General features: G+C 29.3%; 9 protein-coding genes across 24 annotated transcripts; 4 read left to right on the forward strand and 5 right to left on the reverse strand.

The window, feature by feature from the left end:
* Nucleotides 1-5,151: 5,151 nt before the first annotated feature.
* Nucleotides 5,152-24,669, reverse strand: LOC132942135 (serine protease snake-like). Its single transcript, XM_061010444.1, has 15 exons — nucleotides 24,353-24,669; nucleotides 24,144-24,274; nucleotides 19,882-20,021; nucleotides 15,021-15,239; nucleotides 14,109-14,221; nucleotides 13,918-14,030; nucleotides 13,543-13,811; nucleotides 13,286-13,449; nucleotides 13,052-13,214; nucleotides 9,522-9,752; nucleotides 9,292-9,440; nucleotides 9,089-9,201; nucleotides 8,747-9,006; nucleotides 7,797-7,963; nucleotides 5,152-6,213 (listed from the first exon to the last, which is right to left on the reverse strand). The coding sequence occupies exons 3-15, from the start codon at nucleotides 19,991-19,993 to the stop codon at nucleotides 6,040-6,042; spliced, it is 2,247 nt and encodes a 748-aa protein (XP_060866427.1). The 5' UTR covers nucleotides 19,994-20,021; nucleotides 24,144-24,274; nucleotides 24,353-24,669; the 3' UTR covers nucleotides 5,152-6,039.
* Nucleotides 24,670-25,312: 643 nt separating this feature from the next.
* LOC132941782 (serine protease persephone-like) lies at nucleotides 25,313-32,426 on the reverse strand. Of its 3 annotated transcripts, XM_061009950.1 has the most exons (8): nucleotides 28,832-28,992; nucleotides 28,073-28,288; nucleotides 27,895-28,004; nucleotides 27,644-27,793; nucleotides 27,449-27,561; nucleotides 26,023-26,282; nucleotides 25,760-25,935; nucleotides 25,313-25,687 (listed from the first exon to the last, which is right to left on the reverse strand). In XM_061009950.1, the coding sequence occupies exons 1-8, from the start codon at nucleotides 28,914-28,916 to the stop codon at nucleotides 25,526-25,528; spliced, it is 1,272 nt and encodes a 423-aa protein (XP_060865933.1). In that variant the 5' UTR covers nucleotides 28,917-28,992; the 3' UTR covers nucleotides 25,313-25,525. The 3 variants fall into 3 exon arrangements, with proteins under 3 accessions (XP_060865933.1, XP_060865934.1, XP_060865935.1); XM_061009951.1 differs by lacking the exons at nucleotides 28,073-28,288; nucleotides 28,832-28,992 and adding an exon at nucleotides 32,248-32,426; XM_061009952.1 differs by lacking the exon at nucleotides 28,073-28,288.
* Nucleotides 32,427-33,216: 790 nt separating this feature from the next.
* LOC132941783 (telomerase Cajal body protein 1) lies at nucleotides 33,217-36,284 on the forward strand. The gene is made up of 8 exons (XM_061009953.1): nucleotides 33,217-33,579; nucleotides 33,682-33,880; nucleotides 33,952-34,140; nucleotides 34,642-34,728; nucleotides 34,974-35,200; nucleotides 35,265-35,504; nucleotides 35,681-35,807; nucleotides 36,031-36,284. The coding sequence occupies exons 2-8, from the start codon at nucleotides 33,747-33,749 to the stop codon at nucleotides 36,152-36,154; spliced, it is 1,128 nt and encodes a 375-aa protein (XP_060865936.1). The 5' UTR covers nucleotides 33,217-33,579; nucleotides 33,682-33,746; the 3' UTR covers nucleotides 36,155-36,284.
* On the reverse strand, nucleotides 36,163-51,907 carry LOC132941781 (aminopeptidase N-like). Its single transcript, XM_061009949.1, has 12 exons — nucleotides 51,387-51,907; nucleotides 48,630-48,788; nucleotides 48,230-48,535; nucleotides 44,830-45,010; nucleotides 44,511-44,749; nucleotides 43,897-44,086; nucleotides 37,818-38,010; nucleotides 37,451-37,728; nucleotides 37,187-37,374; nucleotides 36,947-37,114; nucleotides 36,639-36,864; nucleotides 36,163-36,513 (listed from the first exon to the last, which is right to left on the reverse strand). Exons 1-12 carry the CDS (start codon nucleotides 51,848-51,850, stop codon nucleotides 36,253-36,255), a joined length of 2,853 nt encoding a protein of 950 aa, XP_060865932.1. The 5' UTR covers nucleotides 51,851-51,907; the 3' UTR covers nucleotides 36,163-36,252.
* A 7,327-nt stretch (nucleotides 51,908-59,234) lies between these two features.
* Nucleotides 59,235-65,079, forward strand: LOC132940321 (circadian locomoter output cycles protein kaput-like). Its single transcript, XM_061007846.1, has 14 exons — nucleotides 59,235-59,768; nucleotides 60,026-60,070; nucleotides 60,142-60,290; nucleotides 60,353-60,444; nucleotides 60,507-60,596; nucleotides 61,732-61,837; nucleotides 61,934-62,117; nucleotides 62,186-62,317; nucleotides 62,387-62,493; nucleotides 62,551-62,870; nucleotides 63,469-63,621; nucleotides 64,440-64,583; nucleotides 64,651-64,797; nucleotides 64,863-65,079. Exons 1-14 carry the CDS (start codon nucleotides 59,728-59,730, stop codon nucleotides 64,992-64,994), a joined length of 1,842 nt encoding a protein of 613 aa, XP_060863829.1. The 5' UTR covers nucleotides 59,235-59,727; the 3' UTR covers nucleotides 64,995-65,079.
* Nucleotides 65,080-67,120: 2,041 nt separating this feature from the next.
* LOC132940322 (syntaxin-17) lies at nucleotides 67,121-69,888 on the reverse strand. Its single transcript, XM_061007847.1, has 5 exons — nucleotides 69,478-69,888; nucleotides 69,208-69,403; nucleotides 68,904-69,133; nucleotides 67,522-67,738; nucleotides 67,121-67,426 (listed from the first exon to the last, which is right to left on the reverse strand). Exons 1-5 carry the CDS (start codon nucleotides 69,610-69,612, stop codon nucleotides 67,320-67,322), a joined length of 885 nt encoding a protein of 294 aa, XP_060863830.1. The 5' UTR covers nucleotides 69,613-69,888; the 3' UTR covers nucleotides 67,121-67,319.
* Nucleotides 69,889-70,033: 145 nt separating this feature from the next.
* On the forward strand, nucleotides 70,034-72,494 carry LOC132940323 (mitochondrial ubiquitin ligase activator of NFKB 1). Of its 2 annotated transcripts, XM_061007849.1 has the most exons (5): nucleotides 70,034-70,258; nucleotides 70,340-70,414; nucleotides 71,561-71,674; nucleotides 71,839-71,997; nucleotides 72,063-72,494. In XM_061007849.1, exons 3-5 carry the CDS (start codon nucleotides 71,581-71,583, stop codon nucleotides 72,248-72,250), a joined length of 441 nt encoding a protein of 146 aa, XP_060863832.1. In that variant the 5' UTR covers nucleotides 70,034-70,258; nucleotides 70,340-70,414; nucleotides 71,561-71,580; the 3' UTR covers nucleotides 72,251-72,494. The 2 variants fall into 2 exon arrangements, with proteins under 2 accessions (XP_060863832.1, XP_060863831.1); XM_061007848.1 differs by lacking the exon at nucleotides 70,340-70,414 and having other exon boundaries at nucleotides 70,035-70,258.
* A 1,954-nt stretch (nucleotides 72,495-74,448) lies between these two features.
* Nucleotides 74,449-88,507, reverse strand: LOC132941128 (uncharacterized). 6 transcript variants are annotated; one of them, XM_061009045.1, is made up of 17 exons: nucleotides 88,087-88,507; nucleotides 86,635-86,755; nucleotides 86,467-86,550; nucleotides 86,200-86,394; nucleotides 85,659-85,838; nucleotides 85,382-85,597; nucleotides 85,053-85,217; nucleotides 84,755-84,968; nucleotides 84,531-84,685; nucleotides 84,380-84,460; nucleotides 82,681-84,000; nucleotides 82,448-82,615; nucleotides 82,235-82,381; nucleotides 81,806-81,876; nucleotides 80,255-80,498; nucleotides 78,670-78,784; nucleotides 74,449-78,610 (listed from the first exon to the last, which is right to left on the reverse strand). In XM_061009045.1, exons 2-17 carry the CDS (start codon nucleotides 86,734-86,736, stop codon nucleotides 78,414-78,416), a joined length of 3,654 nt encoding a protein of 1,217 aa, XP_060865028.1. In that variant the 5' UTR covers nucleotides 86,737-86,755; nucleotides 88,087-88,507; the 3' UTR covers nucleotides 74,449-78,413. The 6 variants fall into 6 exon arrangements, with proteins under 6 accessions (XP_060865028.1, XP_060865025.1, XP_060865027.1 ...); XM_061009042.1 differs by having other exon boundaries at nucleotides 86,635-86,807; XM_061009044.1 differs by having other exon boundaries at nucleotides 88,007-88,507.
* Nucleotides 88,508-88,841: 334 nt separating this feature from the next.
* On the forward strand, nucleotides 88,842-107,792 carry LOC132941129 (UDP-glucose 4-epimerase-like). 8 transcript variants are annotated; one of them, XM_061009050.1, is made up of 7 exons: nucleotides 89,043-89,366; nucleotides 104,249-104,428; nucleotides 105,402-105,520; nucleotides 106,221-106,334; nucleotides 106,421-106,600; nucleotides 106,669-106,983; nucleotides 107,390-107,792. In XM_061009050.1, the coding sequence occupies exons 2-7, from the start codon at nucleotides 104,296-104,298 to the stop codon at nucleotides 107,597-107,599; spliced, it is 1,071 nt and encodes a 356-aa protein (XP_060865033.1). In that variant the 5' UTR covers nucleotides 89,043-89,366; nucleotides 104,249-104,295; the 3' UTR covers nucleotides 107,600-107,792. The 8 variants fall into 8 exon arrangements, 5 of the variants coding, with proteins under 5 accessions (XP_060865033.1, XP_060865031.1, XP_060865030.1 ...); XM_061009048.1 differs by lacking the exon at nucleotides 89,043-89,366 and adding an exon at nucleotides 101,658-102,037; XM_061009047.1 differs by lacking the exon at nucleotides 89,043-89,366 and adding an exon at nucleotides 103,666-103,736.
* Nucleotides 107,793-113,971: the final 6,179 nt, after the last annotated feature.

Here is a 113,971-nt window from a genome sequence, read left to right on the forward strand (position 1 = left end):
CGGATTTACAATTCCCAATAGTTTTCAAAATCGCATGAAAAAACGAAAAAAAGAGAGTGGGTAAGTGGGTGTCGCTCTGCTGTTACAAGTGGGTCACTGTAATGAATGGTGTTAAAACTTAAATTTGAATTCAATGACATAATATCATTGTATACGAAAAACGATTCTGAGCGAAGACGGTCATTACTCATTAAGCCTATATGATATTACTAAGTATATTTAATTATATTATTGTGAATAAAGTGATTTATATAACCTATTTACGTGGTACCTTGTTTAAAATTTTCAATCCTTAGCTATAAAAGTTGAACATTTTATACATTTTTAACTACAAAATTTAACTACAAAATTTTTAAATTTTGTGAAAATTTGAACTTTAAATGCTTATAAAAAAAATGTATACCTATATATTTTTGATATTTTACAACTGCTATTGTAACAATATATTAGTGGCCTTGGATTAAATGTTTACGCTTTTTGACCCAACAAATAAAATTGTATTGACATTCATGGAAAAAAAACTAAAAAAATTTGAAACTGAAAATTGTAAATCCGTAAACAGTTCAAAACAAATGAAAATATTTTGAACATTTCACCGTGTATAGAAAATGCTAATGAAAACAATCACTGAAAATGTCACGAATCTACGGTCATTTGTTTTAGAGTTACACCAAAAACCAAAATCGCTACATGAGAAATCAAGTGATTATACAATGTTGTAAAAATTTGAACTTCAAATTCTCATAAAATAATTTTGACTTTCCAGTAGACATTTTTTTTTGTTAAAGGTTCACAAACTTATAAAATATTCAACTTTTATAGCTAAGGATTGACAATTTATAACAAGGTTTCACGTAAATATATAGATTATAGGTAAGTAGGTAACTATAACCAAAATATCTAAAAAATTTAGTTGTTTAAATAACAGTTATTTTAGATTCTGAGCGAAGCGACAACTACTGTACAGCAGAGCGGTACCCACTTGTCCACCTTTTTTTAAATTTATTTTTTGTTTCTGTGTATTACACGATATAAGAAGTCGAAACAATGCTTCGATTTTCAACTTCAGTATCTTGTTCGATGGGGAAGTGAATCTATAGTTGGTGCATTAGGGTGGTTAAGATTCCAAGTAATTTAGATACGTGATACATGCAATTTCCATTGGTTGTTTATATTAGCATTTTCTATAAAAAATAAAATGTTCAAAATATTTTGATTTGTTGAATTGTTTACGGACATTATAATAACAGAAATATGATATTGCAAATTATTTTTCGAACTATGTTACGATTAGAGCATTTGAACGAGATAAGAGAGCGGAAGAAAAAAGATAACTTATCTTTTCTTAATACTATGTTAAAGGTACCAGTTTTTCAATTTTAGTCCCGTTATCTAATCACGTTGTTTTAGGAGTTAAAAATACGAAAATATGTTGTACAATATAATAAATATAAATCCAACTTGGCCATACCTTAACTTTTTGAAACGCTGATGAATTACAACTTTTTTTAAGCAGTACAATAAGGTACTTTTTACATATGTACATATTTATTAATTATTAATATTATTATATTGTAACTTCTGTACATATTAATATACGATTTTTGAATTTTGCTATACGTACTTCGTTAGGTATGTAATTTTAGAACGTTCTAGAAAAAGTCAATTTTGAAGGTATAACATTTTTTTTAAAGTCATAGTTCCTTAGAAAAAAGAGGGAAATTTTAATCCAGTCAAAATTAAGAGTCCATATTTAAGAGAACATTTTTTTACAGTACATAAGCCCATATACATAAATAAAAATTGTTAATTATTAACCTTATGAAAATACAATTATCAAAAACTTATCAAAAACATCTATCCAATGGAACATCGCAAAAAAAAAAGGTGGGTAAGTAGATGTTGCTCTGCTGTACAGTAGGTTACAAGTGGGTCGCTGTAATGGATGGTGTTAGATTTGAATTAAATGATATAATATCATTGTATATAAGAAAAACGATTCTGAGCGAAAACGGTCAGTCAGCCTATGATATTACTAAGTATATATGATGATATTATTGTGAATAAAGTAATTTATATATTTACTTATTTACGTGGAACCTTGTTTTAAATTTTCAATCCTTAGCTACAAAAGTTGTACATTTTATAATTTTGTAACTACAAAATAATTATTAAATTTTAAATTTGATAAATTTTGTCAAAATTCGAACTTTAAATGCTTATAAAAAAAAATTGTGCCTGTATTTTTAATATTTTTCAGCTGCTATTGTAACATTATATCAGAAGCCTTGCATTAAATTTTCACGTTTTTTTACCCAACAAATAAAATTTTATTGATATTTATAGAAAAAAAAACTAAAAAGAATGGAAACTGAATATGTCCGCAAACAGCTCAAAAAAAGTCAAAATATTTGGAAAATGTTGTGGTGTATAGAAAATGTTAATATAAACATTCAGTCAAAATTTCATGTACCTACAGTCATTCGTTAGTTGGTTTAGAACCGGCGTCGGTGCGCGTCGCAACCGACATCTAAGTCTGCTCGGTCATTCCGTCGCCCTGTATACATTATTGTACCTTTTTTTTTATGAATTATAAATTATAACTATAACGTATAAGGTATACTGTAACTTGAACTCGAAGTAGACGTGAATATGTTTGAGGATATGGTTAAGAGGACAAGGGGTGAATAGAGAGATCAAAACGAAAGAGTGGTTAATTTTGATTTTGAATATGTACACGTTTTGTCTAGATCCGGCCCTGATAATACATATTATGTTGTTAGCATAAGGTATATACAAATTTTAAAACAAGTAAATACAAAGAATGCGTAAAAATTTTTTTTAACCTAATTTAAGTCAGCAAAAACATGAAAATAGTTGTAAAAAAAAATATAAAATAACCAACCTAATTTAAGTTAGTTTAAGGTATAAAATAATTTTAAAGCAATGAATACGAAAAAATAAATGTTAATGAACTAAGTACATTGTAAGCGAATTAACTATGAAAAATGTCTTATTATAGATAAGCATATCAAAAATATCATTGGTTAAAACTTAAAGAGTTAAAACTATATAAAAGAAAATTATAGTATTTAGAAAAAATATACACATCATTGTAAAATCAATACATTCATCGCTTCGCTCAGAATCTAAAAAATTCAAAAATTTTATTTTTGGTATTTTTATAATAAGATTTTAAGGTGTTGAAGTTTTTTAATCTTATAAATTCTACAGACAATTTGACCGACTTTTCTTATAGTACCATCATTAAGCGTGAAAACACAAATTTTGAAGAAAAAAATTCACAAATTCGATTTGCAGCTAAACTGCCTTAGTGCACTCCTTCCAATGTTTCTTATTTTCATTTATTAGTTATCTCTTAAATATCTAGGAAAACCAATGTTAAATAAACATATTATAGTTTTTATAAAAAAAAGTATAATTAAAATAAAAATGAATACAGTATTTCAAAATTTCTTTATAAGCGTTTAGTTATTTTATCTTATTATAAAAATAAATTATTAATACAAATATTCATTATTTATTGCATTTTTTCTGATCTTAATTTTATTAATAGTCAAGACATAGGTATTATGTAAAAGTAAAATAAACATCATTATTATTATGTAGTGTTTTACTTATTTACAACAACGCTAGCTGCGGGCTTCAATTATGCCGTTATCAGTTATCCAAGAAATTATTATTGTTAGTATAAAAATAGGTTTGATAGAATATCACCCTAAAATTAACTTTGGAGAAATCTCCACCAAATCACAATACATAAGGAAAAAAACATTTTACATAATTTCAAAGTTATAACTATGTTGGCTTAATAATAAAAACGAGTTCATGAAAATTAATCAGGAGTGGCAATGGCCCACCCTCCCCCCTCCCTAAATACGGGCCTGCTTATGAATCCTACCCAGCCTGGCCCACGCTAGGCTTGGACCAGGCTGGGACATAAGACAAATATTTTGGGTTGGTTATGGCTGGACCGTCGTACTTGGCATTGCACCGGGTTGGTCAATAATAAAACGTATATTGTACATTTTACATTTCCGTTTTTAACGAAAATTATATTATGTACCTAGTACAAGTACAATATAAAATGTAATAATATGTTTTTTCCCCGGGAAACAATTATCGTCAATGCCAATCGAGAATTAAAAAAAAAATACGGACCGGGCCTGGTCGGGTTGGACTAATAAGTAAATTATTACACACCGGGTCTGGGTGAGTACACATTTTTAATTTTAGAACAGTTCAGACAAAAAAAAAATGGCTCGTGCAAGACTATAGTATAACTATCATTAACAGGCTAACTGAATAATGCACAAGCAATGAGATTAATAAATAATAAATACAAAAATACAAACATCAGTGGCCATCATGAACCATGATTATCCTATACCGTATATGATAAAATTGTAAAATAACATGAATTATTTCGTCTGAATGACCATGCATTTTAGATTCTGAGTGGAACGATGAATGTATTGATTTTACAATGATGTGTGTTTTTTATTTTTTTGTTGTGTCTGTGTACACGATTAGTAGTCAGAAATAATGCTTCGATTTTCAACTTCAGTATCTTGTTCGATGGGAAAGTGAAGCTCGTTGGTACTTTTGGGAGGTTTAAAATTTAACATTCCCGATAGTTTTCAAAAGTGCCCGGACAAAAAAATGAAAATTAAGGAAAAACGGGAATTTTTACGCAAAACCGGTTTTTAACAAAATCGAATTTTAGTTTTTGGCGTAACTTTAAAACAAATGAACATACATTGTTAAACATTCATGTATATACATGAATTTTTCACTGGTTGTTTATATTTGCACTTTCTATATACGATAAAATTTTCAAAATAATTTTATTTGTTTTGAACTATTTAGAAACATTTTCTGGTTTCCAATTTTATTAGTCTTTTTTTCTATAAATATCAATAAAATTTTATTTGTTGAGTAAAAAAGCTTGAAAATTTAATAAAAGGCTCCTAAGTTATTGTTTCAAAGGCAGATGAAAAAAATTAAAAATCCTTAGTCACAGTTTTTATTTATAAGCATTTAAAGTTCAAATCTTGACAAAATACGGAAAAATCACGAAAATTAGCAAATTATTTTGAGTTGATAATTCATAAAAATTTTTCTTTTTAAATCTAAGATTCTTCATGAGTCCTCCAGAAATGTGTCAAAATCTTAAATGGAATGACCATATAAAATGTTTAACAAATAAATTAAGAAAACTTATGTATGCATTTAAAAATTTAACAGATATCTTAGAACTTAAGACAATTAGAGTAATGTATCAAGCATTAATAGAATCCATAATTAATTATGGTATTTCCATATGGGGAGGTACGTATGATACAACTATAGATCCATTAAAAAAAATACAAAACAAAATACTAAAAACTGAACACGGACATAATACTAGACAAATATCTAATATCAAAGTACCAACTATGCACAAAAAATTAACACAATCCACATACTTATATATTGGTCCAAAAATTTACAATATACTACCATAAGAAATTAAACACAGCAACTCTTTAAAGATTCTTAAAAAAAAAAAAATTACACTTTGGCTATTACAAGGACACAATATAGACCGACTCATAACAAACGTATAGGATAACTGCATTATTTATCATATAAGTTGTACGACTTTAGTAATTATTGTTAATTTTAGTTTTATATTACCATATTATTATATTGCATTATTTAACTACACAGTTTTCTTACATAATGCTATGTTATAATATTATATTATATAAATAAATTAAAATATATATTTACTTATATTATTAATATTATAGTTAGGTATGTGATAAATGTATATTACAAATTGTAATTATTTAATTTATAAGAACTATATTTAATGTATTCATATTTTCAAATTGTGAACTCACGGGCCGGCCCCCACACGAATATGTCCAGTGGGGCCCATTATCTTCTTGAAGAATAAATAAAATAAAAATAATAATGACACTGTCTTTGCAAAAAAAATCGACAATTATTGCTGACTGGTTTTGCGGGCGTTCAACTTTTCGGCCAAACGATCCGTTCGATCCATGGAACGTAATTGGACACTCTGGTGTAGACGCCGGGTGTATCCCTATTGCCGCAATATTTCCCGAACGACGTTATACCGATTTGACTAGACATACACGCGTAGTTTGGGTGTTTTACTTGCAGCGGGCCGCCAGAATCGCCCTGTGGTGAAATGCACGCGTTACATAATATTATACATTCTATATTATAAATATGTATAACTTAAACACGAGTAGAAATACAAGGAAAAGTCCAGGGCTTAGCACCCGAATCTTTTATTCGGGTTTGTGGTGCTGGATGTATTCGGGCGTTCAAACACCGGAATAAAAAGTTTAAACAAACATTTGGGTTTTCAAAACCACTATTATTCGGGTTAATATCGGTTAATAGGGGCGTTGTGTAATCTGGAAAAAACAAAGCTTTTGATGAAAAAAAAAAATCTTATCGGGTATAGAAAATGCTAATATCAACATTCAGTTAAAATTTTCAAGTATCTACAGTCATTCGTTTTTTAATTACAACGAAATAAGAAAATCGTTACATCAGAAATCGAGTGAATATCAAATGTAAAAATATGAATTTCAAACCCTCATAGAAAATGTAATTTGACTATCTTGTAGACATTTTTTTAAAAAGAAAAATTTTTTATGAATTCTCAACTCAAAATAATTTGCTAATTTTCGTGACTTTTCCGTATTTTGTCAAGATTTGAACTTTAAATGCTTGTAAATAAAAACTTTGACTAAAGATTTTTAATTTTTTTCATCTGCCTTTGAAACAACAACCTAGGAGCCTTCTATTAAATTTTCAAGCTTTTTTAACCAACGAATAAAATTGTATTGATATTTATAGAAAGAAAAACAAAAAAAAATTGAAACTGAAAATGTCCGTAATCAGCTCAAAATAAGTCAAAAAATTTAGAAAATGTTATGGAGTATAGAAAATGCTAATATAAACATTCAGTCAAAATGTCATGTACCAACAGTCATTTTTTTTAGAGTTGCACCAAAAACCAAAATCAATTTTCTCAAAAACAGATTTTTCGTAAAAATTCCCGTTTTTCCATAATTTTTCTTTTGTTTATCGATTTTGAAAACTACTGGGAAATTTTTACTTTTGAGCCCCCAAAGTACCAACTATATTCACTTTCCTATCAGAAAAGTTACTGTTGAAGAAAATCCAAGGACTTTTACTGTCCTAAAAGGCGATGACAGACACAAAAAAAACATATAAAAAAACACACATCATTGCGTAAAATCAATACATTCATCGCTTCGCTCAGAATCTAAAATGATTTACGCACTGACTTATTATGTTATGACTTATAATGAAAATAGCTATTGGCTATATTTGGATTTATTTTATATAGGTACTAATTAAGTAATAAATTATATTATATATTAGGTACCTATAATAAGATTTTATTAGATTTTATTTTCAAGAAAATAATTATTGAATTTACCTGTAATTGATTGTAAGATCATTCCTGTTAATTTATTATTATTATTAAACAACTAACTACAGAATCGAACTCACCACAAGAAGTACATACAAAATGATGTATCACATAAATAGTTTGTAAAAAACAAATTTATTCGGGTTTTGGTTAATACGGGTGTTTTGAAAACAGAATCATTCGGGTTATATGGGTTTAGGGGTGTTAGGGGTTCGGTTTAATTCGGGTGCAAGGCCTCGAGGAAAACCTCGAGTCAGTCGTCCACCGATTAGTGTTATCGTTTGCTCACCGTACACGTGTCGCTTCCGTTTCTGATGTCGCCCGCGCATATCATGCTGTCTTCCATTATCCCGAAGTTTATTCTCGGATTGGTACTCTGAGGATAACTATACTTACAATGGTCAATCGATATCGGAGACAGGTCCACTTTTAACAGGTCGGGACTGATCGGACCATCTGCACAGACAACATATAGCGATTGAAAGTATTCCGTGTTTTTATATTATAGACAAACATTTTTGGGGCGGTCCCGGAAAACTCCCCGTCAGATCCGACCCTGAAGCAGTACTTTGGCACTTTGACACTTTGGCCACAGAATACTTGGAAGTGAGCGTCATAAGTCTAGAGGCGGCTTTCTCAAATATTAATTAAACATGTAGTTAAACTGTTACACACAAAGTAGTAATCGACCTATATAGTATGGGTATATCTAGAAATTAATCGTCTATTTTCGGGAATTTGTTCATGAGTAGCACTAGCTGTAGCAGGTTTGAAAAACATATTAACCGTAGACATTATACTAGACCAGTGGTTCTCAAACTTTTTAGGACGGTGACCAAACTTTATCCCCGAAAATCTATCGCGACACACATGAATTATTTACAAGATTAAAAATTAGTTCTAATAACAAAATTTGAGTAGGTACTATTATTATAAATTATTGCTTTATTAATTTATAAATTATAATGAATATAATATTGGTCAAAAAACTTCTCATGACTTACCAAGAATTGGCTCACGACTCACAGTATGAGAAACGCTGTAGGTACTTACCTATTATAACTAAAACCCGTGTGGTATATACTGTAATTATGTCTATATTTATTTGAACGGTGATGAATTACATATATTTTTTTGTGGTTGGCGTTAATACTATCGAACCGCACCCCAAAAAATCTGAAATCTCAGTCCCCCACGCTGGTCGGACGATACGTACGTAGTGTAAAAATTAATACTCACTGGTCGAGGTCCGACCCCAGCCGGTGGCCGTGGCCACCTTGAAGCTTAACTTCTGGACCGTGTTTAGGCACACGGGTCGCATGTGCGCCGAAAACTTGACCTCCTCCTCTAAACGGAACAGCGCTATGTCATTGTACACGTAAGTCGAATTGTATTTGGGGTGCACCACGTGCTCCACGATTTTGTAGTCGACCGGTCTGGCGTCGTCGGGCTCCGAATAGATGTTCAAATCGCCCAGGCGTGCCCAGCTCACCGTACGTCTTCGTGGAGGGACGTTTTGAAAAATTATTATACTTAAAATCCTTTGGTCTCGCGTATAGATTGTGCATGGTAGGTACTCACCCAGAATTTACGGTGCAGTGCGCCGCGCTCAGGATCCACTTGTTGCTTATCAAAGAACCTCCGCAGCCCCACAATTTATGCTCGTCCGCGATGTTCCCGTAACCTAAAAGTGCCTGCGGGAGGCAAAGTTTCAATATTGGTCAATTTTCGTCTGGTTTTTTTTCCGGATTTATAATACCTACGGCACAATATAATTATCATACCATGTGCGGAAATTCCTTCGGCATGGCCTTCGTGCCCCCGACGATCAATGTCAACACGTTGTAGCAGTTAAGAGTTTTCGACGGCTTTCCCCCGCCAGACGAGGGTTGTCGCACGTTTGTGTACACCAGCTCCGAGTACTGGCGACACACTGCACAGCGGTCACGAGAACGGATTATAATTTATATGAAAAGCTGTTTAAATACGAATTTTGTGCGATACCGATACGTACTTTCAGTGGCAGAGTACGCTGACGTAGCATTGGTGGTGCTTAAAGCCGGCTTGAAATTTGATATGTTGGTTGCTACTGTTGGAGAACAGCAGACTATTGGCTTGTTTTTAGAAAACGAACATATCTGCGGAAAATTCTGACTTCGAATTTGCTGTTCTAACGACGAACAATTTTCTGGTTGTTTGCAGACATGATTTTTAGAATTGCCCCTGCCTGCCTGACATACGTCACCTATGTAATATAAAAGCATAAGCAATTTCGTATTAACTAGGTAAGTTATACCTTATATTTGGTACATTTTCAAAATATTGATTTTCTGTAATTTAGATTTATAAATGTTGACGTTAAAACTTAAATGTATACAAAAGTAGTAAGTAGGGTCAAATGTCATGATTACAAAAAATATAATTACGAAGTTGAATATTAAAGATGATTGACAGTGATTACCTAAGCGCGTCGGAGCAGGTGCGTTTTTGGTACAAAAACATGTCTTACAAGGAAAAACTCTAATGCCCCGTAGATTAGTCGTATTTCGTTAATTTTGTAGAGTACATTTTACAGGTCAGATCAGAGCCCGATTTTCAAAATTATAATTATAGATTCTTTGTTGTGCCTATATACTATTTAAAATTAATAACTTATTTAAATATATACATTTTAAACTCACCTTCATACAAATTAAGTATATTTGCTTTATGTCCAGAAATTAATAGACATATTATTAAGGCTAATAAGATTTTAAAGTATAAGCTAAATTTAATTTTAAAATACATATTTTTGTATTGTCGTTGTTATTGTTACGAACTGATGTGGCTATGATAATATGAATAAGCAAAACATTTGACTTGTTTATCCCACCACATTTTAAGTATTGAAAAGAATATTTATATGTATATTATGTTTACATATATAATATATATATGATAGTATCAAGGTTAAAAATTGAAAATAACATTAAGCACTTTGATTCAAACCAAACTGGTTATTCATTATTTGAGATAAAATAAAATACTTCTCGCTTCAGAACAAAATATAATAATTAAACTGTAGTGTGATGTACTAATGTGATATTGTGATACAAGCTCTTATTGAAACTATATAATAAGTACATAAGAAATGGGAATTTTATAAAAACCTATAGGTATATCTGGATGGTTTTAAATTTATCGATTCCCCTTAAAATAACTTTGTCAAACTCGAGATGTGGTTTAGCAGCTATAATTTACTTATTTGAATGCCCTAAAAAAAATCAAAACACATTTATGGCATAAAACTTTCAAAAATATCCTCCCCCCCTCAAGTAAGTACCTTTCGATATTCACATATTGCGTTTAGGTTTGAATTTAAAACGAATAAACAGTTTCTGCTAATATTAGTAATAAATATAACTGACAAAAAGAGTTACTAATAATTTATTATTGTATTTCACGGCATTTAGAACCACGAATTCATGATGAATTTGAATTCCTTGCATCGCGTGTTTGCAATTTAAGATTTATTATTATTATAAGAATTATTGAAATGTTCATAATCCAGGAATAAAACATGATAGTCTATATTCTACTTTCATATACCTGTGCACAATGCAGTTATGCGCATCAACGATTTTTGGTTTGCAAACTGGAGTTCAATGCTTTATGTATTTTTATAATAATATGAAAATAACACGCATTTAAAATTAATTAAATAGGATTACTGCAGAGTGCAGACGTGCGAGTAGAAAACAGGTTTAAAAAAAAAAATTAACATTAAATACCTATTCATTATTTTATTGCTGGGGTTTTTAAAACATAAATTTAATTTATATAATATATTTCCCAGAATGAGAATTTAAATAGGTAGACATATATTTCTGTCAAGGGCTGATCTAGGCTGCAGCTCTCCTCAATAATGAGTAAGTGATCAATAATCACATTAGAGTATTTTTTTAATTTCAATATTTTTTGATTTCTTTAAATGCTTTTAACTTTTAACATATCGGACATTGCTGTATCCACTCTATATCTGTAACTCATATTTAGGACTATAGTTAAGTTTATTATATTGTGTTCAAAATTAATTTTTAGTTTTTACAGTCTTCTTCTGCGGGACCAACTTATAAGTTATAACTATGACACATGACTCATTGTTTAAAACTGCAGGGGAATGACTTCGCCTTCTCCCAAAAGTAATTCAAATCCCATTTAAAATAATTCAATGATTTTAATAATTTTATCAATGAATATTGTTCACAGTACCTAGAGACGTAAAGTATGACAGAATACTTTCTTGGTAAACGTTTTATTGACTGAAAAATGACCAATAAGTTTATTTATTTTAAGTTTGAACAGCTTGACTATATTTTTCACAATATTCTATTTATTATTTAACTATTGTAAAAATAAATTTTGATACATACATTCTTAGAAAAACAAATACCAACATTATATTATACAAATATTAAATATTAAAAATCATTTTTAATCACTCTTGCATTGTGAACCTGTCACCGATCGAAAAGACGAAAACGATCGCTCAACATGTGTCTCCCTAGTCCCCACCATGGCACAATTATTTGATTTTTCCACTTTTATCTGAGTTTTATTGTTTAATATTAATACAGCGACTTTATATGGAATGTTATAGGTCTATAGATTAAGATTATATTTATTAAAACTATATTTAGGGGACGGAGTTGCCGAGCAAACTAAGGCGTCGGTTGTGACGCACACCGGCGTTGGTTCAAACCTCGGTTCACGGACGGCATTTTTCTTCGGGCAAGTCACGGTGTCCGGAGAATAAGTGCCGACATTCCCCACCCGGGCATGGCAGATACCTACGGGTGTCCACTTAAATATCTGCAAAAACTACACAAACGTGTTTACCAACCAATAGTATATCCTCCCCTATTATTATCATTTCTTGGAACATTTTATTTAACTACAGAACTAATTGATCCCTTAAACTTAAATTATTGCACCATATGGTTGTCAGTAATTTTGCATTCAAAAACAAATGCATGTAAATCATAGTTTTCAATATTTTTGGTAAATACCTGGTATATGCGGTGAATGCAAGATTTGGTTGTATTTGAGACTCAACCACTCTGGTATAGTTATTTATACAAGAAATTAAATTATGGTTGCCCATAATATTAAGGTAACCAATAGATACTTTCGAATCAACTATCAATTAGGTACATTAATGTTGATATCGCCTGCTACAATATGCAACGCGCATTATTATTATCTGGCTGTCTAAATATACATTTAAACCACGATTTAAGCTGATAAACAAGTTATCAATGTAACTGTTTGGATGTCTATTTATTACAACAATAATCATATATATTAAAATTATCAATATTGATGCCCAAAAGTTGGACTAACGCCTGAACTTCTTCATACGCCTTCGCAAACCATTTTAAAGAGGTTAGTGGAAGTTAGCAATGTAGGATATGATTGTTATACAATACAAAATATATATATTTTTAAAGACGTTTTTATGTAGTTTAAATTGTATAAATTAATTGTATTATCTTCAGTTATTTGAAAATGCTATTTCTTCGATCCATGAAATGTATTTGGCTACTCTAGTATAAATTCCGGGGGTATCCTTGTCAGCACAAAATTTTCCGAACGAAGTAATCCCGTATTGTATATACATATCAGGGTAGTCGGCGTGTCTTACTTGAAGTGGACCTCCCGAATCACCCTATACAGCAATTTTTATATTATTTAATTAATTAAATTTCTACAAAGTATTACAACTTTCATAGTTCGTACCGTGCAAGTGTCTTTTTCACCATCAAATGAGCCTGCACATATCATCCTGTCTGGTAATATGCCGAATTGTAATTGACGAGTATTTGAAGTATAACTTTCATTGCACTGATTTGTGGGAAAAATATCCAAATCTACTTTCAACAAATTGTCGCTAACTGGCCCAGCTGAACATTGTAATGAAAATAAAAATAATGTTAACTTTTGATCAATTATAGCGGTGATTACTAGCTACTTTTCAGATGATCATTTGAACCAACCCGTAGAAATTCGCCCCCAACCAGTAGCTATTTGTTTTAACGGTGTTGAAGATATATCCGTATCCGTGTTAAGACAAATCGGTCGCACATCTTCGGAAATTACGACGTCCCTTTCCAAACGGAATAGAGCTATGTCGTTGTACAGCGAAGGTGATCTATATTCGGGATGTATTACATGCTGCACTATTCGATAGTCATTGAGCTGAACTACGTTGTCTTCACTAACGACCCTTTCTAAAACTCCAAGGCGAGCCCAACGAGCTTTATTCCTTAAAATTAAAAGAAATGTAAGTCCGTGATAAATAACAGACAACACACGCTATATTTAATATTAGTTACTTGACTAGTATTTAATTTGTATCATATATGATTTACCCAGAACTTTCTTGACAATGCGCTGCAGTCAATATCCACCTTTCGCTTATCAGCGAACCCCCGCATCTCCAATCGTCTCCAACTGTCGTGGAAGTACCATAACCTAACAGCGCCTATATTTATAAATTTATAAAGATATACTATACCCATCTTGACTTTGAGACTTGAGTATGTTGATGATTCAATATTACCATGTGTGGAAACTCTTGTTTTTCTGCATCTGTACCTCCTACTGCTGCAGGATAAAATACACCTTCTTCCTTTAATTTTGAACTTTTATTTATTCTATTATATTGATAACATTCTGCAAAAATTATTCAACTGATAAAATGTATCTATCAATAGCCAATAGATATGATTAGATTATTAGTATAAGGAATATTTATATTTTTAAGGGGAAATGTTTAATTTATAATATATGCAATCAACAATAAACTAAAAGTGACGTCAAACGTATACATTTAATCCTATATGCAATGCGGTATGCACAAAACACAAGGCGATGCACGCATCGACAACTAGGACGAAAATACGGTTTGTGTTGAGCATACTACTTATTTCTTTTAGGTAGGTACTATGATTAAATTTATGTTTCAGTAAATTTCCAGAATCAGGTAGAATTAAAATTATTACCTATTCTTCGTTTAAATATCAAATTTTAACGAAAATTGGACTTCATAAGTCAATTAAAAGAGGTGGACAATTGATTACCGTTCTGCTGTACAGTACCTGTCGATCATATAATTGTAATAGATGTATTATATTTTAATTCAATGATAAATTATCGCATACGAAAAAGAATTCTGAGTGGGGACGTTGTGTCTATATATATTAACACTTATATAAATAATCGAATGTAATAATTAAAAAAAAAAAATAATAAAAATACCGCATGGCTATAAATAGCGTTACTTTCTGGTAATTTTTTTTTTTTGAAAGTATAGTACAATTTGTGGTAAATCTTCTGTTAAAATTTCTTATCTTAGCTATGAATAGCAAAACTTTTATGAATTTGTAACTGATTCCGATATTCACGTATTATAGTTACATAACATATTATTATAAATATAATATAACATAAATTTGATACTTCGTGTTCATACTTTCATCGGCCGATATTGGACTAGCATTTTTAGTTTCTGGTATTTCAATTAACTCTTCATAATTCGTCACTGGACAGCAAACAATCGGTTGCAAACCAATGAACCTACATATATCAAGATAATTACGAGTTTTAAGACTTTGTTTAAAAGCTTTGCAGTATCTTGTATCAGTACACACATATTCTTGATCAGGTCTTAGGGCTTTCCGACATATCTGACCTAAAATAAATATTTTTTTGAGCTAAAAATATAAGATATAAATCAATAATTTTCTATTTTTTTGTTATTTCTAAAATAATTTATTACATTTTTTTTTAGTTTAATCACCTTTTGGGACAGTTAAGATGCTTTGATTTTTACTTAGCATATTTATTGGTAGTAAAGTACTACTTTAGTGAAAGCGCTTAGTGCTAGTTAATACTCTAGAGGCTCAAAAGTAAAAAGGTGGATAAGTGGATGTCGCTCTGCAGTAGGTTACAAGTGGGTCACTGTAATGGATGGTGTTAAATTTGAATTCAATGATATAATATCATTGTATAAGAAAAACGATTCTGAGCGAAAACGGTCAGTCACCCTATGATATTACCAAGTATATTTGATGATATTATTGTGAATAAAGTAATTTATATATAACCTATTAACGTGGAGCCTTGTTTTAAATTTTCAATCCCTAGCCATAAAAGTTAAACATTTTATAAATTTTTAACCACAAAATAATTAATAAATTATAAATTTGATAAATGTTGTCAAAATTTGAACTTTAAATGCTTATAAAAAAAAATTGTGCATATGTATTTTTAATATTTTTCAACTGCTATTAGAATGATATATCAGGAGCCTTCTATTAAATATTCACGCTTTTTACCCAACAAATAAAAATTTATTGATATTTATAGAAAAAAAAACTAAAAAAATTGAAAACTGACAATGTCCGTAAACAGCTCAAAAAGAGTCAAAATATTTTCAACATTTTATGGTGTATAGAAAATGCTAATATAAATATTCAGTGAAATTTTCAAGTATCTACAGTCATTCGTTTTTTAATTACAATAAAATAAGAAAATTGTTACATGAGAAATCGAGTAAATATCAAATGTTGTAAAAATATAAATTTCGACGCTCATAAAAATTTAATTTAAGTTTCTTCTAGACATTTTTTTTTTTGATAAAGGTAGACAAACTTATGAGTAATCTTATATTACATTTTCAAATCTTAGATTTAAAAAGAAAAATTTTTATGAATTCTCATCAAAATAATTTGCTATTTTTCGTGATTTTTCCGTATTTTGTCAAAATTTGAACTTTAAATGCTTATAATTAAAAACTGTGACTAAGGATTTTTAATTTTTTTCATCTGCCTTTGAAACAATAACCTGGGAGCCTTCTATTAAATTTTCAAGCTTTTTTACTCAACAGATAAAATTTTATTGATATTTATAGAAAAAAAAACTAAAAAAATTGAAAACTGACAATGGCCGTAAACAGCTCAAAAAGAGTCAAAATATTTGGTGTAAATTTTATGGTGCATAGAAAATGCTAATATAAACATTCAGTCAAAATTTCATGTCCCTACGGTCATTTGTTTTAGAGTTACACCAAAAACCAAAATCGATTTTCTCGAAAACAGATTTTGCGTAAAAATTCCCGTTTTTCCTTAATTTTTCTTTTGTTTTTCACGTCGCTTGTGAAAACTACTGGGAAATTTTTACTTTTGACCCCCCAAAGTACCAACTAGATTCACTTTCCTATCAGAAAAGTTACTATTGAAGAAAATCCAAGCACTTTTACTGTCCTAAAAGGTGATGACAGACACAAAAATAAAAAAAAAAATAAAAAAAAAAACACACATCATTGTAGAATCAATACATTCATCGCTTCGCTCAGAATCTAAAATGATCAGTAATTCTCCGTCAGAATAACAAACATTTGTAAATTATATTGAGCTAGAAATTCATAAAAAAATTTTATTTTATCTAAAATTTGAAAATGTAATATATACAATTATTCCTCGTAAGTCTTAATACCTTTGTCAAAAAAAAAAAAAGTTGTCCAAGTGTGTACCGCTTGGGCATCCTAAAAGGGGAACGTGACCGTGCTACTGCAGTACTGCCCCCTCCTAGGTTTTTAATTCTGTTCGTCAAAACATTTATTTTATATTGATTTATTAGATTCTGAGCGAAGCGATGAATGTATTGATTCTACAATGATGTGTGTTTTTTTTTATTTTTTTATTTTTGTGTCTGTCATCACCTTTTAGGACAGTAAAAGTGCTTGGATTTTCTTCAATAGTAACTTTTCTGATAGGAAAGTGAATCTAGTTGGTACTTTGGGGGGTCAAAAGTAAAAATTTCCCAGTAGTTTTCACAAGCGACGTGAAAAACAAAAGAAAAATTAAGGAAAAACGGGAATTTTTACGCAAAATCTGTTTTCGAGAAAATCGATTTTGGTTTTTGGTGTAACTCTAAAACAAATGACCGTAGGGACATGAAATTTTGACTGAATGTTTATATTAGCATTTTCTATGCACCATAAAATTTACACCAAATATTTTGACTCTTTTTGAGCTGTTTACGGCCATTGTCAGTTTTCAATTTTTTTAGTTTTTTTTTCTATAAATATCAATAAAATTTTATCTGTTGAGTAAAAAAGCTTGAAAATTTAATAGAAGGCTCCCAGGTTATTGTTTCAAAGGCAGATGAAAAAAATTAAAAATCCTTAGTCACAGTTTTTAATTATAAGCATTTAAAGTTCAAATTTTGACAAAATACGGAAAAATCACGAAAAATAGCAAATTATTTTGATGAGAATTCATAAAAATTTTTCTTTTTAAATCTAAGATTTGAAAATGTAATATAAGATTACTCATAAGTTTGTCTACATTTATCAAAAAAAAAATGTCTAGAAGAAACTTAAATTAAATTTTTATGAGCGTCTGAAATTTATATTTTTACAACATTTGATATTTACTCGATTTCTCATGTAACAATTTTCTTATTTTATTGTAATTAAAAAACGAATGACTGTAGATACTTGAACATTTTACTGAATGTTTATATTAGCATTTTCTATACACCATAAAATGTTGAAAATATTTTGACTCTTTTTGAGCTGTTTACGGACATTGTCAGTTTTCAATTTTTTTAGTTTTTTTTCTATAAATATCAATAAATTTTTATTTGTTGGGTAAAAAAGCGTGAAAATTTAATATAATGCTCCTGATATATCGTTCTAATAGCAGTTGAAAAATATTAAAAATACATAGGCACAATTTTTTTTTATAAGCATTTAAAGTTCAAATTTTGACAACATTTATCAAATTTATAATTTATTAATTATTTTGTAGTTAAAAATTTATAAATTTTAAACTTTTATGGCTAAGGATTGAAAATTTAAAACAAGGCTCCACGTAAATAGGTTATATCTAAATTACTTTATTCACAATAATATCATCAAATATACTTGGTAAAATCATAGGCTGACTGACCGTTTTCGCTCAGAATCGTTTTTCTTATACAATGATATTATATCATTGAATTCAAATTTAACACCATCCATTACAGTGACCCACTTGTAACCTACCGTACAGCAGAGCGACATCCACTTATCCACCTTTTTTTATTTTATTTTTAGAATATTTACTGGCTGAGCCCTTTTAGTACAGTTTTGTTTTATTTACAAGTATGAATTAGAAAAGAGAAGAGAAAATTGAAAAAAAAAAAAACAAATATCAATTACAAAGTTTTAAGATAGAAAAGAGAGTATTAACAAAAAAGCTAACAGTTTACAAACGATAAATATAACAAAAGCTGATTTATGAAATTCGGGTGGTTACAAATTGAATTATTATTAAAATCCCACTTAAGACAACTCATGACGAATCTTGTATTAAATTTTCAAGTTTTTAACCAATGTCTATAAATAGCTCAAAAAAGTCAAAATATATTGAACATTTTATGGTGTATAGGAAATGCTACTCAGTGAAAATTTCATTTACCTAAATACCTACGGTTAATTTATTTAAAATTATACCAAAAAACAAAATCGATTTTGTAGAAAACTGGTTATTTGTAATTATCTCCGTTTTTCTTTAATTTATTTGGAGGGGGTTCGGGTGTTCCCGATGCTTTTGGAAACTAGTACATAGGTGAAGACAGACACACAAAAAAACACACACTTATAATTGTAAAATCAATACATTCATCGATGATCGCCCTACTCTATAAAAATGTTTCATCAGTTTCTTGTTAAATTGTATTACGAGTATAATATGTTATGAATTAATTAAGGTCAGTTGGTTCTATTCAAGTCTAGTTATTATATTAAATATTTTCAGAGTTTCATAATTATTCAACACTATTACTTGTAATCCAGTATACAAAATATATACCTACAAAATAGTGAATTTAACGTTTAAATTAATTTTATTAAAAACGTATTTTACATTTATCAAAATTAACAGCTTGTATAGAGTTCAGTACTCAGTCTAAATGCAATTCTGACAAAAATTATAAATGTTCTATTTTTTATTATCATTTTTATAATTCTCGGCCACTGCCCATCATTGATCTTATGATATAAAAACAAATGCGTTATAATAACAGTATATAAAATATAAGTTATTTAACAATATGAACCTACTTAGGTAATACGACTTAAATTACTTAGAGTTGGTTGAATATTCCTAAATATAATATTAAATAGGTATTATTGTTAATATAATCAATATAATTTAATTCAAAATGTTAACGATTTTTAAATATTTAATAACTAGTAACGTTTTATTCGTCTGATTTGTCGTGTTGACACTAATATACAAATATTTTACATTATTTATCAACGTGTATAAAGTAAATCGACGTACCTTCGTTCAAGCCAAGAATTTTTACCACTTGTTGTGATGATGTGTTGAAAATGCATAAGACGATTAATGTAATGCAAAGTAATAAAATATTAAAAAGTATGTTATTTCCCATTTTCAAACAAAATATTCATTCATAATCTCTGAAAACCGATTCCAGTTATATGAACAACAAGTATGATATGCTAGTATATTATAATATTAAATATATATTTATATTATAGGAACTGTGCCCTGCTGTAGTGTTACACTGTATGGGTACTAATATATAGGAAGTGGTAAAAGTTAGGTATAGTAGGGCTGCGCAGCGCGCAGTACCTAAACTAAATTTACATACGCCTGCGGTCAAGAATTTACAATCAAGCGTTAGTCATAAAAATTATTATGGGATGGTTAAATTCATGATTTGTTGTACATTGGAGGTGTCTCAATCACCCAGCGCACACGATTCCCATTTACTCTTGAAACATGCAATATGCATTTATTAAAATTTAGGTTTTTAAAATAAACCCTATATTTAAAATATTTAGACCTTTAAAGTTTTATACTATTTAAGGAATGGAATACAACCGTTCTTTTTTTCAAATGAAAACACCGCTCTATTTTTACTGTTAATTGATTTTTTTTTGTCATACGAAATAAACATAGGTATATACATCTAAAATAAAATTAATCGAGTTATTAATCTTTTTGTACATATTATGTCCTATATTTATCCAGGGCCGATGATAGAAGGGTGCATGGGGTTTGTGACACCCCCTCCCCCAAACTTTGTAACAAGATTTCATGGTTGGCAATTTTAGGATTTTATTCTCAAGGCAGCAAACATAATAACGTTTTTTTTAAAAATTTTGTTTACTTTCATTATTTTAATTGCCGTATGAGTATGGTATATTGGTATCTATGTGATTATCGTAATATTACTAAATCTATTATCATTGATTGTACATATTATAATATTATAATCAATAGTATTATGCACGAAGAAAAAGATAGGTAATAAAGAATATAAATCGGCATTCGGCGCACAGATTATACAGAGAATTTTATTACACAGTCATTTGGTCACGTTGAGCTATTAATAGGCATATGAAATTTTCGCTTGATAAAAAAACTTGAAAATGAAAAACAAGGTTCCTTGTAAGTTTAAATAAAAAAAAAAAAATTAGCGTAAATCCAAAATAATTCGTAAAAATCCCGAAAATGTGCAAATTATTTTGAGTTAGAAATTCACAAAAAATTTTATTTTTATATCTAAGATTTGAAAATAAATACAAGATTCCTCATAAGTTTGTCTACGGTCTACATTTATAAAAGAAAGTCTACTGGAAAATCAAGTTAAATTTTTATGAGCGTTAAAATAAAGTTAAATTTTTTTCTAAATTGAATTTACCCGATTACTCATGTAGCGATTTTCTTATATTATTTTACGAACAACCATAAATAGGTAAGTACTTAAAATGTACACGATATGTATATTTTATCATTTTCTATACTTGACAAAATTTTCAAAATTGACTCGTTTTCATCTGTTTACGGACATTTTTAATTTTTTAATTTTTTTTCCTTAAATAATACAATTTTATTCGTTGGGTTGAAAAGTTGGAAAATTTAATACAAAACTCTTCGCACATTATTACAAAATCAGATTAAAAATATAAAAAATACATACGCAAAATTTTATTTTATAAGTATTTAAAGTTCAGATTTCTACAAAATTTATCATGTTGAAAATGTACAAATTATTTTTTTATATATTCTTATAGATTCTGGGCGGGTCGTTGAATGTGTTTATTGATTTTACAATGATGTCTTTCATTACCTTTCGGGGCAGTAATAATGTTTCAATTTTGTACTTCAGCATCTTTTCTGGTAGGAAAGTGAATCCAACTGATACTTTGTGGGGTGGAGTAAGTATATAATTCTCAGTAGTTTTTAAAAGCGTTTGAGAAAACCAAAAAAATATATGAAAAAACGAGAATTTTTACACAAATACAGTTTTTGAACAAATTAATTTCGTTTTTTTTGTATAATAACTCAAAAATTAAAAACTATAGATATTTTGAATTTTAACCAAATATTTATATGACCATTTTCTATACAAGATAACAATTAAAAAATATTTTGAGATATTTTTAGGCATAAGAAATTTTTTATTTTTTTTTTAAGTTTTTTTTCAATTATTGTCGATATAGGTAGTATATTGTGTGGCAAGGGCGGGAAGTGAACTACCTATTTCAGCCGCAGGCGAGGGCCGCATTTCGCCAAAGACTGAAATTGCCTTCCCTCACGAGCCACACTTAGTATTTGTTGTCACGCCTCTGAGTTCATCAATCACGCCATCACGGAAAAAGTTAATGTAAACTGCAGGGATCTATGCAACAACCAAACTATTCTACGTAAACAATATTTCATGAAAGAAACGATTTATAGCCTTATTTATTTTAAACGTCATGCATGGAGATTATAACATGAATATAAGATGTGACCAAAAGTTTATTTTGTGTAACGACCGTGGTATAGATTTCGGCATAAATAATAATTATTATATTAAAATAAAATTCGAATAAAAAAATGTAATCACGACAAAAGGTAATGCATTATGCAGGGATCTATGCAACAACCAAATTATTATACGAAAACAATGAAAAATTTTACGCGTTATGCAAGGAGGTTATAATACGAATATGTGATGTAACCAAAAGTTTATGTTTTGTAAGGACCGTGGTATAGATTTTACTATTTTAGTTTCTGATTGTGCAGTGGATACGCGTGATGCGTGCGCTCAATATTTTTGGGGATTTCCATTTTACCGCCCGGTACTATTAAGGATTCACACTTTACCGCCCGCGAAAAAGGACGCTTTCCAATGCTTTAACCGCTATCGAAAACCAAACTTTCGGTGCAGGCGTGTGAAATTTTTTTTGAAATTGTGTCTGGAATAAATTTCTAATTTTAACACCCTCTGGTTTAAAGTTTTATAATAAAACATGATTACGTTTTCGCGTTATTTATTTGTGTGAAGAATACGATAATCTAACGACCATCATTATGTTCTATGAAGCTTCTTTGATACTTCCTTGAAAGGTACACACTCGATGTTTAAGAAGACGTCATACCCGCATATGGTGTATTGTTGTATCGGTCTTACCAACTTACGCAGTAACGCATAATATATCAAAATGTACGTCCAGCAGTTCCATTTTTGCGTTGTTACCCTAAATATTTGACTATTTGAGTGAATTGACCTTTTATCAAACTTAAAATATGTAAGTACATTATTTGTGTTCTCTAGGTGGTTTTTTACGATATTTTAATTTTTAAGGGATTCATAAGTACGTAAATTATTAATATTTAAAAATGCTCACAACTTGCTTATATTATTTGTAATTTAGCACCTTAATACTTAGGTAGTTATATATTCTATGCCCTATGGTCATTAGTCTACGAACATAATTTGAATGCTGCAGATCACTTAATCTGTTAGAGTACAAAAATATTTGAATTTTTAACTACTATCAACCGGGTTTAGAAGTATTAACTTATTTAGCACAATTTAAACACGCAATTATGTTATATAATAATTAATAAATATATGTTTTTATAAAACAATGAAAAATATAGAAAAATAAAAGCTGGCAAGAAGTTTCTTAGAAGTTATTACAAGTAAAGTGTACTTCTAATTAATCAAGGACAGCCACGAGTTCAGGATTCTTACTTCTTTATGTCATAGGCTATTATTTTTAATAGGTAGGTACCTACTTTTAGAATATATTCGACATAGCTACAAAAAACAAGCAAAAATAAAATTTCAAAATAATCTTTTAAATTGTAATACTTATTATTAAAAACAACCCGTGGACGATTCCCCCTCCCTATTTTCGATGATATAGGACATATTTCCCGGATATATTTTTTAATGCCCCCATTTCCAATAACTATTAAAAATATATTTTATTATGAATTTTTTTTTTCTAAAGATTAAGACAGAATAAAGGTTCAAATATTTTCATTGATAGAACAAAATATGATAAATATAATGTTGCTTAATACAACTTAAAACAATCGGTTATTTTCCATTTTCGAAAAATAAATTATTTATAGGTATAAGTAAACACGATATGTGGTATGATACGCAAGAATATAATATTATAAAAATAAAGTTTTTTACTATTATAGGGCCAGTACTAATACGTACAATGTACTAAGTAGTACAAAAGTCGTAGTGGTCAATATTATAGTATAGCAAGCTGCGTCATACTTACATGTGCGGAGTGGGAATCATGATCGTTTAATGGTATATACGGAGTGTTAATTGTACCTTTAGATAAATGATTTGTTGTTAATATCGCCATTCACCGGCGTTTCTTGTTCAACCCTTTTATTTAACGAAAAGCTGAAACGTACGATAGTAGGTACCTATAATTTATTTTGAATGAATACCTATACATATATCATATAGTAAATAATTTACTGATTCATTAGATGCGTATCTCGAAGTTCCTTTTTCAATGGGAGGATTCTTCATTCTGTGGATCATATATTTTTTCTCTCTCTCTTATCATCATCATTATGTAACAGATTGTGCAGTAAAAACATTTTAAATTAAAAATATTTTAATTAACGTATACGTCATTATATACGGATAATATTATTTATGTATAATGTATATCCCACCACTTTTACATCGGTGTTCAGATCAAACAAGTTCTCTATACTTTTCGCAGAATATAAGAATGTTGTATCAAAAAATATAGACAACTTAATTATATATTATAACATTATATCTGTATACTTACATGAAATTTAAAAATAAAATAATAACAATCTATATAATATACTCACTGTTACAATGCTTAAGACAATATAGTGAGTATACCTTATTATAACATGCCACGCGCCTATTTAAAAAACTTTGCAAATATATATAACTTCCCACACTGAGAAAATAAAATTAGTGAGGAGGCAGATACCAGGCAAAATCTCTCAATCCTCATAAACTAATTTAGTTATCAATTTACAATAAAAAAAATATTTATTTATGTATCACCACAAGGTGTTTTTAATTCGTATGTAATATAATATACAATTTAAAAAAACATAATTTGAACAAGTGTATGAATATATTATAAAAAATCGGGTAAATATGGGTGTCGCTCGGCTGTACCTACCGTCGGTTACAAGTGGGTCACTGTAATGGATGCCATTAAATTTGAATTAAATGATGAATTTTAAATTTTGACCTCCTTAATGCACCAACTAGATTCACTTTCCCATCGAACAAGATACAGTGAAAAAAAATCAATGCGTTTTTACTGCCCTAAAAGGTGATGATAGACACAAAACTAAAAAAAAAAACACATACATCATTGTAAAATCAATACATTCATCACTTTGCTCAGAATCTAAAAATGGGAGTAAGCATGCACAGTCGATCATTGAAGTATAACTTTATTTTAGACTCATACTTTATAAATTTTATAATAAATATGGTTTAACATGTTAATTAATATACCCAATATAAAAAACATTGTCAGAAACACGTCTACCTAAAATAGTTATGATTTATTTGAAACATAATAATTATTTACGTTTTAATTACCCGATTACGCGAATCATTATTTATTTTATTTTGTTCAACTTCGATCTAAGGCCAGACGACATTTTCGATCCATGAAATATATTTTGATACTCTACAGTACACTACCGGAGTATCTTCACTACATAATGTCCCGAATGATATTATTCCGTATTGAGTATGTAAGCTTGAACCGTCGTGTTTATATTGAAGCGGACCGCCAGAATCTCCCTACAAAATTCGATAAATTAATTGAAATACATTGTCGTGGAAATATATGATATTAATAAATAAATATCATACCCCACAAACGTCGGTAGTGCCTTCCAATGGGCTAGCACAAATCATTCTGTCGTTTAATATGCCGTATTTTAGCGTCATACTGGCAGATAAAAATGAGGCATAAGAATCGTTGCAAACACTCCCGGGGATGATATTCAGTTCTACTTTTAACAAATTTTCGCTAACTGTATTAGCATCTGAAAATTCGTATCGAATTTTAGACGGTTGACATGCATAACTACTATTTGTTAATGTAATGAATTACATGGTACGTAAAAACTAACCTAAGGAAGGTTTTCCCCAACTAGTAGCTACTTGCATTTGTGGTTCTAAAAATGAATCTGAATTAAGACAGATTGGCATTACGTACTCGGAGAACTCGACATTTTTTTCTAACTGGAACAGAGCTATGTCATCGTACATCGAAGGTGGTTTATAACACGGATGTATGACCTGCCGCACTATTCGATAGTCTTTCGGTCGAGCATCGTCTGTTGTTGAGATTATGTTTAAATCGCCTAATCGTGCCCAACGTGCCGTATTTCTTTAAACAGACATGTGTGTATATAAATATACAGTTGCATAACCACATTTTTTTCAAAGGTCATAGAGAAACATAGAAAATATTCAACTAAAGGAAAAAATCTGGCATATGTATATGTGTACTATAGTAATACATATACATAATACGATCCTAAGAGGGGGTCTAGACCCGAGAAAACTCCCCTGACTGCGCTACTGTATATATAGTTAATACTGAGTGGATATTTTATAATGAATCAGCTCATATTTTAGAAAATACAAGGAATTTTTTGATTAATTTTATTAATACTTTTGTATGATGATTATAGAAAAATTTAAAACATAATAGGTATACTATGTAGATATACATATTTTGTTTTAAAATAAAAAATAATTTATTTTTGTATTATTGTTGATTTGTTTCTCTACTCTCTATGACAATAAACAAAGCGTTACGAAAATCGGTTAGGAAAAAAAGTTGTACCTAGCCAAAAAACATATAGCTGTAGTGTTAAAACATTTAGGTAAGTACCTAATTTATTAATGATTACCAGAGTGCCAATAATAAATTATAAATTATAAATAATAATAAAGTGCTTATTAAATAATTTAAAAGGTGTATATTATGTAGTACATTACTACTATAGCACAGGATATGTTTTTATATATTTTGACATTTGCATGCAATTTTGAATTATTTTGTACAAGAAATATTGTTTTAAATATTTACAATTATACAAACATGGTACGAGTTCAAAAATAATACGATTTCATAGTCATAATATTATGCTTAATGCATAAATTATTACACCTTGAGTATCTGCTTCCAAATTGTCTTAAATATAATAGTGAAGATTCAATATTTTTACAATTTGAATATTAGTTGTAACTTAAAAAAACTTTATATTTAATTATGATTTTTGAATTTTCTTAGCTGTTTGTAATTGTATGGAATTATATTCAATGGAATATTGTAAGTCTAGTTTCTGTTATAAAATATTCTATGTATAAACTTGTTGCTAAAAAAGTATATTATACTCAATCGTGTTGTGCTCTATAAAGTTTTACCGATTTTAACCTAGATTTCGTCATATCAACAATATGCTTGCTTCTCGCCTCTCGTTTAAAATAATCACCCTTTATAGATATTTATATTTAAAATAATATAAGTAGGTACTAGATATTTACAGAGCGCTCATTCTTTGGCAATGCGCAGATGTTAATATCCATCTTTCGCTTATCAGCGAACCTCCACAACCCCACTTGCCATCTTCTGGCTTCTCCCCGAAACCAATTATCGCCTAAAAATGGTAAATCTTTCATTCGTATTAAAGTTTAATACCTAATTATTAAATTTAGAATTTCCAAAATTTAAATACATACCATGTGTGGGTATTCCTTTGGTTTAGCCAATGGAATATCATATGAAATAACTTCCGTGTATTGTAATTTGTTGGTAAAATTTTTGTTTTTTTCTACGACAATATTCATTACTGAAGATTTTAAATCTGCTTCACAGTTGACCGAGAACGACTAACAATAAAATCAATGATAAATAATAATTAAGTACAGTTTTTCAACTATTCTAAATTCACTGATATATTTATCATACCACGACACAGAAAAATACTTACGTTAGTGTCTCTCTTTCTAACTCTAGACTCAGTTGTAAACCCTGTTAACTCTGTCAAACTAGTTTTTTCTTTTTTGAACTTTTTCATCAACTTGGAATACTCAAGGCACTCTATACATCAATAATTTATTGTTAGAATATTTACATATGATAAAAAAAATCAATACAACTGCCAATACTTTCGTTAACAATGATTGGTCTTTTATTCGTAAAGTTATTTACAATTTGTATTTTTCGAATAGTTGGTGGACAGCAAATTAATGGATGTAGTTCATCCAACGAACATAAATTAGGATATATTTTATCTGCAGTCATTATTTTTAGGGACTCGCAGTTTTCAACACGCTTACATGAGTGATCTGAATCTAATACATCCCCTTTTTTACATGTAACACCTAAAAAAAAAATTCCGCTATGATTTTATAAATATCCAATCTTTCCTATTTATATTATAGATTCTGAGCGATATTGATTTTACAATGATGTGTGTTTTTTTTATTTATTTATTTATTTTTTTTGATTCTGTGAAAGTTCCTAACCTAGTGAATATAGTAGTCGAAATAATGCTTCGATTTTCAGCTTCAGTATCTTGTTCGATAGGGAAAGTGAATCTAGTTAGTGCATTGGGATGTAAAAATTTTAAATACTTAATAGTTTTTAAAAGCGCCGAGAAAAACAAAATAAAAATTAAGGTAAACCGGGAATTTTTACGCAAAATCGGTTTTCGACAAAATCGATTTTGGTTTTTGGTGTAACTCTAAAACAAATGACCGTAGATTCATGACATTTTCACTGGTTGTTTATATTAGCATTTTCTATACACGATAAAATTTTAAAAATATTTTGACTCGTTTTGAGCTATTATAAATATTTCATATTTTATTATGTTATGTTATATTAAATTATCTACCTATTTAAGACAAATATCTTTTACGTACCTTCATCTAAGCCAAGTATTTTTACTTTTTTTTCTGATGATGTTTTGGAGAAGCATATAATAAATAATATAACATTTAAATACATAATGTTTTTTATTTAAAAAAATTATAATAAACCCTAAAACTAGTAAAACTGCATATTTATAAGAGAGCGGCTGAAGTAGTTGTGTGTTACTGCGATGAATTATTATAATTGCAACTTATGATAATTATGACTGACTGATAACAATCGATTGTGTGACAATAATCGATTGTCAACATTGGTTCTGAATTAACAACTTTCTCAACCGTTTAAAAAGAACTTATCCTAATTTGTGATCACGACTTATAACTTTATATAAACTACAAATTTAAGATATTTACATATTTTTATGTTCAAATGTTCTGACTTTTATTAGTTCGGTGCCACTGATTGGCACTAAATAATAATTGGTCGTAATCCACTATCTACCTATGAATTATAACTAATGTTGCATTTTTCTTTTAAGACATCTTAGTTTTTAGCACACTTACGAATATAGTTATTTGAAAATCGTTGTTAATGTGCCGTAATACATACATTCAATAATCAGGTTGATAAAAAAAAGTTTAAGTAGTTACAAATTACAAAACTATAGTCAACATAGGTGTAATCAAATTTCAAACCCGGTGTTATTGCTATTCCTTATGAAAATGTAATTTAAGTATTGAACATTTGAACGCTGAAAATTTGAAAAGCACAAGGCCACAAGGTATTTTATCAGTTTATCTATAATATTGTATAATTTTTAAATACCTAGGTACCTCCCTATTATTTTCCATTTTCAAGAAATGAAAAGAACTAGGTGTTAAAGTGCATAATTCCAGTTTGATAGAAGTATAGAATCGATGAAAGTCAATTATAAGTGGCTAAAATTTCATAAAGTATTAAGAATTACTAAGAAAATACTATTGATTTTATTATACCTAGACTAATTAATATTCCATCAAAATCACCATTGATAGATTTGAAATTGCAAACTTTTCCGTTTTATATTTACTAATGACTTCAGTTTAGAAATATATCTATTACAGTATACACTACATACAGACTATATATTATAGGTACTAAATACTTATGTTATAAAGTCACTACTAAGTGTCTAAGTAATAACTAATGTAGTAGGTACCTGTTGTAACACGAGACCACTGATTAAGTAAACAGTGTTTACTTAATAAATGACGAGGCACTCTGAAGACAGTCGGCAGTAATCACATCAGTTGTAACTATAAGTAAGGAGGTATATACAATATACATTATACTATTCTAATTTCTAATATTACTATAGACTATATAGTAGTAGTAGTCTATAACTTATAAATGGACGGCTGGACACTGGACAGGCGTACTATATAGACTAAACTACTATCGACTACCTATCGAGTAATTTCATAGTTAATCGTATTCGATAGTACCCAAAGTAATCGATAGTATAGATCAGGGGTCTCCAAACTGTTTTATTGAAGGGCCACAAAAAATATCAAATGCTCTTAGCGGGCCAATAGTTTATTAACACATATAATTTTTAATTTTATGAAAATATAGGTATATACAAATATAAGTTAACTTTAAATCTTTTTATAAAATATTGTCTACAATATACTTAAATATAATTGGTATAAATTTAAATGATAATAATATATACATTGTAATTTTAATAATTTTTTTTTTAATGAGAAGTATGAAATTGATGTTTTTCTGCTAATATTCGATCGAATTGAGGTTGTATGTTGCTAGTTCCAATTTTCAAAATTGACTCCAAGTGTTTGTCAGTCATGGCCGATCTATATTTCGATTTGATGTATTTCATTTTAGAAAAAGTTTGTTCGCACAAATAAGTCGTAGCAAATACAGATATATCAATTGCAAATTTTTTTAAATTTGGATACTGAATATCTGGGAGAAATTTATAAAAATCAACTAAAGTCTCTTCACGATGTTTGATTTTCAGTGCATAATTACTTTGTAAATCAATCATTTCCATTTGAAGGGTAGGAGGTAACTTCTCAATATCACAACTAAACGGGTTTTGAAAAATATTTATTTCTTCCGATTTTACGTCAAGGTCAGAAAAACGTTGTTTAAATTGGATTTTAAGTTCGGAAATTATTTTTTGAGCGAAGTCGACTGGAAATTGTGTTTTTGATTCTTTGTTATATTTATCACAAGTATAGAAAAATGAATAAAACAATTTTTTGAAATTTGCGTTTCAAATAAAATAAGTTTTTGCCTAAATGATTTTACTAATGTGTAAACATCGAAAATTAGAACATCTCTACCTTGTAATTTTAGGTTGAAGTCGTTCATATATTTCGTGATATTCACTAAAAAAGCTAATTTCCAAACCCATTCACTATCTGTAAGTAAAGGCAATGGTCGATTCTTATCAATTAGAAATATTTCAATTTCATTTCTTAGTTCAAAAAATCGCTATAAGACTTTTCCGCGACTAAGCCATCGAACTGCTGTAAAATACGGTATATCTGGGTACTCTGTTTCTATTTCTTTCGAAAAATCTTGAAACTGACGATGCCTAAGTGCGCTCGAGCGAATAAAATTTACTGTTGATATTATTGGATCCATAACACAAGACAAGTCTAAAGTTTTTCCGCATAATGCCTGCTAATGTATAATACAATGCAAAGTCATTGCCCATTGGTTTAAAACCTTCTTTTTCACAATTCGTAAATATCTGTCCAATTAAACCTTTTTTTGTGCCACACATATTTCTTCCGCCATCAGTAGTGATACATTTCAAATTTTCCCACTTCAAATTATATTCTAAAAATGATTTTTCGATAACTTTAAATATGTCGATACCTGTCGTAGTTCCATGCATGCTATGTACCTACATAAAGTAGTTCATTTGAAATTTCTAAATCTTTATTAACACCTCGAATAAATAAAAGTAACTGTGACGTATCAGATACATCTGTTGATTCGTCAAGTGCTATACTAAACGAAATGAATTCTTGAGTCTTATTACTAACCTGAGAATTTAAATTATTACTAATATCGTCAATTCAACGGGTAACTGTGTTAGCAGAAAGGCTAATGTTTTTAAAAGTATCAATTCTTTCTGGACAAATTTCTTCAACTCCTTGAATTATACACTCTTTTATTAAACTACCATCAGAAAACGCTTTTCCTCTTTTTGCCAATAGATGTAAAATACGAAAACTAGCCTTTGTAGCAGCTTCATTAATATTTTTTTGTTTTTTAAATAATAATTGTTGTGATGAAAAATTATTTTGAAGTGACTGCAATTTATCTAACCGTAATTTCTCAGTAAATTTTTAAAAAGTTGTCTTATGTTTCGTTTCATAATGCCTTCGAATATTGTACTCCTTAACTACAGAAATACTTTCTTTGCATATTAAACAAACTATTTTGTCACCTGAATAAATGACGAAATAATCCAACGACCACTTTTCATTGAAAACACGACATTCTGAATTTATTTTCCTTTTCAATCCTCTTCCTGACATGTCAAATTGGTGAATTAATAGGTAAAGAATAATATTTATAATAAAGACACTGCAAACTTAGACATGTAACTGTACAAACGTTATGAAATGATTTCGTCGTACCGCTCGTCTATGTGACTAATCTCTCCGTTATCGACGTTAAAACTAAAAATATAAAAGGAAATTGCAATGTCTGTCGTCATAAATTATGGTACGTGCCCGCGATAACGACTTTTTAAATTACACATATATTTAGATATCTATATTTTATTTATAGTCTTATGGGTGCTGCGGGCCGTTTAAAACTTGTTCACGGGCCGTAGTTTGGAGACCCCTGCGCTGGGGGATAGTATCATTGAATTGTCGATTTTCAGTGGCCATGTTTCTAGACAGTGAAACTCGACTTTCAAACTTTCCCGCCTTCGAAACAAGACCGCTGAAGAGCCAGGCTTTATCACAAATTCTTATCACAAAATCACCTTCTATCACCTTTTTTATATATAAGTGCGATATTTATAATTCGATTGTGTCTCCAAAATCGGTACTCACTCACAACTATACGGGGGGGTCCAGGGGTCTAACTATATTTTCCATTCTTCAGTTACCTACGCTACCAACGTGATCGGCAATCCACCGCAGGTTAATTTAATTAGGTACTCTTCTCATTATGACCGCGATTAGACACAGTCCAATTGCCTACCTATGTGATTTGATGACTGATAGCTAGACAATCGAATACCCTATCGATTCTACACTTTTTAAAAACAGGAGATCGTATCCAGCCTATCCATTTACAACGTTTGTGACGGATTGCTAGACACTCTAAGTTTTAAATATTCCCGCCAAAACGTCAAGCCTTATCTCCAATCCATATCACTAATTCTTATCACAAATCCTAAATTTTCGTCTTACAACTGTCGCGACTTTAATTATTCAAACGACTCTTACTCCAAAATCTGTACCCACTCTCAGCGAGTCCAAATGCCCCCGAGTTTCACTTAGAGCTAGTATTTAATATTTCTGTTCGCGTCTTTACTATTCAACATTCCAAATTCTAACGACATATTCTGTACTCAGTGATCTTATATTTTATAACAATGTTGTCGTGTTTCGGTTGAAACATAAATTACAATTCAATACTCATTATAAAAGTCGAAGAAAAAAAATTACTTATCAATGCGTTTTATTTATATTAAAACATTATATTGTAGTATACAATTTTTCATAGCAATAGTAATATAGTAAAAATTGAGGTTTAATAGGTACCTGAAATTTACATGATATTTTATTGTTTATTGTTGAATTCATAACCAAATTGCAGATTAAATTTAAAATTGTATAATATTACTTGTAACTACTTGTAGGTACCTTATTTTATGTTCAATATTTGAGCTGGTGAGTATACGGACTACATACCCATTGAGGATTGATGGATACTCAAGAAAAAATTATGGAAATCGATCAACCTATCCATTTTAAGGACTTAGAACTCATTTGTTCATGCTCTGATGATTTCCTTGTGAATGACAAAGAATTTCAGCAATGTTTAAAAGGATGCAAATGGTGAAACAATTTAACTGTCAATAGTTTTGTTAATAATACACATTTTCTAATATAATTTATTATTACAAAAGGTCAGCTGATGGTCTTAGTATTTTGACAAATAGTGAAGACAGAAGACTTCGAATTTTCAATGTTGAAACAAACGAAATAGATCAATGTAAAAAACAACTTCGTAAAGTCAATGAGATAAAAGAAGGTGGAACTATATACGATTATGTATGGTACCCGAATACTGTGCAAAAAAGCGATAACGTAAAGTTGTTAGTAAATGTATATAAACCAAAATATTAAATTAGTTAATATAAAATGTAATATCAATGATTAAGATAATGTAACACTGTCATTTTTTTCTCCGCCTTACAAGTGCTTAACATATCAAATGTATGATCAGCAGATCACGTTTAGTTTCGTTAGTTTAAAAATTAGAGTGAATCGACCTATTAAGAAACTTAATGGTAAGAACATTATCTGTGTTTGTATACAGGTTATTCACAATAATTCAATTTTTAAGTGAGTTATGAGCATTTTTAATTTATGCTATATAAGTAAAAATTGAACTATCGTAAAAAAACCCACGTACAAAAACGGATAATGTTCTTACCATCAAATTTCATAGTAGGTTGATTCACTCAAATTTTTAAACTAACAAAGCTAATTGTGATCTGCTGAGACGCTGAGTGTAAATTTGTTATGTTACACACTTGTAAGACCTCCACAACAAATGCCAGTGTTACGTTCTCTTAATGTCATGATATTTTCAGAATTTTGAGTACTAGCAGTCGATCACCTATTCATCTCTGGAATGCTGTAGATGGACAATTAGAAGCCACATATAGAGTATATGATCAGTATGTTTATTTGTTTCTATACATTAATACATTTTAATTACGTGCATTTAATATTTAATAAGATTTACATGTTACATGTAAATAATATTCTCCTTAATTTAAATATTGTTTCCTACAAAATCTGGTAACACTTATTATATGGTTAATTTCAAACTTATAAATCACCCTGTTGCCATTGTAATGTTCCCTGTTATATAAAACTATTAATTTGGATAAATTTTATCTTAATATTTATTTTCTAACAGTGTTGATGAAGTTGCACATGTCAACTCATTATGCTTTAACTGGTCTGGAGAAGAAATTTACTGCGGTAGTTATGGCAAATTAAATATCTTTCGTACAGACCGTCCGGGACGTGAATTTATTGAAATATCTACCAAAACAGATTTGCATAGATCAATCATATCGACCATAGCTATGAATCCAGTAGACAGAAGTATTTTTGCTGTTGGTACATATAGTAAAGATATTGGTGAGTTCTTCTTTGAAATTATTATTAGTGTAGTATTGTGTATTTAACAAAAGATTTTGCCTAGGTATTTACGGTGGTAATCAACTGATGTACATATTAAGGGGACATACATCAGGAATTACCCAATTACAATTTTCACCTGATGGGTTGAAATTATATTCAGGGAGCAGAAAAGGTGATAATGATATTGTATGTTGGGATTTAAGGAATGTTGGACAAACTCTATATTCTGCTAAAAGAACAGTGACTACTAATCAAAGAATTTGTTTTGACATTTCATCGGATGGACAATATTTACTTTCAGGTAGAACCATCTAATTTTAAAATAATTATTCATAAATAAGGTGATTTGCCTCTATATAATAAACTTTCAACATTTCAATAACTGATATATATGAATGTTGATTTATTTATATAAAATACTTATAAGTCTTAACAGTTGTAAAATATCATTAATATCACTAATGTGAATATCTTTAGGAAATTGTACAGGTGAAATTAGTACTTGGAAACTAGACCAGAATATTGAAAAGTCTGATGGCGTAGAAAGTGTTCTTACTTTAAATTCTAAAATTTCTGTTCATAACGATTGTGTCAATGGTGTCAGGTTAGTAATAACACAAACTATATATTATGTAGTCTCTGGTAATAATCATAATAACTAATAAATAATAATTATAATATTAGAAAAACTATTAAAAAAATTATTTAATGTAAGACCACTCATTTTCATTTATTTTTCAAAAGAATTGTGTTGATAAAATACGTCATAGAAAAAAAACCTTATTATATTTTGTTATTAATTAGTAACATTTTAAAACTATTTTCAGTTTGCATCCAACTCTTCCTTTATTAGCAACAGCATCTGGACAGAGGCACAACGAAGAAAATGATGACGATGAACAAATATTGAAAGACACTGATATTAGTTTAAAACTTTGGAAGATAATTTAAATTACAAATTAAAAATTTATAACTTATATTGTTAATTATTTTTAACAATACAAATGATACATCGATATACAATTAATAACTAATAAATACTCTGTTAGTTATTGTATTACATTGAAATAATTAATATTTACTAGTGTTACAAAAATCAAAGATAAAACAATAACATTAAAGTACTGGTATGAGTTTGAAATGGCGCTGGATGGTGCTATGGTTGTTGGACTGGGTGGATCGAACCATTCGTGCATAAGTGGGTGACACCTCTCAAAATAAGCAGAATTGAGTTCCACTTCTTTGTATGAATCATCAAATGATTCTTTCAATGCTGGCGATAAATAAGTAAATCTTCTGATTGCATTTATCTAGAAAAATAATTATAAAAATAGAGTCAATTATAACATGCGGCATATCACATGAGACATAAAATTGTATTTAATTATTATTTTTTCATTATTGCTTTATTTTAATAATAACATGTATTATATACCTCATTAATTTCCTTCACTGTTGCAACACTTGAAGCCAAATATGAGTACATAAGCATAATCATTTCTTCGCCTTCCCACATATTACTCAGAGATTCGTTGATTTTGTTTTGTAAAAATTCGGTTGTTACATTAATACCAACTGGGGTTGATGTCAGTGATTTAAACACAGTTTTATAATCTTGTGGACGTATTGGACAATTACCATCGAGTAAAAGGTTTAAATAGCTAAAATACAATGGATATTATGTTTGATATTAGAATTTAGTTATTTAATGTTTTTTTTTTTTAATCAATATGTTATATTTACTTGGACAATATTGTGCTATTTGTGCTGCAAGCCAATGCTAATAGTGATGCTTGTCTTTCTGAGGTTGATGATGTTTTTTTAAATAATTCAAAAACATTATTCCATGTTTCGGTAGTTCCATTTTTGACACCATTACAGAGGGCTGCTTCTTTTACATCCGGCGGTATTCTATTGAGAGAAAACATAGAAATTAATTTTGAACAAATTATGACTGTACCTATTAATCAATTTATAAATTACTCTGTTCCGTTTTTTTCCCACGCGTTAAAATAGTTTAAAGTTGATTTAACACATGATTCAACATCTAATTTACATGCCCAATTTGAGAATGCTTGCATACTAGTCTTTGTCAAATGTTTGCCGTCATTTTTCTCGTATTGGTCACTGACTTTTTTATATGCTATTTCCGCATACGTTTTTGCAAAATCCTAAGGTTTTAACATTTTTTATTAGATTGAATATGTTTAAAAAATATGATTTTAAAAAACTAAAAAGTTGTATTACTTTTACTTGAGCTCCTGTATGTGGACAACGTCTCAATCGTTCTACAATGAATGACATACTATTTAACACTGAGTACCATGGAATATAATCATCTTCTTTCTGTAAATAAGACACTAAAGTAAATGGTACAAAATGTGATAATTCGCCTGCTCGTGCTAAGTTGAATGAATCATCAATCAGTTGTGCTCTATTAAGAACATGTATTGTTTTTGGGTTGTACTTCAGTTCAGCAATTAGTCGATTCCAGTTTTTAAGATCATAATTAACTCTATAAAAACCTTAAAGGAAATATATACATTTATTTTAATAGAAATGATCTATAAAACAGATACAGTTAGTAGGTATAGGTATTAATAGGAAGTCTCACCTGTTGATTGAAGATTAAATATTACCCATCCTTCATCAGACAAAAGTGGTATAGTGATTCCGGTTTCTTTATTAGTCAGCCAAACGGTTGGTTGAAGATTATTAAATTGTTTGTGTAATTGCGTAGTATATGAAAGACCTATATGCCACAAAGTTGTAGTATTTGATTTAGGTACATCCACTTGATATTTTTTCTATGGAAATAATTATTTTAATGCCATTAAAAGTTTAATCGATTGAATATTGGTACCTAGCCACCTAGGTACTTATATCAAACATTATCATAGGTCAGACACCGTGGCAGGGGAAGCCTATTTATTCAAGCCCTTATTCGTGCATTTGCATATTATTCCTGGTAGTTCTTGTACCAACCTACATATACGATGTAAGTACAACTGTACAAATTACTATTTACAACTTGATGAAAAAACCAAAATTGTTGGGCTTACATTTACATATTTTGGAGCTTTAAGGGCATTTATTTATTTATTTCAACTTATAATATACTACATACATATTATATAATATTTACATATTTGATATTTCTATATTAAGTTGATACCTACTCCCTGTAAGCAAAGCTTGTGGCGGAGGTAGGGAGTCTTTTCTATACTTATTTATATTACTACACAGTTAATAACTTATAGCTTTAATTTAATTTTTAAACATAATTAAAAATAATAACTTATTGATAATATGTATAACAAAACATATCAAAAAAATATATACAATAATAATTATAATGAGACACTAGCACGAATTAAGATATACCTATATCTTAATTATATCTTAATTCGTGGACACTAGTCAAACGATCGCATGTACATGTTTTTAATTGCTAATTTAAATTTATTTACATTATATATTTGCTTACTTTCCGTAGGTAGTTGGTTAAACAATTTAATAGGTACCTTTATTTATATAGTAGTTTGACATTAATGTGGTATTTAGTTTAATTAGTCTTAAATTTCCATTGTTCTCTCCTCTAGTTTTATTTTTATATATATTATGGTATTCATAATCACTTTTATTCGTGAACACTTTAATAATTGTGTAGTAGGCATAGTAGCATACTTTGGTGCATTTATTTTTTTTTTGTAAGGCAAGGTAAAAAAAAAACAAGGTAACCGCTCTGTAGTAGTGCTGTATAGTATACCTAGATGTAAAGTGTACCTATTTCGTCATTGTAATAATAGATGATGTGACGGATATGTTAAATTTTAATTTAATTTTAAATAATTGCATAGGTCAAACGATTCTGAACAGGGACGATTTGTCAGCAATATATCTATTACTAAAAGTATTTATATAATTATATTAAGGTATATTTAGGTATTTGTATTACCTACATGCTTATTGTTTTATTATAAATTTATTTTTATTTTACCTGCCTATCTATTATTTAATAATTACCTACTTGTTTTACAGGGTGATTCATTGAGCGTAAAACACTCATTATCATAAAAAGTATTAATGTCTTAGAAAATATTTTTTTACATAGTTTCAAACGACGTTTTTATTAAAAATTATAATTTTAAATATTTTTTATCTTTATAATTTTTTAAGTTTTTTACTCTTTTGGATGACAACATAGAGTTTTAATTTCATATTCCAAAGCAGAACATTTTTCCAAGTATTTTGATTCATAAAAATCGAATTTAGGGCGAGTAGTTTATAAGTTATAATTATTTAAAGTTTAGATGGGCAGAGTGGAGTGGTATGGGGTTACCCCGCAAAATGTTTGTCCACTACTCCGCTTGTCTAAACTTTAAATACTTATAACTCGTAAACTACTCGTCCTAAATTCGATTTTAGATTCTGAGCGGAGCAATGAATATATTGATTTTACAATGATGTGTGATTTTTTTTTTTTTGTGTCTGTCATCACTTTTTAGGACAGTAATAATGCTTATATTTTCTTCAACAATATCTTTTCTGATAAGAAAGTGAATCTAGTTGGTACTTTGGGGGGTCAAAAGTTAAAATTTCCCAGTAGTTTTCAAAAGCGACGTGAAAAATAAAAGAAAAATTAAGGGAAAACTGAAATTTTTACGCAAAATCTGTTTTCGAGAAAATCTCAATTGGGAGATTAATATCAACAATATGCAAAAAAGATTCACCTACAATCACAGTAGGCCATCTAAGCCCACACAATGGGAGTATTTTAATTGGCAACAATAACACGGTAAACTATGTGTATGCCGATCGTTCACAAAAAGTGGACCAGCACCTGCAGTTAGTACAATTAAGGTGAAGAAAGTCAGCATTCCAAGTTCCTAATAATTATATTATTATCAATTTAAAAATACCAATGTTTTTTATGTATGTATTTAAAATCTATTACCATGTTTGATTCGTTAATACTTACAAATTGTAACTTTAATATTTTCATATATTTTATATATCTTATGCTGCCCATGGTTTTTGATGTATGTATTTAAAATGTATTATCAAGTTTGATTCGTTAATAGGTACTTAAAAATTGTAACTTTAATATATTTTCATATATTTTATATATTATACTGTCCATGTCTTAACCATCGCAATATGTTTCAATTCATAATTAGTGGTTTTGTTGTTAAAGTGTACCTACTGTTCATAATTATTAATTCAAATAATAAAAAATATTCTTTTGTCTTATCTAAAGAATTTGTTTGTAGTTGTACAATACTATTGTATTGGTGTTTATTAATATTATCCACTCCACAACTTATTTGTTTTGAATATCTATAATAATATTATAAAGAGGAAAGATTTGATTGTTTGTATTGAATAGGCTCCGAAACTACAGAACCGATTTAAATGAAATTTGGTACATAGATAGTTTAGACACTGTGAAAAAACATAGGCTACTTTTTATTACTAAAAAAGGGCTGTAAGGGGCTACACTGGTTCGAATTGAAAAATTATTTTTTTGTTGGATAGTCCATTGATTGAGGAAAGTCATAGGCTATATAACATCACGCTACATTCAATTAATAGAAGTGCTCAAACAGGGATTTTGAGATTTATGATGGAAATATTTGCTTATAAATGATTGCTATTGGTTATAGGAGAAATAATTAATAGAAATAGTATTTATTTATTATTGGTTGCTATTGGTTAATCGGGCAGATCAGGTACAAGCATGCATCAAATCGAATTTTCACACATTGCCTACCAGCTGGGTGGCTGAGTTGCACTTACTGCAGTGAGTTACACCAAAAAGGAGTTGAACAATCACAATTTGTTTAAGAGTTGTCATTTTTTACGGGCCACAAAGTGTGCAGGATCAGCTATAGCCCATATTAAAATATATACGTTGGTGTGCAGATCTCTGTGAAGAAGATAGGCTAATTTAAAAAGAGTTAAATTTGGTCTTTATTCGTCGGAATTTAGTACGTTTAGGTTAGGTTAGGACTATGTATTAATTGATTACATTAATCCGCCGTATTATATCAAAATAAACTTGGTATAACTTTGATACTTTAGAGTTAAATCATACACTTACGTACAGACCGCACTGGGTCCGCGATCTACCGCAGGTAGATTGCCTTACCTGATAATATACTGCTGCGAACCAGAATTTTTATTCCAGGCATCAGAAAAGTTAAGATAAATTTTGAACACCGTACACCGAATATTAAATAACGAATTGAACAAAGTTTGGGTCATATAGAGTTGGTACATTCAACGGGCAACGAAGTGCACAGGATCAGCTAGTTATATTATAAATTTGATAGTTTTAGGAAGTTAAGTTTATGACTTATTCCAGTATTAATTTGAATATTATCGCGTTTTACTGTATAAGTGGTATATGTTTTTGAGAATTGTTTTCTGGAGCATTAATAAAGACCATTTTGGAATATCCAAGTGTATTGTTTTTAATGCCAATATTGTGGGTAGCCGGGTAGGTATAATATTCTATAATGATATATAAGTATTATATGCACTATATTTTTAATAGCTTCAGGAATCATTAAATAATCAAATATGTAAGTTGTGACTCAATTGGGAAGTGTGTCAACCTAAATAGGCATCTTAATATTGACTAATACGGGCACTATTTCAGATACTTCCAGGAATCATTTAGGGGCTATAAATACATAAAATGTATGACTGATTTGGGAAGTAGGTCGACCTAAATGGGCATCATAATACAGTAGTCACTCGATAATTCGAAATTCAGGGGACCGAGTTAAAAATTCGATTTATAGAGGTTTTTTGATTTACCGCGTGTTCGAATTATCGAGGGAAAAAAAATTAATTCGAATTAAAGAGAGGTGGAAAATTGTACATAATGTATGTATGTATTACGTTTATTTTTACATTTTTACCACCATGACATTTTTCGTTTTTAAATGTCAAAGCGCGATCTGGTAAACATTTGTAAAAAAGTCCGGTCTCATCGGCATTAAAAATATCCCTAGCATCATAATCAACCAATAGATTGATTAACTCATTTTTCCAATCTTGTGAAATGCACGGGTCAACACTTGCACTCTCTCCACATACTTTTTTGAAAGTTAAATCATGACGTTTTTTAAATTTTTCTAACCAACCCTCACTAGCTTGAAAATTTGTGATACCTAAGTTGGTAGCAAACAACTTAGATTTTTCTTTTAAAATAGGTCCTGATATTGGAATATTATTTTGCCTACTTTGAGTAAACCAAGCCATAAGACATTCTTCCAGATCGGGGTACTCACATTTTTTCTGTCTGATCCGCGATGAATAAGGTGCTAATGTTGTAAGATGGTCCTTTTGTTTTAGTATTGTTGAAAGCGTATAAGCTGGTATACCAAAACGTAGAGCAACATCTTTTTTTTTTCACCTGCTTCAACTGCTGCGATCACTTTTTGTTTGTCGGCTATCGATAAACACTTGTACACTTTTACGGGACCCATATTGCGACTGACTACGTTAGCTACGACTGATTTCGTTTGTTCAATTTCAATAACGGTTTACCCATAGCAGAGGTTTATTTTGGTATAGATTAGGTAGGTAAGATACGATAACATTAAACTACGATAATATTTAACTATCATAATCCTTATATGTACATATGAACGTACATATAATCGTGTTTAAAGAAATTCGAATTATAGAGATTCGTGAAAAAAAATTCGAATTGTAGAGTGTGCCTCACCGACAGACATTTCGAATTATCGAGGGGACCGGAATACATGTATTTTTTTCTAATTATAGAGGTTTTCTCAGGGGACTTAGCGTTTAGTTCGATTCATGGAGTTTTTCGAATTATCGAGGTTCGAATTATCGAGTGACTACTGTAATATTATGAGAGGCACTGTTTTGGGAACCGTCTAGGTACTAAATATATGTCATATTAGACTCAATTAGGCATCATTAATTACTGGCATGGTCATTAAATTGGACCGAAATGGATGGCTTATTAATGTGTCCAAATTACCGTCTATAGGGAGGGAAGATATTTGGTACTACCTATGAATGGTCTCAACACTCTCAACTCGGACATCAGGAAGTAAATAGACTGCCTTGGAACCATCCGGGACGGTCTAGGACCAAAAAATCTAGCCGGGCACGGATAGGAGGGGAGGGGCTCGGTCGCGATAGCATAGAACTATAGGCTAAACGGAGTAGCCAGGATTCGCAGGATTTTCGGTGAACCAGAAGGAACTAAAACATACTATACTGACCGATCAAAACACGTTTTTTTCTGCACATCCCCACCACAACAGTGGACAAACATCAATCTGTAGGCATTCTAATATAATAGTACCTATGTCCGTAGGACAGTAGGTAGGGTGGGTCGGATAGGTAGATTAGTAGGTAGGTATTTAAGTCCTAACAGCGCACACCTATATATTGCATAGACGTATAGTAAGTAGAGTTCAATACAAATATCGTATCTACCAATTCGTTTGTATAGGTTATTACCTATTATCATTATACTACAATTTAATGATTTATGTCTACGCACGCAGTGACGTAACAATATATTTTATATGGGAGACAGGGGGCCTATTAGGGTTTTGTAAAATAATATTTTTTAGTAAAAATTCTTCCACCCGGCATATAAATTATTGAAAAATTTTAATATTCCTATAGATACGACGTACTTGTGATATACCAATACAGTTGGGACTCGATGTATCGATTTTTATTACAGGATATCCTGCTTGATCAGTCCACGACCTCATAAACTCTTCGACAGTGATTGTATTTCCTAATATCCCTGATTTATAATTCACGTCAAATATTACACTATCAAATGAACTCCATAGATTTTTTGGTTCTGCAGCTTTATATCTAAAATCAAACAATTCTTTTTTAATCAAACAAATTTTATAGAAAAATTAGTTGATAAGATAATATAGGTAATCATTTACGGTTAGGTATAATCTATCCAATAATTTATAATAGGTAGTTAATATTATTATAGATTTGAACTATACCTAATTAAGACATTTAGGTGGTGGGTCCTTATAATATATTATAAAATCGTTATTCCTCTTATTGTATAAGATTTTATACTTATCTAGCAATGCAGATAAGTACACTTAGATATTCAAAATTATAATAAACCTAATGAATTATACTTATTATACTATAGCTGCAATCCTATACAAATGTTTCTAAGCCTTTTAGCTTTCTCTCTAATGAATACTTACTGTGAACAAGTAATAACTAATAGCTATTATATCTCACTATCTAAGGTTTTTTTAAAACTTACTTATAAGTATTCAAGTACAAAGTTAAAGATGTTCTAAATATATCATCATTCAATACATGATTTAACATTCTTAGTACTGAAGCTCCTTTATTGTAAGTAATTGTATCAAAAATATTTTGTATTTCAGTTGGATCATTAACGGTTGCTGTGATTGGATGACAGGGTCTATGATCGTAGGCTAATGCTTTTTGATGTTGTTCAATGACAAATAGATCTCCAATACGCCAGTCAGGTTCTGCCTGTAAAAACAATTGAACAATTATTTTTCAATTAATTTTGATTCACAAATGAAAAATCAACTGCATTTTTAATATCTAACCGCTTGAACAGCAAAATATTCAAATAATGTGGCAAAAGCCTCATTTAACCAAAGATAATTCCACGATGAACATGTTACGAGATCGCCAAACCACTGATGTGACAGTTCATGCTGAACCGTTGTAATTACAAATTCTTTGTCTTTTTCAGTAGATTTATTTGTCACTAATAAATATTTTTCTCTGAAACATTCAAATATCTAATAATAAAATAACAAATGATAAACATAATATTAAATGAAAAAAAAAAAAACTATTATAACAAGTGTCTTATATAATTACTAGCTGCTGAAAGTGCTGATTAATATAGGTGTATAAGTGAACCTCTACTTTATATAGTACCATTGGTCGGGAATACACTAAGTTATAAAATTATAAAAGGTAGGTTCAACTATCTAACAGAAAGTGTTTAATAGTTAAAACTTAAAAGTATTTAGACATTTAGTATAAGGTGCAATCAAATTTTGATTGAGTGATCTGTTGCATGTATCTAAAGGTTTTTTTATTTTTTGTGCAAATAATGTAGAGTAAACTGAGTTTGAGTTATGTCTTTAGTTATCAATCATGACCGGTGTAAATCGGACTTTGATGCCTATAGTGATGGGATACTACCTATTGGATAATACTTTATTTAAAACAATTAAACATTTGTATTGGATATTGCGTTATACCAACAATATTGGTACTTAATAATCAAATACCAATATATATAAATAAGGATAAGATTATAAGATCTGTCATTTATAAGACGTATCCAACACATACAACACAATACAGCAGTATAATTTAAGTAGGTATTCGATTTTTTAAACTTATAAGTACCTATAAGAACTAAGAACATTATCCGTGTTCTCTTGTTAATTTTTTACAATGATTTAATTAATAAGCAGCGAGTTATAATAATTTTTAAACAACTCGCTTGAAAATAAAAATATTATAAAAAGCAACAAGAGAACATAGACAGTAGGTATTCTTACCTTTAAGGCTTTAAATTTGATACCTCCAAGTTAATTCACACTAATATTTAATCCAATAATATAAAATTTGACCTGCCGAACGTACAATTTGGTACCCATCTATGTTATGCGTTAGTGCCTTGGACCGAGACAACACATGCTTGTACGAGTGTACAACGCCATCTTAAAATATATACCATGCTTATACCACCTACCCCCATTGGATATTGGATATTAGAACTAAGTCGTGGGGGCAACCCCTCCACCCCAACAAGTTTTAATCTAAAAAATATTTATCAAGTTATAATATTTACCACATTATGTTTACATTTTAGCATTATTTAATATTTTAACACATTACAGTTGTTAAGTTCCTCTTCTCAAAATTAAAACTAAGTTATGATCATCTAAAAACGATATTCACAGTCACCAATTTAGTTATTTAACCTTTTACCTAGGTACATCATATCATTATGTAATAATTAGAACTATTATTTTTTTTTAAATATTAAAAATTGCTTTAGTTTTAATGCTAATATCATTTTCATTTGATACTTATATCATCCTGACATCATATATAATAGTATAATATAGATTAGGTTAGCTATCTAGATGATATTATTTTATTTATTTATATTTATATTGCAGCCATTTAAGTAATTTATTTTGCTAAATTTTGCTTAAAACACATTGCATTATAAAACTTCATTGTACTTATGTATAATATAAAATAATACAAGTAAAAGTTATAATTCACATAGAATAATGTTTTTGAATTATAACGAAATAATGAATATCGTTAATATTCATTTAAACATCTAATTTCGTCCAAGTTTCAACTTAATAGAATTTAAAGTGTATACAAAAACTGTTCTAATATATTTTTTTAGATTTTTTGGTAACAGTATTACCCACTTATGAGATATCTCATTTTAAATTTCCAATCTTATAAAAATTGAACATTCTATAAATTTTTAACCAAAAAAAGGTTTGCAAATGTTCGCGTTGTTGACTAATTTTGTAAAAATCTGTACCTATTACTACTTATGAGGAACCTTGTATTAATTGTTGAAACTTGTAATTTTTATACCCGGCAAAAATTGATTGATTTTTTTTCAAAATTTCAAATGTAAATAGGTCAAAAAGAGTAGAAATATTTTGAAAATGTTATCAAATTGTATCACCTTTAGACAGTTATAATATTTTATCAAAATCATTTGGTGAAAATTTGAAGTATCTATTTAAAGTTAATTTTTGAATTACAACAAAATATCAAGAATTGTTTGAGAAGAAATTATTAAATAACGGTTGATCGTAAAAATATGCTTATACGAAATGATTCCAGTTTTGGGTATAGATAACTAAAATAATATCTAGATAAAGATATTAGATTGTTGATAGGAATGTGTCTACGATTGGTAGAATGTATCACGATTTAAACTAGACGATTATTTTTTTAATAATTTAAAAATGTGGTCATTGATATTGTAAATTTAGATTTAATTTGAGAAAACATCAATTAATATCAAATTACTATACTATTATACATTTTACCAAATTTATAACGAATATTATTAATTTAAAGAAACATAATATACCTAGTGTTTTATTTTTTTTTGACATTGCTGACTAGCAGATAAAAAGGCGCAAACACTATTTTCGTCGCAGCTAATTGAAGTCCTTGGGTAAATAACTAAGAGGTTATAGTATCATTTTTTTTTAAGACTTCAAACTGCATGGATATTATAGCTGGTTTTTAATGTGGACAATATTCCACACCATTATTTTTAACTTGCAATTCACTATGTCATGCGAGAGGTTCAAAAATAAATCAAAAATGAACTTCGTTTTGACACTCGGTTTGTGTGGGTACGCGTTTTTTATGTGAGGCAGATAGATCGTCACAAAGAACCCGGATGGTCACCCATCTGGGAGCCTGCTCGACCGATGCACACATTACTGTAATATTAGTGACTACGTCCAATCACCGCGCTTCAACAGGTCACCATACAATGAACTCTAATACCAATCCCATTAAATTGTATATTATATAATTGATTATAAATACTAGAATTCATTTATTAATGGTAACACTATTAATTAAATTATTAATTAGTTATTGGCTATTTCTAACGTTATCACACAGTACACACTGTACGCTACAACACACTATGAAGTAATCTTTCTTATATTTGTATATTTGTACAGTATATTTGTATACTTAGGATTACGATTACGCACCAATTTTGGGGGTACACCCACCCCTTATAATAGGTGTGGCGGCTGCCACACCTAATACATGGGTTCGGCGCCACTGGCTTCAGCTATTATATTATTATAGTTAAATAGTTTATAACATGTATTATATTATAGCAATATGACTTGCTAAGCATGATCATATACCGTATATTTATAACTTTTATAAAAAAAATTTAGAAATGTTTACCTGTATGTATTTAATCCCCAATTTTCCATCGCACCAAATGAAAAGTCTGGAACTGCTAAAAGGCCTATTTTCGAATACGTATATGGTATGTTTGTATAAATTTCCATCAGATTGAGTAATTTATTAGCTCTTTCTTCGATGTATGTTGTTTGATTAATATAGTCTGCATGCGTGTAAATGTAAACTCTTTTCTCTTTTGTTGTATTTACAAATTCCGAAACCGAAAATGCTACTAAGTACGTAGATATTGGTTCTGTAGTTTGATACTGATCACGTACATATTTAGGTTCACCTTGAATAAGGGATCTGCAAAATAATAACTTTAATATTAAATATTTAAACAATTTTTAACATTTTTGTTTGTCAGATATGATTTTTATTATTATTTTTCATGACTTACTGTTTGATAGTTTGTTCTGCTATTGGCATGTTTGATAAAGAAATTTGTTTTTCTAATCTTGTGACAGAAATTGTAAAGGGTGTTTTAAATGCAGGTTCGTCGTAACACGGGAACGCCCTTCTAGCATATGTAGGTTCAAATTGAGTAACGGCTAACCATCTAAAATAAATACAAAACACAAATTAATAATAAAATATATAATTATATATACCTAGGCAGTTGGTACACATATCACATATGTATACCTTAACAGCCCATAACATTTACATTTTTGTAAATAATAAATTTATTATTTCTAATAAGATATAGGTAGCCATATAGGTAACATATGTTACAAATAATAAAGACAGTAGGTAGGTATGATTTTAGATTCTGAGCGAAGCGATGAATGTATTGATTTTACAATGATGTGTGTTTTTTTATATGTTTTTTTTGTGTCGCCTTTTAGGACAGTAAAAGTCCTTGGATTTTCTTCAACAGTAACTTTTCTGATAGGAAAGTGAATCTAGTTGGTACTTTAGGGGGTCGAAAGTAAAAATTTCTCAGTAGTTTTCAAACGCGACGTGAAAAACAAAAGAAAAATTAAGGGAAAACGGGAATTTTTACGCAAAATCTGTTTTTGAGAAAATCGATTTTGGTTTTTGGTGTAACTTTAAAACAAATGACCGTAGGTACATGACATTTTGACAGAATGTTTATATTAGCATTTTCTATACACCATAACATTTTCCAAATATTTTGACTTATTTTGAGCTGTTTACGGACATTTTCAGTTTCCATTTTTTTTTAGTTTTTTTTCTATAAATATCAATAAAATTTTATCTGTTGGGTAAAAAAGCTTAAAAATTTAATAGAAGGCTCCTAGGTTATTGTTTCAAAGGCAGATGAAAAAAATTATAAATCCTTAGTCAGAGTTTTTAATTATAAGCATTTAAAGTTCAAATCTTGACAAAATACGGAAAAATCACGAAAATTAGCAAATTATTTTGAGTTGAGAATTCATAAAAATTTTTCTTTTTAATTCTAAGATTTGAAAATGTAATAAAAGATTATCCATAAGTTTGTCTACCTTTATCAAAAAAAAATATCTACAATAAAGTCAAATTAAATTTTTATGAGCGTTTGAAATTCATATTTTTACAATATTTGATATTCCCTCGATATCTCATGTAACGATTTTCTTATTTTGTTGTAATTAAAAAAAGTATGACTGTAGATACTTGAAAATTTCACTGAATGTTTTTTTTAGCATTTTCCATACACGATAAAACTTTGAAAATAATTTGACTCTTTTTGAGCTGTTTACGGACATTGTCATTTTTCAATTTTTTTTTCTATGAATATCAAAATAATTTTATTTGTTGGGTAAAAAAGCGTGAAAAATTAATATAAGGCTCCTGATATATCGTTCTAATAACAGTTGAAAATATTAAAAATACATAGGCACAATTTTTTTTTATAAGCATTTAAAGATCAAATTTATAATTTAATAATTATTTTCTAGTTAAAAATTTATAAAATGTATAACTTTTATAGCTATGGATTGAAAATTGAAAACAAGGCTCCACGTAAATAGGTTATATATATAAATTACTTTATTCACAATAATATCATCAAATAATAAATATACTTGGTAATATCATAGGCTGACTGACCGTTTTCGCTCAGAATCGTTTTTCTTATACAATGATATTATAGCATTGAATTTAAATTTAACACCATCCATTACAGTGACCCACTTATAACCTACTGTACAGCAGAGCGACATCCACTTACCCACCTTTGTATTATTACTTTATTCATTATTAACGGTTATAGTTAAGGAAATAGGTACCGGGAATTAAACACCATCATGTTACTCATCTCAATATGAGACACAGTCATAGGCACAACTAGGGTTAAAATTCTGGGGGGGGGGGGCTAACAAAACTGTTAATTAATGATAACCTATAGGAGACTTATATCTAAATCAATAAGGGATATTTTTGGGGAGGCTAAATCTTAGTCAGGAGGGGCTAAGCCCCCCCCCCCCTAGTTGCGCCAATAGTCACAGTGCGGGATAATGTTTATTGAATTATTGTTTATAAATTGTATGCGCATAATAATAATAGGTATACATTACGAATCATCACATTAAAAATATAAAACTATTCTCAGCAGAACTTGATTTTAAGAACGTATTATATAAAATGTCTTCATACGGACGATGGTAAATGTGAATTTGAACCAGCCGCGGCAATGTGTATAACATATATGTAAGTACCTACTCAAAAATTAAGATTAAGTCAATAAATGTAAACTACATGGCCCCCAGTTTATCAACAGGTAAGTTGTAAAAATTAGACGTTTGAAACTACCCATATACTTTTCATTTTAGGAATGCATTTTATGAACTAGTTTTTTAAACTGTTTTTAGATACCGAGCGGAGTTATTTTTGTTAGTCAGTTCTATTGTCATTATCTAGTTTCTATCGATTCACATATAATTATAAATTACTTTAACTCAAAAGTAATTTTGCAGTAGGTTAGTCTAATACAAATATTAATATTATCTACAAGAATTGGACATTATGAAGAGTAAATAAATATGAAGAACAAATATTTGTGTTGTCGTGACGTTCTATAAGTAGTTTAGCACTGGAATTATGTATTAAATATATTTAAATATTTTGTTTTCAATATATATAAATTATAAAATACAAATATTATATATTCTAGGGAATTTGCCTATATCTGAAATTCTGAAATAAAACTCACTTTACACTACCATCTTCGTCCTTGTACCAGCTTTTATAGAAACCTGTCATGTCGTTCCGTAACTCTCCCGAGTATGCGATTTTAACATTATATACTCGATCGGCAATAAGTCCAGGTGACTTAAGTTGAATAATGAGTTGTTCATTTTTTACCACGACGTAGTTTTTGGTCACCTCAACTTTAGTCGTTGAATCCGTAGTCACATCGATTTGATTTATTTTTAAATCATCTACATTCAAAATTAACTCTTCTGTTGATGTTTTTACCCGAATGGTTATGTTCACGGTACCGGCAAATGTGAATTGGTTATTTTGTGGATCGATAAAAGTCTGTACATCTAACGTGTAGGATATCGGTTCGGTATTGTTCGGCAAACGGAACACATCCATTTTCTCTCTTACGGCGGTTGCATCCTGCGCAAAAACGCAGGAGCAACACACAGTTAAGAATAATAATTTGAACATGGTAACTCAAGCGATGCAAATTATAAACTAAAAACTTATAATATAATTCTATCAGCTATTCTTACAAGTTACATGAGCATACAAATAAAAATATTTTATCATGATACAACATATAATGATATAATGACTAATGAGTCTTGACTCGAGTGTCAGATAAATACCCTATTACCTACCTAATTTATATTTACACTGTTTATCTTTTTAATTTGTTTAATTTATTTTAGTGGGTACCTATTTTAAGATAGCGAGTTAACGAGTCTAATGAAATAAAAATTGTCGTTGTACATTATCTTATATATCTAAATAACATACAAGAATAATATTATATACCTACTCCAATATAGTTCTAATATCTATACCCGGTTAGTGTTAATAGTGTTATGGCCTACCTATAGGTATACTTATTAATTGGCAGAAATAGGGGACTCACCCACTTAAAATGCACATAAAACATTGAAATATTTTTTTTTTTTAATATTTTTCAAGGGCAATAGTACTTACATTATGATTATACAATATTTTCTTTGTAAAGTTGGTAAATATTTTGACTAAAAAGATATCTATAACAAATGTCTTAATTGTGTGGGTATTTAATTGACTTAATGCCCCCCCCTCCGTCTTGTTTTAAAATGTTGTAGACGTCCTTGTGAGTTGTGAGTATTCTTATTTCTTAAAGCAACAAAGTCAATTGATTTTCTATTTCCTAATCCAATACGTAGTTACTATTCATTGTAATACCTACTTATAATTAAATTAATTATGCCAATAATGTTTTCAAGTGGAGTGGTATATACAGTATACTAAAAAAATAAATAATATTAAAATGTATTTGTAGCTATTATTTAAATAGAAAATAATAAGTTACTTTGATAAGCATAATCCTATAGACTTTAATTTGTATTTATTTTAATACAAAATTCTAGATATAAATTACATATAAAACATAATGCCTACCAAAGTTATAATGATAGACTTATAGTTAAGCATAATGTATAATAAGCCTATAAAACAATATAAGTTTTTATAAGTACCTATATATAGTTGAATAAAAAAAAATATAAACGCTTTATATTAGACCAAATTCGAATGACAATTTAAATTTTAAATTGAATAAAATGTGGGTATATTAATAAAATAGGCATTGATAAAAATAGAAAACTACGAAAAATAAAAATAAAAATAATAAATTATATACTATATGATATATATTTTATAATTTTTAATTGAAATGTCATTCGATTATTATTTATTTCAACGAACAATAACGGCTTGACGATCACAATTTTACAGATGGGAATAGTAATACATATATTACCATTGGCCATTAATATCACGTATGGTTAATGATTACAACTTGATAGTAGGTATAATAATATATAATTAACAATGAATAATAATTAAATTAAATTACAAAATTACAAAAATTATAGATAACAATATATAAACATTAAATATATTGTGGTTATAGGTTATGGATAATAATTAGCAAAATGTCGAGATATAGTACCTTTGGCCAGAAGTGTAATTTAAGCCGTTGTTAAGAGGCAGTGGCGTCTTTCCAGGGGGGAGGGTATATGCCTCCCCAGGAGATCAAATTTTGTACACAATACAATATGTAGGTACATAATAATATGCATATATTTGTATACTTACTAATATGTCTATTAAAATCTTTATATCCCCCCGTGAAAAAATCCTAGATACGCTACTGGTAAGGGGTGGTATTGGGATGATAACATAGAAATAGACGGAGACAAAAGAATTGGTACGACTATTGACTAGTGAGAGTTTGCTTACACGATGCCGAACATTATGCACATTATATAGTTAAAGTGAAGCCTAAGTCAATGAGGTGGCTGCCTCAATATCATTCGTGGATACTTGTAAAGGAAGTAAATTATGGATAACCACTCTGATTCTGTGATGATGAATTGCGGCCCAATCCCTAAATCAAGAACGAGTTACAGCCCAGGTTTATTAGAGGGACGTATAAATTGCGGCCCAGGCTATGAGAGGGACGTAGGAATGGCAATATTTACCACTTAATTTCAGTCGTCTCCAAAAAATATATTTTTTTATTGTTTTATTGTTTTTATTATTTATGTTTTTTTTTTGTACCTTAGTACCTACATAAAATTGAATTCGATTCATTTTTATTTTATTATCTGTACGACAAAAATATATTTCTAAATATATAACTAAGGAAGTAATCATCGTAATTTTTTCATTAAAATTGTTATTAAATTTAAATTGAGGAGTCACCAACAGGCAACTGGCAACAGCGGTTTCTCAAGCTCGAGGCGCCCCTTGATTTTACCAAGCTGTGCCCCCAGGGGCAAATTACCCCTTTGCCCCCCCCTTTAACACGGCCCTGACTATGTCCAGTTATCTGGTTATCGTTAGTAACGGAAATATGACTATAGAAAATTCAACCATGTCCACTTTTTTAGAGGCATTCAGGCAAAAAACACAATTTGGCATTTGGACCAATCTTCTGTAAAATTACTATTTTGGCGTCATTTATCTCCGGGGTACAGAGTTATATTACTTTCAAATTTTCAATCTTATGTGATCATTTTCATAATTTTTGAGAGTGCACTTGAGTACCTACAAGGCTACAATAATATATTAGGTTTTATTAGTTTTACTATATAGAAAAAACGGTGAACACTAACGAGTAACAAGAACACGCGAGTAACGAGAATCGTCAAAAAATTCAATGTAGGTATGTTATAAAACGAGTATCGTGTAGATTTGGAAGACAATGCAAAGTGCATTATAATCCTAACCTCAATCATTACCGTTGTAATATAAAATATCGCAAAATAAACTTTTTTTAAATTAAAAATAAAATTTTTTTTTTACAGAGTGATTTTTATAACACTCAATTCGGAGTCAGAACTAAGAACGTTGCTTTTGGAGTTTATGAGATGTAGTGGCGGGACCAAGTGCAATACTGCAGTGCAACCAAGATTTTACTTTTTTAATAAAAAAAATTAAATGTTCATAAATGGCATACCTACAGGTATCAATGACTGAATAAGCTAGAAATATTTAATTTTATAAATTACCTAAAATTATAAAACCAACGGAAACATTTTATCTATTAAAAAATAATGTATTTGATAACAATTAATTAAAATGAATACTGTATTAGATTAAGTTTTAACTAACTATGTACGTATAATTCATAAATATTTTTACATTCCTTGTCTATATGAAAGAAAATATGTCACAAAAATACTTTATAACTAATAGGATGGTGAGACGAAAAATGTAAAATATTTTGCCCTCCCCTTGATAAATTCCTGCGGACGCTCTTGTATATTAGTATCATTATATATTATAGTTTTACATTAAGTTAAAGCACGATTTAAGATAGTACCTACTATCTTAAATCGTGACTCGTTAGTTAAAGAAAAATACAATCTATGAATATTTATTCATTGTCCACTGACCACTAAAAATGATAAATCGTTGAACACGTAAAAATATTCTGAACTATATACACTATGTACAGTTTATAGACAATTATTATATGAGTATAGGTAATAACTAATAAGTAATAAATATTATAGTATAATGTTTCAAATTTCTACGATTAATATTTTTTGAATTACCTACAACCAAATAACAAACTTTGTTTTGAGGAATCATTATTTTACGCGTGGTATGGATACCTATTAAATATCATCAAAAATTGAACTTTAATCACTCATAAAAATTGCAAGTGACTTTACGCTAAACTTTTTTTCAAATTCCAGTAAAAAAAACTTGAGGAATTTTCAATTTTTTTTTATTAAATTATCAACCCTTAAACTTCACTATTGTAGGATAAAATTCTCAAACACACATAATTAATCGAGTAATTAATCGATTCGCTAAGAACATAAAACCTATTGGTAAATTATATTGATAAACTATTCTAATTAATGCATCACTTATCAAAATATAATTTTATACATATAAACTTTTAACCATGTACCCGTCTATGAAAACTAAAACGTTTAATAAATAATAATAACACTTAAATTGAGTAGGTTTGAGTGCGTAATACTTCGTTAATACAATATTAATATTTTGTATCTTTAAGTCCATAATTATTATGTGGATAAGATAGCATAGGTGGGTATATCTATAGATTATAGGCGTACGGCTGAAAGAATAACAAAATAATTGTATTTTCTGAAGTGTAATCCTGCACGTATACTGTTATACATAACACATACAATTAAAAATAAAAATATTATATTCAATATATAATAATATATACCTACCTACTGTACGTATGAACTAAGGATTAACCTAACCTAACCTAACCTAACTAAGGATTTTTAATATTTTTCAAATGCCATTGTAATAATATAGTATTGTATTGAATTTTTAAGCTTTTTTACCCAACAAATAAAGTTTTATTTATATTCATATAAAAAAATACTAATAAAATCGGAAACTGAAAATGTTCCTAAACAGTTCAAAACAAATCAAAATATTTTGGAAATTTGATCGTGCATAGAAAATGTGAATATAATTAACCATTGATAATTTCATGTATATACGTTTATTTGTTTTAGAGTTACACCAAAAACCAAAATCGATTTTGTGGAAAACCGATTCTGCGTAAATATTCCCGTTTTTCCTTAATTTTTATGTTGTTTTTCCCGGCGCTTTTTTAAACTATTGTGAATTTAAAATTTTGACCTCCCCAATGCACCAACAATATTCACTTTCCCATCAAACAAGACACTGAAGTTAAAAATTGAAGCATTTTTTCGACTAGTTACCGTGTACACAGACACAAGAATTAAAAAAAAAACACATCTCATTGTAAAATCGATACATTCATCGTTCCACCCAGAATCTAAAATATAATATCTATACTATTATGTTACTTTTACAGTTTTAACCAAATAGGCACTAATTACATAATAGGTAGGTATTGCGGTAGATATAGGTTAGTTTAGAGAAATTCAAATTTCTACGATTTTTTTTTATTTGCAACTCTGTTTTTAAATTCAAATTGAATTCTGTTATTTTTATTAAACAACTGAACTATGGAGTTTTTTATTTCTATTTTAATGATCGAGAGTGAATTAAAGTTTCAATAATAAGTAATATTAAATAAATAGAATAACGCAAAATCGTAGATTGACGTAAAAAATTATATTATAGACATTTCAAACATGAAAGTGTCGATTAATTGATATACCTCAAACTACCATATGACATTAATTTTTTTATTATATATAATCTATACCTAATAAACGAAATAGGTATTTTTGAAATCGATGCAGCAGTGCAGCACGATTGCGTACTTTTTTATTTTTTGACCAGACTAATTATAACACGATTGAGCGTCAAATAACTGTATAGCTATACAGTATACTAAATTTTATAATTTGTATACTTGTGATATACTTATTACTTACACTTACCAACTTATTAAGTATATTAATAATATTATACTATATTTTTAAAAATATCATAGTAATTATACAAAGTAAATTACAAATACAGCCTCATCAGCAATTATTATTGTTGACCTAAGATGTGTTTTAATCAATTTTAGTTTACTAAAATATGTTCTTTTGTTTGATGCAACTGTTACAGGAGAAGTCAAAGCCAAACGACAAATTTGATTAGCACATGGTAAAATATGCTTTACATCTTCGGATCTTCCGCTTTTTCCATTAAAGAATTAAATGATAATATTTTAATTTTATCTTCTTGTAATGTACAAAATAATATTTCTATATTGTTCTGGTTAAACAAAATCATAATGTATTTTTGTAAATTTGCACCTACTACACGGCTACACTGCTTGATTAGAACGAAGAAATAGATTGTTTTACATTTTCCAATGAAATATTACGTTTAATAAATATTTAAATGGTTGAGAACTTGAGAAAAATAGATAATAATAGAAATAGTGGTTGAATAGAAGAATGAATGGTTTTAAATTGTCATTTGTTAGTTTGATTGGGTATCGACTTTCGAGAACAATTTTAAATTCTATTCTGCAAAATAGATGTATTGTAAATTCAGTTTGAGTTGTTGCATTACAATCAAATCGTTTAGAAGCTAATCTTTTACGATGATGGTTTTTAAAATTGGCTTCTGAGTATGTTCTAAGTAAGTTGGCAAACTCTTTAGCACTATTAATTAAATGGTTCATTGCGTGATCATCTGATTTTCGTCAACATTTTTATTGTACTATCGATTACAGTTATTGCATCATTTAACCATAATTTTTTTGCTTCAAGAGTTTCAGTACCTAAAGATACTTCAGTTTGTACATAATATTTTTCATAAATCATAAAGAAACAAAAAAATCAAAAGAGAATATTTGTTTTTGAATACCAAGAGCTTTTGATCTTGTCCCTTTATCAAAACATTTGTTTAATGAATCAATACCATCAAGGCGTTCAACCTCAGCTTCTAATAAATTCCCGAAAGCCCTAACACTTTCAGCACAAACAGTCCTTCGGGTTTTTGTAATGAGTTTTCAATTTTAGAAATTTTCTCATGAAGTAATCCATAATATATCTTATTTTAATTGAAGAAAAAATACATAAAGATATAATATAATACATCAACACCTATATGTTATTATAGTACCTATTTGTGTTGGGCAGTTGGCAATCGAGAAATTAACTTATAAACCTTTATATTAATTATTAATATAAGTTATAATATATTATCATGAAATTTTCGTATTTTCGTATTTCGTAATATTTATAAAATTATTTAATAACTTTTTCTAAAAAAAAAAATTCTAATTTGCCGAGTGCCAACTCGAATAATATTCAATGTATCAATGTGCCAACTGAAATATACATTTGAACTCATGGGGGGTGGGACACTCCTTACACCACCTGTTCGGGTCGGCCCTGAGTAGTGTAGACTTGTAGTAGCATTGATTAAGTAGGTATACTTGATATTATATGCATACCAAGTATGCCATACTTAATCAATGGTTGTAGGTACCGTTTAAGGAGCAGAAGGAGCTGCTGGAGGCTTCAACTGCCTTGGACAAATGACAGCACTACCTACCCACCATACTACCAAATGTCGCGAATGAGGGGTAACAGGGTAGCTTAGCCATCTCTAAATTAAAATAAATAATTATTATTACCTATTTGTTTATGTTATTAATCAATTAATTTTGTGTAGAAAGATTTAAGCCCCATACTCCCCCCCCCAAAAAAAAAAAAAAAATCAATCAAATCTCCACCAAAGCCTACCGATAACAGACTGACGTCTAGCGGCTGACTGCGGTCCTGTACCTACTCCTGTAATGTGTCATGACGTGTGTACCTAGTACTTAGTACCTACATATGGGTACATATAGTCATATTATTATATATGTAAAATAATAATTGTATATATTATTATATATATGATATTCATTGTATTATTATGTATTTAAGGTTGTTTGTAATGTTAACCTATTTACTTGTTATTATTTTATTGTTATCGATTACCATTACTACCTACCTTATGGAGTATGAACCCGGGTATAATTGTTTCAAATGTTATTTAATATCATAGGAAATGGTTCGACTGCCGTTCGTGGTGCATTAAAAATCCAAATTTTTTCATATCATTTTATATCAATAGTTTGATTAACCATTAACTACAACGCTCTCTTGTCATGCGCCATGCCGACAGGCGCCCGACATCGAGCATACATAATAGTGCCGTTTTCCGAAAACTAGTCTCGTTTGCTCTGCCCAATATTGTTTATTTTGTGCATTTACCAATGGGCCCGATTATACACCGTGCTGCATGTAAAAATGTAAACTTTGTGTACCGTGGCGCCTGAAGGTAAGAAGCAACAAGCCCGTAATATAATACGTACCGGACTGCACTTCACTATGTCAAACTACATGAGTAGTGCCTCCACTAGGAAATCCGAGTAAGTCGATCTGTCGTTGTGCTTACGAGCCATACACGACATATAAGTGGAATTAATGGGGGGGTAACCGTGTAGACAATAATATGCCAAACACACACATATTGTTTTTTTTGGTATAACGTAAATGTTATAAGAGTTGATCGATTGATTGCATCGGTTGACTGACCGGTGTGTGTAAACTTTGTATTTTATACTTATTGGGCACGTGTAGTTTGACGTTGTTTGTGACTTGGATATTTTTTTTCTTGTTTCAATAGTGACAAGTATGACGATGAACTGACCGATAGAGTCGATACTAAAAGGTAGGTATTACCAATGTTTTATGACCAATGTTTATTCATTGATCTCTTGTTATGAAAACATTAATCATTAGGAAAATAAGAAACGCAAGTGAGAAGAATCGCAGGGATCAATTTAACAACTTAATCAATGAGTTAAATCGTATGTTGTCCACAACCAATAGAAAAATGGATAAGTCCACTGTTTTGAAAACAACCATAAATTATTTAAATAAACAGAAAGGTTTGTTATGTCTATTTATTCTGTTGTAAAATATAAAAATTACATACCTTAATCATTTGTAGATATATTATTGAAATCAAAAGTACATGAAATAGACAATGATTGGAAGCCAGCATTTCTATTAAATGAAGAATTCACACATATAATTTTAGAAGTAAATTTTGTGGTTCAAATTTTTTGTCTAAACTAAATTTTTGTGATTTCGTTATTATTTAGGCTTTGGATGGATTCATGATAGTATTTACATCATTAGGAAAGATCCTCCATGCATCAGAAACTGTCACTGCTCTTCTTGGTTATCTTCCGGTACTATTTTTAATTATTTTCAATATTTATTGCTGTATAATCAGTGCTTGAGTTGGAAACAAATAGAAGGGATATGCAAAAATATTTTTAAAAAACGCTTGCCAAGTTAGGGATTAGGGAATGTAAACTTTTTTGATTTTTAATTTTTAGAAATGTATTAACTGATATCACATCCAAGCGGTATAACAATTTGAATCCAGAAAAATGTCGGTGCGAACAGCCCCACAAAAAATAATTTTCATTTTCATTTAATGAGATAGATCTCCGAAACCGGAGAGCGGATTTCGTTGTTTGGGGTCTTGTTGGATTCATACTGGTTAGGAGAAGTGGAGTGAAGATTTTTAGAACTTTATCTTTAATAGTTAATTCACTACAGAACATTAAAAAAATTAAAACAAATTTTATTAGGCGTTTTTTGATGTTTTTCAGTTTTACAGCTTTGTAGTGAAATAACGATTTGGAGATAAAGTTCTGGAAATCTTCACTGCACTTGTCCTAGCCCATGTGAATCTATTAAGACCACAAACAACAAAATCCGTTCTCCAGTTTCGGAAATCTACCTCGCTAAATGAAAATCTAGCAAAAAATAACTTTTTTTATATGTGAAAAATTTTAATTCTACATTTAGTACCTACTTAAAAATCCCTTTTTAATGAGTTATCAAACAACTTTCTAGCTAACATAGTTTAGGAGAAAAGTTAAAAAATAAACATTTTGGGACTGTTTACGCCGATGTTTTTTTGGATTCAAGTAGTTATACCGCTTGGGTGTGATATCAAATCTCTCTCATTAACATTTTATATTAAAGCTAGCTAAATTACCCACCTCCTCATCATTACTGAATTACATTTTTATTATTTTCCTATTTAACACAAAATCTTGAAGTTTTCAAAATTCAGACTTTTCATTTCAATTACCATACTTACTTAATCAAAAAAGTTAAATATGCGTACCCGAAGATTTAAATTTCTTATTGATTAGAATATAATGAGAAAGACAATGCTAAAATATTTTTAAAAAATATGTGCTTCTCCATCCCCCTAAAATTCAAGCGCTGTGTATAATGCATATAATGCTATATAATACATAACAATTCATTAGTATGTTTGTGGTTCTAATGACATATTTATTTTAGAAAACCATGGAAAATTTATCAATATTTAAAATAATTCATGAAGCAGATCATTCGTTATTACAAGATCGAATTGTAGAGTCCAGACTTTCAAAGAATTATGATAATGGTAATAATATATATAATATATATATATAACCTAACATGTATCGGTATTACAAATACTGATGTCTGATATTGAATATCTGTTTTTAATTTGTTTTAGATCAAATTGTATTTTCTTGTCATTGTAAGAGACATGACCCATTTAAAGATAAAGAAGAAATAAATGAAAAAAATCAATTTGAATTAGTGCAATTTTTTGGTTACTTCCAACCAAGTAGTGAAATTTATCATGGGGACAACCATAGAGTTTCGTCTCCATTTAGCAGTGAAGAAGATGACCAAAAGTAAAACATACATATTTTGAAATTAAATTTTGAAGTTAGTAACTACAATGTTTATTTTGAATGTATAGTCTAGTATTTGTTGGTATTGGCCGAATTATGACTCCACAGTTATTAAAAGAACTACCAGTTATGGAGGATATAAAAAGTGAATTCACCTCAAGGCATAGTTTAGAATGGAAATTTTTATTTCTCGATCATAGGTGAAAAATATTTATTTTAACAAAATTTCATTCAATTTTTAACTTTGTGTATTTTTATATTAATTTCAGAGGTCCTTCAATTATTGGGTATATGCCGTTTGAAGTACTGGGAACATCCGGTTATGAGTATTACCATATTGATGACTTAGAAGATGTAATATTGTCACACCAAGCACGTAAGTAAACAACTATAAATATTTTTAGTTCATGTTATTAAGTATTTATTTTTTTAGTTATGCTGAAAGGTGAAGGAACATCTTGTTATTATCGGTTTTTAACCAAAGGCCAACAATGGATATGGTTACAATCTAGATATTATATTAGTTACCACCAATGGAATTCAAAACCCGAATTCATTGTTTGTCATCATCAAGTCATCAATTATTTTAATGTTATTAAAAAAGAAGGTGAGACTAACGACGGAAGAAAAAATAGTAAAAAAAGATTATGGCACATTCCTTTAAATGAAATTGAACATCACTCATCAAATAGTGATTATGATTCATATCAAAAGAGACATTATGAACAACCAAGTACAGACTCACCAAAAATGGTTTGTTATAAATAGTTATTGTATCGTGTAATAGTAATATGAAATTGGTATTTAAGTAAATAGCATCAACTTAATTATTTAGTAAATATTAATAGCTAGAGTGGACTGCCTAGGGTTATGATGATATTTTTCATCCATTGAACTGTTGAGATTGATTAGCTTAAAATGTTGGCTTTATAGTTAATTTTATTTAAAAATCACCAATCAGAATATTAATTTCTAGTAACTACTAATGAATGATTTTGGAAATTTAATTTATACACCATTATCCAATTGCCTCAGTCAATTTTCTAGCAAGATAATATGCGCATTTTTAAATTGTAACATTTTACATACTCATATCATTCTAATTAAAATATTGTAAAAAGGCCAATGTCTCAACACAAATAGTGTTATTAGCACGCAAATTTGCCATGTGCGTGGGCCAGACGTCTCAACAACTTAACTTAAAATTTTATTTTTGGAAACTTTAACCTTACCTTCTAATATAATTAAGCATTTCAAAATACATTTTTATATTCAAAGATTATACTAGGAATGTTCTTTACCAAATAAATATATAATTAATAATGTTAATAAATATATTTTATATGTTTAGAAAATTAGATCAATTGAAGATATTCGAAATTCTAATTCAGAAGTTGAGTCATTGGCATTGGTAGAAAGTAAACATGATGTTACTGAAACATTCAACAATTATTTAGAAAATGCACAATCATCAGTAAAATTACCTGCAGGCTCAGTTTCTCCAGTAAGTTTAACTGTAAAATTTAAAATTTAATTGGTATAAATAATATACATAAAAATAGTATAGTATTAATAAGTTTTATAATAGTGTTCAAATTAAAATGTCATAACAGCTGTAATTTTTATTTGTTTGAAATTTTCTTTACAGTTAATACGACCTTAGTATGTGTATAATAAATAAATTGTATAACATTTATAAATATAAGTCAGATAAAGCATGAAAAAGAAGTCTACAGCTGATCATATTGTGAACTATATTTGCATAGTTAGGAATAGGTTGTTAAGTACTGAGAAATCTCCATGTTATAGATATCATAACTTGAAATCATTATGTATGGCTTAAATGCCGACTTGGAGTTTTATATTAAACTAGGAAGTTTAGTGTATTTTGAATTCAATTTTATTATGTAAGTAACTGGCTTACATTTATTTTTGAGGCTGTGTCTTCAATTTGGTCTTCTATTCGTGTTGAATAGAAACCCGAGATATTTTACTTCAATTGAGCTGACCCCCCTTGATGGTCTCTTGATAGTGAAAGTGTATGAGCTATTTTGGCTTCGTTGCTTTTAATTTTCCATGTTTTGAAACATTGCGATGAGTTTGAACTTTTAGAATGGTTGACTGGTGCCTAAGATGTCAGTACCATCAGTATTGTAATACAAATTAATGTAAGCTATTTCTTAATTTTGGTTTCTGTATTATTTTAATTAACATGACTTAAGTTATTACAAAATACCAATAAATGATGGAAAAATTAAAACCAAAACTGACGATAAGTTTACATTTATATTTTATACTTATTAACACATAAAATAAATGTAGTCACAGGAAAATCTTATTCAAGATCAATTACAACGTAAACAAGAGGAATTACAAAAAACTATTGTCAAACAACAGGAAGAACTAAAGAAAATAACTAAACAATTATTAATGGCTCGATGTGGAATTTTGCCAACATTTATGGACGTATGTAATATAGGTTTATAGTTCTATTTAATTTTAAGTTATATTCAGACTATAAAACTATGTTTAGGATTCTTTACAAACATCCACACAGACTTCCGAGCAAACAACTCAACCAGAGACCTCTACCAATCAAATAATTTGTTCCAATACTAGTGGTGAACTTTTTGAAACGCGTCCATTAATATCTTCTGATGTCTTATTATTACACGAACGAGTAAAGACACTTTTACAGTTTTACCTATTAATTATTTATTTTACTTATACATTTTATTTTTAAAGAATGAACAAGTTATGCAGCATTCCTATTCATCAAATATAGTACAGAATATGGTCGATGAGGGAGGAGGACAATTGGATTATAGTTATAGTAATCAGTCTAATGATGTTCTTTTTGAACAAAGTTCTCCCTGAAAATCATAACAATTTCAAAGGTAGTTTAATTTCTCATGTATATTTCTTTAATGATTAGATGTTAATACATTTGTTCAACGCTCAATGATTTTTTAGTATGATACCATATAAATAATGAAGTGAGTAAGAATTTTACTACAAATTACCAAATATGTATTTAAAAAAAATTTATTTGTATAAAGGGTTATTAATTATTTATTCTTGAAAACTAAATTATCATTTATCTTTTAGTTTACAATTATTTTTCACATTGTTTGGAAGTTATATACCAAGTGGGCCGCTGGGTTTTCTTCCAAAGTTAACATAGAAAAAAAAACTATTGTTTGGTTTATATAATATTATTTCCTAATTGTATGTTATGAAAAAAATAATGAACTCTGAATTACATGTGATCTCTTAATAGTTTTGAAACATAAAATTAAGAATATCCTTATGAAGTTCCATCAACGGATGGCCACTTCACAAGCCTGTCTGAAATGTTGTAAATTTAGTATTTTTTTTTTCTAAATCTACAACATAACATCACAGAATAATGTATGTACTTAATGTGAAAAATATATGTTTACAGATTGTACAATTACTGGATTAAAAATAATAATAATAATAATAAATAGTATCATAGTATACAACAATTAATAATTATTTTTAGAAAAATAATATTTTAAAATCCTTATTAAAAATATAATATTATTTAGTTACAGAAAATACAATTTTCCATCTATTTATTGAAAACATCAGATATTTTATTTTATAAACGAGAATACTTTTAATAAGTGATTACTCAAGTTCAATGTTAATTTATACTATTGAAACTTTTGATCTAAATAATTAATTAATTCATAAAATTTAAATTCAAACAATTTAGAAGACTTAACCTAGCTAACTATTTAATTGTAAATATTATCTTAATATGTTTGCACTAATTTCTTCATACATATATTTTTATTTAAATGTAACCAGCTACCAGCCATATTTTTTGTGTATATATTTGTATTAAACTTTTTCAATTATTTATTAGGCTAAATCGCGTTATTTGAAAAAAGATGTTCCTCTTTGTAGGTTCTGTTGTGGTTCCTTCGTTCTTGTACCTGTGTTGTCTTTGTGGTAATAGTTATAATTACATGTACAAAGACTTATCTAATGACTTAAGTTTTAAAAAAAATGTATCTGTCAATTAAACACTGTTAGTCATAACTTATAAGTGTACATTACAATACATGTAATTACTAATATTTATGATTAACATTGGGTGCTATTGAATATTCTTAAGTTTTAATTTTTTTTTTATTGATTGTTTTGTAGTTACTTTTGTGAATAATAATGCATTAATTTTTATATTTAACATTGCATAAGCCTTTATAGTTTGTATTAGTGACAATACAATTATGTCCTATATAAAATAACCCAAGAGATTTTTAATTTAAGATTTATAGAATAGTGTAAGTTTTGTTTACTTGATTTGTCTGTTTAAATTGGTCATTGATTTGTATGTAACATATTGGTGTGTACAGTAAAAATCACTTAGTAGGTCACCTTAATGGGCTGGATAATTTTGTTGTTTGCTATACACAAATATATGAATACAAGTAAACAATTCTCATTTGTTTTTATAACAATTAGACATACAATCATTAAATGCAATGTACTGTATTTATCAAAACTGTAAATGCAATAAATAATTTTATAATGATTCAAAAGATTCATTTTTGTATTATGTTAACTGATTGGTCATGATATCAAATTATCCTATAATTTAGGTCTATACATATAATATACTTTTGACTGGACTTATAAAAATTAAATTATGTGATTTTTATTGTATATATAATATATTATGTAATGATGTACAATGTGGCCCTTACTATTTATTTTTGTGGTACCCAATTTGTGTATTTTAGTCAGTAAATAATTTTAAATATTTTATTTATTTCATACTTACAATTTAATATTCATAATTTTTTTAATTATATATTTCTGACCAACTGAGTTTAAATTGTATTTGTATTTGTGTTGTTTCTATTAAACTATATACATCAATTCAAATAAAAAACAATAAATATAATCAATTTATTATAAAGAGGATAAATAATGTGTTTTACCTATAATTATGTATCAAAATTTTAATATATAATTTAAGTAATTATATTTTTATTTTATTTTATTTATCTTTAGACAAATATAATTTTAAAAAAATATAACATATAATATAGACTTATAAAAATATTAATAAAATAAAATATATAAAAGTTGAATAACAAGTCAACCATTCCCTTTTCTTTTTAATCTCAATTTGTCATAAATTATAATGCTTAATTAAAATAGTGATCATTCGGTATGCGATTTTAGTGTTTGATTAACTAAATCATTGGTTGTGTTTTCTGTTTCTTCCACGGCATTAGATTTATCCTTGAGTACTTTACCACCAGTAAATCCTATAAAACGAAATGAAAATAACTTTTGTCAATTATTGTATTGAAGTTAAAAATTAAAATAAAAGTAATCAATATAAGATTATTATAGATCTTACCTAGTACAAAGCAAGTAACAGTGGCAAATACTCCAACTTTAGCACCAGCCAAACATCCTAATGGACCTCCAACACAAGACCCAACCACAGCTCCAATAAGCGGATAAGACATTTTCTTCAATTTGGCTGCTTTGCGTAATGACTGTTCTGCTTGAATTACGTTTTCATGTGTTGTCTCAACATGAGCATCAATTTTTTCAACATCTTCTTTTTGTTCCTTTAATTGAAGAGTAAAAAAAAAAATTCTACATAAGTTAAAAATAATTGATCATTTGTTTTTGTATTTTTTAATATAGTAATATAAAAAAAATATTGCATGAATCAAACCATTGATCACAAAACACAAAGTATGGCATTTTACTTTTTACATTAATAATATTAAATTTAAATTTAAAATAACTCCTCTAAAATAGTATTTTAAATATTTAAGTACAAATTTTTGATTGCAGGAGTTTTTAAATTTAAATTTTATTTCTTACTTTTGGAACATATACATGTTTACTTATAAGATTTCTAGTAGGAGATTATAAAATAATAAAAGAATCCAAGATTGACAGAATACAAAAATTGGATGTTAGGCATTTGTTACATTTCACTCACCTTGATGTATGATAGTGATGTCTTATTATTATAAATTTGAAAGCAATAATTAATAACTGTATTCACTATACGATCCTGAGTGGAGTTTATTTAAACCCATGGTTGCTGAAAATTCTTCAACATGTATCAAGGACCAAGGTTTGGTTTCTTTACATTTATGAAAACTACTAACAAAACAAAGAAATGTTTCTTCAAAGTATCAATTAGACTCAATTACCAACCATAAGACATGACTACATGATCATTTTGAAATTTTTTGACTGCCTGAAAAAGGGTGCACAGAAAGAAATAACATTGTGAAACCAATAAATTCTGTACTTTTCCCAAAATGTTTAATATCAAACTGCTATGGTTTTCTACTATAGTATAATCTTTCAGAAAGTAGTATACATGCACCCAATAAGAAATTATAGTGATTCCTTTTCAATTATAACTGTTAGTCAAATCACATGTAAGATTTTTCTTTGCATAGTTTTGGGAAAACCCGTCATCATGGATATATTTTGTAACTTGAATATACCATTATTTAAATGCTGATACTTGATTTTTTTTAAATGCCTATATACCCATTATAATTTTTAGTACCAATATATTTTCTTGTAGAATCTAAATAAGTGTGTATTTTAATTGGTTAGTGAATTTTTATGCTTAAGTAGTAGAAAATTATGTAATTGTGAAAATAACTATTGAGGAAAATGTTACTAACAATAAACTATAATTATTATAGTATAATACACAATAAATAATAATAGATGAAAGGTAAGTTAGATTCTGATACATACATTTACTAATTTACTGAGATCACGAAACAGATCTTGAATGCCTTGTATGTCTTTCTCAACATTTTTAACATCTGATTCAATCGCTAACATTTTTTCCTGTTTTTGTTTTTCTTCTTCAATAGATATTAAAAACATGCGTTTTTGATTTTCTGCTTCTTCTAATTGTTCAGTATTGTCTTTATAAGTTTCTTCTAGTACAGCACTAGATTTGTATTCATTTAATTCTTCATCTATTCGAGCCATAAATAAAAAAAATATTTAAAACACAATAGTAAATTGGTGTCGAAATATTTAAAAAAATTACTTCTAAACATATCAATAGCTTCCAATATCGATTGTTTGCTTGGATTCATCGAGTTATCAAAGGTCTGTAGATCTACATCAGCGACTTGATTTCTTAAGGTTTCCATCTCCCTGAGTAATGCTCTTGCGCGTTTGATGGATTGCGAGGCTTTCATTTGTAATTGACGCATGCCGCTGCGGTTTTCTAAACGTCTTTGCTGTGTACAACAACAGTTACATAACAACAGAACAATACTAACAATAGCCGTAGTCTATTTAACTAAACACTAACCTTGGCAAGATTGGATTTTAACGTTTTAAGTGTCTCCACTTGGTAAGGAATTGCATTCTCGACAAAGTTTTTAATCGGTAGATCTAAATGACGAATCCTTTGCTTGGTCGTCCACAGGCTCGAACTCTCGGCCATGATAATTCTCCGGAATTACTGTCCAATTGTATTAGTTATTCGAGTCACTACTGTACATATATTGTAATACACGAGATGTATAAATCGCACAGTCTAAGAACATTCGATCAAAAAAAAAAAAAAAGGAAACGATTGAACAAGATATTATGTCGTCGAAACGCCAGTCTACAGAACGAAATACTGCACAGTCCACTAACTAATGAACATTAACCATCGAATAGTAAGTTTTATTCAGTCGTCAGAGTACACGACCGCGTTACGCACTTACGGTTTTGCGAAGTAGACTGATGATCATTGTCGAAGCTGGTGGATAACAGGTCGGACATGCACAAAGAATTGAGAAATGATAACAGCAATATGTAACAACATTGGTATCAGTTGTTTTGTTTACAAATAGTTTTATTTTGTGTTTACCCCATGTCTTCTGCGTCAATGGTCGCAAATACTGTGGTTCGCGTACTCGATCGCAGAGTATTCCATAACGATAATGAATAATAACAATTATCATATTATTATTATTTTAACATGTTTACAACGATTTAAAACAATTAATTGTTAATTTCGATTTTCAAACAGTTATTGTCTATGACGTTAGTGGTTACGACTAAATACTTTGAATGTTCCACCGTTGACAATATCTATACCGGTAATGTATACACCAAATAAAACCAATATTATAATATAACGATGCAGTTAAAATAGGTTCGACGCATTAATTATATTACAGAAACACACAACATTGAACATTATTAAGCGCGATCGTCGACAATTGATGTCGAGTCTCGCTGGTACTATACATTAGGTACAATATATTACATTTCATTACTTATTATATCAACTACAAATTACAATCCTGTGGACCAAATGTGCAGTGTCTTATGTATATTTTTGAGGATAGTTGGTGCGTTATTTATAATAATTGCACAAGGTTGTTTGTTGACTGACTACCGTTGAGCACGGACGAAGAAGTAAATCTGTTATGATTTATCTACTGGAAGCCACTGCTATTTGGTTTTGATATAAAATTTGAATTGAATTTTTAATAAACATTTTTAGTTTTTAAATGGTTGTCTTAAACAATACTTAATAATAATATGTTGGTGTTTGGCGATACAGTAATATGAAAAATTGAGCAGGATTCTTGTGTCTCACTGATTTTTCTTTTTATTGTTCGTTCTACTATAAGTTTTGATTTGAAGTGTGTGTATACTTAAGGTACGCTTTTGCAGCAGCATCTTGATGCTGACCATAGACTAGAGCAATAGTTTAAGGCAGATTCCTAGGCAAGAGCATCTGTACCTTTTGTGGACACATTTTACACTGTTATTTTTAATATTAGAATGAATTAACCTATTTTCAAATTTTGAGGTAAAATTAAGGGCCTCACACCCCCATGTAGGCTTTTTGATATTTAAGTTTAAAACAAGTGATAAACATTTTATAATTTAAAATACTCGCTTCAAAATAACTGTTATAAATATCATATATTATTGCCTGAAATCTTAACATGTTCTTATTTTTAAGAAGCCTAGCCTAATTATCTCTCATCGCATAAAATTCTTAGAACAATAATTAGAACTATTAAATTAACACACAAATGATTAGATTAGTATGGACTAGGTATTAATTACATATCTGATTTTGTCATAAATACATCTAAGTAAATGTACATATAATGAGTATATTTGTAACAGAAAAAAAAATGGGAAGAATACATGTGCCGATATATTGATTGTTCATGAACTCAATGTCTCAATTATGTATCAGGCATTATTTAATTGCATGGCATTTATTATTCATAGTTGTTTATTGCTGTGTTTTAAATTTGCTATTTTTAGATTAATATAATAAGTGAGGGTGTCATTTTTCGGAATATATTTTTTAACAGACAATTTGTTATTTACTAATTAGTATCTAATTAATAATCTCGTATGACTTATGATTGCAGTGTTAATTAATCTTATTAAAATGCCACCCAATTCTGTTGTGAAAACATCCCTAATTGTTGGAGGATTAACATTTCTGGGTTTTATGGCTGGAGGAAGACTTGGTTCTATGTTTGGTAAGATTCCTTAATTGTTCACAATAGATTTATTAACTTTATGTCCATACAAAAATTATAGAAAGAAGTCAGTGTCTTATACTTGTATTTACTTGTATTGATTTATACATCATTTAGATACAAAATATGAGTTATGAAGTGTTTTAACGTTTTGTTTATTTTAGGAGCAGTTATTGGAACAGTTGTTTGTTCAATGTTTAATATAGAAGAACCAACAGGATTACAAGACCCTCGGCCTCCCGAAGAAAATCTTCGCTTCACGCCTTATCCCCGTCCAAGCAAAAGAAATCGGAATAATAAAAATGAAGTCAATAAATCTAAAAGTACAATATTATATTTAAATGTATTATTGATTTTTATTATAAATACAATATTTTTTTGTTTATAGATGAACCGTGTGAACTATCAAAATGTTCAATATGTCTTGAACCATTTAAAGCTTCAATTGTATTATTACCATGTTCACATATGTGTTTTTGTGATGAATGTTTTGAAAAAGTGAAAAAAAAAAAAGTTTCTAATTGTCCAATTTGCAGAGAAAATATTGATGATGTTATGTATGTGTATCCTTCATAAGCAGTATTCTAACCAATCAAATTTGGTAGTAATTTTTTTGAAACAATAAAATTGTATAATAAATTGTTTTAATTTGTGAATGATCTTATTTTTTAAATACTTGTTATATTTATCTAACAAATGTAATGTACTTAAATAATATAATTTTAACTTTTATAAATTAACACTTTTAACTATGTAATAAAAAACTCAAATAATAATTGATAAGGGAAGTAAAAATGTTTTCTGATTAATTTTATAATAATGATGTGTTTGCATATAAAATGTAATAAATAGAAATAAATTATCAATATTTATGGTAGAAGTAGAGTAAATTGACTGACTTATGAAAAAAGAAGCCTATTAAATGCATTGTTTTAGTATTTAATAAGCATTTTTTTTTTTATGGTGCAAGTAAGGATTTATAATATTTGGTCATTTTTGCCATTTTTGTAACTATTTATAGTAAACAGTTGGGTATGCAGCATACTGAGAACCATAAGAAATTTTGTGACATGACACCGTATAAACCACTATTGCAAGTGCTTAAAGTCATCTATAGTGAACTATACTCTCTGTTCAACGAGAGGATGCGCCAATTCTACGCATCCCTCCGCGATAATATTATTATCATTTTCTATGTATAATAAAATGTTCAAAGTATTATGATTCGTTTTGGGCTATTTAGACATTTTCAATTTTTATTTTTTTTCTATGTAAGACAACAAAATTGGTTTAAAATATTTAAGTTAAATAGGCATAATATTATTATTTTTTTTTGAGCATTTTCAAACAAAATTTATCATTTTCTCGAAATTTTGCAGATGACTGCAGTTATAATTTTTTAAAATATTCAATTTTTATAGCTAAGAATTGAAAATTTAAAACAAGGTTCCACATAAATAGTTTATAGTGTTTATACCGTTTCCAAAAATCTAATAATTATATAAACAAAGTTTTTTTTTTAGACATTTAAAGTTCAAATTTAGACAAAATGTTGAAATATTTAAACAAAAAATAAGAAATTTAGTAATTTGTTGTAACTTGTTGGCAGTTTGGCCCTTGAAACTTTTAAAATATATTATATTTTTTACACAAAATATTGACATTTTCAAATGCAATTTTTTCGGCAAAATTTAATTTACCCTACAGTAGTACTAATGCCTATAGTAAAATCAATTACTCTAATTACAATAGTATCATAAAATATACTTAGTAGGTAGTTACCAATATTATAGGCTGCCAGACCGTCTTCACTCAGAACCGTTTTTCGTATACCATGAATTTATATCATTGAATTCAAATTTAACACATTCGCTACACTGTAGCGGTTACAGAAACATCTCTAGACATTAACAGAAAATTACCCACTTACCCACTTCTTTTCTTTTTAAATCTTATGGTTCTGACCCCTCGCCAATGAGAACCATACACATATAAAATGTTACAATAATGAATATAGCTGATGTGGAAATAAAACATCTGCTAAAAATATCTATGGTAGATAAAAAAAAATTTGTTCAATCCTCATATTATGTAGATAATTAATTGTATACCTGTTATTCTCGTTTTAGATTCTGAGCGGAGCGATAAATGTACTTATTTATAAAACAATGTTGACGTGTGTTAAATTAATGTTTTATTTTTATTTGTGTCTAGGCACATAATATATTGTTAAGTAGTTGAAATAATGCTTAGATTTCCAAAAGAACATAATTATCTATATAGATAATAGCATAATTTCTCTCAATAGTATAATAATTTCAAGGTTCAGAAAATAAAATAAATAAATATAATTTAATAATAATATATTATTTTCCTGATTCACAACTCCTTGATTCTTTATTTTGCCAAAATATTTAGATGAGTCCTAATCGATGAGGTATTTTTGATGGTCTAAAAACCACTGATGCATCTCTTATGAATATCTCTACCCAATAAAATAAAAACAGTCCACCCAACAACAATAACCCATAGGGAGATTATATCTATCTAAATCAATAAGGGATATTTTTGGGAGGGCTGAGGGCCCCCTCCCCCTTAGTTATGCAAATGATACAGTACTAAGATACCTCCCCAAATCTCTAGATTTTCCTGAAGAAATCTGGAGTAAACATCATTTTTACGTTATTACAATACTACGCAATATATCATAAGAATAATTCATTTAAACTGATAATTATTTTTTTGATATAGTTTATTTCTAATTATTAAAGTGTAAAGAATGCAAAATTATTACAATAATTCACAGTTTATTTTTAAATAATTATATACACAACAAAACATCATTTTAAGCACAATAATAATTTACATATACAGACTTAAACTAAACAATTATACAAATAAAGTAACTTTAAAATAAATTAAAAAAAAATATATGTATATATATATAAATATATAATTAATGGCAAAATGAAAAATGTTTATCTAGATTATAGATTTTTGCCCAAATTCTATAGATTTGTGCATTTGAGATCTTATACAAGACACGTAGAAAAAAAACGTACGTGCATATTATAAAATACTACTCGTTTAGTGAGTTACATTAGTTTATATTTAAGTACACTTGACTAAAGTGAATAAATATTTAAAATTTTATTTTAGGTTTTAAATTACCCTGTGGAAAAAACTTTCGTTCAAATAACATAAACGAAAGTACATTATACACTTTAAATATAACGGCGATACATTTGGCAAACAATATAATATTTTGCACAAAAGAAAAACTAAAATTTATTTTTTTAAATTATAAATGCTTTTGGTAACTAAACAAATGGGAAATGCATAATAGAAAAATATTTTGGCCTATGTTGGTTGTTGGTACACTTTCAACAAAGCCCATATTGATATTCAATGTAACTACTAATAGCGTTAACACATTGAAATAAAATATAATATGATGAATTAATTGATTTTGAATTTGGGGGAATAATTAACTATTTACTTGAGTTCTTGCTTTAAACTTTTAATAATCAACATGAGCCAAAATATTTTTCTAGTTTTAATTATAATTGGCCAATGACAATTTTAAAATTGAAACAAATGCCAGTTAAGGTAAGGTACATTAAAATATTTAAAGTCTAAACCTAAAGCGAGGATAGTTGCCAGAAGAAATAAATCATAAATTAAATACAAAAATAAAATAAAATTAATGGGTATTATTAAACAACTATAAAATAGGTATCTAATTATGTGTCAAGTGAATTTATGGTATTCTAGTTAATTAAGTGATGCTTTAAAATAATAAAACTTTTAATATTTCAAATATGTGACTTTTGTGCAAAAAAAAGTAGTAAGGATGGGCTGAAAATGTCATGACTTTGAGTTATTTGCGTGAATTCTAAAATTTCAAGTTCAAATAAAAATTGTGTAAACCAAATTTATGTTAATCATGATCCTTTTCTTCTCTACATGTCGAATTCAATGTCATATAATAAAGAGAAAAGTTTTCAAAAATATCTTAGTTTAGTTTGAAAGAAATGCTGAACATTGTTATAAAACTGTATTAATTTTCAATGAAATAGCGCCATACTTAAATAAATTTACTTAATGAAATACAAGTTATATATTTTTCATTATTTTTTATCTTGAAATTTAAAAAATATATATCGAGACATGTTATATGCTATCTACAGAATAATGATTAATTACGTAATATTTTTCCACCATATTATTTTATACCCTTCACCTGGGCATATTATATTAAACATACACTGATTATTGCTTAGAAATTGTAAAGTACTTGACTTATAGTATTTAATTCTATAGTGTGCTACCAAATCATAGCTCATACATTATGTTTTATTTTTAACACGCAGAAGCTTAATACTTCCGCGCACGAAAGAGTTTAGACTTTTTATTTTCAAATGTATAAAAATTAATAAACACGTCATAGTAGAAGTCTTATTTTATTTATCTACTATCTAGGTAGTAAAATGATGGGTGCTAAAAAAAAATCGGATTTTATTTACTCAAAAGTCTATTACAGTAATGTGTAGTCTAGAGATCAATCAATATTTGACAAATATTTTTTTTTTACAAGCCATTATAGAAGATTATTTTTAAAGAATATCAATGAACATTTAACATTTAACATACTACAATTTAAAAAGTAAAATTACTTATTCTTTAATAGATAGCACATTACCAATTGTTTAACAGTATACAAAATATACTAATGAAAAAATTGAATAAACTATATTAGAAAAAAAGTATATTTTTAGCCTTGGTGTTATATAGAACCCCAATATAAAATTGCTATGATGAATCATGACACTTAACTTAAAACTATTTACTATCAGAGGAGTAATTCATATACAAAAAAACAAAAATACTATGTTAAAATGTTATCACAATATTGTGTTTATTGAATAATTTATTTTAATACTTGGTTGCCTTTATTGCTATATATAAAAATTGAGGGACGGAGTCGAGTATGTATTAACCACTCCAATATAATTTTGTATAAATTTACATTTCACAATAGACAGTAATGTATGATTGAAAACTTGATATTATTTTTAACTTTTAAGTTGAAATCATGTGAGGTAGGTAATGGGTTAATTTAATGTTATACTACATATTATGATATTAGACATTGACTAAATGATAAAAATAAAATAAGATGATAACTAACACAATGCGTTTAAGGTAATCTATTCTGAATTCTGGAAATGTATTAAATAGTACAAAAATATCTGTATCATTAATTAATATTAAGAAATACTGTTTGGTTACAATTAATAACAAAATATAACATATAGTAAGAAAATAAAATACATGAATACATGATATACAAGATAAATGAGTAATACACTAAGCATGCCGCCACCCCCAGAGAAAATATATTTTTTTACACCGTTGAAAAAATGTCCTGTGGTGATTCCAGCTTTTATTTTTTTTTATACAATTTGAACACTATACTGTAAATTGTTGAGTAGATGATTTTTTTTTTTAAATATTTGGTACACAAATCAAAATTTAAACTGGTTTTTGAGTTATAGAACAGAGTGTACTACAATAATAGATTTGGATATATGATTTGAAAACTATAGTAATTCATATTAATCTATAATTTTATACTTTGTAAAATCTTCATAGTATAATAAGTACTAGGTTATCAACTTTATAGTTTTGCAAAACAATTTTAAAGGACTACGTTAACCTGAGTAATAAGATTTAAAGAACACACAAACGTTTTGTTCAAATTTTAATTTAGCTACATCAAAATGTTTTAAAAAATCATTTGCCTAATAATAATTTAAAATTAAACACGTTGGGACTCTTTTGAAAAAAAAAAAGTTTATATTGCCATAGGACACTCATTAAATGGTAAATAAATCTTAATTAAATGTCAAAAAAAACAGAATTTGTATACATTTAATACTTAAGGAAAATGGGGACGACAGCATGCTTGCAATCACTCTGTATATAATTTATGTAAATTATTATACGAAACTTTGTATAATTATATCTCATACCTCTCGTCTATATCAAATAATTAATATAAGTTGAGAGAAATATACGAATAAAATATCTTGATAACTATTTTATGTACTTGATCACATATTAGTTTTTTTTTTTTTTTTAATTGGATGTACATAATAAAATGGGGTTTGTAACAATTTACAATAATATATATTATTCAAAGTAAGAGACCGACTGAAAGTTATGAATTAATACAACAAAATACGTGGCAATATATTTTAAACTCATTAATAGGGTAAAAATAAAACTAACTAACTAACTGATGTAGTAAGTTCATTAGTTTCATGACTGAATTTTCAATTATTTTAACTATGAAAACTGATAAATATAACCCATTAATAACACATGTGATACAACAACTTGTTTGTAGACTAGATAAAGAATTGTTTAAATTAATAATTTGGTAACATCATAATTGTCAAGAAGAATATACTTAGGATTCCAAATCTCTTATAGAATTGTTGAAGCCCATCCTTACACTATCTTAAATTTCTATCTTAACATATTTTTTTACTTAAACATTTGTTTCATTATGTGTAAGATATTTTAAAGAAAAAATATCTATATAAAAAAGAAAGGAAAAAAATTAAATTAACACAGTCAAATATTACCATAATCGAGTTTAGGAAATCCGTACACTGAGGAACCAATATTTTAATGTTCACGCTGTGGTCAAACATTTCCTATGACCAGTATGCTAGGACGGTAAAATGCTGCGCACCGCTTCATCCGTTGCCGGATCGCTGCGTTGCAAATTCAAAATACTGTCTATGGCGTTTTGCACCTGTGCATTTATTTCTTCATCATCAGGGCAATGCCGTTTGTTTTCTGATGTAGACTGTTCATCCTCCAGTTGGTGTTCACGTTTTTTAGATATAGGTTCATCACTACAACCTGAAAATTATTGGTTAATTAAATAATTAACTTTTTATTATTATTAATATGCAACTTACTCGTTGAATTAACTGAATTTGTGTTCAAATTTTGTTTTAACTGTTGTAATTGTGCAGACTCATCAGCATCAAATTTTCGACCCAACATGATCAATTCAGATGTTTGCACTTCCCTCTAATAACACATGGTTAATATAATCTTTAACTTTCCAAGAATTGAATATGGGTCCCAGAATTATAGAAATATGCATATTTATTTTAATAGTTATAAAAGTCTGGCAAAGCATAACTTAAATCATGAGTTAACATTATATAAAATATATTTTGCACATTTAAACTTATTTATTGCCTATTGCACGTAATTTAGTGTTCTTAATGTATTACGTATTTTACATTTTTTCTTTACAGTGCCTAATGTATTTTTGACATTGACCTTGGCCATGAGTATATAAGTGATTTTTAGACATTAAAAATTCAAAAGTTTAACAATTTTGTATGTATAAACATAAGCGTGCACACGGGGTAGTCATGGTAGGCACTTGACTACTCTGCGAACTCCCCCCTGGCCCCCCTCAATACTCAATATTATTATTATGATAATATTGATAGTCAATCATAAAATACTTTTTTATTATGGTAAATGTAGTTAAATGAAGTTACCCCATCCAAATTAGTTTTTATAATTTAGGTGTGAATATAAATATATATATGTAATATGCGTGTGTGTTAATGTGTTATGTACTTATGTATTATGACTACCCTGCCAGAAATTCTGCGCACGCTTATGTATATAAATACATATTTTCAGAAAGTGTTTAAGATACTTTTTGTTGTAATATACATAAAATATAAAGTGAATATCAAAAACTAATTTACTGTAATTAACCTAGATATATTTGAAAAATTTGTTTAAAAAAAAAAATATATCAAAAATTAACTACAACGGAAAATTATAAAACAATATCATTCATGTTTAATTATTAGTAATTGCTATTGCTAGCAGAGAAGTCTATAAAATACCTTTGGTTCAAATCTTAAAACTTCACCAAGAAAAGTAAAAATTGTATGTCAAAAAAGGTCCAATTATCAAAAACAAGGAAAATATTTTTGAAACATACAACTGATAAGGCTGGTTGATATTTTGCAAACAATCATGTTGAATAATAAAGATGGGCTGGACAAAATATTTTTATTTGAATCAGACCAGCTAATAGAAAAAGCTAACTCAACTATTGTAAACAATTTTATTTATTTATAGCCCAAAAGAATACAACACATATTTAAATTTCTTTAATTTGAATATTCTCATGTTTTTTTTTTTGGCACACTAATGCATGCATTTTCTAAAAGTATATAAAACATTTGTTTCCTCTCTAGGTTTCAGCTTTTTCTATACTGATATTTCTCTAACAATTTCAAAATAATTAAAGCAGTTCAACATTTTATCCCACATAAATATATAATATAGGTTTACAATTTAAGAATGTATGGGTTTTACATTTAATCTGTTCTTTCTTCTGTGCAATGGTTGAAATATAATAATTTTTGCTAACATTTTATTAATTAATATTAATAATAAATAATAATGCATATAATTCCAAGTCCTAAATATTAACATGTAATACAATATAAGTACGATGCTCACCATGCTTTCTTTAAATAATAGGTAACGGTATTTGTTAAACAATGATGTTTTTTTATCTAACATTTGTTTGGCAGTCGACTCAAAAATTTCATCAGCCAACTCCAAATCTCTTTCTGATAAAACTGCTTCATTCAAACAATGATACCGTGATAATCTTTTAACTGCGTCACTTGCCGAACTAAATGGTGTGACGACATCTGGATTAGTCGCACCTGATTGATCAGCTGCTATCCTCTCAGAAATTCTAAAATAATATTATATTTAAGAGGAGGAGTCGGTAAAACATTTTCTTTGTCTTACACATATAGAATATAAAAAACCGAGTTAGCAGACTAAAAGTTCAAACATATTTAGTCTAATTCTATTTAGTCACTTTTCTGTTCCACGAGACAACAGACTGATTTTGTGCACACAGATTGAGGTTTAGCAGTTGACCACACAACCCATTTTATATCAAATACTCCTCATCAGCGAGTACTACAGCCAATCGAGGACTACAGGACAAGAACAAGTGGGGGAATTATAAGTAAAGTAGACGTGATAGAATGTATGGCCTGTTTTGGTTGGTGCAAAGCCAAGTTCTTGAGGAACGTAAATTTGTAAAAAGTAAATTTTACATTTCATGTAAACTATTCAATATATATCACTATATATAGTTCTATTTTATCATATTACTAATTTAGTAATTTATATTACTTTGAAGTTCGAAATGATAAAAGAATATAAATTTTCTTTAATGTACGCTTATTTCAATAATTTCTTAGTATAGGAAGGAATTTGAAACTGTATTTATTATTTCACAATTCATTCTTGATTGGCAGTAAAGAGCCTAAAAGACCTTAAAAAACATATGGTTTGACACGTTTATGAACTTATTACCTAAATAATAAAATTATCAGTTTATTTTTCAATATTTGGTTGGTATGTTACTAGGACTTCCAAGTTTTTAGTGACAAACAACATTTTCGTACACACAAGTTCATGTACATTCCACATTTTTGAGAAAATTTTGGTTGAACATCTCATCTACCATACGCTAGCTAACAACAATTTCACTCAAGTTGCCCATTAAGTTATCAAATGTTTCTTGTTAATAGTATTACGGTTTGGTCAAATAATATATTTTTATAGACTCCCTAGTACCACATCAATTGGATTGAAAATTTTTTTTTACTAAACCATATTAGACTAAATAGATTAGACAAGATGTATTAAACAATACCAGTAACCCGTTAAACAAAAACCTCTCACCATATTTCACTCACCGTGATTACATCATTGAAATTAAGGTATTAAACCTATTATAAAAATTAAAAAAAATAATACCTGTAGTTTTTTAGAAGCTTAATTTAATACAAAATAATAATTAAGCTTCTCGTAAAACCAAGATAAAGTTATTAATTTTATAATTCTTATAAAAGGTTATAATATCTTGATTTCAACTATGTAGTCACAACTATAATACACATGTGTAAGACAGAGAAAAAAATATAATGCTCTCTTAATACTAGTACCAAATAAACAAAATAAAAGTGGTCACCAAACACTTACAACGATATTCGTTTTGAAGCACTGAATGCAGGAAGAGTTGGTGAAGGTTCACAAGACGTTTGAGTTCCGACCTATAAAATAAATAAATAATTATTATAAATTATAAAGATTTATTTAACTTGTGGATGCAGTGTTTTTATAAAAAAAGTATTTATTATATTACAAAAAAAAGGCAATTTTTAAGATAAATATTTAGAATGAAATCTGTAGGCTTTGTGAATCAGGGAGTGATCAGTTATGTTATTTCAAGAAATTATTAGATCCAAACATCTTTCTAGAAATTTCAGTATTTTAAAAAATATATACTTAAAAAAAAACATTCACTTTTAAATTTAAAAAAATCACTTGATTATATTTTCCATATGTTTCACATTGAAAATAGTGTTTGATTAATAATAAATTAATAAATATTATAAGTTAATTACTCACTTGTACATGTAAGGGAGATGTTGATTTATTACTAGTTGGAGGAGATGCAACCGTTGAGGTTTGCACTGTAAGAGGAGGTGACAAGGTATGAGGTGGACTTGATGCCATTGGACAAGGTGGAGGCACCAATCTTACAGGTGTAGATACCTAAAAATATATTGTATTAAAAAATTTAACATTTTACCGCACATAAATAATTTATTAACTTCTTACATAGGTAATTCCTTGTGAATTTTGCCCAGAAACAGTAGGAACAATTTTGCCACATTGTAAAATTTTCTGTTGCTCATTAAACAATCTTTGTAAAGCAGTTTGCTCACTACTTGTGCGGTATTTTTTTGCGCTCAGAGCAGATATTTGATTTTGAACTGCTTTTAACAACTGAATATTGACAAAAATAATATTTACTATTTGTAATTATATATAATTTAAAATTATTGACAAACCTGTTGTTTTTGTGGTGTAAGTTGTATAGTTTTTACCCTTTGATTTGAAATACTACTCTCTGGTGAATTCAAAGGAACTGGTGTATCATGGTGTTCTTTCTCTTTTTCATCACATTGAAATACCATTGGTTTCACAACAGCAGCTCTTTTTACTTTTCTTGGTTTAATTGGTGCTTTATTTGCACATGGGGGGACAACCATAGTCTTATTGATCAATATATTTGGATGAGATTGAGCAATACTATCCAAAAATGCATTTTGGGATTGAACTTCTAGTGGAACAGAAGCTTTAGGTGGACTATTTGGCCTAAATATTTTTGATGGAACCGCTAATGGACTTCTGTTATTTGTTCTATTAATTATAGATGTTTGGTAATTAGACAATGTCATGTGATTATCATTTGATTGTGATATAACGGCAGCACATGGTTTTGAAAACTGCATGTTGCTTTGTTGTGGTGACGTTACAATTGTTAAATTTGGCCGATTTGGCAACATTGGAGTAAATGACTGAGAAACATTTGGGGATGGTATAGGAGAATTATAGGAGGCAGGGCTCTTTGAATTGCTTCTAGAGCTATGAGACATAGCTGGGCTACATTGAGGACTTATCACAGATTGAATATTTCTAGGACTATGTGAAGATACTGGTACGGTTTTAGACCTTGATATTGAAGTTTGCATCACTCTTTCTGAAGTATGAATTATTGGCGATTGATTTTGTATCTCTACATTTTTATTCATTGTAGAAGAATTGGTTACTATTTGCAATCGGTTTTGTTCTTCATTAAATAAAATATCATTATTTCTTGAAGAATCATTATTGGGTGCTACTAACAGCCGACTATCCATCATGTTAGAAACAAGTTGAATGCTACTATTTTGTTGATGGTCTAAACTTGACACCATTGTACTACTGCTATGCATTACTCGAATACTATTATTTTGCTGCATTACTTTATTTTGTTGATCTTCTACTGGTGTGGACATGACAAATTGCTGATGATTTTGTCGATTTTCAACACTTACAGGAGTACCAGAAGTAGGGAACATCAAATGTTGGCCATTAATAATATTTTGTTGTAATGATTGGGGTTCTAATACAGTTACAATTTGAAGACGACCAGAAACATCTGCCAAAATACGCATGCCAGAACCATTTTGTGGTTGGGTGGGTAACGTTGCATTGCCTCCTTTGAGAAGTAATGATTCGGAACCAGCCACACTCAGAACAGCATTTTGAAGAATGTGACCACCATGATCAGCAACTAACTGAGCTAACTGTGATTGAGCTGCAGCAGCCACACTTGCAGAAACATTCTATAAATTAAAACCAATATTGATCAAGTTAATTAAAATATTAATAACCAAAAATAAATAAATATTTGATCATTGCATAAGAATAAAACAATTAATATAAAATTAAGAGTAATGAATTGACACATCTACAGACTATAGTGGAGACCATGTCAGCTCTATATACAATTTGTATCAGATATTAGATAGTAAAAATATGGTTGGTGTGGAATACACAATCCTTTACGTCAAACACTGACACGTTATCACTAGGACACTACTGCCATATCATTTCTACTCCAGTACACTTATATCTCGGAGTGTGTACGTTGCACAGTTTAGGACAGAATGTTCCGTCAGTCTCAACATTCAAAGTAACAAATAATATAATTTTCCAAATTACCTGAGTTAGTGTATTAGTGGTAATCTGTGGTTGATGTACAATCATACGCCCATCTTCTACCAAAGACAAACGAAAACCTCCCTGTAACATTAATTAAGGAATTAATTAAATTTATATTTCAAAATAATAACCAAACACACTGAACATTTACTTGAGATGAAGAAGTAGGCGTTTGCAATTGAGCTAATAAAGGTGCAGATTGTTGATGAGATTGTGGAGGGGGGGTTGGAGTTTGTTGTATTCTATTATTTTGATTTAATTGATTTTGTTGCATTGTAGGTGTACCAGATTCTTCTTCATCAATTCCTAAACAAAATCAGTAATACATTAATTATAAATGTTATAATATAAAAAATATTTGTTTTCAAAACTAACCAGATAATTTGATTAGATTTGCAAGGTCTAATCGTACAGGTTCATCATCATGTGGCCTTGAATGCATTTTTGGTTTCTTTTTTTTAATATTCATTGACCTATTATTTGATGATTGTGTGATATTGGATTGAGGTGATAATGCAACTAAAGCTGGACCAGAACATGTTTGGATTTGCTGTAGTTGAACACTTTGGCCACTTACTAACCTCACAACCTAATATTAAAATAGTTATATAAATTAAAGTGTTATAATAGTTATAAATATTCCTTTAAATCATAAAATTACATTATTACTAACCTGGTTTGACTGTTGTCTAGGTTGTTGTTGAAGTAAAATTTGAGTACCATTGCAAGTGACTTGAGCTTGTTGGGTATTATGGTTTTGAGTATTGGGGGATCTGAGAAAAAGCTGGAGGCCACTAGTTGTTTGAGGACCGACTATTACACCAGCAGTTGGCATAATCTAATTTAAATAAAAATACAAGATATTGTTGTATTATGTACAAAAGTAAATAATTTGGGCGAGTATATTGTATTAAAATATAAAACAAATAAAAAAATACAATAATTTACTTTAAATTGCCTAACATAAATTTTTTTTTAATAATTAATTAGATAAAAACCTACTTGATTTATCAAGAAAGCACCTTGTTGTTGACTATGTATTGAGGTTGAATGATGTGTTTGTTGTGACTTAATGCTGTTAATACTAGCATGGTTCTGTATATGATTATTAGGTTTAGGTAATATTTGGGGCGGTTTATTTTTTACTTGAACATTATTTACATTATTTCGACTATTTGATTGAATAAATTGTAAAACCGGCCCATTAGCACTCATCACCTGTACAATTTAATTATAAATTTAATATTGTTATTAATTAATTATTTACAACAGTAATTACCTGATGGATAACTTGTGGTTGGGGTGTAATAACCCTCTGCTGAGGAGAGGGAGTAAGTGATCGAGAAGAGAATGGTGATGAAGGTGATTGTGGTATACATTTTGTGTTTGTGGTATCCAATATTGCCGTAGCCTGTTGTTGTTGAACCATTGTACCAGATGTGTGCTGTTGGGCACCCATCTTGAAAATTATATTATTTCATTGTTAATTAATCAACAAGAGGTACATATTTTAATATATATATTTGTACAATCATGAATTTATATTTTATTAATTATATTAGAATGTTAAAACTGAATACCTATAATCATAAATTATCATTACTCAGTGATTGAAAAATCATTTGAAACATACTTTTTAAGTAAAAAATAGTGTTTAACATTTTAAGTATCAAAATAGTTTTTGTAGACATATATGGACAATTCCTGCAAACGAAGTAGAGTAATAGGATGCCAGGCTGGTAAACTTAAGCAATACTTAGATTTTCAAGGATAGATGTCACTGGTATAACATAATGCATTATTTTTTATATATTATTTACCTGTCGTATGCTTGTTGAGTGAAGAATGTTTGAGTGCTGAACATGTTGATGTAGCACTTGTTGAAAACTCGTATGGTGATGTAATGTTGTACCTTGTTGAGTGGTAACGGTTGGAAAAGTGGTTATTCCTTGTCCCTGAGAACTTGCAAGAACTAGTTGAGGTCCTCCTGTGAGTACACCATTATTTCCTGTACCCTGAAAACATAATTAATAATTGTTAGGTATAAAACAAAACTATAATTATTGTGATATGTTTAAAAAACGTACGGTAGTTTGATGATGAAGTGTTAATGTTAATCCTCCTGCAGCAGCTTGTTCTTGTTGTGCTTGTATGTGTTGTAATTGTTGATACTGCATGAAAATTCAAATTTACAACATTATAGGTATTGTTATTTTTTTTTTTAAATCATATTCAAAGGACAAATATTTAAATACCTGGTGATGAGTGAGAAGCACTGAACTGGCAGGGCGGCCGTCTAATAGGCCCTGTGGTATAGAATCCACGGTGCCTTCCAGTCTGCAGCACACACCATACATTCAATTACGCTTTAGCCACCTAGAATTGAATTTTAGTTGGATTTATTTTTTCGTTGAATCCTGTCAACTACCTAAAGTTTAAAGGTATAAATTATTGTTAGTAGGTAGATATATAATTGAAAATACATAACATAAAATGTATTTATTTAATTACTCATTTCAAAGAAAAACAAACACATTAAGTTCTACCTATATCAATCCAGCAGTACCTCCTATAAATAGACTTGGTCGGTATTAATTGATATAAATTATAATAACTTTGAGTACCTACCTACATCTATGCAATAATTTACAAATATTTGGTATATCCACTACTCTCTTTATGAAATAATTCAAAATCATTCAAAAATCAGTCTATTGTTTAATGAAAGATACAATTTCAATAGTAGGTTCGCCACAACCAATATCATGATAGTAAAATTAGAAATATTTTTAAAACTTCAAAGCAGAATTCAGGCTGTGAATGGAGGCAGTTGAAAATATGTTTCAAGTGGATAGGGTGATAATTATTATCGTACCTATACAGATATTTATGGTACATCTACCATGGAAAAAAACGTAATAATAACGATTAACAACTATATAACTATCATTTAAGGTAGAAAAAAAACGACTTTTCGTCGCAACCTCAAGAGGGATCACACAGACGAGCAATAAGGCGATTAGGCCGTCCACACGATTCGCACTTCCGACTTCCTAGTCGATCGCGATTTGGGTATCGAATCAATGGCCAAAGCTCATCAAACAATCGTCCAGACCGCTCGTGCCGAAAATTCGTATAACGATTTTTTTAGTTTTTGGTCAAACGGCCATGGAACGTTTGAAAAAAAAAACCCAAAAACGATCTAACGTCGTGATCGACGAGCAACGGTGGTCACGGACAAATGCGATGGCATCTAAGGTTTAAAATTGAATAATAACGATGTGACGGGTTCACGTACTTTATCAGCGGCGTCGTTGTTGACAAAACAAAAACGGCCGGCCGGAGAGTATTAACTCCCGAACACGTACTGAAGTGCGCGCGAGAAACGTTTCTCCGGCGGTCGGGATCAAAGAGCCGTGCGAGAGCACAATATACCGGTGCAACTTGCAGTCTGCAGAAGAGGTGCGCACACGTCGTAACGATAATAATATAACGTCCAATTATGTTATATTATTACCTATGTTATTAATAGGCTCGACGGCGTGTAGGTACGTTTATTATTACTATCGTTGTTATTGTTTTTGTTTTTACGGTACCCCTATACCTATTATTATTTGTTTTTATTACTTGTTGTTGTCAATGCAAAGGTTGTGATTAATTTTCGTTCGGGTTTTGCGGCAAACAGTGATATTGTTTCGCACTCTTACCGTTTCGCGCACGACGCCAGCAGCAGTGTCCGGCGATCCGATTCCGTTACATAATAATAATAATAATAATAATAATAACAACAACGACGACGGCGACGATCGCGATAATTCGATGGCGGCGCGCGGCACTAATGTCGCTGTAGCTCGGACAATAACATCGCCGTCGTACAACGATACACGGACGGCAATTAGCGTGGCCGATAACAACAACATAACATGATATTCACAATAAACACAACGACGCGCGATACGTATTTCGGGTACTACTACATTATCCGTCGTCGGCGGCACGGCCACATAATTGATGATGAGCGTGAGTGTGTGTGTGTGTGTGTGTGTTTGTGTGCGCGCGCGCGCCCGTGTGTGAGCGCCCGTGTGCGTGTGCGAGTTGCTCGCGCCCGACCGTGCGTGTGTAAGTGTGTGCGTGCGTGCGCTATCGCTATCGCACGGCGCCGAAGTAATGTAACTGGCGGGCGCGTGTGTGTGCGAGCGCGCGCGCCGCCCCCCTCGCCATCTGCGTGCGCCTGTGTGCGTGCGTACACAAACAACAAAAATCGAACGGCCATTTTATTGTTTTGCAAACGACGACAACGCACGAAAGGATAAACCTGCTGCTGCTGCTGCTGCTGCTGCCGCCACCACCGCCGCCGCTACAGATCCGTCATCCCATAAAACTGCCAGTGTTGCCAAAACAGTTTATAAAACCCGTCCAATCGCGGACGATCCGTCACCGCGGTTCGCGCCCCACGGTCGCTGTTGCCGCGCAGTCTCACCCATACAGTCTGTCTGTTGTATACACGGCGTACGCTTCATTAATATTCCGATACCACCGTCTGTAGTCTGTTGTGTTTATATAGTGTTTACGAGTTTACGACAGCGCCAACAACAACAGCGAAAACGATAATAAATCAGATCACTGTGCACTACGCTATCACACGGTGCGACTTGTTTCTAGTTGTTATGCCTACCTACCACACGTCGGCTTTAATCGTTTTTACCGCAATAGTGCATTCTGCAGCATTGTGCCGAGTGAAATGTATTAGTGATCAGTAATTACGTATCGTATATATTTTGTGATTCGGGCGTGTTTGCTAAATTTTGTTTAATTGTCCACCACAACGGATTTTAAATAATAGCTTTTGTATTTTACACGTTTGTATTTTTTTCTACACTGTATAAGAACGTTCATTGTCATTTTCCGTTTTGGCGTTAGGATTGCAGTATTCCTAAATAGTGTGCAATCGATTATTATTGGATTAATAATACATATAAAAATTTAGGTAATACACCCATACTTCAAAGCGTTAATATTATGTAGGTACGTTGCATTTATTTAATATTTTGACGTACCTACATATAACTATATGAGTAATGGCAAATTATATAGACTTGGGCTAAGTCACTTGGCCATAATCAGGTTTGCATTAGGTATTAAGTCCATAATATTAAAATTTAAAACACACGAGTACATGACGTATGCCTTGTATATTAAATTTTGTATTGAGTAAGGACATTTGATTATAGTTGTAATCGTGCATATTATAAGGAATAAAGTTAAACAATATTACAATGTACGAGTAATAAAAGTGTGATAATGAGAGAAAGGGGGCCTTTGAGATTTCGAACTAAGATAATATTATTTTCTGGAAGTGCTTTAATTATTTCATACAGCGTACAGACAGCCAACTATTGACTAATGAGATAAAATTAATTTTAAAACGTGTTACCTACATTGGCGTTTGAACCCGTGTACTTAACATTATCCCATCACATTTCGTTTCTTATCTCTACAATAGTACCGCCTATGAAGTCATTTCCTGTAGGCACCTATTCCCAAATCCATTCAATCTGCACAGTCGGGTACGATGATTATCGGATTTGATTAGGTTAAGCATTGCAATAACCAATATCTTAACCGTTCGCAGCCAGTTCTAGCCGTTCTAGTAGATAATAGATAATATAATAAAATATTATACCACCTTAATGTTTATGAACTTATCCCTTATGGATCATAATTTGTAAGAGGACTTCGTCCCACCCGCATGTGTTGTCTCCGTCTTACAAATGTACAACATGAGAAAAACTGTTCTGCCCGGGACAACTTTACTTCCTCTGTGTTTAAATCTACTATAGTAGAATTATCAAAATTCCACAACGAATAGGGAAGAACTTTTATCTGAGTAGTAGTGTTTTCATTTTTTTTTTGATAACACTGACCAATAACTTTTAATAATTAAATCAAGGCCTCAAAACCGGTAAAAACCCGTACATTTGTGAACTGAAAATCGATAAACACTTTTAGTTTTGGAATGCTGGAAGCGATTATTGGTTATCGGTGGTAATCAACGTAAATATATAAATATTAATATCAATATCAAAGTGGTTACCTTGTATTTTCAATCACGGTTCTATAACCAAAACCTATTCCCGACCAAAATAACGTTTTTTCGTGATATTTGATACACGAATTATGTCATGATTATAATACTTTAATTTTCCAGCTATTTTTAAATTTTTTTCCCCAATTAATTGCTTATCTGTTCTGAATATCATATACAAAGTGTAACAGAAAGAACTGACCAAAAAAAAATAATTAATGCTATTTAACAAAAATTGATAAAATTATACGATTAGTAAATAGTTTTAGAAATATACCCATGTTAGCAAATTTCCAAAAATAATATTGTGTTCCAAATTAATTTGATCAAAAAAATATTGATATTTAAAAAATTTCTAAAAAATAAACTACTTGACTTAGATAAATGTTTTTACCATCCAAATCGTTCTTATATAGTGAGTTTCACAAATTGGCTATTTTGAATTCATTCAAAATTTTCAATATTAAAAAATAAAAATAATTTTTTTTTATTATTACACATGTAGCGCAAATGGCTATAAATTATTTATAAAATAATTTTTTAAAATATTGATTAGAACAAAAGTCAGTTCTATCTGTTACACTCTGTATATATAATAGGTATATCTATATATTATAAATACCATCAAAAACGTCGTCGTCGTCGTGCGCTGATTTCTATTCCGAAATAATTGGTGGAATAAGGGCTTATTAGTCTATTTAGTATTTACTACTATTTACGATATTTTAATCAAGAATAAAGTCTGAGATTTACGTTGTTATTATATCGTGTTAATGCTCGTTCAGCGTTCTGCACACTCGGGTTTTGGTGTACTGTAATATATAAAAAGTTCTGTGTCAATGTATCACTCTTAGTCTCATCTTGGAAAATTATTTTATTTAATTGTGGTTTTTTACAGTTATAAATAAGACAATTATAAAGGTGGGTCCTTGAGCAAAATTACATTGTTTAAAATTTTGCGGCGCAAGCGATCCGTAGGCCAACGGATAGCGTGCGTGCCGCACACCAAATCTTACGTGATGCACAACTAATGTGAACGCCGCTTAACAATAAAAAAATTGTATACAATTTAATTTTTGGATTTTTTAAGATACCCATTATCTTGATCATAATAAGTTTTAAACTTAAAAGCAGTTTGTAAAAATAAATATCAAAATTAAGTGAAATCGACCAAATTAAAGCATAATATTAAGTTTTTGATTTTGTAATAATAATAGTTGTGTTATCAACCCACAAAATAAACTGTTTTAAAAAATACGATTTTTAAAAACCGGTAACTGATTACCAAAAAACCTTATCAACAGTTCTTAAACGATTTACGATTATCATAGTGTTTGAAATATATTTAAAGAAACGGTTACCGGTTACCATAATATCAAAATTAAACGATAACCGGTTACCGGTTTTAAAAAATATTACTGACTATTGGGAACGGTTTTAAGCCCTGATTACTTAAATGAAAAAAAACAAATAAAATCTAATGTTCTCTACTTAGACATATTAATAATATGTCTATACTTCTCTAAATAATAACTTTAAATGCATTTATTCAAATGATAAAACCTAACAGATAGACACAGATAAAGACATAAAGTTCTTCCCGATGCGTTGTAGAATTTTGGTAATTCTACTATAAATACAGAGGAAATAAAATTGTCCCGCGCAAAACAGTTTTATCAAGTTCGGGTCGGTTGGAAATTCGATAAAAAAAAAAGAAAAAGATCCCTACCGTTCTGTTTGCAAACATTTTTCAGCTCTCCCCCACCCTTCCCAAGGAAAAATATTGATATAGCGCTATGGCCATTATTCAATTCCGTAGGGGGCACTGGGGAAGTAACAAGTGATAAGTATTCTTGTTCTACAAAAGCAAAAAGAATAAAATTAAGTCCCCCCCAAAAAAAAATGTTGTGGATACGGCACGCAGCACTATCATTGCTCTCAGTTATAACACTATTACAGGTAAATTAGGAAATCTTAATTATTTATCAATTGATAAGTTTACACAATTTTCGAACTAATTTTTTCCGCGGTCTACAAATACTAGCTATCATTAACATATTATCAATGATTATAAATACTAGTAGTATAGTATAGAATTTATAATATAGCTTTACATTGGTACAACCACAAAAATATCCCTTATTGATTTAGATATAGGTAAGCCCTCTGTGGGTTATTTTAAATTAACTGTTTTGTTAGGTGTTTTAAAGATATTCTCTGTAATATTATTTAAATTTTTTTGTGTCACTTTATAAACTGGAGTAACCAAATTAAAATTATAAGGAAAGAGGTTAGGCATCGTTAAAATATCTTTTTTGAAGCTTAGTTGAGCTAAATAATGAACTAACAGGTTTTATGATATATTTGTGATATTACTACAAATTAGATGATCATGATTCATGATATTATCAAATTCTGGTGATACACTTTTTCTTAAATTTTCTTCATATTCAGTAAAACATTTATATTATAATTTATGTTTATAGCTGTTTTTATATAAGTGGTAAATGTACTTCATCGCATAACCATTATGCCGCTATGCTATAACGTACCTATTGTATTTTCGAATTAACCCTGTTCAGAGGACGCTATACCCGCATGTATTGTCTCTGTCTTACAAATGCACAACATGGCGATAACGTTATCTGTGTCGTAGCGTTTTTGTTTTACTTTCTTGATTTTTAATCAAGAAAGTATGGTAATTTAAATTAATAAAGTCTAAATTTTAAAAACTTCAAGAATTTGTGTTAAATAGGAAAATAATAAAAATGTAACTCAGTAATGATGAGTAAGAGGGTTTAGCTAGCTTTAATATAAAATATAAATGAGAGAGATTTGATCACACCCAAGCGGTATAACCGCTTGAATTCATAAAAAAAACGTCGGCGTGAACAGTCCTAAAATTGCTATTTTTTAACTTTTCATTTAAACTATGATAGCTACAAAGTTGGTTGATAACTCATTAAAAAGGGTTTATCAAGTAGACGCAAAATGTGGAATTAAAATTTTTTACTGATAAAAAAGAGTTACTTTTTGCTACATTTTTATTTAGCAAAGAAGATTTCCGAAACTGGAGAACGGACTTTGTTGTTTGGAGTCTTTTAATTAAAAATCAAGAAAGTTTACATGCCAATCCCTGACTTGGCAAGCGTTTTTTTGATAGCATTTACCAAATATTTTTTTATAATTAAACGAAAAAAAAAAAACCTAATGTTCTCAAACTGAAAACTTAAATTGTATTTATGTTATCCAAATAATAAAAACGCTACGACACCTATGCGTTGTGGAATTTTGATAATTCTACTATAAATACCGAGGGAGCATAGTTGTCCCGCACAAAACATATTTTGCTATGTTGTGCATTTGTAAGACGGAGACAACGCATGCCTCTTAATTACGTTATTAAAAATAATTTGGAATGCCGGATAGAGAACACAATTTTATTATTTTTATATTTTTAATTACAGTTAGATAATAATTATGATATTTTTTTCCTTTTAATACTTTTTTACCCACGGATATAGATACTATGTGATCCAATATAAGCCGTCGTGCAACCATATTAACTATACCCGTGGTTTTACCCGTAGAGTAAAGAATATACCTAAAGGATTTACCTCACTTATCAGTTATCGCTATCCTCTGTCTGGTGAGAGAGAGCAACTGGCGTCTGGGAGTAGAGTAGGTGGCGACTACAACTGATATAATGAAGTGAAAACAAGCAGCTTATCATTAGCCTCGAAAGTATGTCCAAGAGGCAAATGCAGGGGGGTTACAATATTTTTTGAGAGTTTGCAGCGCCATCTGTATAAAACACGGTCTAAGATACAAAATGTGACACCAAACAAAACCACCGGAAGTACTGAAAATATTGAAAAAAAAGTTGATGATAACCACAATTAAAGATAGTACTATCTATAGCCTTGATTATAAGCTTAGATTATATACTATGGCACAGTCTTAGAAGATAAGGTCGGACAACTTCCCACCCTCCCGCCTATTACAATATTTCCGCTCAATGAGGCAAAAACATTTCCCAAGTTGTCGCAAAAACGCTGCCGGCTAGACTTATTTTGAGGTTAAGGACAATATTTATTTGGCATTCGGGGTTATTTTTAAGGACTATATTATTATATTATTTTCTCTGACCATATAAACTAGCTAGTTAATATTATGGTCGAAGGTTATTTTAAACTTGTATAATACTATAAAGCCATAACCTCAAAAAAAGTCTGCAGGGCAGCGCTCAATTGTACAGCGGAAAAATTTTGAAATGGATTTGCCTCACTAAGCGGAATGCTGATAACTTATAGTTGTCCGACCTTATCTTCCAAGACCGTGTTCATGGATAGAGCTACTGGCTAAATATATGATCTAAGATGATAACTGAGAAATCTTTTGCGGGCCATCAACCGCACACCATGTCGTTTCCAGTCTGTGATAGCGACCAAAAAAAGTCTTAGTCCACGCATCCCCCACCACCAATCTCACGTAGCGCCTGTTCGGCAATCACCGTGCTGCAGGCCGTCAAACGAACTATGCACCGTCGCGTCTTGTGCTACTCGTATTCAATGCTCATTGATAATACAATTTGTAAACAAACTTGAAACTACTGAGTAATAACAACGTTTTCTGTTAATTACTGTGACTATTGTATTCTGTGTGACTGTGTTACAATTTCATAGTTTATATTCATTTCTTTACTTGTGTGTTCAATTTGTTTATAGAATGGAAGAAAAGTTTAATGCTGTCGTACCAGTCAAAAAAAATCCACGTGGAAAGGTGAGCATGAATTATTATTATTATTTGATTACAATATTATATAAATGCTGAAAATATCGCACCAGGGTATACTTCGCTCTTCGGATACTATAGTCACTATAGTATAGTGCGTTTCATAGCAACTGCGACTCGACGCTAACGCTCTTCGTGGCGGTTTTGTCTCAAACCAGGGGCTTTCAAACTAGGATCGAAAAAATGTGTAGAATATTCGTTATCAATTTTAAATTTTCTGCGCATTATTACGCGCTAGTTTTAGAAACCCTTATGAAAAAACTCCACGAGGCGCGTTAGAGTCGAGTCGCAGTTGTTATGAAACGCACTATAGTTGATGTATGTATCAGGTACATCTTAAATAAACAATACCTATATCATTTCTTCGGTAAAACGATTCTGAGTGGAGCCTCAGTGTAATTTAACGAAACCGTTTATTTTCATGCAATATGGTTATTTTTTCAATCAAAACATTATAAAATATTGAATTATTATAGTTATTAATCTGGTCAACATTTTCCTTATTCCACCCACAGTAATGTATAGAAAGCAGTCTGCAATAATTACACATATTTTTTATTGTAATTTGTAGGTATACATGATATCATAATAATGTAAAGTGCTCAACTCGTTCTAGTCGAAGTGATGAAGGTGTTTTGAAATAGTTTACAAATAATTTACCTATGCAGTATATGTACTATTGTGCTGATATCAAACATTTTTTTTTCCAGTTTGTTGGTTGTCAACAGAGACAAATGATTATCAATTTGTACATATCAAAAATGACAGAGCAAGCCACACTGCCAGATCAACGACACCTTAAATACATAGACCTCATCAAATTGATGTCACAGGAAACCGGTATTGGTCAACGCACAATTTCAATGACTTTATCTGAATATAAGAGAAAAGGTACGATTTCTTCTCCTAATAGAAAAAAAGTAAGACCAAAGTTAACTGAAAAAGTTAATGAATTTGATAAAAATGCTATTCGACGAAAAATACATGGGTTTTGGCATCGAAAAGAATTTCCAACTTTTGAAAAAATAATGGCATCAATCAATGACGATCCCAGCTTATCGAATTTTTCGCGTTCATCTTTGCAATTATTATTAAAAGACTTAAATTTCGTATACACTAAAACAAAACGAAATTTTGCTTTAATCGAAAGAGGTGATATAGTCTGCTGGAGACAAAAGTACTTGGAATCTATTAGATATTATCGTAGCCATGGTCGTCAAATTTATTACCTTGATGAATCTTGGATAAACGTAGAAGAATCAGCTAAATCAGTCGATACCACAATTCAATCTGGACAAAAGAATCCATCAGGTAAAGGAAAACAATTAATTGTTGTTCACATAGGATCGTCTGATGGGTTTGTTGCTGGTGGTCTTTGGGATTTTGAATCAAAAAACAATTCTAGCGATTATCATGACGAAATAAATGATGTTACATTTTACGAATGGTTTAGTGGCATTATATCGTTGCTGGAAGACAACGCAGTGATCGTTATGGATACTGCATCGTACCATTCGGTCAAAAAAGATACGTTTCCCCTCATTTCGTGGGAAAAAGGTAAAATTATTAAATGGTTGGAGGATAAAGGAAAGTTAATTCATCGACCAATGGTTAAACATCAACTATTAGAGGAGGCAGAACAATTTCGACCGGTTTGTGAAAAATACGTAATTGATGAATTAGCAAAAGAAAATAATAAAATAGTACTTAGGTTACCTCCATATCATTCTGAGTTAAACCCAATCGAGTTGGCATGGTCCTTTGTAAAACGCTATGTCAAAACAAATAATACGACATTCAAATTACCAGATGTACAAAAACTACTACACGAAGGTGTGGAACTAGTTACACCTCAGATGTGGAAAAATTTTATAAATCACGTCATCAAAGAAGAAGATAAGTTCTTTGAAATCGACTTCATCACCGATGAACTTTTGGAAACGGAACTCACGGAACCCAATACTTTACATTTAGTAACCATAAAAGATGACATCTCTGATTCTGAATCTGAATTTGACGACTAATAAAATATTTGTAGTGTAATATTGTTAATATAATTTACAGTATAATGTATTGTTTATTGTAAATAGTTATTATGTACCATTAACTGTTTTCATATGCCATTTTGTTTTTATATAAATGTATTTAGATATATAAGTACATTGTAAAGAAATCCATTAAAACACTTATTCTTATAAATGATAAATCGAGGATTTTAATAATAATTTGTAAAGTGAAATTATACGTATTTCAAAAATGGTTTCACATATAAAATTAATGTCCATACGCGCCCGGAAGGGGGACACTGCCTCCCTGGCTTTCCAGAAAATGTTTAAATTGAATATATTATGATAAATTACAATATAACAAATTGAAAGTGGTTCTATGAAAAAAAATAAAGGTCACCATTATAAAAATCCTATTAAGCCGAGTTAATACTACTTATATACTTCTTCCAAGAAAAATTTTTTCAGGTGCCTTTGCAAATGTCAGTAAGTATGAACTTTAATTTGCACCTTGTCTTTGATCTTTATTCCATTCGACTTTATCCAAAATGTATTAAATGAATTGTTTAAATTATTTGCATTTTGCACATTCATTGCCATTCATGACCAAATCCAATTTTTGTTTAATCAATAAGAAATTAAATCTTTAATGATATCTACTATAGATTTTTATCAATATGAACGGTTTTATAATTATGTTCAATACTATTATATTTATCAATTCATATTAATACACGTCTACACTACGCCCCGTGGTTTTCTTAAGATTTTCTTAAGCCGTGTACCTATACTATATACTATAATAATCCGTAGAAGGTAGATCGTAATACTAGATTGATAAATAACAGAAATTAAATAATTTATAATTTATATCATAAGATTTTCTAAATATATTATCAATATTCGATATAACTGCAAGTATTATTTTCCCAAGTAGTTCATTTTTACAACTATGTATTGTACGTGTATTGCGTCACTTACGAATTACGTTACGAATATATACCTAATAATTATTTAAAAATAGTTGTATTAGTTCTTTGTGTTCTTAAAATAATTCCCTCAGTAATCCGGGAAATCGATCATTCGATTGGAAACGATATTAATATAGAACACCTCCAAACAAAAATATCACTGCCCAAGTTTTTAACCTTAATTTAGATTTTCTCAATATCATTGCTACTACACACTGAAATAAAAATTGAACAGCCCCACATAAAACGACAGATACTCCAACATCTAAATTGTCAAACATGAAACTACTGCGCTTACCTATTAATAGGATGTCAGCGCACTATTTGTTTTCTCTCTGACCCATGCGCAACATAGACATAACGCATTTGCGCAGAATCGTTTTTTCTATGTTTTTAAGTAATTTTAGAGTAAAATCACCTATTACAAAAAAGATAGAAAACAATATTTTAGAGGGAATGACATATGGGTCTTATATTTTGTTGTTATTTGACTTTGTATTCGACTTTCAAAATAAACAAAAAAATTTTATTAATTTAAATTATGTTTAAATCGTTTTGAAACAATATTTAAAGAAATCGATATGTCATTCCCTCAAAAATATTATTCTATATCTTTTTTGTCATGAGTGATTTTACTTTAAGATTACTTAAAAACATAGAAAAAACGATTCAGCGCAAATGCATTTTGCCTATGTTGCGCGTGGGCTAGAGAGAGAAATCAAATAGTGCGCTGACATCCTCTTAAAATATTTGAAATGTGGTAGCAACCACTCAACTCTGTCCTGCATGAAATTTCCAGATATGCTTGAAAAATGTGCATCCTGTTAACGCACCCCGTACCCACCCAGCCAGTTATAAATGCTGCACCATTTACAAGCAATTCATCCCAAACCCCCTCAACTTCTTGGTAAAGATCCTAACATCTCATACAGAAACCCTCAACATTTTTAACCATCGAAGTAGTGACCAACATCCCAGAAGTCCACCATCAACAAACGCCTCAACCAACCGACGTACGTACTATGCGAATGTAACCGAGGTTCACCGCTCACCTAACCCAAATGCCTACCAATAAATATCAATGAAATAGATAATTCTACAAATTAATATAGAATTTACATCGCTAAGCAAAGTTAGTAGGTATACAAGCGCGTATGACTAAGGAAAACGCGCGAAAACATATGACTGTGACGAGACAAGAAACACTCGCCGAAGAGCCGATGACACGAATGAGATGACGGTGGGAGTCGGGTGGGGACGCTTAAGTTCCGGTGCCCAAACACTCGTTATAAAACCTAATAAATACTCTATACATTACGGATCTACGTTAGTAGTACCATAACAACACATTCGCCTGACGAATCTCTTCGTCCGGCTTCAAAACGAACGGCGTGGACGTCTAGGCCTGACCGCGGTTTATCGTCAGGCCGTCCCCGCATCCATGTTTTGTGCCGGACTTGACGACTGCCGTACGTCGGCTTCTACCTTTCAAACCTGCAGGGGCAAAAACGCTGAGACGGGTAACGGTGTCCCGATCCGGCTAACTTCTGCTGTGGCTAGGGCATCAACATCGCAATAGACGATTCAGCATATGGTGAATAGGTCGAAACTGCAGGCAACTCTGTGAACTTGACGGACGGAAATTCAAACTCGGGTGCATCGCCCGCAGAATTTGTAAGCACGGTGATGTTAGGCATGGATACAATTTGCCAGTGCACCTGCAAACCTTGGAAATCGAGACATTCTACTTATCCGGATATCGTTGTTAGCCAGCAGCATTAAATTGGGTGTTGATTTCCACCCGACCTCTGGTGCCGTGGCTGCTGAATTCGAACTCAAAGTCATATTAGGAATCGATGCATATCTTGAATGCACCCGAAAGCTCTTGACATTGCAGCTCTCCGACGGTTTCAGTATATTCCTCCGGGGATCTTCGAAAACCGATTGCATCAATTCGGTTGGGGACGAGATCTTGATATCGGTCGAACAGTCGTCGAGAGCTACAATATTCGACATATTGATAATATAGGTAGAATAAATATAGATTATACGAAAATGCGTTTTAATTTTTAGACCGTAGAAATTAAAAAATATTCGTAATGTTCACAATAAATGGATATTGATAAGTGGTTACTGTGACACAGACATGGATTTTATATTTATATATGTATATATACACACTTATAAGTTATAGCTGAATAACCCGGCGGTGCCCGGGGAAAAAATTGTGATTAATTAACTCCTTTTAGGTGTAATTTGCTGTGGCCGCTGTGCATATGGAAGCAAAATCATATTATATTTTAATTTTTAGCCATCACACGTTGAGTTGCCCATGAGTCTCGCTTAAGGTTATGCGAACAGTATATTATCAAGTAGGTAAGCAATTTACCTGCGTTAGATTGCAGACACAGTGAAGTGCGTGATAAAATATAGCCTATAGGTAGCTTTGTAGTTGAAAAAAATGTTTATACAGTGTACTTAAAATAGTTCCGGCTGGGTAATTTTTTTTTCATTTTTACCACTTTTAACGCTTTTAACCCTTGCAGAGGTTGAATTTTGAAAAATCCTTTCTTAGGGGTTTTTTCATCATAAAATTAAACTATCAACCGACTAAATTTCATACTCATAGCTTCAGTGGTTCCAGCTAGATGATTTTTTTATTTTTACCCCTCTATAGTGGTTGAATTTTGAAAAATCCTTTCTTAGTGAGTGTCTACATCACAAAACAAAACTACTGTCCAAATGTCATACTCATATAGCTTCAGCGGTTCCGGCTAGGCGATGATGAATCACTCAGGACAAGTCATTTTATATATATAGAATATAGATATATACATAGATATATATACTTATCCACATAGCTACAACATTCTAGTAGTTTTTGAAATGTCTTCTTTATGTAGAATATTTGATAAGTCTCTTTCAATAGCCATAATAGACTTATACCCAACTTATATAATCGATTTGATAACATAGTTGACCATATATAAGAATTTATTCGTAAGTTGCTGACAATTTTCTTTCACTAGATGTGGAACTTGTTGGATTAGAAAGAGATAAAATATGATCTAAGACGCGGACAAAGATAGATTAGTCAGGCCCGGCTCAAGGGGTAGGCGACATAGGCCCAAACCTAGGGGCTAGGGCGGCACTTAAGCTGCACATTAGTAAGAGGGCGGCATTTTTAAAATACTGATAATATTCTATAGTTAAGGGCGACAAAATTTGATTTTGCCTAGTTCACTATTTTCCCTTGAGCCGGTCCGGAAATTAGTCCGTGATCGTTCACTTCACACACCATTTGTGATAACATGTAATCTTTTATCACACAAATAATACAACAAATCATAATATTTTTGACCGCGGTGGCGCGGTCCGTAGATAAGGATATTAAATAATATAGACATTATAAGCAAAATTATTATTGTTGTTATTTTTGCTCTATGATTATATTAAATTATAATAAATAAATATATTTAAATAATTTTTATGAATACCTATGATTTGCGTTTTTAGAAGTTAGACAATCTTCCAGTATCGTGGTTTGTCAGTAGTCACTACGAATTAAAATGCTAAATGCCAATAGTCACTATCACAATGTCATAATTATTCACCGCCATTTAATATTTACAAAATACTAATGACAGTCATGGTGAATTCAAATAACTTAATTGATTTCAATAACCTACGACCTCGTGTCTCGTGCAATTATTATTCCGCCTTTGGGCGTTATGGATAATACATCTGCAACTTTCAATTTTAAATATCACAACTGTTTCATTATCACCCTCAGAGATTCTTCGTAAGTACATCTATATTTCGTAAATCTTCGGATTTAAAGAATCTTATTAATTATCATTGTATTAAATATTTCAACTAGATTTTAGGAATTTTTGACATTTTAAAATAATTTACTTTGTTCATTTTTGCCTTAAAATTTCTAATTATGTACATGAGTACATCTAATAATTATAAATATTTTTACTATTAGGGAAAAATCCAAATTGATTTAATCATAGAAAAATAAACATTAAAGCAATAAAGTATTATTTAATATTTATATTATATACATGGTGATTCACTATAGGCATGCTCTTCGCGCTCAACCCCAATTTTACCTTTAATTAAGAATTTATTTAAATTCTGATTTCTTGAAATTTTTAATTTTACTTAAGGACCACATATTCAAATTATTAGAATTTTTTTTCCATTTATAAAGAGTGTCCTGGGGTAATACCAAATTCTTTTTTCTGTGTAAAAAGCAGAGGACTACTTTCATATTTCTAAATCAAAATTTGAATGATTAGTTTTTGAAATAATTAGCTGTATACTAACTATTTGTTATATTCCGTGAAACTACTATGGATAATACGTCTATATTAAAATGTTTGGAAATTATAAGGCCTATGATTATTATAAAATTATAATAGCTAATATTAATCTATCGACTTTTTATAATTTGTAAAAACTAAGTATAATACATCTATATTCAATATTAAAACATCTATTTTATATTTTATAAAACCTTTTTTAAGACTTGGGACAATTCTAGTTTAGCTCCTAAGCATTTTTTTTTTTAAATTACTAAAAGCACACAATATAGGTATAACCGGCCTGGTCACTCGCTTGGCCGGACAGTTAAAATCGAAAATACCCCTCGACTTGTTTTCTGAAACCACCTTGGGTAGGTCTCATGAGTTTAAACAAAATGATGAAAAGCACTTAAACATTATACTCCTAGCTAAGATTACCATGAATTGTCTGTAGCCCACATTACCCATTGTGCAACAATATTTAAATACTTCAAAACCAAGTCCAACTAACAAATTCTGATTGCACCTTAATTTTCGTCATCATTTTTTTTTCCAAGCTTCGTAGGAATAAATAATTCAATTTTGAAAAATTACTAAAATAATAACAAATTGTATGTTTAATATTTTGCAGTGAAACAGATTGATTATCAATTGAAAAAAAAGTGTTTGTATAGCCACAGGATCCTGTTTAATTAGTATAACAATTTTAAATTAAAATTGAAAATATAGTCCTCAAATAGTTATGTATACTATAAATTCCAATTTAGATTTAATATAAATGGATTATTAAAAGAAATATGGGAGTTAGTATGCGTGGTGTATCGTCCTATATTTAAATATACAAATATATATTTAATCTCTACTTTAGTTATATGGAAATGCAGGTATAAACGTAAATAGGGCCAATAAAGATCATATATTTTATACATTTAAAAAATAATAAACAATTTATCTACTAATTAATTGGTATTGATAAATATTGTATATAGTAAGTTTTATGTTTATGCCGTCAAAACTCAAAAGATTAACATTGACGTAATGTTTACATTTATGTCCTTGAAATTTTTAGTTTATCTTATCTATACTCTATTATAGTTTTATTACTTATAAGTTGTAACATATTAACTATCATGTTCAATATAATGACTTAGCATTACTTGAACAAAATGTCTGTTTCTGTGTTGTAAGGTAAAACTTTTATATTTTAATTTTAAGTTTTAAGTGATTATTAACAATTTTTATTTTTATATATGTATTTAAATTATTTATAAAATATATATTGAAGTGTTGGTAATTGGTATCCACTTATATTACTTTGAATTGAATGGTAATCAATAAATAAAGGTTTTAAAAACTATATACTTATATTAAAGTTACCTATATTTACATTTAAAATATCAGTTAATACATTTGTATTATACATCTTACTGTAAATGTAGAAAGAGCTTACTTAACGTTGTTAATAAATAATAGGTATTACGTTTTTCATTTTACTCTATAAATCTATATTTTCTGATTTTGAATTTAATATTTATATATTGCATAATTATCTTTAATGTAGAACATATTATTATGAATAATACTACTATAAAAGGGTTCGGTTTTTGTCTTTTTTATACTTCAATTTGTATAAATTGTATAATTATATGAAAATAATTAAAATAATTTTATTTTGTTATGAATATATTTTATTTTTTTAGAATTTTGTTGGTGAAAAATATTCCTGGTTACAATAATTATTCACAAAATGGATAGTACAAAGAGCAAATGTGTTTTGTTAACTGGTGGCGCAGGGTATGTTGGTAGCCATACTATTATACCTTTAATTGAATCAGGGTATGAGGTGGTGGTCTTAGATAATTTGTCAAATGCATGTAAAGGTATGTTATACTACATTTTATTAATATGTGTCAAACTATTAAATGAGATACTGTACTCATTCCTCTAGAAATATTTATTTTATTTTATCAAATTTTAATAATACAGATTCGTTCTTAGAAATACTATTATCTAATATTAATCATAATTATATATTTTTTTAATAATGAAACCTTTTTTATAGTTTGTTATTAGTTTATTGCATTGTTTAAATCATAGTAAGACATTAATTGTGACAAAAAAATGATTATTTAATAGGTAATTTAAATCTTAAATTATTATTATTATAATGTATCTAACAAATCAATTAACACAATTGCCATAATATGCAAATATGCCAAATACAATAAAAGTAGATTTTATAGTTTTAAAACTAAATTGATATTAAGTATTTAAAACTTAATAATAACATTTTTAATAAAATATAACATTTTTATAATTATATTAGTTATATATTGACATCAATTGGTTAAGCCGTAAGCATTGGAATGGAGTTAAATATAAGTTATAATTTATAACTATTTTTCATGCTTTTACATCTAATCTATTTTATGAACTGTATTATTGTTTATTATGCTTGCTCTTATCTTGTATATTGTATCTAAATCAGTGTTTGGATAGTTCATGTTAATATGTTTAGTGAATTCTATTAATAAATTGTAAATTGTAATAAATACTTTTTGTTTTTTTTTTTTAAATAGAATGTGAACAAAATTCATATTTGAAGAAAACTTATATGATTTCAGGCTGTTCAAATCATATACATTTTTGTAATAGAATTATGTGTAAAAATTGAAAATATTCCAAATAATAATTTTAGAATATTTTATTTAAACTTATTTCTACATATTGATCTAGTTACTTCAGTTTTACTTCTAGTTCAGTTTTTAAGTGAACTTTCCCAACACTGATTCACATAATTCTAAATAAAACTAACAATCTGTTGTATTCTATTTTAAAATATTATTAATTTAGGAAATGAAGGACAAAATCCAGTACCTATATCGCAAGTTGAAAAATTAGTTGGAAAGACAGTCACATTCTATAACGTTGATCTCTTGGATTATGATTCACTCTCCAAAGTATTTGATAAGGTTAGCTTTATGTTTCATTATACTTATTATTATATAAATCTTACAATATATATGTAAAAGTGTTTAGTTTATATACCTAATGATTATTTATGACATATAACATTATTCTCACTAATGTAGATAGAACAATGCCATATTTTTAATTTCTGGCTATGTATCATCATCAAAATTCATTTTTGAATTTCTAATTTTATGTAAAAATTAATGATAATATTAAATTATCAGTAGTAAAAATTTGTTTTAAATAGTGCACTTTACCCTTGCTTGTTATTTATTTATTTATTTGAATTCAAATGACAATTACAATGTAGTAAAGATATAATATACTATTAAAAACTTATGATAAACAGTTGTAGAATAATAAATATAAATACAAAAAAAAACAGGTTGTTCAAGGGGTATAGGTCCTGAGCATATAGGGAAGGAGGTGGTTATGACCGTATGACGCGGTGAGGCTAGAGGTAGAGGAAGGAAGCTGTTTGCGAGTAGAATAAAAGTGAGCTCAGAAAAAAACTTTTCCTAGAAAATCTGGAGTATCCTGTAAATGTTGGTCAGCTGCAATGTGTCGTCAGGAAAGGCGCTCTCTTTGTAGGATTTTACGAATAGTGAATACTTGTGATGAGTAACTGAGCTATTAAGAACATAATACGCATAATATTATGATCAGTAATATTTATTTATGTATTTTTTGTATTTTTAGCATAATTTCTGTTGTGTTATTCATTTTGCTGGATTAAAAGCTGTTGGTGAATCATGTATCATTCCTTTGACTTATTATCGAGTCAATGTCTCAGGATCAATCAATTTATTTCAAGTATGTAAAGTGTAACTACTATAAATAATAACTTTAATAACAACTGAAAGTATAACATGTAGACTAATAATAAACTTAATTTATAGGTTATGAAAGAACACAATGTAAAGAAGCTTGTATTTTCCTCCTCATCTACAGTATATGGTGAACCACAATTTCTACCGATAACTGAATCGCATCCGGTTGGTCAAAATTTACTCAATGGATATGCTAAATCAAAATATTATATTGAAGGAATAATACAAGACTTATGCAATTCTGATAAAGTATATTTTACAAGAATCATAATAATATTTTAATTCAATATGTACCTAATATTTGTGTTTATTATTAGGAGTGGTTTGTGATTATTTTGCGTTATTTCAATCCAGTTGGAGCTCATCCTTCTGGAACTTTGGGAGAAGATCCTACTGGAATTCCGAACAATTTAATGCCATATGTTGCTCAAGTAGCTGTCGGAAATCGACCATGTATAAATGTTTTTGGTAACGATTATAACACTATTGATGGAACAGGAGTAAGAGACTATCTTCACATTATGGATCTGGCCGAAGGTCATGTTAGTGCATTAAAAAAGCTACAAAATGATGATGAAAATGGAGCTATACCTATAAATTTAGGCACAGGAAATGGATACTCAGTGATACAAGTAATGAATAATTTTTCAAATATGTAGTTATAGTGTTTAAAAAGACAGATTAAAAACTTTGAATTGATAACATAAAACAAAGTCATAAAATAACTTAAAAATTATATTGTAACTCAGATACTACCTCAGAAAACTATATTTTATCATATATTAATATATTGTATTTATAATTTCTAAAACAAGTTTTAAGTTTTACACTGTTTTATAGCTATTTTATATTAAAATTTGTTATGGTTAATTTTTTTAATTAGTAGAAAGTTTGAATACAATTCAAGTTTGACCCATTCCTAAATTATTATTTATTAAAATATACAAAATATGATATTGGATTATATTTATAAAAAAAAATGTACCAATTACCATTATATTATATTAATTAATCATGTTTATTAATTATTTTGCTCAGGTAATTGATATGTTTAGTCAAGTTAGTGGACAAAAAGTAAAATATGATATTGTTGATCGTCGTTCGGGTGATTGTGCTTCTTCTTATTGTGATGCATCGTTTGCCAAATCATATCTTGGATGGGAAGCTAAGAGAACATTGAAGGAAATGTGTGAAGATACATGGAGATGGCAGTCATCATACCCTCAAGGTTTTTTAACTAAGAAATAATTATAACATGGTTATTATGAAATTGTGAACAAATTATTATTATTTATTGTTGTTGTTTAATTATAATTATTATTTCTTACAAAATGTTTTTGGAATTTTTTTAAATTGTTTATTACATTTTATATTATATTATATTGTACAATAACACAATTAAATATGCAGTTTTAATATAATATCATAATGTATACTTAAACTTTGCTTACAATAATTTTTCTCTAACTACTTTATTTTCTTAAAATTATATAAGATATGTTTAAAGATCTATAACAAATCTACAGTCCCATGGCGTCTAGAATTGTTATATTGTTTTTAATATGAGTTCTCCGATCCGTACTTTCCATATTGTCTGAGGGCTGACAAATTATTATTGGAGACAATAATATTTCATCTGGACTCCATTCAATAATATATCCTGATCGGTGAATTAAATCTCGAATAAAAACTCTTTCCTAACTATTTATATATATTTCCAATTATTTAAATTTTTTCCTGTAAATATTGATAAAACAAAATTTGTTGCATCAAACAGCTTGAAAATCGAATACAAAATTCCTAATAAATTGTTAATAGTGTGAATAGTGGTTCAAAAATATTAAAGATGCGTGGGCACGATTTTTTTTATTCAAAGCATTCAAAGTTCAAATCAATCAAAATCACAAAAATATGCAATGTTAAAAATTATAAAATGTATAAATGTATAGCTACATTATACTATACTATACATCCTTATCGCTAAGAATTGCAAATTGGAAACAAGGTTTCTAATAAGCAGTTCATAATGTAACCAAAAATTCTAAAAGATAATGATAAATTATATTAATAGTTAATACTCCAGTGGTCGAGACACTGATGTTTTTTTTTTGTAATGATATAGCTAGTGGGGCGCTACTTGTGTAATTTCTCAGTAGTTTTCAAACGCGACAAAAGAAAAATTAAGGAAAAACGGGAATTTTTACGCAAAATCTGTTTTCGAGAAAATCGATTTTGGTTTTTACGTAACTCTAAAACAACTGACCGTAGGTACATAAAATGTTGACTGATGTTTATATTGGCATTTTCTATACACCATAACATTTTCCAAATATTTTGACTTATTTTGAGCTGTTTACGGACATTTTCAGTTTCCATTTTTTTTAGTTTTTTTTTCTAAAAATATCAATAAAATTGTATCGGTTGAGTAAAAAAGCTTGAAAATTTAATAGAAGGCTCCTAGGTTATTGTTTCAAAGGCAGATGAAAAAAATTATAAATCCTTAGTCAGAGTTTTTAATTATAAGCATTTAAAGTTCAAATCTTGACAAAATACGGAAAAATCACGAAAATTAGCAAATTATTTTGAGTTGAGAATTCATAAAAATTTTTCTTTTTAAATCTAAGATTTGAAAATGTAATACAAGATTATCCATAAGTTTGTCTACCTTTATCAAAAAAAAAAATATCCACAATAAAGCCAAATTAAATTTTTATGAGCGTTTGAAATTCATATTTTTACAACATTTGATATTCACTCGAAATCTCATGTAACGATTTTCTTATTTTGTTGTAATTAAAAAACGTATGACTGTAGATACTTGAAAATTCCACTGAATGTTTGTATTAGCATTTTCTATACACGATAACATTTTGAAAATAATTTGACTCTTTTTGAGCTGTTTACGGACATTGTCAGTTTTCAATTTTTTTGGTTTTTTTTCTATAAATATCAATAAAATTTTATTTGTTGGGTAAAAAAGCGTTAACATTTTATGCAAGGCTTCTGATATATTGTTACAATATCAGTTGAGAAATATTGAAAATACATAGGCACAATTTTTTTTATAAGCATTTAAAGTTTAAATTTTGACAAAATTTATCAAATTTATAATTTAATAATTATTTTGTAGTTAAAAAATTAAAAAAATGTTCAACTTTTATAGCTAAGGATTGAAAATCGAAAACAAGGCTCTTAGGCTCCACGTAAATAGGCCATTTATAAATTACTTTTTTCACAATAATATCATCAAATGTACTTGGTAATATCATAGGCTGACTGACCGTTTTCGCTCAGAATCGTTTTTCTTATACAATGATATTATATCATTGAATTCAAATTGAACACCATCCATTACAGTGACCCACTTGTAACCTACTGTACAGCAGAGCGACATCCACTTACCCGCCTTTTTTTTGAATGTTCCAATAGATAATTGGTAGTTTGTAACTAGTACTGATTTAACATTTGGCGACTGGACGGGTTTTAACTACACGAGTTCATCGTGGATTAAACCCGAAAAATGCATTAATATACCTACTCATTATTATTTTTTTTTTTTTTTTTTTTTTTTATTGGTCTTGAAATCTATAAAATTTCTGCTTCGACAACTTGGTCATTAGCATGTTACTATAAATAATAGATACATAATATTTATAGTGGGTGACAGATCTAAGAATTAAATACAAAAAGATACAATAGAAACAGTTTTAGATTAGTTCGTTTAGTAATTTGTACATTGAAAAGGGGTTGACTAGAGTAGCTTGAGTAATTTGGTTGTCTTAAAGAATTCGATGGTGTTGATCTCATTTTCAGGATTTGGGCCTAGACTTGCTCCAATTTGGTGGCTTATATTGAGCTCCTCTCTTTGTTGTATGTAAATTCTACATTCTTCGAATATGTGTTTTATTGTAATTGTTGTGCCACATGATTGGCATATTGGTGGATTTCCTTTGCTCATTTTGTACTCATGAGTTAGTCTTGTGTGGCCAATTCTGGCCCTATTTAGTTTTTTTTCATTTGTGGTACTAATATTGGGATTTCTTCTCCATCTTTGGACCGTTTGTTTAACTTGGTTTAATTTGGTGTTTTGGATGTTCCATATATTTTGCCATATTATAGTGGTGTCTCTTTGAATTTGTTTTCTTATGTCAGAGTATGATGAAATGTTAATATATTGTGAATTCGGTGAATTGATTGCTAATTTAGCTTGTTTATCTGCCCTTTCGTTGCCGATTATTCCAATGTGTCCAGGTATCCAGATTAATTTTATATTGTTGTTCTTTTGGTTTGCTTCCTCTAGTCTATTCTGAATTTGAATTGCTATGTCGCTCGGATTGAATTTATTTTTTACACTAATTAGTGTACTTAACGAGTCGCTTAGAATGATATGTTTTTGGTTTTCCTTTTTGTTTATATATTTTATGGCTAGCAATATAGCAAGTGCTTCGGCTGTATATATGGAACATGTCGATGGTAGTTTGAATGATGTCTGTGAATTGTTTTTTATTATGGCTATTCCTACCCCTTCGTCATTTTTGGAGGCATCTGTATATAGTTCTTGAAATTCATTTTGGTTCTCTAGAGTATTTTTCAGAAGGTTTTTGTATATAAGTGGAGGCGTGTTTTCTTTACGTAGAGTATTCAATTCTGTGTTTATTTTATATATGCTTGTCCATGGAGGACAAATTATTTTTTCTTTTTTTATTATTTGTGGAATCTTGGTGTAGTTTTTATTATTTTGTAGATCAAGGGTTATGTTGCTAGTTGAAGCTGGGTTATTTGTTAATCTGATTAGTCTCGCAGCGTATAGGAGTGTCAACTCTGTTCTTTTTAGGTCTGGTGTTGGTTCACCCGCTATATTATAAATACTTTTAATTGGGCTGCTTTTAAAGGCCCCTATAGCCATTCGCATCCCCGTGTTGTGGTTTGAGTCTATATATTTTATTAATGTGTTTTTGGCCGTGTTATAAAGAAATGAACCGTAATATAATTTTGCTTGAATTGTTGATTTAAATATTTTGATCAATGTTTCTGTTTCACATCCCTAATTTGTGTGCGATAATAGTTTTATTAAATTAAGCGCTTTATTTGTAGATACTTTCAATGATTTTATGTGCTGCGACCACGTGAGCCTAGAATCGAATGTTATACCCAATATTTTTATACATGTTTTGTTGGGTATATTTTTATTATTCATTTTGATATTTAGTTCTCCTACATTTGATTTCCTGGTAAAGGTTATGCTCTTTGATTTTTCTATTGAAAAACCGAATCCCGTTTTTGCTGACCATTTTTCTAGTTGATTTGCTGTTGCTTGCAGGTGGTATTTAACTGTTTTGATATTTTTACTTCTACATGAGAAATTAGCATCATCTGCAAATATGTTGGCTTTTATCGGAAATTTACAATGTTTATCAATTTTGTTAATTGCCACTAAAAATAGTGTAACTGAAAGTGCGGATCCTTGTGGTACTCCATTTTCCTGTGTAAAGGTATCAGAGATATGGTTTGATGTTTTGACTTGGAATGTTCTATTTTTTAGGAAGTTCGTTATAAAATTTAGCATATTACCTTGGCATATGACTTTATTTAGCTTAGAAAGAATGTAGTGTCTCCAGGTGACGTCATATGCTTTTGAAATGTCTATACTAAGTAAGCCTAAGATTTGTTTATTTTGAAGAGCTTGCTGAGCTTCTTCCTTTATTGCGATGAGGTTGTCGTATGTGGAGCGATTTTTTCTAAAGCCACTTTGGAACGGCGTTAGGTAATTAATTTTTTCTAGATACCAAATAAGTCTAAAATTTACAATTTTTTCTATGACCTTACACATGGTGTTTAATAATGTGATTGGCCGATAACTTTCTGTGTTGAATCTACATTTTCCTGGTTTGTTAATAGGGATGACTATGCCCTTTTTCCATGTTGAGGGGAAGATACCGTTACACCAAATGGTGTTGTATATTTTTTCGAGTAAGAGTTGACTTTTTGGACCAAAATATTGTATAAAAATAAATGGAATCCCATCAGGTCCTGGGCTTAGACTTTTACATTTTTTTAGTGTGTATGCTATTTCTTCCCTTGTTATCTTTGAATTAATTTGAAGTTGATTTTCATTGTTGTGGTCAACTATATTAATGATGGGTGTATTTTCTTTTATGTGTTTGAGATTGATAAAGTTTGGACTGTATGATGTGTTATTACTGTTTAAATGGAAGTACTGTCCTAATTTGTTAGAAATTTCATTTGGATTTGTTATTAGTTTATTGTTGATTTCATCGATTAGGTTTATTTTATAGTTACGTTTAATTCCTTTAAGAGAGTGTATTTTATTCCATATGAGTTTGGTATCTGCCTTTTCGTTTATATTATTGATGAAGAATTCCCATGACTTTTTTTTACTTGATTTAATTATATATTTAGTTGCTGCCCTATGTTTTTTTAAATTAATATAATCACTTTGGTTTTTTGTTTTTTTGAATTTATTAAGGGCTTTATTTTTAGTTTTTATTGCGTTTTTGATGGTCTCATTCCACCAGGGTACCTTTGGTTTTTTCCCCCCATTTCTTATTTTTTCCTATCGTAAGTTCAGCTGTTTTTATTATTGCGTCCGTGAATAATTTTGTTAGACTGTCTATGTTTAATGAGTCCATATATTGTATGTTGTCCACTTCCAGTTCTAGTGTCTCTGTGTATCTGGCCCAATTTGGGTCTTTTAAGTTCCACCTCTCTATTGCTTCATTGTTTTTTGCGTTGTATGTCCTAGATAAAATTTGAAGTATTATGGGAAAATGGTCACTGCTAGTTAGGTTTGGCGTTACGTTCCATTCGATCCGTTGTGCTAATGATGTGCTAGCGAAAGATAAATCAATGTTTGATAAGTTGCCATTTATTGGATTTAATCTTGTGGGTTCGGTGTTATTTAATAATATTATGTTGTTATTTTCCAGGATTTTTTCTATGACTTTACCTCTCTGATCAGTGTTTTTGGAACCCCATATTACGTTGTGACTATTAAAATCTCCTACAATTATAAATGGTTGTGGTAATTGTTTTATAATATTGTTAATGTCCGCGTCAGTGAATGATTTGTGGTTAGGTAGATATATATTGCATATGTTAATATCATTATTCGATAATTTGACTGTGACCGCTATGGCTTCTATGTCTGTAGATATGTTTAATTGACTGCTCGGGTAATTAGTATTAATGTATATGGCCACTCCACCACTTGCCCTTGCACTATCTAATCTGTTTTTATTATAACCATCATAATTAGCTAGGTTTGTTATGTTGTCGTTTTTGAAGTTAGTTTCTTGAATGCATATGATATCTGGATTATGTTCTTGTATTAAAATGGTGATTTCTTCGTACTTTTTATTGAACCCATTCATATTCCATTGTAGGATTTTTTATATTATCATTTTTTTGTGAATTCATTGTTTGTTTTTTTTTTGTGGTGTGTTTTTTTTTTGTTTTGTTTTTTTTTTTTTTGTTGATTTGTTTATGCTTCTGAACTAGCTGAGTCATAATTATCATCTACTAACTTTTTAGTAAAACGAGTAAGTCTATTTTTTATGCTTTTGTTTTTTAAAGTAGGTTTTATTTTTAATAAAATATCAA

This window comes from Metopolophium dirhodum, chromosome 3 (assembly GCF_019925205.1).
Source record: "Metopolophium dirhodum isolate CAU chromosome 3, ASM1992520v1, whole genome shotgun sequence".
NCBI lineage: Eukaryota > Metazoa > Arthropoda > Insecta > Hemiptera > Aphididae > Metopolophium > Metopolophium dirhodum.

Excerpts from the sequence above, each read along its gene's own strand:
- LOC132942135 (XM_061010444.1), bottom strand. The coding sequence starts at position 19,993 with ATGGGAAATAACATACTTTTTAATATTTTATTACTTTGCATTACATTA. Across the intron at positions 13,215-13,285 it reads GTGAAAAAGACACTTGCACG|GGTGATTCGGGAGGTCCACT; the intron begins GTACGAACTATG and ends ATTGCTGTATAG. Across the intron at positions 9,753-13,051 it reads GATCGAAGAAATAGCATTTT|GTGACGTATGTCAGGCAGGC; the intron begins CAAATAACTGAA and ends TATATTACATAG.
- LOC132941782 (XM_061009950.1), bottom strand. The coding sequence starts at position 28,916 with ATGTATTTAAATGTTATATTATTTATTATATGCTTCTCCAAAACATCA. Across the intron at positions 27,794-27,894 it reads TTAGAAAGAGAGACACTAAC|TCGTTCTCGGTCAACTGTGA; the intron begins GTAAGTATTTTT and ends TTTTATTGTTAG. Across the intron at positions 27,562-27,643 it reads CAAAGGAATACCCACACATG|GCGATAATTGGTTTCGGGGA; the intron begins GTATGTATTTAA and ends TACCATTTTTAG.
- LOC132941783 (XM_061009953.1), top strand. The coding sequence starts at position 33,747 with ATGGATACTCAAGAAAAAATTATGGAAATCGATCAACCTATCCATTTT. Across the intron at positions 33,881-33,951 it reads TGTTTAAAAGGATGCAAATG|GTCAGCTGATGGTCTTAGTA; the intron begins GTGAAACAATTT and ends TTATTACAAAAG. Across the intron at positions 34,729-34,973 it reads ACATATAGAGTATATGATCA|TGTTGATGAAGTTGCACATG; the intron begins GTATGTTTATTT and ends ATTTTCTAACAG.
- LOC132941781 (XM_061009949.1), bottom strand. The coding sequence starts at position 51,850 with ATGTTCAAATTATTATTCTTAACTGTGTGTTGCTCCTGCGTTTTTGCG. Across the intron at positions 45,011-48,229 it reads TGGGGATTAAATACATACAG|AGAAAAATATTTATTAGTGA; the intron begins GTAAACATTTCT and ends TGAATGTTTCAG. Across the intron at positions 36,514-36,638 it reads CAGTGAAGGAAATTAATGAG|ATAAATGCAATCAGAAGATT; the intron begins GTATATAATACA and ends TTATTTTTCTAG.
- LOC132940321 (XM_061007846.1), top strand. The coding sequence starts at position 59,728 with ATGTCAAACTACATGAGTAGTGCCTCCACTAGGAAATCCGA. Across the intron at positions 59,769-60,025 it reads GCCTCCACTAGGAAATCCGA|TGACAAGTATGACGATGAAC; the intron begins GTAAGTCGATCT and ends TTGTTTCAATAG. Across the intron at positions 60,445-60,506 it reads TCACACATATAATTTTAGAA|GCTTTGGATGGATTCATGAT; the intron begins GTAAATTTTGTG and ends GTTATTATTTAG.
- LOC132940322 (XM_061007847.1), bottom strand. The coding sequence starts at position 69,612 with ATGGCCGAGAGTTCGAGCCTGTGGACGACCAAGCAAAGGATTCGTCAT. Across the intron at positions 69,404-69,477 it reads TAAAATCCAATCTTGCCAAG|CAAAGACGTTTAGAAAACCG; the intron begins GTTAGTGTTTAG and ends TGTTGTACACAG. Across the intron at positions 67,739-68,903 it reads ATCTCAGTAAATTAGTAAAT|GAACAAAAAGAAGATGTTGA; the intron begins GTATGTATCAGA and ends CTTCAATTAAAG.
- LOC132940323 (XM_061007848.1), top strand. The coding sequence starts at position 70,198 with ATGACGTTAGTGGTTACGACTAAATACTTTGAATGTTCCACCGTTGAC. Across the intron at positions 71,675-71,838 it reads AAGACTTGGTTCTATGTTTG|GAGCAGTTATTGGAACAGTT; the intron begins GTAAGATTCCTT and ends TGTTTATTTTAG. Across the intron at positions 71,998-72,062 it reads TGAAGTCAATAAATCTAAAA|ATGAACCGTGTGAACTATCA; the intron begins GTACAATATTAT and ends TTTTGTTTATAG.
- LOC132941128 (XM_061009045.1), bottom strand. The coding sequence starts at position 86,736 with ATGTATGGTGTGTGCTGCAGACTGGAAGGCACCGTGGATTCTATACCA. Across the intron at positions 84,686-84,754 it reads AAATCTAATCAAATTATCTG|GAATTGATGAAGAAGAATCT; the intron begins GTTAGTTTTGAA and ends GATTTTGTTTAG. Across the intron at positions 80,499-81,805 it reads GCTTCAAAACGAATATCGTT|AATTTCTGAGAGGATAGCAG; the intron begins GTAAGTGTTTGG and ends ATATTATTTTAG.
- LOC132941129 (XM_061009050.1), top strand. The coding sequence starts at position 104,296 with ATGGATAGTACAAAGAGCAAATGTGTTTTGTTAACTGGTGGCGCAGGG. Across the intron at positions 105,521-106,220 it reads TCTCCAAAGTATTTGATAAG|CATAATTTCTGTTGTGTTAT; the intron begins GTTAGCTTTATG and ends TTGTATTTTTAG. Across the intron at positions 106,335-106,420 it reads GATCAATCAATTTATTTCAA|GTTATGAAAGAACACAATGT; the intron begins GTATGTAAAGTG and ends CTTAATTTATAG.